Source organism: Oncorhynchus kisutch, linkage group LG2, assembly GCF_002021735.2.
Source record: "Oncorhynchus kisutch isolate 150728-3 linkage group LG2, Okis_V2, whole genome shotgun sequence".
NCBI classification, from domain to species: Eukaryota; Metazoa; Chordata; class Actinopteri; order Salmoniformes; family Salmonidae; genus Oncorhynchus; species Oncorhynchus kisutch.
The window spans coordinates 64,886,060-65,030,238 of NC_034175.2; the positions used below are offsets into that span (position 1 = coordinate 64,886,060).

The 144,179-nt window shown below is 44.8% G+C and overlaps 3 protein-coding genes and 1 long non-coding RNA gene across 10 annotated transcripts; all 4 read left to right on the forward strand.

Moving 5' to 3' along the window:
• The first annotated feature begins 356 nt into the window (after positions 1–356).
• On the forward strand, positions 357–5,423 carry LOC109870080 (renin receptor-like). The gene is made up of 9 exons (XM_020460414.2): positions 357–957; positions 1,992–2,122; positions 2,656–2,784; positions 2,909–3,004; positions 3,255–3,392; positions 3,499–3,552; positions 3,646–3,795; positions 3,944–4,063; positions 4,416–5,423. The coding sequence occupies exons 1-9, from the start codon at positions 882–884 to the stop codon at positions 4,608–4,610; spliced, it is 1,089 nt and encodes a 362-aa protein (XP_020316003.1). The 5' UTR covers positions 357–881; the 3' UTR covers positions 4,611–5,423.
• A 246-nt stretch (positions 5,424–5,669) lies between these two features.
• LOC109870164 (uncharacterized) lies at positions 5,670–13,593 on the forward strand. Its single transcript, XR_002252109.2, has 3 exons — positions 5,670–5,969; positions 6,097–6,186; positions 12,629–13,593. It is a non-coding gene; the product is annotated as an uncharacterized LOC109870164 (long non-coding RNA).
• Positions 13,594–26,660: 13,067 nt separating this feature from the next.
• LOC109869928 (sentrin-specific protease 7) lies at positions 26,661–44,974 on the forward strand. Of its 7 annotated transcripts, none has more exons than XM_020460244.2 (23): positions 26,661–26,997; positions 28,535–28,692; positions 28,815–28,886; positions 29,111–29,226; positions 31,453–31,704; positions 31,929–32,014; positions 32,330–32,478; positions 32,627–33,005; positions 34,281–34,411; positions 36,195–36,326; positions 37,014–37,047; positions 37,287–37,511; positions 39,368–39,777; positions 39,923–40,053; positions 40,666–40,782; positions 40,913–41,032; positions 41,142–41,234; positions 41,312–41,529; positions 41,969–42,024; positions 42,131–42,174; positions 42,263–42,331; positions 42,408–42,558; positions 42,814–44,974. In XM_020460244.2, exons 2-23 carry the CDS (start codon positions 28,624–28,626, stop codon positions 42,976–42,978), a joined length of 3,219 nt encoding a protein of 1,072 aa, XP_020315833.1. In that variant the 5' UTR covers positions 26,661–26,997; positions 28,535–28,623; the 3' UTR covers positions 42,979–44,974. The 7 variants fall into 7 exon arrangements, 5 of the variants coding, with proteins under 5 accessions (XP_020315833.1, XP_020315856.1, XP_020315842.1 ...); XM_020460267.2 differs by having other exon boundaries at positions 28,535–28,677; XM_020460253.2 differs by having other exon boundaries at positions 26,661–26,861.
• Positions 44,975–50,714: 5,740 nt separating this feature from the next.
• impg2a (interphotoreceptor matrix proteoglycan 2a) lies at positions 50,715–111,277 on the forward strand. The gene is made up of 18 exons (XM_031802227.1): positions 50,715–51,006; positions 64,201–64,367; positions 66,188–66,213; positions 66,361–66,393; positions 74,437–74,474; positions 78,479–78,684; positions 84,142–84,200; positions 86,225–86,245; positions 95,938–96,191; positions 99,546–99,604; positions 101,260–102,381; positions 102,614–102,868; positions 103,020–103,239; positions 104,452–104,662; positions 106,469–106,657; positions 107,414–107,615; positions 107,854–107,933; positions 108,905–111,277. The coding sequence occupies exons 1-18, from the start codon at positions 50,715–50,717 to the stop codon at positions 108,963–108,965; spliced, it is 3,495 nt and encodes a 1,164-aa protein (XP_031658087.1). The 3' UTR covers positions 108,966–111,277.
• Positions 111,278–144,179: the final 32,902 nt, after the last annotated feature.

Consider the following 144,179-nt stretch of genomic DNA (forward strand, 5'->3'; position numbering starts at 1 on the left):
ATAGTCAGAGGGAGTGTACAGTTGGGATAGAGAAAGCACTGTGTGTCAACATGCACGGGTGAGAGAGCGACAGGTTGAGATTGCCAGAGTTTGAGTTGGGCAGAAATGTTCCTATACCGAGGCAATGAAGAGACTAGAGGATAGCCCAAGGGTGAGTGATTCGACTGTGAGTCCCCCAGTGAGTCGGCCTGAAAAGAGAGGTCCAAAGAGGAGGAGTTTTAGTATTTTATTTATTTATTTAATCTTTATTTAATTAGGTAAGTTGGTTAAAGAACAAATTCTTATTTACAATAATGGCCTACACCAGCCAAACCCGGACGACACTGGGACAATTGTGCGCCACCCTATGGGACTCCCAATCACGGCCGGTTGTGATTCAGCCTGAATTTGAACCAGGGTGTCTGTAGTGACGCCTCTAGCCCTGAGATGCAGTGCCTTAGATCACTGATTTCTTGTATTTATAGCCATGGTGATCAAATGCACTGTGCCGTTGGTGCGAAAATCACAGAAGATTGTTAAGAACTCTTTCTTATTTATTTAAATATTTTTTATATATATTGACTTTCAATGTTAGTAGTTGCAGCAGCAGGGAAATATTTGGGGGTGAGAGATTTAAGTGCTGATGGTCTATAGGAAGATGGTGTAGGACCTTTTTGGGCGAAAGTAGTGGGTAATGTATAGGTGCAGGGTTAGATAGTGGTGCAATATAAGACTCTCCCATGCCCCTTTTTCTTGTTGTTTGTGACCAAAATGTGCAATTCGCACTCTGACCTGCGACAAGAGCAAAACACAACACAGCGTCTATTCTTCCGGAAAGCCACACGAAGAAGATATACGTGACACGCGAGTCATCTGATCTACGTTAGAGCAAAAGGGGAATTATGTTGCTGGAAAATCGCCGAAGGATGGAGACTTTATTCAGCGTAGCGTTTATCTTCTGCTCGGCTTTTACGGCAGGTAAAAATTGGAAATCTTATATCTGATTATTTAGCAACTGATGTAGATCGTTTTCTGGAAATTATCTCATGCAGATGCTATAACGTTAACGAGTCATTTGCATTAATGAAAACGGTAACGTTAGCTAAGAGGCACTAACAGTTTTAGCTAGCTAACGTTAACGCTAAAGAAATGACTTTAAAGAACACTTCCAATCGTGTTGATATAAATACTGTTGGCAATTTGTGGCAAGCCGTGTCTTTCCCTTATGGGCTAATTTCCCTAGCTTGCTAGTAAGCTAACTTGACAGCCTGACCGCCAGGCAACAACAACCACCGAACTGGAACGACAAAACATGAGCTAACATGATGAGCCATTTCCAGCAGTTTTACCCGGTCTGTTGTTGTGCACAACACTATCTAGCAATATGGCTATGGTTCATTGTAAGCTGTCTTACTAACCAGACTCACAGGGGAGCGTCTCGGCTAGCCAGCTGTATCACGTGACATACAGCATTCATTAGTCGGATTCTGTTGCTAAACGTTTTGTGTATTGCAAATCGTTTACTCCAAACGGAAGACGTTTTGAACGATAACGAGAGTTTATATTGGAAAAATTCAGGTCGGTCCCTCCACGTTTCGTTCTACTTGCTTCCGTTTGGTTCCTATAGTTACTATTGCAAAACGTTTGCAACTGACAAAACGTTTTGAATTGGCATCCAACTAAGGAATACACACCATATTCGCTTAACTTCCTCAAAAATCCTTCTGCTTTCCCAGTCACGAGACTCCAGCTAACTAACTAGCTACTGTAGCCTGGCATTCCCATTCATGAAATGGCTGTCTTTCACAGTTTGTAATTAACAGGCAAGTAGGAGCAAATGGCAACACCATACTATCAGAACCCACCTAGATGAACCTCCAAAAGTCATATTATGTGGCCCTGGTGTCCCCTACACCGTATTGAACTCCAAACAGTAGCTAGCTTTGATAAGTTAGATGTTGTTTATAGACAATATTATTTGAACCAAACCAATTCCTTCTGTTTTCCCTCAGGTGTTCAGGGGGACAGCCTCACCATATTGCAGGCCCCAGGGTACGTGTCCTTCCAAAAGGGAGACTGGCCAATCTCTGGGGAGAAGATTCCAGATATGGTGGCTCTGACTATGGGGTTCTCTGTCCAGGAGGTACACACACACTTTAGGCTCCAACAATTTGGACCAGGACCTGAGGATAATCAGACCTGACCCGGTCATTGGAAAAAATACAATGGAGACTCAAACAGACCCTAGAACAATCAGACCGGAAGACAACTTGACCTAACCCATACCCTAACAGTATCGACCACACCCGATTGGACCCCAACATTGTTTATCAGCCAAGTTGCTCTTCTGCTTAACAAATAGGTCTTTATATTATATTGACCAGGCCTTCTATATGTCAATAAATGAACCGTATTCCCATAAAATAAATTTTCCTTGGGTCCGGGTCAGGTCCTGTTTGATTATCATCGGGCCTATGTAACTACAGCTGATAGGCCAGAGTGGACCTGACCACAGCTCTGCATAGCCTATAGCATAAGTTTGAATTTGGGGGTTGGGTCTCCGGTATATCGGGTCCACTTGCACCCGTGAAGACCCACACAGGCGCATATCCTATGTTTGAACAGGTGCGCAAGCCTTTGGTATTTTACATGATACTCTAACATCTGTGTTTGTAGGATCTCTCCTGGCCTGGCCTCCGGGCAGGTCAGTTGTTCCAGCGTCCCAGGGCCAACATGCTGGTGGTGGTGAGGGGGGTGGACAGCCTGGCCCTGCCCCAGAATGTGGCCTCCTATCCCTTGGAGAACGTGAGTGAGGCCAGGCTCCCCATCAGGGGTGATGGTTGAGCAGCAGCAACGTTCTAATTTGAATGAGATTCTTCACCAAGGCTCTGTTATTAATAACTCTTCCCTTGTTCCCTCTCTCCTCCAGCCGGTACCGTTCACCCTGGACAGTGTGGCTGAGACGGTTCATTCTCTCTTTGCTGAGGACACTCCTGTGGTCCTCCAGCTGGCCCCTAGTGAGGAGGTACTGTATGGACCAGCACATGTGTAAAGGTTTCTTTTTTCCAGAGGGTTTGTATGTGCAGGGGGATAGTAATGTTATCAAATAAAAATGTATTTGTCACGTGCGCCGAATACAACAGGTGTAGTAGACCTTTACTGTGAAATGCTGACTTACGAGCCCTTAACCAACGATGCAGTTGGTTAGGAGCTCGTAAAAGGTCAGCCATCCCCTCCGGCGCCATTATTGTGTGTATGTCTACGTGTGTCTACAGAGGCTGTACATGCTGGGGAAGGCCAACGCGGTGTTTGAGGACCTGCCTGTGACCCTGCAGCAGATCCGTTCTCGTCTCTCCCAGGATGGCTCCGTGCTGGCCTCCCTGCCACTTAACTCCCTCAACCGCAACGCTGAGGTAACATGCATAACTAACTAGTGCTGGTTCTATCTGTGTCCCTCGGTTAAAGTGAATAAGGGTTGGTTGATCTCTGAACTCTGATCTTTTTCCTCTCTTCTTATAGGCTGATCTGCTCTTCCTGTCTGAGGTCCAGGTTCTGCATGACATCACTGCCCTGGTAAGACTGAATATGTTGTTTGTTGGGCACAGGGGAATTGGATAATTTCAACGCTGGTCATCTGTTGTGGCTAACCCCCTCACCCTCATGTAGCTGCAGAGACACCGGCACCTGGCCCAGGACCACTCCCCTGACCTGTACTCCCTGGAGCTGTCTGGCCTGGAGGAGCTGGGCCGTCGCTACGGACAGGACTCCCAACAGTATCGAGACGCCACCGCCATCCTGGCCAACGTCCTACAGAAGGTAAGCACGGGGGGGGGGGCTTCCTGGGGGCATCTATATATCAAATTTTGTGGTAGTGGCACGAGTAGTGTTTCTGGGTTTTTATCGCTATACGTGACCACCTGTTTGTCATCTCTCGCTCTCTTTTGCTCTCTCTCCTGTGCTGTAGTTTGGTGAGGACGTGTTTGGTCTCTATGGTGGCAGTGCAGTGGTCGAGGTTGTCACTGTGAAGAGCTTTGAGGCACCATTGACCAGGAAGTCCCGCTCCATCCTGGAGTCCAAACAGATCGTATGTTTGTTTATATTAGCTTCATCTGCCCAGATCTTCTGTTTTTATGTATATATCTATGGATCAGTGGAGGCTGGTGGGAGGAGCTATAGAATGATGTCTCATTGTAATGGCTGGAATGGAACGGAGTCAATGTGTTTTCTATATTTTTGATATCGTTCTAATTATTCCATTCCAGCCATTACAATGAACTTGTCCTCCTATAGCTCCTCCCAACAGCCTCCTCTGATGTATATATTTATGTATCAAACCATGAGCATTTTTAGATGTCTGAAATTCTATACTTCATAGATGAGATTTGCAACTACTGAAATCCTCTCTCTCTTTCCTCCTTTCTCTCCTCATCACACAGAGTAACCCTGGCAGTCCCTATAACCTGGCCTATAAATATAACTTTAATTATGCAGTGATCTTCAACATTGTGCTATGGCTGATGATCATCCTTGCCTTGGCTGTCATTGTCATCTCATACAATCTGTGGAACATGGACCCAGGATATGACAGCATCATCTACAGGATGACCAATCAGAAGATCAGGTTGGACTGAAGTCTGCCCAGCAACACTCCAGCCCTCCAATTAGCCCTCTCCTAGTGGAAGTTTATTGTTTTTCTTGTTTTGTTTGAAAAATAAAGATGTGGAGCCTTGGAGTCTTAGCCCCTACTCTCTAGGTACTTGTTTAGATCTGAGAGAGTTGGATAGGTATAAGCAATATGGTGAAAATAATTCCACCCAGCTTGGTATATAAGCCACGGTCGAACTAATTATAAACCAAATAGTGTATACCTATCCAAACTCTCAGATATACACAAGGTTATAGGGGTTGACTGAGGAGTAGACATCAGAATAGCAGTTGTTCAGGTGGAGGTAATAGTTTAATCCAATATGTATGACATGTATGTGAGGTGCAGTTCACTGTAATGTCACTGGTAAGTACTGCAAAGGTTGACAATACAGAATTTTAACACTGTAGAGCTGTGTCTGAAGCCTAGTCATGTACCTTCTAGCCCACACTTCACATTTATTTTGAGTGTCCACAGTAGTTGTCCTACTTCCTTGGTGATTGAAAATGTCCTGTTTTATTTTTTGTAAAAATAAAAAATATTGTAATGCCCTGAAAGACTGAGAATTATATGGTGTGTGTGATGTAAATGATTGTATTTTTTGAGGTATAAAACTTAAGTTAAAGTGAAATGTGTATATATTGAAGTTAGAAATGCAAATATCTTGAATAAACTGCTGTATTGGTATGGTGAGGTCTGTAATATTCACTGGCATGTTGCATGAATTTTGCAGTTGTGTGACGATATGAAACAGGAAAATATTATGTACAATATGGGCAATAAATTATTTAAAATCCTACGTTTGTGTACTTCAATCAGCAAATTGAATTCTCATGTTTATTAAACCACTATAGTCTACAGAAACCAGTGATACATTGGTACAAATGACCGTGGACAAATTGTCCCACAGTTAGTTTTAGTAAATGTGTCACACGAGTTTATAATAAACACGTTTTCCAATTCAGAGTGATATGTATGACATGTTTACCATCACCGAAAACACTCCTCAAAGCACTTATCCAATACATAAGCAGATCACGAGACTAGATCAGACGTAACTATTGCGCTATATTGAAGTAGCCAATCAGTGAAGCCGTGTAGCTTTCTGCTCCAATAGAGAGACGAGTTCCTGAAACTCCACCTCTAAGGTTATCCGCATACGTAATTGGGTGTGCTTTTGTGTAACTGGTTTGGTAACAGGTTTGGTAACAGCAGATCGACTGTACTACTAAAAGACATCGTCGTTCAAGCAGCAAGACATTCCTCTATCTGACGACAAAAACATCAATTTTCTGAGGAGAAAGAAGAACAGACTCTCGCGCCATGGTTTGACTGCTGATCAAAGGTGCGCGCCGATCTCTTCATTCTAGTTGTTACAAAGTAACATATGAAGTCATGTTACTCAGGCTATACACATCTATGCCAATGATATCTTGTGAGGTGTCAATATTTTTCTAATAATTATCTTTCAGCCAGCATCTGGACGGTGAGGAAGATTCGGGCCCACATTGCTGAGGGAGAGCAAGAGGAGAAGCCCATCTTCACACCATGTGGTGTTATTGGTAAGAACAGTAATGCCATAGATATGCAACAATGCTGATTGTTATCAATTTATCTACAATGTCATGCAAGAACACTTGCGTTACCTAACAATGCCGTAGTAAAGGGTGCGTTCGTAAATTGCTTCCAGTGTGTCAGAGTGCACTTTGGGTTGTTCGTAAATTCAGAGCGTTTCATTCTCGGAGCGCTCACTGAACGCGCTGGTCGAGAAGGGTTCATCCGAGCGTTCTGACCGAACGTTAACTGGCTATAGTTGGCTAGCTTGTCAGCTACTTCCAGACACAAATGACCGAACACCTCACTGACCATTCTACTCACCATGACAGAGCTGGTTAGGCTGTTATGTTATCTAGAGCGTTAGTGACTAGCTGTGCTGCTGGCAACAATTTAATACCCTTTTTTGCCGACGTTTGACACTGTTCATATTCAATGGGTGTTGCGTGTTCGTAAATTCATCAGTTATTTTGCGCTCTGGCACAGACGAGAGTGCTACAATCGGAGTAGATGGCGAGAGTGAATTTACGAACGCACCCAAAGATGCCCTGTCTAAAAATCGCTCGACCTTTTCCTGGTTGCTAAAATACTAATTGTTCGCCTAATTTAAATTAGTGATAAAACAAAAATTATAGTTTAGAGAAAAATATGAATTTTCAGCTGGTGTACAAAACCGAAAGGAAGACTCAAAAACAAAACTTAAGAACAGGAAGTATAGAAATAACGCATGGATTTTTTTTTTTTTAGGCGGCATTATGTCATATCACTCAATTAGGAAACGTGTTTATTATAAACTCTGTCAGACTGAGTGACACATTTAATAAAGATCGACCCCTTCTTATACTTGCTTTCAATGACTATGGTTACATGCACACAAACTGGTTATTGTGGCTAGTCAGATTAATATCATATTTCGATTAAAGTTTACATGCTTTGCAAAAAATAATGATTTCCCCAAATTAACGTGTTTACATGGACACGTGAACTCTGGTGGCACCCTGATGAATGCAGCAAATAGCCAATCAAAATAAACTACTATTCTACCACAGTGACCATGTTATTTTTGGGAAGCATATTTGATTCTGAGTTCGGATCACCGTTTTAAGGTGTTTAGATTGTAAAGAACCAGGTGTACAGTTGAAGTTGTAAGTTTACATACCTTGGCCAAATACATTTAAACTCAGTTTTTCACAATTCCTGACATTTAATCCTTTCATCATATTCTCAGTGGGTCAGAAGTTTACATACACTCAATTAGTATTTGATAGCATTGCCTTTAAATTGTTTAACTTGGGTCAAATGTTTCGGGTAGCCTTTCCACAATAAGTTGAGTGAATTTTTGCCCATTCCTCCTGACAGAGCTGGTGTAACTGAGTCAGGTTTGTAGGCCTCCTTGCTCGCACACACTTTTTCAGTTCAGTCCACAAATGTTCTATAGGATTGAGGTCAGGGCTTTGTGATGGCCACTCCAATACCTTTACTTTGTTGTCCTCAAGCCATTTTGCCACAACTTTGGAGTATGCTTGGGGTCATTGTCGATTTGGAAGACCCGTTTGCGACCAAGCTTTAACTTCCTGACTTATGTCTTCATTCCTCATGATGCCATCTATTTTGTGAAGTGCACAAGACTCTCCTGCAGCAAAGCACCCCCACAACATGATGCTGCCACCCCCGTGCTTTACGGTTGGGATGGTGTTCTTCGGCTTGCAATCCTCCCCCTTTTTCCTCCAAACATAACGATGGTTATTATGACCAAACAGTTCTATTTTTGTTTCATCAGACAAGAGGACATTTCTCCAAAAAAGTACGATCTTTGTCCCCATTTGCAGTTGCAAACTGTAGTCAAAACAAAACTCCAGTTTTGGAGGAGTGGCTTCTTCCTTGCTGAGCGGCCTTTCAGGTTATGTCGACATAGGATTCGTTTTACTGTGGATATAGAGACTTTTGTACATGTTTCCTCCAGCATCTTCACAAGGTCCTTGGCTGTTGTTCTGGGATTGATTTGCACTTTTCGCACCAAAGTATGTTCATCTCTAGGAGACAGAACGCGGCTCCTTCTTGAGCGGTATGACGGCTGCGTGGTCCCATGGTGTTTATACTTGCATACTATTGTTTGTACAGATGAACGCGGTACCTTCAGACATTTGGAAATTTCTCCCAAGGATGAACCAGACTTGTGGAGGTCTACAATTTTTTTTCTGAGGTCTTGGCTGATTTCTTTTGATTTTCCCATGATGTCAAGCAAAGAGGCACTGAGCTTTGAAGGTATGCCTTGAAATACGTACACAGGTACACCTCCAATTGACTCAGGCTAATTGACATCATTTGTCAGAAGCTTCTAAAGCCATGACATAATTTTCTGGAGTTTTCCAAGCTGTTTAAAGGCACAGTCAACTTAGTGTATGTAAACTTCTGACCCACTGGAATTGAGATTATTTCACTGTATCAATCTGTAAACAGTTGTTGGAAAAATTACTTGTGTCATACACAAAGTAGATGTCCTAACCGACTTGCCAAAACTATAGTTTGTTAACAAGAAATTTGTTGTGGTTGAAACACTTAGGTTGGAGTCATTAACTACTTTATTTCAAATTCATTCATCTGTATGTCTTCTTTGATTTTAAGATGAATGTGTTTACGTGATGATTGCATAATCTGCCTACTGCCATAATCAGTTTAATATTGAATTACTACTGTGTGAATGACAGATCTATAACTCACATTTTATGTGAATTTGGTCACCCAAAAAGTTGCATATTGTAGCTTTAAGAACGCTGTAATTACCGAACAATGCAACAGAGCTAACTACCTCTATGGCATAGATTAGAACAATGGCGCCACCTAACAATACCATTAAGTATACTGGCATTACCGAACAATGCCACAGTGCTAACTACCTTACAACCATAGAAATAATAATGAATTGATTTATTTGATAAAGAAGGAAATATACTCTTATAGAAAGTTCTTTAGAAAAATAGAACTTCCCAATACATTATAAATAATGATTCTATATGCAAAGCAATACCTTCAGAACTTAATCAATGAATTAAATGTCATTTGTGTTTTGGAGAACATGTCAGGATAAATGCACAACTTATGTTAGAAGGTTTCCCCCTGCTGGAAAACAAATGTAATAATAAATACATTCTTAAGATATCTTGTTCTTGGAGTTAAAAAGTTAGCTCCTTGAGGGAAATTCTTCTGGAATGCATATGCTACTGAAATTGAATGGAAGAGCTTGATTGCTCCCTCACACATTTTGTATATCAAATAAAATAAAATAAATTCACTTTAAAATCTTGCACAAAGTATACCCTTGCAGTTGTCCTCTAAATCCATTAATTTATACATCTGCCTTTTCTGTGATCAAGAAGGGGAAACTATTATACACTTTATGAGTGACTCTGAAGTTATTTTGGAGCAGGTTAAATATTTACATTTTTTAAATTGTATTTACACATTTATTATATTTACAATGAAAGATGTAATACGTAATTTTTTTTGTGCAGGCTTCACACACTTCATCAGTCTCCCATTCACAATTTGACAAGCAATTTCCTGGCTACATCCCCTTTGTGTGGCCGTAATGCCCCCTAAAAACATCCATTCCCAAGGGACTTTGGACCCTTGGGCTGAATATAATAATGATCATTCCCCCCTCCCGGCTGCGTGCTGAAGCACCTCTCACTCACATGACTCTTTGTCACGTAATCTGGTCTTTCTCACAGGCTACAAGACAGACCCATCGTGAATTCAACTGCGCGCGTCCTTCTCCAATTCCGAGGCTCATATTGAATATATTTTTAAGAACTGTCCACATTTGCTTTTCGTCAGCTAACAAGATGAGTAGGCCCACGAACAGAAAAACCACTAGCCTATGTCAATCTACTATCCTCTGTAGTACAAAAGTTGACCTATTCTGTGCGAGAAATAAATATTCCCAACATAGTCTGGGACAGTTGTGGGACACGGTAGATCCCAAATGAATACAACCACTAGCATAAAAAAAAAACAGTTTTAAGCAATGAGCCTGACGCAACAGATCAGAACATTTAGCTTAAAACGTTTATAAACTATTAGGATATTTCTTCACATAAGCCCAGCAATGCACACACGGCAGTAGAATATAAGAGCAAATGTTCCATTAGCAGAAAACACCATTCTCAAATGTGATTATACAGGTAAATTCTTTTATTATAAAGATGCATTTGAAAATTGTTCCCCAAACTTGAAACTCACGTGCTGGATATTTTATGCCAGTTATGCTCTACATCCGCTGTAAAGCGTATGAATGTGCTTAATTTAAAGTTATTTGCCCACTTTAGTTGTGATAAAAACCTTATCAAAACATATAGGCCTATGGGCTGGACTACATGAGGTGTGCGACTATGATCACAAACAAGGAATGCTCTGTTTCTTGCCTTAAGCTGGGCATCATTTACAAGTGATAGGCTAATATTGTCACCCATCAAACTATTCTTGGTTTAATCTTGTCTTTACATTTACTAAATAATATATGTGTAAAATGTGTTTTGATTTAGAATGGACCATTATCATGCACCTGTATCGAAATGGGGGCAGAGGGAGAAAATACATGTCACCTATGAACTTAAAAAGCGACTGGAGGACGTTTTTCCCATTGTTCATTGTCATTTCATGCCAGCCAGGTAGTCTAGACTCCTGTTGTAAAGAGAAGCGGTGTGCTTAATATTAGCAAAGTTAAGAAATAAATATAGTAGGCCTAGCCTATAGAAAGCTGATGTGAACCTTCTCTTTTCAATAGTAGTCTGTTTTCTTACGCAATTGCATAGCCTATAAAAAAATGTTGCGCAACATGAGCTCATGGGCTCTCATGAAGTGTTTGATTAGATTTTTTAATACATTTGCATTGATGTCAGAGTGATTAGAGGGACAATAGAGTGCTGAGAAGAAGCAGTTAACAAGTTTGGTAGGCTACTAATGACAATCTGCAGCATCAGAGCTTGGAGAAGCCTTACTGTGACTAAACGGTCACGTGGAATTTGACTGCCGTCATGACTCGTGATCACCGGTGTGGCGGAAATACAGTTAACGTAACAGCCCTAGTTATGATTACACAAGCACATGTGTTTATAACCTCCTACTAGGCATGGTCAACTCCTTACATATCTAGACAGCCAATACATCCCCGCTCCCCCCTAGTTCTGCAGGTGGCCTGCCTTATCAGAGACTATTGCCCTTCAGCTGGCCTGCCTTATCAGAGACTATTGCCCTTCAGCTGGCCTGCCTTATCAGAGACTATTGCCCTTCAGCTGGCCTGCCTTATCAGAGACTATTGCCCTTCAGCTGGCCTGCCTTATCATACATGTAACGTAATCAATAAGTTATTATATAGTGACAGGAATAAGTATATTTCAAGTTAAAACCCATCATTATGCAGCATAAACAGCTTAATATCCATATTTGATTTTAATAACCACATTGTGGGCCTGTTAGAACACATAGATCATGACGGATTTTGTGGATATCCACTTTGTTAGAACCAATTTTGTTTTTGAATGGCCGCCAATAACCACGTCCTTGTGTTTTCCCCCACAGTCTGCAGGCTCTTTAACTCGCTGCCTATGTCACCTCAGTCAGAAATGACCTTTACATCTCTATCACGCAAACTGTAGTTCATCAATCCACATTGAATAGAGCCCTGCGTTTCATTACCCTCTTTACTGCATGTATACATTTAATATCGGCCATTGATACATTACACTGTGTAGCACAGACGGTTCAACCTCTGTTTCTGTCGTCAACCAATGTGAAATCAACTAAACATTTCACCATGACATTGGATTTATGTTAAAAGTTGGGTGAAAAAGACTAAATTCAATTTTTGCAAATCCAATCAGTTTTTCACATTGATTCAACGTCATCACATTATTATTATTATTATTTAATGAAGTGGAACAATGTTGATTCAACCAGTTTTTGCCCAATGGGCAGGCTGGCACTGGTAATAGGTTCCCTTATCAGAGACTGAGTTATCCCATGACTTGCAGGCTAAGTCTTCTAATTTCAATTAGCTTATTGCATCTCCACATTTTAAGCACCGGCTGAGAAGGTTAATCTCTAAACCCTGGTTGGACAACATTTCTTAGATCTGTGTAGCAACTTCTATAATAACACTCTAAGGTCACTCCATATGTCTTTAAAATACGTCTGTAACGTTTACCCTTTGTCAATCGTGACGACAACTGTTTTGACAATTGGATACTTCTTGAGCTCTTGTTTGATAACCAGCTATGTACGGCTAGGATTTATAAAGCATTATCAGTCACTACGATTAGGCAGGCTAATTGCATTTTTTGGTAACTAAATCAATTTTGGCGCTGGTCTACTAAACCTTGTTTGCCCTTTGCATAACCTTTACATAGAATGTGTGTGTGTGATACTTCTCTTTATTTCCTGTCTCCTCAGGCTTTAAGAAGGAGCAGTTGACATCAGGTTCTGATCCACCGGCGGCCGTAATGACCCCTGAACCTGATGATGGTATCGCTAACGGCGGCCCGGCTTCGTCAGAGACAGCCGTGCAAAAGTGCGGATCCTGAGGTTAAAGGTCACACTGGATAACTGGCTGGGACCAATAAATTATTATTAAGCATGTCTTGAAAAGGATGCATTCACAGAACTGTATGTCGACAGACGCAGTCTCCTTGTTCGAACAACTTTTGTACGTTTATCAGGGAAATTCTACTTTCCTGATCTGGACTGTCTATAAACAACATTCACTATTCTGATAAGTCTTCATTTCTTCTTCAAAAGTTTGGATTATGTATTGTATTAGTAGATATAACTGCATTGTTGGAGCTAGAAACATAAGAATTTTGCTGCACCTGCAAATCTGTACGCGACCAATAAACTTGGATAACTTTTTTTGTTTAGCCCAACATACTCTTACTTAACTTTGCTTTCCTTAATCAAAGCATTCCAAATTATGACATAAGTCATTCAATTTAATTTACTTTGTAGGTTTCTGAACCCAAGTATGCTAATACGATATCGCAATAAAAAGTTGATTATTTACTGATCTATAGAAGATATTCTTTAACAGCCCTCTAACTGGAAAAATGTTTATGTTGTCATGCCCTTGCTGTCCCAGCCTCTGTCCAGTGTGCCCATACTCAGTGGACCAAATACTAAACTGAGATACTTGCTGTAATTCCAACTTTCAGTCATTAAGTCAGTGTGAAGTTATGACATTTTCATATACACTGATCTCAGGTTAATATTGGGTCCAGTGAGCTCTGTTTAACCTCTGACACCAGATGGCCCTTTACAGCTGCAGCGTGTGATGACCTGCTCACCAACCCCTCCACCCAGGGACTGAGCTGTTCTGATGCCCCTGCTGCAGCTTCCCTAATAAAAACTTAAACTATCTGGTCGACTTGTCTTTTATTGTGTTGTAAGCATATAACTTCCCAGAATATCCATTATGAGCTAGTAGGTACTATCTTCACTAATGAACGTTAAAAATGATCAAGAAGTGCTATGAATCATAAACATTTCTTACATAACTGCAACGTGATATTACAGCCTGGTTACAATTGGTATGGTTATACACAGTGTACAACACATTAAGGACACATGCTTTTTCCATGACTGGCTGACTAGGTGAAGCTATGATCCCTTATTGACGTCACTTGTTAAATCCACTTCAATCAGTTTAAATGAAGGGGAGGAGACCAGGTTAAAGAAGGATCTTAAGCCTTGAAACAATTGAGGCATGGATTGTGTATGTGCCATTCAGAGGGTGAATGGGCAAGACAAAAGATTGAAGTGCCTTTGAACAGGATATGGTAGTAGGGGCCAGGCACACTGGTTTGTGTCAAGAACTGCAATGCTGCTGGGTTTTTCACTCTCAACAGTTTCCCAATCTTATCAAGAACAGTCCACCAGCCAACCTGACACAACTGTGGGAAGCATTGGAGTCAATATGGACCAGTATCCCCGTGGAATGCTTTCGACACCTTGTAGAGTCCATGCCCCGAAGAATTGAGGCTGTTCTGAGGGCAAAGGAGGGGAGGAGAACTCAATATTAGGAAGGTATCAGTAAAGATGTGCGCTGAGAGTCAGGAAGCAAGTTCAGGGAGTGAGTGTTTTAATAAATAAATAAATGCAAACATAAAACAAAGCAGGAACAGCACACAAACTCAACACTTGAACAGAAACAATAACGCCTGGGGAAGGAACCAAAGGGAGTGACATATATAGGGAATGGTGAGTCTGACGATGCGTAGGCGCGCGTAATGATGGTGACAGGTGTGCGCCATAACGAGCAGCCTGGTGACCTAGAGGCCGGAGAGGGAGCACACGTGACAGTATCTTTAATATTTTGTATTCTCAGTGTATAAAACAGGTTACTTTAAGGTAAAAAACGAGAGGGTGGTTGGTCGTGTTCTATAAAGTGAATATCTAGCAACCAAAAGTTGCGTGTTCTAATCTCATCATAGACAATTTTAGCTAATTAGCAACTTTGTAACTACTTTTTATTTACTGTGTAACTATTTAACATGTTAGCTAAGCTTACTGCTAACCCTTTAACCTAATGCCTAACCCTAACGTTAACCTATAACCCCTAGCCTAGGTAACGTTAGCATTAGCCACCTAGCTAACATTATCCACAAGAAATTGGAATTCGTATCATATATATGCACTCACATTCACACACGTGCGCACACACACAAATAGTAGCACACAAACACACAATTGGCCTTGCTGTTTTCATTTGATTGTCTTTGATGTGTTTTGTTGTTACATTGTTGTTCTTTTCTCTTTTTCTCAGTATTTGTATTTTATTGGTTGTTGGCACATCAGGAGGGTAGTTGTTAGGTTGGGTTGGGCAGGGATGGTTCCCCTGAGGGGGTGAAGTTGGGGCGGAGGGGGGATGGAGGAGGAGTTTTTTTGGGGGGGGTGCCTTGGATAGCTGAGCAGCTTCACTGCAGGTGGATTGTATGTTTTTTTTAAATGACCCTAACCAGTCAGGCTTGAAGAGAAGTCACTCAACCGAGGCTGCTCTCCTCTGTGTCAGGGAAGCTGCTCTCCTCTGTGTCAGGGAGGCTGCTCTCCTCTGTGTCAGGGAGGCTGCTCTCCTCTGTGTCAGGGAGGCTGCTCTCCTCAGTGTCATGGAGACTGCTCTCCTCAGTGTCATGGAGGCTGCTCTCCTCAGTGTCAGGGAGGCTACTCTCCTCTGTGTCAGGGAGGCTACTCTCCTCTGTCAGGCTGCTCTCCTCTGTGTCAGGGAGGCTGCTCTCCTCTGTGTCAGGGAGGCTGCTCTCTGTCAGGGAGGCTGCTCTCCTCTGTGTCAGGGAGGCTACTCTCCTCTGTCAGGCTGCTCTCCTCTGTGTCAGGGAGGCTGCTCTCCTCTGTGTCAGGGAGGCTGCTCTCCTCTGTGTCAGGGAGGCTGCTCTCCTCTGTGTCAGGGAGGCTGCTCTCCTCTGTGTCAGGGAGGCTGCTCTCCTCTGTGTCAGGGAGGCTGCTCTCCTCTGTGTCAGGGAGGCTGCTCTCCTCAGTCATTTAGCAGACCGTCTTATCCAGAGCGACTTACAGTTAGTGCATTCTTCTTAAGATAGCTAGGTGGGACAACCACATATTACAGGCAGAGAAAGTACATTTTCCTCAATAATGTAGCCGTCAGTAGAGTCAGAGGTCAAGTGCTGGTTTATTTAGTTATAAATAAATAAAAAGGTGAGGAGGAGGATTGTTTAAGATACTGTTTGAAGATGTAGGGTTTCAGATGTTTTCAGAAGATGGACAGGGACTCTGTTTGGAGTGGAGTGGGCTGAGCGGGAGCTGCCTTCCCATAGGGGTGGAAGTACCAAGAGACCTGAGGTGGCAGAACGGAGTGCTCGGGTTGGGATGTACGGTTTGAGAATAGCCTGAAGGTAGGGAGGGGCAGTTCCTCTTGCTGTTCCATAGGTAAGCACCATGGTCTTGAAGTGGATGCGAGCTGGGTGACATGAGAGAACTTGGTGGGCTGCAGTGTTCTGGATAAGGTGCAGGGGTTTGATGGCACAAGCGAGAAGCCCAGCCATCAGTGAGTTTCAGTAGTCCAGACGGGAGAAGACAAGTGCCTGGATTAGGACCTGCACCGCTTCCTGTGTGAGGTAGGGTCGTACTCTACAGATGTTGTAGAGCATGAACCTGGAGGAGCGGGTCACATTTGATGTTGGCAGAGAACAACCAGGTGTTGTCCAGGGTCACGCCAAGGTTCTTTGGACTCTGGGAGGACGACACTGTGTACCTTCTTCACAATGCTGTCTGTGTGGGTAGAACATTTCAGTTTGTCTGTGATGTGTACGCCAAGGAACTTAGAATTTCCACCTTCTCCACTACTGTCCCGTCGATGTGGCTAGGGGCTGCTCCCTCTGCTGTTTAATGAAGTCCACAATCATCTCCTTTTGTTTTGTTGACATTGAGTGAGAGGTTATTTTCCTGACACCACACTCCGAGGGCCCTCACCTCCTCCCTGTAGGCTGTCTTGTCGTTGTTGGTAATCAAGCCTACCACTGTAGTGTCGTCTGCAAACTTGATTATTGAGTTAGAGGCTTGCATGGCCACGCGGTCATGGGTGAACAGGGAGTAGAGGAGAGGGCTGAGAATGCACCCTTGTGGGGCCCTAGTGTTGAGGATCAGCGGGGTAGAGATGTTGTTTCTTACCCTCACCACCTGGGTTCTTGAGCTTAACTTCTTATGGCTGGGGGGCAGTATTGAGTAGCTTGGATGAATAAGTTGCCCAAATTAAGTGGCCTGCTCCTCAGTCTCAGTTGCTAATATATGCATATTATTAGTAGTATTGGATAGAAAACACTCTAAAGTTTCCAAAACTGTCAAAATATTGTCTGTGAGTATAACAGAACTGATATTGCAGGTGAAACCCTGAGGAAACCAGGAAGTGGCTTCTATTTTGAAAACTCCATGTTCCATAGCCTGCCTTTGCTCCATTTAAAGGGATATCAACCAGAAAGATAACATCTCGTCATTGTATGGCCGGGTGCCAGCAGTGTTTTGCTTGGCGTAACAGAGTTTGGGCTGCCATTGCCTTTCCCTCTCCGACTGAAAAAGACAGTTGCGGTTAATATTATCGATTATTAATTTGAAAAACAACCTGAGGATTGATTATAAAAAAAACGTTTGACAGGTTTCTGTGGATACTATTTGGAATTTGTCTGCGTTGTTGTGACCGCTCTTTCCTGTGGATTTCGGAACATAACGCGCCAAACAAACGGAGGTATTTTGGATATAAAAATAATCTTTATGGAACAAAAGGAACATTTATTGTGTAACTGGGCGTCTCGTGAGTGAAAACATCCGAAGATCATCAAAGGTAAACGATTAATTTGATTGCTTTTCTGATTTTCGTGACCAAGCTACTTGATGCTAGGTGTACATAATGTTTGTCGAGCGATCGATAAACTTACACAAGCGCTTGGATTGCTTTCACTGTAAAGCATATTTTCTAAATCTGACACGACAGGTGGATTAACAAAGGCTAAACTGTGTTTTGCTATATTGCACTTGTGATTTCATGAATATAAATATTATTAGTAATATTATTTGAATGTGGCGCTATGCAATTCAGCCGTTGTTGATGACAATTATCCCGTTAACGGGATGGCAGCCATAAGTTAATGACGAGTTTGGAGGGTACTATGGTGTTAAACGCTGAGCTGTAATCAATGAACAGCATTCTTACATAGGTATTCCTCTTTTCCAGATGGGTTAGGGCAGTGTGCAGTGTGATTGCAATTGCTTCATCTGTGGACCTATTAGGGCAGTAAGCAAATTGGAGTGGGTCTAGGGTGTCAGGTAGAGTGGAGGTATTATGATCCTTGACTAGTCTCTCAAAGCACTTCATGATGACAGAAGTGAGTGCTACGGGGCGATAGTCGTTTGCTAAGTTACCTTAGCTTTCTTGGGAACAAGAACAATGGTGGCCCTCTTGAAGCATGTGGGAACAGCAGACTGGGATAGAGATTGATTTAATATGTCCATAAACACACTAGCCAGCTGGTCTGCATGCTCTGAGGATACGTCTAGGGATGGCCTCTGGGCCGGCAGCTTTGCGAGGGTTAACACGATGAAATGTTTTACTCACATTGGCTGCTGTGAATGAGAGCCCGCAGGTTTTGGTAGTGGCCCGTGTCAGTGGCACTGTATTGTTCTCAAAGCGAGCAAAGAAGTTGTTTAGTTTGTCTGGAAGCAAGACATCGGTGTCTGCAACGGGGCTGTTTTTTTTTTGTCATCCGTGATTGACTGTAGACCCTACCACATACGTCTCGTGTTTGAGCCGTTGAATTGCGACTCTACTTTGTCTCTATACTGACGCTTAGCTGGTTTAATTGCCTTGCGGAGGGAATAGCTAGGCTGTTTGTATTCGGTCATATTTTAGGTCGACCTTGCCGTGATTAAAAGCAGTGGTTCACGCTTTCAGTTTTACGCGAATGCTGCTATTAATCCACGGTTTCTGGTTGGGGAAGGTTTAATAGTCACAGTGGGTACAACATCACCGATGCACTTGTTAATAAACTCGCTCACCAAATCAGCGTATACATCAATGTTGTTGTCCGATGCTACCTGGAACATATCCAAATCCACGTGATCGAAGCAATCCTGAACTGTGGAATCAGATTGGTCGGACCAGCGTTTAACAGACCTGAGCGTGGGAGCTTCTTGTTTTAGTTTCTGTCTGTAGGCTGGAAGCAATAATAGATCCCTTTATTTTCTTCACCAAAGAGGGGAGGATGCAGAGGGTTTGGATGATGACATTTGGGAGCCACCCCTCCCCAGCAAGCAGCACAACAGAGGGAGAGGCAGTGGAAGCAGCACAACAGAGGGAGAGGCAGTGGAAGCAGCACAACAGAGGGAGAGGCAGTGGAAGCAGCACAACAGAGGGAGAGGCAGTGGAAGCAGCACAACAGAGGGAGAGGCAGTGGAAGCAGCACAACAGAGGGAGATGAAACTGAGGACAGGTGCCATATGGTCCTTGAAGATGATGAGACAGAATCAAATCAAATCTAATTGATTTATATAGCCATTCTTACATCAGCTGATATCTCAAAGTGCTGTACAGAAACCCAGCCTAAAACCACAAACAGCAAGCAATGCAGGTGTAGAAGCACGGTGGCTAGGAAAAACTCCCTAGAAAGGCCAAAACCTAGGAAGAAACCTAGAGGAACCAGGCTATGAGGGGTGGCCAGTCCTCTTCTGGCTGTGCCGGGTGGAGATTATAACAGAACATGGCCAAGACGTTCAAATGTTCATAAATGACCATCATGGTCAAATAATAATAATCACAGTAGTTGTCAAGGGTGCAACAGGTCAGCACCTCAGGAGTATGTGTCAGTTGGCTTTTCATAGCCGATCATTAAGAGTATCTCTACCGCTCCTGCTGTCTCTAGAGAGTTGAAAACAGCATGTGTGGGACAGGTAGCACGTCCGGTGAACAGGTCAGGGTTCCATAGCCGTGGGCAGAACAGTTGAAACTGGAGCAGCAGCACGGCCAGGTGGACTGGGGACAGCAAGGAGTCATTATAACAAGGTAGTATTGAGGCATGGTCCTAGGGCTCAGCTCCTCCGAGAGAGAGAAAGAGAGAATTAGAGAATTAGAGCATACTTAAATTCACACAGGACACCGGATAAGACAGGAGAAGTACTCCAGATATAACAAACTGATAGCTCCCCGACACATAAACTACTGCAGCATAAATACTTGAGGCTGAGACAGGAGGCACTGTGGCCCCATCCGATGATACCCCCAGACAGGGCCAAACAGGAAGGATATAACCCCACCCACTTTGCCAAAGCACAGCCCCACACCACTAGAGGGATACTTCAACCACCAACTTACCATCCTGAGACAAGGCCGAGTATAGCCCACAAAGATCTCCGCCACGGCACAACCCAAGGGGTTAGAGGCAGAGGGGTTAGAGGCAGAGAATCCCAGTGGAGAGAGGGGAACCGGCCAGGGGGAGACAGCAAGGGCGGTTCGTTGCTCCAGAGCCTTTCCGTTCACCTTCACACTCCTGGGCCAGACTACACTCAATCATATGACCCACTGAAGAGATGAGTCTTCAGTAAAAACTTAAAAGTTGAGACCGAGTCTGCGTCTCTCACATGGGTAGGCAGACCATTCCATAAATATTTAGCTCTATAGGAGAAAGCCCTGCCTCCAGCTGTTTGCTTAGAGGTTCTAGTCAGGTTTTTGCAGGCGTATTTAAGTTTATTTAGTGCTTTATCCGGGTAGCCGGAAAGTAAAGCATTGCAGTAACCTAGAAGTAACAAAAGCATGGATTAATGTTTCTGCATCATTTTTGGACAGAAAGTTTCGGACTTTTGCGATGTTACATAGATGGAAAAAAGCTGTCCTTGAAACAGTCTTGATATGTTCGTCAAAAGAGAGATCAGGGTCCAGAGTAACGCCGAGGTCCTTCACAGTTTTATTTGAGACGACTGTACAACCATCAAGATTATTTGTCAGATTCAACAGAAGATCTCTTTGTTTCTTTGGACCTAAAACAAGCATCTCTGTTTTGTCCGAGTTTAAAAGTAGAAAGTTTGCAGCCATCCACTTCCTTATGTCTGAAACACAGGCTTCTAGCGAGGGCAATTTTGGGGCTTCACCATGTTTCATTGAAATGTACAGCTGTGTGTCATCCGCATAGCAGTGAAAGTTAACATTATGTTTTCGAATGACATCCTCAAGAGGTAAAATATATAGTGAAAACAATAGTTGTCCTAAAACGGAACCTTGAGGAACACTGACATTTACAGTTGATTTGTCAGAGGACAAACCATTCACAGAGACAAACTGATATCTTTCCGACAGATAAGATCTAAACCAGGCCAGAACTTGTCCGTGTAGACCAATTTGGGTTTCCAATCTCTCCAAAAGAATGTGGTGATCGATGGTATCAAAAGCGGCACTAAGGTCTAGGAGCACGAGGACAGATGCAGAGCCTCGGTCTGATGCCATTAAAAGGTCATTTACCACCTTCACATGTGCAGTCTCAGTGCTATGATGGGGTCTAAAACCAGACTGAAGCATTTCGTATACATTGTTTGTCTTCAGGAAGGCAGTGAGTTGCTGCGCATCAGCTTTTTCTAAATTTTTTGAGAGGAATGGAATATTCGATATAGGCCGATTAGTTTTTTTATATTTTCTGGGTCAAGGTTTGGCTTTTTCAAGAGAGGCTTTATTACTGCCACTTTTAGTGAGTTTGGTACACATCTGGTGGATAGAGAGACGTTTATTATGTTCAACATAGGAGGGCCAAGCACAGGAAGCAGCTCTTTCAGTAGTTTAGTTGGAATAGGGTGCAGTATGCAGCTTGAAGGTTTAGAGGCATGATTATTTTCATCATTGTGTCAAGAGATATAGTACTAAAACACTTGACTGTCTCTCTTTTTTTTATTTTTTTTATTTCACCTTTATTTAACCAGGTAGGCAAGTTGAGAACAAGTTCTCATTTACAATTGCAACCTGGCCAAGATAAAGCAAAGCAGTTCGACAGATACAACGACACAGAGTTACACATGGAGTAAAACAAACATACAGTCAATAATACAGTATAAACAAGTCTATATACGATGTGAGCAAATGAGGTGAGAAGGGAGGTAAAGGCAAAAAAAGGCCATGGTGGCAAAGTAAATACAATATAGCAAGTAAAACACTGGAATGGTAGATTTGCAATGGAAGAATGTGCAAAGTAGAAATAAAAATAATGGGGTGCAAAATTAATTAATTAATTAAATACAGTCAGGAAAGAGGTAGTTGTTTGGGCTAAATTATAGGTGGGCTATGTACAGGTGCAGTAATCTGTGAGCTGCTCTGACAGTTGGTGCTTAAAGCTAGTGAGGGAGATAAGTGTTTCCAGTTTCAGAGATTTTTGTAGTTCGTTCCAGTCATTGGCAGCAGAGAACTGGAAGGAGAGGCGGCCAAAGAAAGAATTGGTTTTGGGGGTGACTAGAGAGATATACCTGCTGGAGCGTGTGCTACAGGTGGGAGATGCTATGGTGACCAGCGAGCTGAGATAAGGGGGGACTTTGCCTAGCAGGGTCTTGTAGATGACATGGAGCCAGTGGGTTTGGCGACGAGTATGAAGCGAGGGCCAGCCAACGAGAGCGTACAGGTCGCAATGGTGGGTAGTATATGGGGCTTTGGTGACAAAACGGATTGCACTGTGATAGACTGCATCCAATTTGTTGAGTAGGGTATTGGAGGCTATTTTGTAAATGACATCGCCAAAGTCGAGGATTGGTAGGATGGTCAGTTTTACAAGGGTATGTTTGGCAGCGTGAGTGAAGGATGCTTTGTTGCGAAATAGGAAGCCAATTCTAGATTTAACTTTGGATTGGAGATGTTTGATGTGGGTCTGGAAGGACCTAACCAGACACCTAAGTATTTGTAGTTGTCCACGTATTCTAAGTCCGAGCCGTCCAGAGTAGTGATGTTGGACAGGCGGGTAGGTGCAGGTAGCGATCGGTTGAAGAGCATGCATTTAGTTTTACTTGTATTTAAGAGCAATTGGAGGCCACGGAAGGAGAGTTGTATGGCATTGAAGCTTGCCTGGAGGGTTGTTAACACAGTGTCCAAAGAAGGGCCAGAAGTATACAGAATGGTGTCGTCTGTGTAGAGGTGGATCAGAGACTCACCAGCAGCAAGAGCGACCTCATTGATGTATACAGAGAAGAGAGTCCGTCCAAGAATTGAACCCTGTGGCACCCCCATAGAGGCTGCCAGAGGTCCGGACAGCAGACCCTCCGATTTGACACACTGAACTCTATCAGAGAAGTAGTTGGTGAACCAGGCGAGGCAATCATTTGAGAAACCAAGGCTGTCGAGTCTGCCGATGAGGATGTGGTGATTGACAGAGTCGAAAGCCTTGGCCAGATCAATGAATACAGCTGCACAGTAATGTTTCTTATCGATGGCGGTTTCTTATCGTCCTAACATAATCAGTTTCCCCAAGACCAAGGTAAACAACATGACAAAGACAGCAGAGAGGGGACCATACATTGGATCAGGACTGACAAGCTGCTTTTTGTGAAATGGAAGGACACTAGGAAATTAACCATGCTCACCACACAGCATGAGGTATTCAATAACTACCAATGTCTCAAGGAGGGTGAAAAGTGCCAATGGGGCATGGGGGAGGAAGAATGTCCCTATTCCTGTTTCTGTGAAGGACTACAATGCCGGCATGGAGGGTGTTGACCTATCTGATGCTCTGGCTACTACCAGGTCCTCCACAAGACCAGGAAGTGGTATAAGACTTTTTTCTTACCACTTTGTGGACATTGCTACAGTAAATGCTTTCATTCTCCACAAGCAGATGGCCAAAGCAAAAGGTCAAACCCCTCTCTCCCAGTTGGCCTTCAGAGAGCAGCTGGGGTTGGAAATTGCTGAATTAGGGGCCCAAAGCAACCTCACAACCATCACAAGACCCCCCACTCAAGGTGAGCGCCACTATCCAACACATATACCAAAAGACAATAGGAAGAACTGAAAGCATTGCACAAAACACAGGGATAAAAAAGAGTGAAACCCCAGATATTCTGTCTGAAATGCCAGTTTGCTTTTTGTTTTCTGGCAGAGAGGGACTGTTTCAAAGACTATCACACCATGGTGAAAGTTAAATCTAATCATCTACACCTGTGATGTAAAACCAACACGAGTGCCATTTGTAAATAGTTCAGCTTTTTTTTAAATGTTGCACATTTTTATTGAAGGATACGTGTGTAACCAAGTTTGTGTTTGACAAGACACTTTTATATATTTATCTATTTATATCTGTTGCTTTTATAAAAAGTTAATTTGTATGTGGGACCAATACATTGGATATGCCGAGGCTAAATGTTGAGGCACTTTGGAGACACCTCCATGTTTGAGAGAGATTTGTATTGTAGAAATTGAGGTTTTATAGTGAAAAATTACTTTTAGGCACACCCAGTGTGCAAAAACAGTGGAATTACCATATCTGGACACGTTGGAGAGGTTGAAAGGACACTTGAATGTACCCTGGATATCCCATAACACCACCACAATGTTTGAGTGAGGTTGATATGGTAGAAATTGTGTTTTTATACTGAATAAATAGCATTTAGGGATTGCAAATATGTAATAGCACTGGAATTATCTAATTTACAGACATATGCCACTTTGGAGAGGTTTAGGGACACTTGGAAACGTCCCGAGACCACACCTGACACCACTTACTAAAACATCTGCCCATTTCTAGTTTAATTTCCTCATAATCTCCCAGATGTCTTCTTTCCAAATATACCATGTTTTTTCATGTCAGAATCATGTAATTACACATGAATAGTAGTTACTTTTGGTCATTTTTACCATTACATTTGAATATGCTCTGCCCATGTAATTTGAGTGTCAAACCAGAACCCCAGGAACCTAAACCCTCTCACCCTCTCCAGATTCCTTCCATACAACCTCCCCAACCTTCCTTCTAGAAAAAAACACAGTCTGTGTTTTCTCAAGTGAAAACTTGACACCCCACCTGAGGGACCACTGCTTAACTTCACTAATCGCTTCTTGAACTCTTCTAGCTCTATGGGTAATATTTCTCTCTCTCTTCCACAGATCCCATCATCTGCAAACAATGATCTCCAAATATCAGGTCTCACCTGGGAGAATACATCATCAATCATAATGGAGAACAAAAAAGGACTAATGACACTTCCCTGGGGGGTACCATTATCTACCTCATAGCTTTCTGACATAGAGATCCCCACCCTCACTTTTATTGATTGCCCAAAAAGAAAATCCTTTATCCAGTTAAAAACACTTCCTACAACCCCCATGTTATCCAGCTTGATAAGTAGACTTTCCTTCCACATCATATCATAAGCCTTCTCTACATCAAAGAAAACGGCTCCCACCACCTCCTTATTTGCCTGTGTCTTCCGTATGACTGACTCAAGGCACAGTACAGGATCTATCGTTCCCCTGCCTTTCCTGGACCCACTTTGATCTGGTGACATTAGTCCTCTACTCTCTAGACAGTAAGTCAGCCTTTCCATAATCATCCTCTCTATAGTTCACATACATGAGTCGTCAACGCTATCGGCCAATCGCTTTAAGGACTAGTAGTGTCTTCCCAGGTCTCCATATTGACACCACTACCGCCTGCTTCTAACTTCCGGGCAGTTTCCCTCCCTGCCACACCTTATTGTAAAGGCCCAATACTTTCCCCATTGCAGTGTCACTGAGATGAGCCATCATGATGTAACACATCCCATCCTTCCCAGGAGATGTTACCCCAACTTTAGCTAATGCTCTCTTCATCTCAGCCAATGTAAAAGGGGCATTCAATGCATCCACCACCATCTCTCTCTGATCCAGGAGAGAGATGGTTCTTCTCGGACATCCTCTTTCCCACGTTGCCCCTCTTCTGTCAGATTTTTTGAGCTGTGCACCTTCACAAATGCCTGGGCTGACATCTCTGCCTTCTCATTATCTCTCACTGCAATCTCCCCACTTTTCAGCCCAGGGAGATCCAAATCTCATCTGACCCCACTCATCCTCTTAATCATCCCCCATACCGCTCCCACAGGAGTGGTCCTGCCTATTTTTCCACAGAACCGGCGCAAATACATCCTCTTAATCATCACCCATACCTCTCCCACAGGAGTGGTTCTACCTATGTTCCCACAGAACCGGCGCCAACACTCCCTCTTAGCTGTCCTAATGATCCCCCTTACTACTGCTTGTGCTTGTTTATACTGAATCAGGCGCTGGTAATTATGGCACCTTTTCAACATTCTGAAAGCAATGTTCCTACAGTTCAATGCTTCTCTACACTCATCAGTCCACCAAGGAGCCGAGTTACTCTTTCTCCCCCTTGTACCCATAGGAATCACCTGCCTTCATCTGAATTGAGATCAACCTGAGATGGCTCCTGTTCACTCAACTCCTCATCATCACTACTCTCCTCTGACAAGTCCTGCGAAGGCTCCACAGTCTTGGATTAATTTCCAAATAGGCTTTCTCCAACGACCCATGGCAGAGTTTAAGCACAGATAGAACAATGAGACCGATATTTGGTTGGCGTTTCCACTTACTACCAAATATGATGGTGAGAGGAAGCACAGTGGTCGGCAGTGGGGCAAGATAGATTTTGGCCGACATTCGGCAAATTTTGTAATCGATTAATCATTTGATCTCAGTACAGTTTTCTGTTTCCAAAACTAGAATATGTTACCAACAGAGTGGACTACGTTTTTTAGACTTTACCCTTTGCCAATTTTTTTAAAGATTGCGTTGTTTGGAAGGACTGCAAGGGTAAATTGAGTTATTGCACATGCGTACTTCACAGAGTAGGCGTTTCCCAACGGAAATATGCAAATATATGCTAGAACGCACCAATAGGCTCTCGCTATCTCGTGCTTGGCTCTGCCCACCTTGCTTATTCTGCCCACTCTGAATTAATTTTCTCCCATTGGAAATGACAGGCTGTGGTCTATCTTGGGTTAGTTATAAAAAATCTTTGGTTTAAGTGCCTTCAAAAATATGCCATTATTATTCATCTCTATAGGCACTAAAGCGGCCAGATCGTACACTTCCGGAAACACCAGGATGTTCTTCTGTCCAGGAAAAGCGTGAAAATATCTACAACCTGTGCGAACAACGCAACGTGTAGGTATTTAGGATTTTATAGGCGTTCCAGTTAATCAGCGAGATGATTTGGAGTGTACGGTAGCTGTTTACATTGCCCTTATCCTCGCTCTTTGGTCACGTTTGTGTATGTTGCACTAACTCGCTGTATTATTGAGTAAGTATGAGAATCGGGAACAAAAGTTGATGTCTGCTAGTGAGCTAGCTAAATTAGCTAGCTAGGCAGGTTTTGCCAGGTTTTATTAGGTAGCGTGTCTGTGCATAGCTGGATAATATTGTAGAATGTCAAAGGGCACACACGAAGAGAAGCATTGCATGAGCAGTATTTCACTTCAGTGAAATGCAAATGATTAGCGACCTGAGGGCTAGCTAGAAATTGGTAGTAGCACAGCATGCAAATTCAGAAAATAAATGTGCACCAGCACCACCCGTGACAAGATGCTGCCATTCATGTGTCGCTATTACAAGCTTATAAACAATGGTTTTATTTTTTCCTGGCAAAAGCATTAAGTTCAAAGTACAGAATAAAATAATAGCTCTTGCATGTACCTAATGATGTTACAGTCACCAATGTACACTATATCTACAAAGTATGTGGACACCCCTTCAAATTAGTGGATTCCGCTATTTCAGCCACTCAGGTTGCTGACAGGCGTATAAAATCGAGCACGCAGCTATGGAATCTCCATAGACAAACATTGGCAATAGAATGGCCTTTCAACGTGGCACGTCATAGGATGCCACCTTTCCAACAAGTCAGTTTGTCAAATTTCTGCCCTGCTAAAGCTGCCTCGGCCAACTGTAAGTTGTCCTAGGTTGCAACACTCCCTACCGAGTTCCAAACTGCCTCAGGAAGCAAAGTCAGCACAATAACTGTTAGACGGGAGCTTCATGAAATGGGTTTCCATGGCCGAGCAGCCTCACACAAGCCTAAGATCACCATGCACAATACCAAGCATCTGCTGAAGTGGTGTAAAGTTTGTAGCCATTGGACTCCGGTACAGTGGAAACGCTACAGACTTCACCATTTGGCAGTCCAACAGACAGATCTGGGTTTGGCGGATGCCAGGAGAACGCTACCTGCACCAATGCATAATGCTAGTTTTGTGGAGGAGGAATAATGGTCTGGGGCTATTTTTCATGGTTCGGGCTAGGCCCCTTAGTTCCATTGAAGGGAAATATTAACGCTACAGCATACAATGACATTCTAGACGATTTTGTGCTTCCAACTTTGTGGCAACAGTTTGGAGAAGGCCCTTTCCTGTTTCAGCATGACAGTGCACAAAGCGAGGTCCATACAGAATTGGTTTGGCGAGAACTTGACTAGCCTGCATGGAGCCCTGACCTCAACCCCATCGAACACCTTTGGGGTGAATTGGAACGCCGTCTGCGAGCCAGACCTAATCGCCCAAAATCAGTGCCGACCTCACCAATGCTCTTGTGGCTGAATGGAATCAAGTCCCCACAGCGTTGTTCCAACGTCTAGTGGAAAGTCTTCCCAGAAGAGTGGAGGCTGTTATAGCAGCAAAGGGGGGGATCAACTCCATATTAATGCTAATGATTTTGTAATGAGATGTTCAGCTAGCAGGTGTCCACATACTTTTGATCATGTAGTGTATGTGTGATTGTGCGCTTGTAAACTGACAGGTACGAAAGTGAATGTATACTGTACATATCATGTGTGTCTGCTGCAGAGCTTGTTGGCTGCGTCACCATCGCTGCCTGGATTGGTCACAGGAGGCCCTGGAGAAGGAGTGGCCTGAGGTCAAGCCCTAAAGCACCTATGGTCATGATGGACCATAAGAGAGCACTCACCATTTCACTGGCCGTTGACAAGGTGGATAACTCTCAAGTATGTCTGGCCTGCCTGGCTATATTAGTCCATTGGGATTCCTAGTCTTTTTCTCAGCCACTATGCAATTACTATAATCAACAACAGTGAGCATTTTAACAGTACCCCATTCTGCTTTTAAGATGGGAAGTCCACTAAAAATTCCCAAGATCCTTCTTTCTTCAGAGTTGAGATGTGGGAATGAAGAGTCACAGGTAAATGTTATTCTCTACAGGTCACCTTTCTCTTTCTTTTCATTTTTTTAATTTTTTTACCCCTGTGGCCTCCCTACGAAGTGTACAACACACGCATCCACTCAAATATTAAAATGATAGAAAAGTAATTAAATGACAGATTGCGTATTTAACCTTGTTCCCTGAGGTTTTGTTATTGTGATCTGGGTAGTGGGTCAGTACCTCTACCTCCATTTCTCCAACAGATTCACTGGACCCAGATTGCTGGAAACGGAATCAAACTCCAAAAGTCTTGTCAGCAGAATGGATCCATCTCTTTGGATCACGGCCAAGCGGCTTTAGCCCAAGCGGCAATGAACTGGTGAGGAGCAGTATTTATGGAGCCACAGGTGGAGTTATGTTAGGAAGCAAACCTAATTAGTCTGGTTAGGTTAGACTTGTTGACGGTTCATAGATGATCTTGCTCCATAACACGGTCAGTTATTAAAGCTGCAATATGTCACTCTTTGGGCGACCTGACCAAATTCACATAGAAATATGTTATAGATCTGTCTTTCTCATTGAAATGAACTCTAAGAAGCAGTAGATTTCTTCTTTGTACGCCATTTCTATGCTTCCTGTTCTGAAGTTTAGTTTTTGCGTCTTACTTTTGGTTTTGTACACCAGCTTCAAACAGCTGAAAATACAATATTTTTGGTTCTGGAAAATATATTTCACAGCGGTTTAGATTGTACAATAATTTTCTACACCATACTTGCTTGTTTTGTCACAAACTGAAATTAGAATTTTAGCAACCAGGAAATGGCGGGGCGATTTCTGCATAGTATATCTTTGAGACAGCCTTTGTCTTTATCTGTGAATTTATTCGGTCCATTTGTACGGTAAGGACGAATTAATCCACTGTGTCATTGAGTGCAGTTTTCCGAACATTCACCAGATGGAGCTCTTACCCTAAGCACTTTTCTCAGGTACAGTACATTCAGAAAGTGTTCAAACCCCTTGACTTTTTCCACATTTTGTTATGTTACAGCCTTATTATAAAATTGAGTAAATAGTCCCCCTCCCCTCACCAATGTATACACAATACCCCATAATGACAAAGCAACAGGTTTTTAGAAACCTTTGCAAAATTATTAAAAGTAAAAAATGGAAATATCACATTTGCATAAGTATTCAGACCCTTTACTCAGTACTTTGTTGAAGCACCTTTGACAGCGATTACAGCCTCGAGTCATCTTGGGTATGATGCTACAAGCTTGGCACACCTGTATTTGAGGAGTTTCTCCCATTCTTCTCTGCAGATCCTCTCAAGCTCTGTCAGGTTGGATGGGGAGCGTCGCTGCACAGCTATTTTCAGGTCACTCCAGAGATGTTTGATCAGGTTCAAGTCCGGGTTCTGCCTGGGCCACTCAAGGACATTTAGAAACTTGTCCCAAAACCACTAATGTGTTGTCTTGGCTGTGTGCTTAGGGTTGTTGTCCTGTTGGAAGGTGAACCTTTGCCCCCAGTCTTGGGTCCTGAGTGCTCTGGAGCAGGTTTTCATCAAGGATCTCTTTGTACTTTGCTCTGTTCGTCTTTCCCTCAATCCTCACTAGTCTCCCTGTCCCTGCAGCTGAAAAACATCCCCACAGCATGATGCTGCCACCATCATGATTCACCATATGGATGGTGCCAGGTTTCCTTTCTCCTAGACTGGGAGGATACTCAGTCTAGGAGAAAGAGTTAAATATCAGTGCTTGTGTGAAATGTGTTTTGTCTGAATCCAGCTGTACAGAACCTTTGGGAAGAATTAAACTTGGTTAAGCTTCTCTAGTGTCCGTGAGTTATTTACTCTGAAAATTAAAACCTAACACAGGTGACTACCTCATGAAGCTGGTTGAGAGAATGCCAAGAGTGTGCAAAGCTGTCATCAAGGCAAAGGATGGCTACTTTGAAGAATCTCAAATATAACATATATTTAGATTTGTGTAACACTTTTTTGGTTACTACATGATTCCATATGTGTTATATCATAGTGTTGATGTTTTCGCTATTATTCTACGATGTAGGACATAGTAAAAATAAAGAAACCCTGGAATGAGTAGGTGTGTCAACTTTTGACTGGTACTGTATGTAAATAAGGTATTTAAATTTTTTAAAACATTGCAATCATTTCTAAAAACCTGTTTTCACTTTGTCGTTATGGGGTATTGTGTGTAGATTGATGCTACATGTTTTATTTAATCCATTTTAGAATAAGGTTGTAACGTAACAAAATGTGTAAAAGGTCAAGGCGTCTGAGTGCTTTCCGAATGCAGTGTACCTGACAGGGTACCCCCACTACTGATACTGTTGAGCTATAGCTGCAGCGACAGTGCTTATCTTTATCATACACACACACTGCCTGGTCCTATCAACCCCATTCCATCTGTCTGTCCCTCCCCCCTATAATCTCACGTGTCATTTCCCTATTGGTTAACTTTAAAAGAGATGACCCAGAATGGCCATCAAGATATTACATTTAAGTCCTTTAACAGATGCTTGTCACGATGACACAAATGGGTCGTAGGGATCTAAAGATTCTGACTGGTTCTGTTCCTTCCTTCAGCACGCAGCTCCAGTTGGTCCTCACGGACGTCCTGAAGACGGAACAGGGGCAGGCCTACCTAGACAGGAAGCTGCGTGGCAAGATGACAGGAACTGGAGAGAGGAAAAGAGAGTCACCGATGGGGAGCGGGCAAAGGAGGGTGTCTCAGAGTAGCAGAGAGGGGAGGGAGGATTGTAGAGATTTTATAGCACACAGAAAGAGACCCCATGACCACCCCACTCCCACCTCGACCCCGACCCGCAAGGAGAGGAGGTAATGCTTGGTTAAATGTTGCTGAATTCAGCTTGGCTGTTTGAGAGGGGACGCTGTATGCAGATTAATTTCTGTAGATGATTACAGTGGAGTCTGTTAAGTGTAGGGAACATGTCTTCCTTTTTAGGATGCCAGTGAACGATTTAAGAGTTAAAACACAGCACAAGGTCAGCATGCAGTGGAATAATAGTTTTTCTATGACTTTTTCTTTCTCTCTTGTTTAGGTCACACCACAGAGGGGGGTCAGAGGAAGACGAGGAGGTGAAGGAACTTTTAATAGGAGAGGAAAACATCAAAGACCAGAGATGCAGTGAGTCCGCCATCACACACACACACACACACTCCCCCTGCTACTGCGTTCCCTATCTCCCCCTTTCTGAGGGTTTTCCTTATTGGAAAGGATCTATAATATTCCTGTCCTCAATCCTGCTGTAAAGTAACAAACTCTTTTACCTTTATAGAGCAAAAACAAAGACCTGCTGAATGTGCTTTTCATCTCTTGCTAACACACACAGGCAAAGTTGATTTAATTCTATGTTACGGTCATTTGTTTTCCCATATCTGCTGCACTACTTTCTGGAGAGTAGTAACACGTTTATTGTTTCACCGTCTCTCTCCTCTGCAGACAGTAGTGTGTCAGGGAGGCACAGTTCACGGGAACCCCTGGAGGAGGTGACCTTTACTGAGGGGGACATGCACCAGGAAAAGCCTTACCCACAATCCACCAGGACTAGGAAGGCAGATTCAGGTTCAAGCGAATCCACACATGTTGAGGTAGAGTCTTCGGGTAGAAGTTACTTAAATACTGATATTAAAGTTGACTGACTTTAAGGCTGAAGCCAAGAACCTGCAAGCTGCTAACCAAACCATTAGACAACCTGCCCTGGGGCTAAAGTAACACCCTATCTCTCTTTGTTTCTAGAGGGAGAGTTGGAGGAGGGAGTCTGGGCTCTACAGTAATGGACAGGTGAATGATGGAGTGGCAGAGGGCTTGACCACAGACGCCTCCAGGAGCTCCAGAGGGAGCATGCTGCACCTCTCCAGGGAGGCCAGAGGCGGGGGAGGACTACCCCCCAAACAGCTGTGTCTGGGGGGGACGGGGGGCATAGACACTAATGTAGCATCCATAGAAGTAGAGGTGGACCCCTCAAACTTTGACGGGACCCCGATGGTAGTCACTGTGGGGGAAGACAGGGAAGTTGCCATCTCCTCTAACCCCAGCTGTGGAGGGGTTAATGAGAGGAGAGGAACCCTGTCCTCCAGCCAGGATAGGATGCCCAAACTCAGTCCTGTTGAACCCAGTGAGTATAGAGCTACGTATAGGCTATCATATTGTACACTGCATATCTGCACTCCTGGTGTGTCTAGCTTTGTGTGTGTGTGTGTGTGTGAGATCCCCACCCTTCCCTCCTCCTGGAATAGCGTCATCATAATATAGTCTATTTCTCTGCCTACGGGCACCGACCCTAACATGCTGACCATGCCACTCACGTTGCAAAATAAATGTACACATACATGTTATTCAATCATTGCACCCACACTGCTCGCGAGCGTCTGCGTAGCCTGGCGCTAAAATAGAACGCACCTTAAAGTTGGTTGCTAATCTCCATATAGTCCAAAGAAGAAGGTTAGCTAAATTGCCATAAATGTTTAATGCTTATCGACCTGTCCCCAAATGAATATAGTTGGTTCAGATTTTTTAAACCTGCGTGTCCTGATGGTGTCTGGTGTGGGTGGACAATATCAACATGCGAGTTGTCTGGTCAGCATGTAACTCTGAACCAACTATATTCATTTGGGGACAGGTCGAAAAGCATTAAACATTTATGGCAATTTATCCAGCTAGCTTGCTGTTTCTAACAAATTTGTTGTGGAATATAAACATTAGGTTGTTATTTTACCTGAAATGCACAAGGTCCTCTACTCCGACAACGAATCCACAGATAAAATGTTAAATCGAGTTTACTAGAAACAATATCTCCTTCAGTCTTCTTCTTGGGACCTTATAACTTTAAGGTGCGTTAACACCACCAACTGAACTGGAGTGTGGACATCAGTTTATCTTTCAATCACCCACGTGGGTATATGCTCCTAAAAACCAATGAGGAGAGGCAAGACCTGCAGTGCGTCACAAATAGAACCAAGTTCTATTTTAGCGCCAGGCTGCGCAGACGCTTGCGAGCAGTGTGGTTGCAGTGATTGAATAACATGTATGTGTACATTTATTTTGCAAAGCTCGAGCCCGCGACGCGAGCGGTGTGGTCAGCATGTCAGCCCCCTCACACACAAGCACACATACTGTCTGTCTGTAACATGGACCGCTGGGTCTGTGCTTGTGACTGTCTGTGTCAGTATGCCCAGTGTGTGTTGAGTGCGTTTCTGTGACTCTGCCAGTATTGCCTTTTTAACGTTTTCATTTGTTTGTGTACAGTACATGTCTGTATGTGTCTGAAATAGCACAAGCTGTGCCTTACAACACTGGCATTGCTATGGTTACTGCCCCCCCCCCCCCCCCATTATAATTAGGCTGATATATACAGTATTCCACTGCAATGTGTTTAATGTGTGTGTTCTAGTCGTTCTCTCCAGTGATGAGGAGGTAGTCACCCCGTCCCACAGTTCAGTCCTTTGGCCACAGACTAGTGAGTGTGAGTCCCAGAGAAACCATGCTCAGGAAGACAACGTGGTGGAAGAGACAGACTTTCAGGTGGGCAAAAACAACTTCTACACATGACATCATAAAGGACAGAATAGGGGGATCTCGCAATGGATGCAGCAAAGAGATCAATCGAATTCTACTAAAACATTGGAAAATCCATGGCAATGCCACTCAGGTGTCCCCCCTGAGTGGCATACCCATACTACAACCAACTTTAAGGTGCATTCTATTTTAGCGCAGGCTACGCAGACGCTCGCGAGCAGTGTGGGTGCAATGATTGAATAACATGTATGTGTACATTTATTTTGCAACGTGAGCGTGGGGGAAAGATTAAGAATGTCCTCATTGCCCCCATCAAAATGAACTTAGGCTACATTTATGCTATTGCTTATATGTGCATTTCACACTATTTTGGTTGCAATACTATGCTTGTATGGAGGTAAACCCCAATACATGTTCTGTTATCATCACCAATCAACTGCATTACACTTAAAAACATCTTCAAGTACCACCACCAATTTCTATATGCTACCAGCTTATATGAACAGGAGTTACGATATAGCAGACATTTTTCTAACCCCGGAAAAAAAATATCCCGAATTTTATGCAGCAAACAAAGCCAAATATATCCAAATCAGATTTTAGTAATCACCTGTTAGAACACACAAATCATGACATATTTGACAAATATCCACTTTGTGCACCAATGACATTCTTTCCCCCACGGTCTGCGTTCCATTGACCTCTTTACTGCATGTATGGATGACATCACAAAGGGCAGAACAGGGGGAGCTCACAATGGATGACATCACAAAGGGCAGAACAGGGGGAGCTCACAATGGATGACGTCACAAAGGGCAGAACAGGTGAGCTCACAATGGATGACATCACAAAGGGCAGAACAGGGGGAGCTCACAATAGATGACGTCACAAAGGGCAGAACAGGGGGAGCTCACAATGAATGACATCACAAAGGGCAGAACAGGGGGAGCTCACAATGGATGACGTCACAAAGGGCAGAACAGGTGAGCTCACAATGGATGACGTCACAAAGGGCAGAACAGGTGAGCTCACAATGGATGACGTCACAAAGGGCAGAACAGGTGAGCTCACAATGGATGACATCACAAAGGGCAGAACAGGGGGAGCTCACAATGGATGACGTCACAAAGGGCAGAACAGGGGGAGCTCACAATGGATGACATCACAAAGGGCAGAACAGGTGAGCTCACAATGGATGACATCACAAAGGGCAGAACAGGTGAGCTCACAATAGATGACATCACAAAGGGTTGGGAACTGGGCAGATTCTGTGACATTACAAAGGGCCTGGAAAAGCCCGCAGGGGTGGGATGTCACAAAGAAAAGCACAGAGGGGTGGGATGTCACAAAGGGATCTGGGTAGAGGCAGGTAGGGGGAAAAGGGACAGTGTTTCATGATTAGACTGGCCCTAGGAGGCAGAACCACCATCTGCTGCCTGTCAGGCTTTATAGGCCAGAGTGGGGATACTGTAGCTCCCACGTACTGCAGTCAGCCAAAACATAGGAGGACAAGCCAAATGCCTTCTGCTGCACTACATACAAGTGAACACACATCATTTAAACCTATCTGTTGATTAACTAAGTCTCTCACACGAACCCCTTCTATGCCTCATTGCTTATCTGGATTCTAAAGTGTCCTCGTTATCAGAAAGCATGTTGGTTGTGTGCTTGCATGCATGCACACGTGTGTTTGTGTGTGTCATTCATCAATATGTGTGTGTTTTGCTCATCAATGTGTGTGTTACTCATCTGTGTGTGTGTTACTCATCTGTGTGTGTGTGTGTTCCAGGTGATGCCTGTGGTGGTGACAGGGTTTGGGGTGGCCAGGTTCCCCAGCACTGAGGACTCTGAGGGTATGGTCCTACCCTTCTCTGCCCTGCACTGTGGGGGGGTCCGAGGGGAGTCCAGCGGAAACCTCATGGTAAGGTTCTGTTCAAATCAAATGTATTTATATAGCCCTTCGTACATCAGCTGATATCTCAAAGTGCTGTACAGAAACCCAGCCTAAAACCCCAAACAGCAAGCAATGCAGGTGTAGAAGCATGGTGGCTAGGAAAAACTCCCTAGAAAGGCCAAAACCTAGGAAGAAACGTAGAGAGGAACCAGGCTATGTGGGGTGGCCAGTCCTCTTCTGGCTGTGCCGGGTGGAGATTATAACAGAACATGGCCAAGATGTTCAAATGTTCATAAATGACCAGCATGGTCGAATAATAATAAGGCAGAACAGTTGAAACTGGAGCAGCAGCACGGCCAGGTGGACTGGGGACAGCAAGGAGTCATCATGTCAGGTAGTCCTGGGGCATGGTCCTAGGGCTCAGGTCCTCCGAGAGCGAGAAAGAAGGAGAGAATTAGAGAACGCACACTTAGATTCACACAGGACACCGAATAGGACAGGAGAAGTACTCCAGATATAACAAACTGACCCTAGCCCCCCGACACATAAACTACTGCAGCATAAATACTGGAGGCTGAGACAGGAGGGGTCAGGAGACACTGTGGCCCCATCCGAGGACACTGCTCCAACTGGAGAATGGGTGCAGTACATTCTAGAATAGGCATGCAATACAGTGGTTATGTGACATGGGGCCCTTTCTTTCGTCCTTTGCAGATCACAAACCACAGAATCATCATACCAATTAAAGGTAACCAGCACCCCTGGACTTTGCTTGTGTTCTCACCACACCATTGACCATACAGTCCTGGTCCTCTATTTAAACTTGAATCATTAATCGTTTTCAATTATTACTTGGTCCAACCTGAACATGACCGCGTGCGGTCGCTAGCCCATCTGTGCCCTGTCTGTGACCCAGGGCAGGCGGTGGTGTGGGGTGGTGGCCTAGATTGTTGACCCCTCTCTCCCCTCTGTCGCCTGCCCCCTCAGGCCAGGTAGATGTGATGGTGACTGTGGAGCGCTGTCAGCTGTGGAAGTACAGCATCTGGGACAGGGAGGAGCTACAGGAGAGAGGGCTGGGGTGTGAGGTCAAGGGAGAGATGGGGCAGCCTCCCCCCGCCCTCCTCCTCCTCTACGTGTCAGACGCCCAGGCAGTCGCCGTTCAAGAAGACCTGAGGGAGCTGTCAATCAAACAGGCCTTAGAACCACCCACTGGTGAGAGCCTGCCTTTGGAACCAAATTGTGTGTTAGTGTTGCACTGTATACCAAAACTTTTTCGATAGTAGAACATGAAAAAAATGGTCCGGTACGAGAATCGTCAGTCACAATGTGTCTCACATCATCTACTGATTGAGAAAGGATCAAGCGTGTCAGCGTAGCCCATGTCCCCTGATAATGCACAGTGCATGTTCCCCTCTCATACTGACTCTAGTCTGACCTGAGGAACCACTGGGAGTCTGGACTGTATCATGTTATCTCCTCTCTCATACTGACTCTAGTCTGTCCTGAGGAACCACTGGGAGTCTGGACTGTATCATGTTATCTCCTCTCTCATACTGACCCTAGTCTGTCCTGAGGAACCACTGGGAGTCTGGACTGTATCATGTTATCTCCTCTCTCATACTGACTCTAGTCTGTCCTGAGGAACAACTGGGAGTCTGGACTGTATCATGTTATCTCCCCTCTCATACTGACTCTAGTCTGGACTGTATCATGTTATCTCCTCTCTCATACTGACTCTAGTCTGTCCTGAGGAACCACTGGGAGTCTGGACTGTATCATGTTATCTCCTCTCTCATACTGACTCTAGTCTGTCCTGAGGAACCACTGGGAGTCTGGACTGTATCATGTTATCTCCTCTCTCATACTGACTCTAGTCTGGACTGTATCATGTTATCTCCTCTCTCATACTGACTCTAGTCTGGACTGTATCATGTTATCTCCTCTTTCATACTGACTCTAGTCTGTCCTGAGGAACCACTGGGAGTCTGGACTGTATCATGTTATCTCCTCTCTCATACTGACTCTAGTCTGTCCTGAGGAACCACTGGGAGTCTGGACTGTATCATGTTATCTCCTCTCTCATACTGACTCTAGTCTGTCCTGAGGAACCACTGGGAGTCTGGACTGTATCATGTTATCTCCTCTCTCATACTGACTCTAGTCTGTCCTGAGGAACAACTGGGAGTCTGGACTGTGTCATGTTATCTCCTCTCTCATACTGACTCTAGTCTGTCCTGAGGAACAACTGGGAGTCTGGACTGTATCATGTTATCTCCTCTCTCATACTGACTCTAGTCTGTCCTGAGGAACCACTGGGAGTCTGGACTGTATCATGTTATCTCCTCTCATGCTGCACAGAAGTTAACACACTTGAGTAATGCAACACAGCATGTAGAAATGTTGAAACTGTTCACCAAACAATGTCCATTAAAGGCTAGAACACTTGCAGGAAGATACTGCTAGCATCCAGATTTGTAGGCTAACTTTTCTTGCTGAACTAACAGCGGAAGCTAATGTCAGTTCACTACCCTAGAACCATAACGCAAAATATACTGATTTCAAAGCTGATTGTCGCCAAAAACCACATTCAATGTCAGAAACGTTGTTCATTCACATCTTTCCTGTCTCTCTCACTGTGTGTGTGTGAGTGACATCATTAGGTCTTAGAGACGCACTCTTTCATAAAAGAAGACATTGCTTCGTCTATGCAAATGTTGTTGATCAGTAGAGTAAAATAAGTCCATTCAATGATGACCGTTTATGTTATGTGCTGAGATTGATTGTATAGTTGATTCATTAATGCATACATGGCTGAATATGAAAAATGGACGTCAAACATTTCAAGTGTGATATTGAAGTCTACAGATCGTCTGGAATAAGTGCCCTTCTAAAACGTCAGCTTCTTTTTTGCAGTGTTGTTGTTGTTTTGGTATCGTGATACTAAACCTGGTATCAAAGTCAAAATTCTGGTCTTGTGACAACACTAGTATGTGGGTAGGTGGGTGTTTGCTCAAGTGGGTGTATGCCCATGTGTGTGTGTGTGTGTGTGTGTGTGTGTGCGCTCATAGGCCAGGCCAGTCCCTTCCTCCTGCTGACTCTGCATGCCCCTCTGGAGGGGGTGGAAGGGGCTCTACTTCGCTCCATCCTCGACATCATCTGTCTCAACAACGTCGACGCTGCATGTCTCTGGGGGAACGCTCCCATCAACGAGGCGCTGGACCTCCACAGTCCCCTCCTGTCATTGGATGACAGTCTGGCGCTGATCGGTAGAACCGGACTAGACCACCAGCTGCTCTCCCTACTGGGACAGAACAATGCCGAGCCTGTCACAGAACCCGACCAAGACAGAGACACACCTGGGCCAAATCTGGACACTGTGGAGGGAGAGTCACAGACACCACCGGAGACAGAGGTACAGGCAGAGCAACAGACAGAGGAGGAGGAGCAGAGGGAGGCAGAGAGCGTACCCCTCGCTGAGGTTGGTAGTACTGTGTGTGTGTGTGTTTGGGTGTGGAGACGGATGTCATCAAGCTCAACCATAACAAACCCTAAGCTCTACATGAAGCATCAAATGAGCAACATGGAACCTATTACACTTCCTCTGTCTTTTGTCCCCCCTCCAGGAGAGTCCAGTCCAGCCCAGACCCGTGTACACAGTGTGTCACAGCAGAACCAGAGGCTCCTACTCTGTGTTCCTGGGCCCGAAGCCAGGCTCCAACTGGACCCGATACAAGCACCAGGGCCCCACACGCAGGCAAGCTACACAACTCCCATGATTTGTTGATTCTTTGAAACAGGTGTGTTTCAAGCAGGGCTTGAACAAAAGCCTGCACACCATATTGGTCTACAGGACCAGAGATAGAGACCCTTGCTGTAGAGTAGTGGTTCCCAAACTGTGTGGTCGGCAGGGCAGGCGCAGAAAATAATAAAATAATAATAAGGAACTTAGTCCAGCATTAAACTTACTCTTGAAAGTTGTAATGTAGAATGCACAAGGTGCAATTTCTAAATTGGGTAGTGCATCGTCAGTTCCTCTTGTCATGTTAGTCATTGCATAGCTTAGAGAGCTATTTATAACTTGTCTAGATCAACTAGCACATCAGCTAACATTTCTTATCACATGGATACACATTAGACATGACAAAATGTGTGAAATTGCAGGAAATAAGCTTTGAATCTGCAAAATTCTCTCCACCAACAAGAGGGGTGTGAACAGTTTGTGTCATGAACAGTGCCTGTGCCCATAGAAATAGATGTGGGGGAGAGGGGGCCGGAGTGAAAACGTTTGGGAACCCCCTGATGTAGACAATTGTTGGTGTAGATATGTGGTTTCACTCTTAGTTATGTTCTTTCTGATACTTCTCAGGTTGATCCAGTTTCCTCCACCGCCTTCCAAAGGAGGGATCGCCGTGACAACAGAAGATCTGGAGTGCCTTGACAACGGCCAGTTTCTGAATGATGTCATCATCGACTTCTACCTCAAGTGAGTGACATCGTCAGTTCGGTGCATGGAGGACAGTTTCAACAACATGGAGGACAGTTTCAACAATATGGAGGACAGTTTCAACAACATGGAGGACAGTTTCAACCTGTGCATGTCTCTGTCCCAACAGGTATCTGCTTCTGGAGAGGGTTCCGCAGGATGTGGCTGATCGCGCTCACGTCTTCAGCAGCTTCTTCTACAAGCAGCTCACTCGCCGAGACAATGCCAGTGAGGACAGTACCAGCGTCTCGTAAGTGTGTGTGTGTCTATTGCAGTTGATCAATTATGGATTTGTATCTTTGTTTTGTGTGTTTTTGTTTGTATGTGTTTGTCTCTTGACGTGTGTTGTCTGTCCCCAGAGCGCAGCGGAGGCGGCATCAGCGGGTGAAGACATGGACACGACATGTGGACATCTTCCAGAAAGACTTCCTGTTTGTGCCTGTCAATCAGGAGTGAGTGACACACACACACACACACACATCAATAAATAAACTGTGTGGCTCATAGTGCTTTCTTCCTTATATGACAGAGCCCACTGGTACCTGGTGGTGATTTGCTTCCCTGGCCTGGAGGAGCCTCAGTGTGAGGAGGGGAGCAGCCCAGCCTCGCTGAGGGGAACAGGGGGAGAGAAGCCAGACGAGGCCCAGGCTGAAGAGGAGGCCTCTGGGTCCAAAAAGCTAAATGGCATCAGTGAAGTCACCCCTGAATCAATTAGCACTGACAACCAGGACAAACTGACAGTTACAGGTATGTGTGTCTGTAGTCCTCTCATCCTGTCTCTCAGGATGTTACATGTCTTTATGTCAAACTGACATAATAGTCACACATTAGTGAACATGTGCGTAGGTTTAGGAGTATAACTCTAATATATGTTTTAGATAAATACGCAGGGTGGAAAACTAGGGCTGTAGTCTGTGGGTAGGATGGAGTCAGAACCGTGAGGGGAGAGCTGCTCAGAACTCCAGTCACAGGCAGAAACACAGAATGAGGCTGGAACTCAAGAGGCTTTCATCAACAGGGTTTTTTATGATGCATTCTTTATATCACTGTGCTGCAATAACATCCACAATGACAATAGCAACAACTACAATAGGAACAGGGTTGCTGTTAGGAAATACTAGTGCTGAAGTCCTGGGATTTAGCAGGAGGAGGATAATTGCTGATCCTGCTGCTGTTTTCTCTCTAGTTTCAAATGTTGTGGTACAGAGTGAATCAGTACTCCAGCCACCTCCTGGTCCTCTGGTAAGACATCTCTCTCTTTAGGAATCTCTGTTTCTTCTCACATTCAGTTGTTTTCCTTCTCTCTCACTCTGTTGTCTCTCTTACATTCTGTCCTTCTTCTCGCTAGGACTGCACTGAGAAGACCTGTCACAGAGAGACCATCTGTAAACGGTGAGTGGATGACCACACACACACACTAAGAAGGTGTGTTCTAGAGATCTTAACTAGATGTTTATATGCACATCTCTTCTCTCCGTAGACCCTGTATTCTCATCATGAACTCCCTCAAGTTTTCCCTCCATGAGCGCGTCTTCAAACTCTTACGGGAGTGAGTCTACTATTGAATGGAATGTTGTGTGTGTGTGTGTTGTTCCCTTAATGTACCAGCTATCTCTGTGTGCCAGGTACCTGCAGTCAGAGTGGGAGCTGCGTCGGGGCTCTGTGCGCGAGTTCAGTTCTGAGCAGATGCGAGGCTCCCACTGTAAGGTCCCCCTACAGGACAACAGCAGCGACTGCGGCCTCTACCTGCTGCAGTACGTGGAGAGCTTCCTGCAGGTAACTGTACGCATGGAAGAAGAACATGCATAGGAATTCACACGCTCCCACCTGTAACCAGCCTGGTATTGAACTCTTGTCATGTCTGATCAACTCAAGACCCCGTTAACCAAAGGAACTTAAGCTTGTGTCTTCAGGTCTCAGACAAGGTTGCTCACGTGTTTCTCTTATGAGACCATACTCACCAAACACATACGCTGACATACACCTACATATAACTTTTCTATCTCTCTCTCCTACCCTTTCTCCCTTTAGGACCCTGTGGTGCACTTTGAACTCCCCCTGTGCCTAGAACGCTGGTTCCCACGGCAACAGGTGAGGAGGAAACGAGACGAGATCAGGGACCTGGTGCTACACCTGTACAGACACCAGAGGGGCACGGTGGGGAGTATAGGAAATATGGGAAATGTAGTCAGCTAGGGCATGGTGGGTAATATTATGGCTGTGACCATATCAGTATCGCAATATTTTTTCCATGGCAAAAATGAAAACACGAAGCAGACCAAACACTTTGGTCCTTTTAAAAACCTGCTGTATGTAAAATATTGTGTGCTATAGCTTGGAAAATAAATAAATGTGACTCTGGGTGACAACATGAGGATGTTTGTTTCCAACATTAGGACTGTTTTCCTGAAGAAGTTAAATCTGCTTTGTGTTTTGTTTCTTTGACATGATACTAACGAGTGTCGCGGTACTGGTATTATCTTGGCCCTAGGTAGTATAGGTAACATGGGAAATGTAGTCGGGCACAAGTGGGTAGTATAGGTAACATGGGAAATGTAGTCGGGCACGGTAAGCACCTTGGCTGCATTCCAAACCCTTAACAGACACACCCTCTCCCCTCAGCCCTCAAATTAAGTGGACACTTCTGATGACGGGTCATGACGTCTGGCAGGGCAAGGGAGGAAGGAATGAATTTTAAATGGAGCGCCCTTGCCCGGAAGTTTGTCACTCGTTTGTCCCACAACAATTGTGTTTTATATGAGCTACAGTCAATTCTGATTTTATGTCTACTTATATTAACTATATAATTATTCATATACGTCTACTGTATGATAGGGAGCAAACTAATTAGCTAACTAAGGTTAGCCTGCCAAGCTGGAACTTCTGAACTTTTTATTTCTACAATTTCCAAAAACGAACCAAACAAAAACATCATTACTTTTATGAGACGTGTTTGTGCATTAGTAGCACAATTTCTAACTTATTTACATTCGTTTTTACTCACACTTGTATGTTGACTTCTCCATATTTTGAGGTTTTAAGTTTTGGCTGAGTTTTCTTAGCGGAAGTGCAATCATCGCAAATTGAATTATGGGGCATTACAGGCCCGAAGTGAACATAATAGTACACTTGCAAACTCAATTAAAAACAAGGGCTGATGGGGCTTACGTTTTGAACTTCCCTTGTTTGGCTAATCGTTTGGAGTGAAGGCCAAGATGGTGACGGGGATTCCCCCGAGGGCATAAGACAAGATGGTGACGGGGATTCCCCCGAGGGCATAAGACAAGATGGTGATGGGGATTCCCCCGAGGGCATAAGACAAGATGGTGACGGGGATTCCCCCGAGGGCATAAGACAAGATGGTGACGGGGATTCCCCCGAGGGCATAAGACAAGATGGTGACGGGGATTCCCCCGAGGGCATAAGACAAGATGGTGACCCGAGGGCATAAGACAAGATGGTGACGGGGATTCCCCCGAGGGCATAAGACAAGATGGTGACCCGAGGGCATAAGACAAGATGGTGACGGGGATTCCCGCGAGGGCATAAGACAAGGGTAAATGGAGGAAGGTGTTTCTTTTGTGAGTTTGAAACGCAGCCCTTGAGATTCTGCTCATGCTGAGCAACCAGTACATTTACATTTCAGCCTGATATATTAAAATATTATTTACGCTTTTGTAGTTGTATCACTGGCCAGCTGGCCACCATTCAAATTACATGCAGATGTCTCATGTCAACCTGTAAATTGTCACTAACGTCAAAGGCTGTTGCATTAATGATTTAAATCTCTCCGGGGATGAATATGAAGGACTTCCTGCAGCAGCTGTAGAGTGTCTTTTGGTGCTTGTTTTAAGCTGAGGCATTAAACGGGCCTTCCACTGAAATTCAACAGTTTAAACAGGTTCTTCTTTACTTTTTCAGTGTAACATCTCTTTAGAAAGTCTGTCCCCTCTGCACCTTATAGATGGGCCCTACATCCCACCACTATAGCCTCGTTTAACATGAGATCAGACTGAACAGTCTCGCATTTATTATTTCACCTGTGTTATACTATTTATTTGTCCCCTAGGTGATTTTATTGTAACTTATGTCAGTTAGATTTTTACATGTGGATTTTGTTTCTAAAATGTACATTTTGATGAATGTGTTTTGAATATAAAATGTAATAAATACATTTGGAGTCTGAATTACAGTATTCATTTTCTGTTCATTTAACGCCAATTTTCTGACATGTTGCGTCGCCACTGTTTGTCCACACCCAGCTGGGGGTCCACTGCGCTTGGCTGATGTACCCTCAGGGTAGAACATACACACATACACACATGGATGCCGAGAGACCTAAGATTTCTGTGGAATGCTGGGGGTAGGGATTTTGTAGGATTTAGGAAAGAGACTCTGGCTTGTCCAGAAAGAACCCCTAGCCATGAGCAGTTGTTGGTCTGATTTATGTGGTGGGTGTATGGGGTATGATACTTCAACATTTTGCAAGATCGCCTGCTGTCTTGTAAGATGGTTACACAACCTCCTGGTTAGTGTGAGATCACGCTCACATTTTAACAACACTTCAGCCCGAACTGGACAGACTGAGGCCAGGGTGGGTGGATATAAATCTCCAGGAATAGTTTTGTTGCTTGCCGGGAGGTGAATGGCGATTCCAGGTCAAAGGTTAGCAATCTCAGTTTTTTTAGTGCTACTGTAGTGTTTGTGTCAGTAAGGGAACATAAGAGGAAAACCTGATTGGAAGGATGATTAGACATTGAGTTCTAAGTTCTACATGGGTTCCAACTGTCCCAATCACCCCCATTCACTGGGAGGTCCCTCTGGTCCTTATGCAGATAGACTTCCTCAAGATTCTTAGGAATTATGACCTCACTGTCTACTTTGGTGGTACCATGTTGTTGACATGAGGCTATCCAGACACCAGGCAAGGTCCCATTGTCTCTCTGAGATAGTGAAAGGCTCTATTTGGCTAAATCTCTGTTAGAGTTTAGTCCAGTGTGGGGAAAAGCTCCTGTTGATAGTCCCAGGCAGCTCTAGAGTGGGTGAACCAGATAAGAACCACAACGTTCCAAACCTCTGTTAGAACGATAAAGAACAACAAACATTAACCAATCAGAAAGAGTTAACATTCTACACTAATTTGACTCAATGATGCTTTTGTTATTCCTTTTCTAGTTTTAGTCAGTTTAGCGACAGTGGCAAGTTCATTGTATGGGGTAACCAGTCTCATACACAACAGATGTGTAGCACTCAGTGATCCATGGCAGTCATTTTGTGCCAAAACACTGTCCACATGCCAGCTATCAATGCAGGATGCTGTGCTTCTCAATTGCTTCCCAGATAGTTGTCCTGCTATGATCTCAGGTTACAGGGTAAAGAGCTCAGGGCATTACAGAGTGAGTGGGGCTATGCAGGGTATTACAGAGTGAGTGGGGCTATGCAGGGCATTACAGGGTGAGTCACCACTCCATGCACAATGGTCCTGGCTCTCTAGCTAATTGTTTGGCCCACAGCCTGGGACTATTTAGGCCCCTGAGGTGACCTGATAAGATCAGATGGGTAGCAATATAAAATATCTCCACTTTGCTCTCTGATTGGCTAGATGGAATTGCTGCCAAGTTGGCAATGGAGGTTCCAAAACAATTGCATTGTAACTAACGAGCTTATCTATGGTGAACAAATCCTCCCCAAAACCAAAGTTTTCTATATACGTTACACAGGTGATGGCCGAGTAGGTTACTGTTGTACAACAGAGTGGTTGCGTGCAACAGTAAGTGCTACAGTAAGTTGATTAGCTGAAGTTAATTTGCCTGTCCACCCACTGGGCAGCAGGTAGCCTAGCGGTTAAGAGTATTGGGCCAGTAACCGAAAGGTCGCTAGTTTGAATCCCCAAGGTGGAAAAATGAGCAGGGCAGTTAAGCCCCAACAACAACTGCTCCCTGGGTGTTGATGATGTTGATTAATTAAGGCAGCCCCCCCCCCCCCCCCCCCCCGCAACTCTCTGATTCAGAGGGGTTGGGTTTAAATACGAAAGACACATGTTGGGTTGAATGCATTCAGTTGTACAACTGACTAGGTATCCCTTTCCCATTATTAAGCTGAATTGAGGGTCATTGACCTACATTTTCTGTTATGTAACTGTTAAAGCCCCCCTGTATTTTTTAAAACTTTTTTCCAAAATGCCTAGTCTGATCCTGTGGGCTTTAGGAAACACATTTTTATATACACAGCCATGATTGGCTGATGGTCTAGAGCCCACCCCCTTACCCAGATCAACGGTCATTGGTCTATTATGATCAGATAAAATTGTGACATCATGATCTGGTCCAAAAATTCCATCCCACCTGACCAGGCTGAAATTCCAGCCATTTTTTCAAATAGTTCTTCCACAAAAAGTGCATTATCATAATCTTCTAAATTTAATAGTGTAGAAATATAATTTTAAAAACTGCGAAATCTAGTTTTAAATTGCAGTGCCCCTTGTAACCCTGAACCGCCCTTGCTGTCTCTGCCTGGCCGGTTCCCCTCTCTCCACTGGGAATCTCTGCCTCTAACCCTATTACAGGGGCTGAGTCACTGACTTACTGGTGCACTTCCATGCCGTCCCTAGGAGGGGTGCGTCACTTGAGTGGGTTGACTCGCCGATGTGGTCTCCCTGTCTGGGTTGCCCCCCCCCCCTTGGGTTGTGCCGTGGCGGAGATCTTTGTGGGCTATACTTGGCCTTGTCTCAAGATGGTAAGTTGGTGGTTGAAGATATCCCTCTTGTGGTGTGGGGGCTGTGCTTTGGCAAGGTGGGTGGGGTTATATCCTGCCTGTTTGGCTCTGTCTGGGGGTATCATCGGATGGGGCCACAGTCTCTCCTGACCCCTCCTGTCTCAGCCTCCAGTTTTTATGCTGCGGTAGTTTATGTGTTGGGGGCTAGGGTCAGTCCGTTATATCTGGAGTATTTCTCCTGTCTTATCCGGTGTCCTGTGTGAATTTAAGTATGCTCTCTAATTCTCTCTTTCTTTCTCTCTCTCGGAGGACCTGAGCCCTAGGACCATGTCCCAGGACTACCTGGCATGATGACTCCTTGCTGGAGTGCTACCCATCCCAGACCTGTTGTTTTCAACTCTCTAGAGACCGCAGGAGTGGTAGAGATACTCTCAATGATTGGCTATGAAAAGCCAACTGACATTTACTCCTGAGGTACTGACCTGTTGCACCCTCAAGAACTACTGTGATTATTATTATTTGACCCTGCTGGTCATTTATGAACATTTGAACATCTTGGCCATGTTCTGTTATAATCTCCACCCGGCACAGCCAGAAGAGGACTGGCCACCCCACATAGCCTGGTTCCTCTCTAGGTTTCTTCCTAGGTTTTGGCCTTTCTGGGGAGTTTTTCCTAGCCACCGTGCTACTCACTTCTACACCTGCATTGCTTGCTGTTTGGGGTTTTAGGCTGGGTTTCTGTACAGCACTTTGAGATATCAGCTGATGTACGAAGGGCTATATAAATTAATTTGATTTGATTTTGAGATACTCTACCTCTGCCGAGCAATAGCTCGAGACTTCCTTGGATATCGTGCACCAGCTGTTATTTACAAAAATACAGAGTCCTCTACCCCTCGTCTTACCAGACGTCGCTCTTCTATCCTGCCGGTACACACAATATTGTGTGTAGATTGATGAGGATTTTTTTTGTTTGAATTCATTTTAGAAGAAGGCTGTAACGTAACAATGTGGAAAAAGTCAAGGTGTCTGAATACTTTCCAAATGCACTTCATGCATGACGCCATGGCATCTATGGGTCAAAGGTTGACAGTGCGATCTAATTTCTGTGTGTGTGTACCCAGGTTGTGTATTTATAACATATGTGGTAATACTGGGACCTGAATTGCTTGACGTTATCTGAGGTGAGGCTCCCTAAATTCAGACAGCACCTATTTCGCCCCTGATGATTTTTATTTAACTAGGCAAGTCAGTTAAGAACACATTGTTATTTACAATGATGGCCTACCAGAAGGCAAAAGGCCTCCTTCGGGGGATAAAATAATGTAGGACAAAACACACATCACAACAAGAGAGACACCTCAACACTACATAAAGACCTAAGACAACGACATAGCATGGCAGCAAAACATGACAACATGGCAGCATAACACGGTAGCAGCACAAAACATGGTACAAACATGATTGGGCACTGACAACAGCACAAAGGCCAAGAAGGTAGAGACAACAATACATAACACGAAGCAACGACAATTGTCAGTAAGAGTGTCCATGACTGGGTCTTTGAATGAAGAGATTGAGATAAAACTGTCCAGTTTGAGTGTTTTATGCAGCTCGTTCCAGTCACTAGCTGCAGTGAACTGAAAAGAGGAGCGACCCAGGGATGTGTGTGCTTTGGGGACCTTTAACAGAATGTGACTGGCAGAACGGGTGTTGTATGTAGAAGATATCTCAGATAGGGGGGAGTGAGGTCTAAGAGGGTTTTATAAATAAGCATCAACCAGTGGATCTTGCGACGGGTATACAGTTTACAGAGGACTATAGAATGCAGTGATGTGTCCTAAAAGGAGCATTGGTGGCAAATCTGATGGCCGAATGGTAAAGAACATCTAGCCGCTCGAGAGCACCCTTACCTGCCGATCTATAAATGTACGTTTCCGTAATCTGGCATGGGTAGGATGGTCATCTGATTCAGGGTTTTTTTGGCCGCTGGGGTGAAAGAGGAGCGATTACGATAGAGGCTATTACATATTTTTTTATAAATGCTTCTCCAATTTCATTGTGCAGTGAACCAACTTTACTGGACCAGTCTCATTGACACAACAATGAATGATCAAGGGGTTGGCTAAAGCACAAACAGATCTAGCTATGGCAATATGGGCAAGATCTCAATTGCTTACTCCTCTCCTCGTCTCCTCAAAACCCATCGGATGAGAAAAACAGAGGTCCCTTCCCTCTGACCTTCTCCTCCAATGGGTTTTGAGGAGGTGGCAAGGAGAGAGGATACGAGGAGTATGCAATTGAGATTCTCCTATGGTTGAGCTCAGTTTCCTGGTCTAGGTCACATGGTCAAGAAGAACGCCTGACCCTATAGGCTATATGTGGGATAAAAACAGCGCTGAGCGACTGGTTCCTTTAGCTTATTGTCCAGCTGAAAGGTGGACAAGGTGGATCATACACCTGAATTAACATTACCCCCAGATTTAGTCCGCAGGATGATTCTTAATTGAACCACTGGTGATGTAGGCTATCCCTTAGTTCTAATGAAAGTCTGAAAAAATAGGCCTCATCCAGCCCCAGCCTTGAGTGAGGTTAGTTTTGACCAGGATTGTCTGCTACCTGTCTTCATTAATGGAGGAGCCTATCTTTGCACTTAAAGCCATATCTCTCTGCGGGTGGCCTCTTCACCCTTCCCCCCTTTCCCCTCTCTCTCCTTCCACGTTTCCCTCGCACTAAGCACCCTTTCCAGTATTACACCAGTATCTTCTTGACAAGCTGCTATAAAGGGCTTAGCAAACAAGATTAGAGAACAAAATCTCTCTCAATGGGCCATCTGCCTAGCTGAGCCTGAGCCCTGACCTGGAGCTGTTCGGTAGCACCATGGAACACACCTTCCTCAGCCGACATAAGCAAGGAGGAGAGAATCACTTCAGAATGACTGGTTAAAAAAACATATACATTTTCTGGATTCTGAACTATGCAAACTCATAAGGAGGGCCTAACATTGTTGTGCGATTCCAAAGGAAGTACCTGTCGTGTCAACGTGACCCCTTTTCAACCCTTCGGAGTTAAAACCACTACGGATTTAAGATGTCGGACTCTTCATTGAAATGCCTTTTGTGTACACTTTCGTTCATCTTAGCGTTTGAACTCTTGGGAGTAAGAACAGGTATGTATGCAGGCCTAACAAACAGTCAAGCTACACTTTCGCAATTAAGATGGAGTTGTTGTCTAATGCGTTTTATCGTTTTATCACAGACGCTGCATCTGGGGAAGGACCTCTTCTTCCTGACGGACAGGATCTATATTACAAAACAGTTAGAATATCACCTATTCTATCGGTTCCTCAAAGCATAGTTCATTCACCTCTCCTCAAGGTCTCACACAAGGACCATGGCGCTATCCTCCGGCAGAAGCGCAACGTGCTTTTCCCCAGCGGGGTCAAACTTTGTGCTGAAGAAGGTGTGCAACAATCCATTGCAAATCACCTCAGCTACTTTCACCTGCGAGGTAAGACCACCACCACTCACCTGTATGTATAATGATGGAGGAAGAAGTGGCCCTCCCCAAATCTGAGGTGGCAAGTCTGTGCGTGTGGCCTACAGTGGCTTCAGAGATTTTGTGTAAACAGCCTGAATTTAAAATGGATTAAATTGAGATTTTGTGTCATTTGCCTACACACAATACCCCATAATGTCAAAGTGGAATTATGTTTTTAATACATTTTAACAAATTGTTTTAAAATTAAAAGTTAAAATGTCTTGAGTCAATAAGTATTCAACCCCGTTGTTATGGCAAGCCTAAATAAGTTCAGGAGTACAAATTTGCTTAACAAGTCACATAATAAGTTGCATGAACTCACTCTGTGTGCAATAATAGTGTTTAACATCATTTTTTAATGACTACCTCATCTCTGTACCCCACACATAAAATTATCTGTAAGGTCCCTCATTCAAGCAGTACATTTCAAACACAGATTCAACCACAAAGACCAAGGACGGTTTCCAATGCCTCGCAAAGAAGTGCACCTATTGGTAGGGTAGAAATAAAAAGCAGAGATGAAATATCCCTTTGGACACTTTGGATGGTGTAACCATATACCCAGTTACTACAAAGATACAGGCGTCCTTCCTAACTCAGTTGCCGAAGAGGAAGGAAACCCCTCAGGGATTTCAACATGAGCCCAATGGTGACTTTAAAACAGAGTTTAATGGCTGTGATAGGCGAAAACTGGGGATGGATCAACAACATTGTTACTCCACAATACTAATCTAAATGACAGAGTGAAAAGAAGGAAGCCTGTACAGAATATTACAAAACATGCATCCTGTTTGCAATTAGGCGTTGAAGTAAAATTGTGATTCAGGAGTAAAATAACTGTATGTCCTGAATACAAAGTGTTATGTTTAAGGCAAATCCAACAAAACACATCACTGAGTACCACTCTTCATATTTTCAAGCATGGTGGTGGCTCCATCATGTTATGGGTATGCTTGTCATCGGCATGGACTAGGGAGTTTTTAAAAAATAAAAATAAATGGAATAGAGCTAAGCACAGGCAAAATCCTACAGGATAACCTGGTTCAGTCTGCATACCAACAGACACTGGGAGACAAATTCACCTTTCAGCTGGACAATAACCTAAAAAACAAGAAAGAATATACACTGGAATTGCTCACCAAAATTACATTGAATGATCCTGAGTGGTCTAGCTACAGTTTGACTTAAATCGTCTTGAAAATCTATGGCAAGACATGAAAATGGATGTCTAGCAACGGTCAATAACCAACTTGTCAGAGCTTGAATATTTTTTTACAGAATAATGTGCAATTATTGTACAGTCCAGGTGTGCAAAACTCTTAGAGACTTACCCAGAAATACTCACAGATGTAATCGTGGCCAAACGTGATTCTAACATGTATTGACTCAAGGGTGTGAATTCTTAAAGTACCAGGCAAAAGTTTGGACACACCTACTCATTGCAGTTTATTTTTTTGACTATTTTCTACATTGTAGAATAATAGTGAAGACATCAAAACTATGAAATAACACATATGGAATCATGTAGTAACCAAAAAATTATCAAACCAATCAAAATATATGTTATATTTGAGATTCAGGCTGTAACACAACAACATGTGGAATAGGTATGATTATTTTATGAAGGCACTGTATATGCTATAGTCTACAGCCCTAAAAACATGAGGTGTGTGTTATCACAGCATTGCGATTTGGGTCTCAACCTAAAGTATTTTCCCTCTCCAACATCCAATTTTCAGGCAACATCTGCTCTACTTTAGATGAATTTCCTGGCAATAAGTATGTCACACTGTAGGTCGCACTGTATGTGAGGATCAGCCCATTTTAGAGACTTGAGCCAGGTAGCAGCACCTACACAGAGGGGGAGGGAGAGACATTCCTGACTCAGAAGGATGTTGGGCGTGAGCAGGCAGGTTAAAAGTCAACTCTCACAACATATGTCCAGCCACTCAAGGTGAGAGAGAGAGGCTTAGGGTTTTGAGATGGTGGAGTGAGTGGGTCTGTAGGGCCTGTAGTGGGACTAATCAGTGGTCAGTGTGCAGGATAGCTCTGTATGGGATTCCAGTCTTGTGGGTTACTGAGACACTGACTTGGCTGGACTAAGTTAGAGGGTTGCTAACATTCCATCCTTGGCTTTTTGGCGAACTCTGGAGTCTCCCGGCATTGTCTCACGATGAATAGTAAAGTTATTGGTAGCACTTTACAACTCCACATAATGAAGCACTTATAAAGGATTAGTAAACCATTTATTCATTAATTACTCCCATAATTGTAAATGTTGGTAATCTAGTTATTCATACATTTATAAACAACTTTTAAAGTATTTAATAACGATTCATAAGATCATTCACAAGATGTTTAATATACAAGTAACTGCCAAAATAATGGAAACACGAGAGTAAATGAGGGATACAAAGTATATTGAAAGCAGGCGCATCCACACGGATGTGGTTCCTGAGTTAATTAATCAATTAACATCCCATCATTCTTAGGGTCATGTATAAAAATGCTGGGCAGGCTATTAATTTGGCTACCATGGCTATACCCCCATAGCAGGACAATGCCCCATCCACAGGGCACGTGTAGTTACTGAATGGTTTGATGAGCATGAAAATGATGTAAACCATATGCCACGGCCGTCTCCGTTACCAGAACACTTACAGGAGATTCTGGAGCGACGCCTGAGACAGAGTTTTCCACCACCATTAACAAAACTCTAAATGATGTAATTTCTGGTGGAAGAATGATGTCACATCCCTCCAGTAGAGTTCCAGACGCTTGTAGAATCTATTCCAAGGTGCATTGAAGCTGTTCTGGCTCAATGACAATGGCCTTATTCCTTTATTTTGGTAGTAATCTGTAGGTCCTTAATTCCATCATTTGGAGATGTATTAATGGTGATGGAAAACGTCTCAGATGTCACTCCAGAATCTCCTGTAAGTGTTCGATTGGGTTAAGCTCTGGTAACGGAGATGGCCATGGCATATGGTTTACATCATTTAATAATCATTAGTTAAAAATAGTGTTGGCTATTTAAACTTGAGAAATATTAGTAAATGTTTTGAGTGACCAGTCTAATTTCTCACAAAAAGGTGGACATGCCATTGGTAGACATTCCTGCAGTATCTGATGCTCAAAATGGCCATTAGAACATGTCAATGGTTAAACAATAAGCACACAAAATATATTGAAACTTTTATTCCAAAACAGTCCCACTGTTGTAGTAGTGTGATATGACACACTTCAGACACGCTGAGTAAAATACCTTTTTTTTAAATGCTAACATAAGCGTTTCTTGGCAGCAGCGGATGGAGGCATTGTCTTAGGGCCTTTTGTGGGCCCCAAGATACATTTAGTTGGGGAGCGTGCCCGGTTGGTAATTCAACTATGATCACTACAAGTTAGTTTACTAGAGTACTTTACCAATTTAAAAAGCTTTAGCTGACATGGCAGTGTTAATCTTGTCAGCAATAACTAACGAAACATACTCGCCAACGACCTACTATAGAGATGAGATGCTATGGAAAAAAATTATAACTATTACATGACTTTTCATTTTAGGACAATAATTCCATGTGATACTAATGAACATTATATTTGTCATGCCCTGACCTTAGAGATCCTTATTATTCTCTATGTTTGGTCAGGTCAGGGTGTGACTCATGTGGGAAAGTCTATGTTTTCTATTTCTTTGTTTTTGGCCGAGTGTGGTTCCCAATCAGAGGCAGCTGTCTATCTTTGTCTCTGATTCGGGATCAAAAATAAGTAGTAATTTTTCCTTTTGGGTTTTGTGGGATCTTGTTTTCTGTTTAGTGGTTTTTTCCTGACAGAACTTTTCGCTTTCACGTTTGTTTGAGTGTTTTTTTTATATTAAAAACATGAACCATTTCCACGCTGCGTCTTGGTCCACTCTTCATTTCCACGCTGCGTCTTGGTCCACTCTTCATTTCCACGCTGCGTCTTGGTCCACTCTCCATTTCCACGCTGCGTCTTGGTCCACTCTTCATTTCCACGCTGCGTCTTGGTCCACTCTTCATTTCCACGCTGCGTCTTGGTCCACTCTTCATTTCCACGCTGCGTCTTGGTCCACTCTTCATTTCCACGCTGCGTCTTGGTCCACTCTTCATTTCCACGCTGCGTCTTGGTCCACTCTTCATTTCCACGCTGCGTCTTGGTCCACTCTTCATTTCCACGCTGCGTCTTGGTCCACTCTTCATTTCCACGCTGCGTCTTGGTCCACTCTTCATTTCCACGCTGCGTCTTGGTCCACTCTTCATTTCCACGCTGCGTCTTGGTCCACTCTTCATTTCCACGCTGCGTCTTGGTCCACTCTTCATTTCCACGCTGCGTCTTGGTCCACTCTTCATTTCCACGCTGCGTCTTGGTCCACTCTTCATTTCCACGCTGCGTCTTGGTCCACTCTTCATTTCCACGCTGCGTCTTGGTCCACTCTTCATTTCCACGCTGCGTCTTGGTCCACTCTTCATTTCCACGCTGCGTCTTGGTCCACTCTTCATTTCCACGCTGCGTCTTGGTCCACTCTTCATTTCCACGCTGCGTCTTGGTCCACTCTTCATTTCCACGCTGCGTCTTGGTCCACTCTTCATTTCCACGCTGCGTCTTGGTCCACTCTCCATTTCCGACCTGCGTCTTGGTCCACTCGTCATTTCCACGCTGCGTCTTGGTCCACTCTCCATTTCCACGCTGCGTCTTGGTCCACTCTCCATTTCCACGCTGCGTCTTGGTCCACTCTTCATTTCCACGCTGCGTCTTGGTCCACTCTCCATTTCCACGCTGCGTCTTGGTCCACTCTTCATTTCCACGCTGCGTCTTGGTCCACTCTTCATTTCCACGCTGCGTCTTGGTCCACTCTTCATTTCCACGCTGCGTCTTGGTCCACTCTTCATTTCCACGCTGCGTCTTGGTCCACTCTTCATTTCCACGCTGCGTCTTGGTCCACTCTTCATTTCCACGCTGCGTCTTGGTCCACTCTTCATTTCCACGCTGCGTCTTGGTCCACTCTTCATTTCCACGCTGCGTCTTGGTCCACTCTTCATTTCCACGCTGCGTCTTGGTCCACTCTTCATTTCCACGCTGCGTCTTGGTCCACTCTCCATTTCCACGCTGCGTCTTGGTCCACTCTTCATTTCCACGCTGCGTCTTGGTCCACTCTCCATTTCCACGCTGCGTCTTGGTCCACTCTCCATTTCCACGCTGCGTCTTGGTCCACTCTTCATTTCCACGCTGCGTCTTGGTCCACTCTCCATTTCCACGCTGCGTCTTGGTCCACTCTTCATTTCCACGCTGCGTCTTGGTCCACTCTTCATTTCCACGCTGCGTCTTGGTCCACTCTTCATTTCCACGCTGCGTCTTGGTCCACTCTTCATTTCCACGCTGCGTCTTGGTCCACTCTTCATTTCCACGCTGCGTCTTGGTCCACTCTTCATTTCCACGCTGCGTCTTGGTCCACTCTTCATTTCCACGCTGCGTCTTGGTCCACTCTCCATTTCCACGCTGCGTCTTGGTCCACTCTTCATTTCCACGCTGCGTCTTGGTCCACTCTCCATTTCCACGCTGCGTCTTGGTCCACTCTCCATTTCCACGCTGCGTCTTGGTCCACTCTTCATTTCCACGCTGCGTCTTGGTCCACTCTCCATTTCCACGCTGCGTCTTGGTCCACTCTTCATTTCCACGCTGCGTCTTGGTCCACTCTTCATTTCCACGCTGCGTCTTGGTCCACTCTTCATTTCCACGCTGCGTCTTGGTCCACTCTCCATTTCCACGCTGCGTCTTGGTCCACTCTTCATTTCCACGCTGCGTCTTGGTCCACTCTTCATTTCCACGCTGCGTCTTGGTCCACTCTCCATTTCCACGCTGCGTCTTGGTCCACTCTTCATTTCCACGCTGCGTCTTGGTCCACTCTTCATTTCCACGCTGCGTCTTGGTCCACTCTTCATTTCCACGCTGCGTCTTGGTCCACTCTCCATTTCCACGCTGCGTCTTGGTCCACTCTTCATTTCCACGCTGCGTCTTGGTCCACTCTTCATTTCCACGCTGCGTCTTGGTCCACTCTTCATTTCCACGCTGCGTCTTGGTCCACTCTTCATTTCCACGCTGCGTCTTGGTCCACTCTTCATTTCCACGCTGCGTCTTGGTCCACTCTTCATTTCCACGCTGCGTCTTGGTCCACTCTTCATTTCCACGCTGCGTCTTGGTCCACTCTTCATTTCCACGCTGCGTCTTGGTCCACTCTTCATTTCCACGCTGCGTCTTGGTCCACTCTCCATTTCCACGCTGCGTCTTGGTCCACTCTTCATTTCCACGCTGCGTCTTGGTCCACTCTCATTTCCACGCTGCGTCTTGGTCCACTCTCCATTTCCACGCTGCGTCTTGGTCCACTCTTCATTTCCACGCTGCGTCTTGGTCCACTCTTCATTTCCACGCTGCGTCTTGGTCCACTCTTCATTTCCACGCTGCGTCTTGGTCCACTCTTCATTTCCACGCTGCGTCTTGGTCCACTCTTCATTTCCACGCTGCGTCTTGGTCCACTCTCCATTTCCACGCTGCGTCTTGGTCCACTCTTCATTTCCACGCTGCGTCTTGGTCCACTCTTCATTTCCACGCTGCGTCTTGGTCCACTCTCCATTTCCACGCTGCGTCTTGGTCCACTCTTCATTTCCACGCTGCGTCTTGGTCCACTCTTCATTTCCACGCTGCGTCTTGGTCCACTCTTCATTTCCACGCTGCGTCTTGGTCCACTCTCATTTCCACGCTGCGTCTTGGTCCACTCTTCATTTCCACGCTGCGTCTTGGTCCACTCTTCATTTCCACGCTGCGTCTTGGTCCACTCTTCATTTCCACGCTGCGTCTTGGTCCACTCTCATTTCCACGCTGCGTCTTGGTCCACTCTCCATTTCCACGCTGCGTCTTGGTCCACTCTTCATTTCCACGCTGCGTCTTGGTCCACTCTTCATTTCCACGCTGCGTCTTGGTCCACTCTTCATTTCCACGCTGCGTCTTGGTCCACTCTTCATTTCCACGCTGCGTCTTGGTCCACTCTTCATTTCCACGCTGCGTCTTGGTCCACTCTCCATTTCCACGCTGCGTCTTGGTCCACTCTTCATTTCCACGCTGCGTCTTGGTCCACTCTTCATTTCCACGCTGCGTCTTGGTCCACTCTTCATTTCCACGCTGCGTCTTGGTCCACTCTTCATTTCCACGCTGCGTCTTGGTCCACTCTTCATTTCCACGCTGCGTCTTGGTCCACTCTTCATTTCCACGCTGCGTCTTGGTCCACTCTTCATTTCCACGCTGCGTCTTGGTCCACTCTCCATTTCCACGCTGCGTCTTGGTCCACTCTTCATTTCCACGCTGCGTCTTGGTCCACTCTTCATTTCCACGCTGCGTCTTGGTCCACTCTTCATTTCCACGCTGCGTCTTGGTCCACTCTTCATTTCCACGCTGCGTCTTGGTCCACTCTTCATTTCCACGCTGCGTCTTGGTCCACTCTCCATTTCCACGCAGCGTCTTGGTCCACTCTTCATTTCCACGCTGCGTCTTGGTCCACTCTCCATTTCCACGCTGCGTCTTGGTCCACTCTTCATTTCCACGCTGCGTCTTGGTCCACTCTTCATTTCCACGCTGCGTCTTGGTCCACTCTTCATTTCCACGCTGCGTCTTGGTCCACTCTTCATTTCCACGCTGCGTCTTGGTCCACTCTTCATTTCCACGCTGCGTCTTGGTCCACTCTTCATTTCCACGCTGCGTCTTGGTCCACTCTTCATTTCCACGCTGCGTCTTGGTCCACTCTCCATTTCCACGCTGCGTCTTGGTCCACTCTTCATTTCCACGCTGCGTCTTGGTCCACTCTTCATTTCCACGCTGCGTCTTGGTCCACTCTTCATTTCCACGCTGCGTCTTGGTCCACTCTTCATTTCCACGCTGCGTCTTGGTCCACTCTTCATTCAACAAACGAGAGCCGTTACACTATTTGACATGAAGCTCCAATTCATCAGCTGTCCAATGCTTAGCATTCATTTTGCATACAGAATAGTTCATGCAAGCCTCTCATTTGGAAAATGTACATTTTTCAGTTGTGTTGTGTAATTGAGCTGATTGGCCCGGCTCTTCCTCAGAGGTCACTTCAGTCACTAGTCAATCTTTTGAAGGATGCAAAGCCAGAACACTTGACTTGTAACTAACCTCAACTAGAAACAATGTTTACTCTCTTACTTTCATATAGGCTATTTTTGCTTTGATCACAACAGAAGCTATTTTCCCATGTGCGCTGTTATTCATTCATCTGTGTTGCTGCTCTTGCGAGGCGGTGTCATTTTTTGGTTGCTATTTGTCTGCGGTTAAAAGACTGAAGCACTGGAAGATTTAAATGTTGTATACAGTATGTAACATTTCTACCTGCAAACCGTACATCAAACATGTATACCTCAATCACCATAGTAGTAGTAGTAATGAAATAACAAAAAGGATCCGGTCCAGCCAGCTGTTGTGTGTAGGCTACATCTCCCTGTATGATTAGTTCGCGGTCGTGAGGTTGCCAACTTTAGCAAAATATTAACGTTACAACTCTACCTCAAGTCTTTTCAACAGTTGTTTCACAACCGTTTGTGTGAATAAAATGTTGGATATATTTCCTTTAACGTCCTGTGTTGTGTGCTTATTGTTTTACCATTGATATGTTCTAGAATATTTTGAGACCTTAAGGAGCATCTGGTTTTGTTGGAATGTCTACTCATGACATGTCCATCTTTTTGTGAGAAATTACACTGGCCACTCAATACAGCCCACGAAATACTTAACTAATGAATAGTAGTAATGTCACATTCGTTAGAATAAATATCGGACCGAGTCGCAGCGGATGTTGAGTTCCACATAATTTAATGATAAAGTGAAACTTAGCAAAGACAAAAACAAATAAACAATAAACTAACAATGAACCGTGACTACAGAGATGCTACGTGCACTAACTCAAAACAATATCCCACAAACACAGGTGGGAAAAACAGCTACTTAAATATGATCCCCAATTAGAGACAACGATTACCTCTAATTGGGAATCATACACAATCACCAACATAGAAAAACTAACCTAGAACCCCACATATAAATAATAAACTAGACTAACCCCCCCAGTCACGCCCTGACCTACTCTACCATAGAAAATAAGGACTCTCTATGGTCAGGATGTGACAAGTAAATGGTTTATAAGGAGGTATCAATGCCGTTCTGATATTGCTCGCCCTAATATTTACATATTTCTTAATTCCATTCTTGTACTTTTAGATTTGTGTGTATTGTTGTGTATGGTTAGATGTTACTGCACTGTTGGAGCTAGGAACATAAGCATTGTGTCCATTGCATTCCTCTACACCAACAATAACATCAGCTAGACATGTGTATGTGACCAATAAAACTTGAATTCATTAGATTTTATTTGAATGGAGCATCGATGAATAAATGATTTACAAATCCATTATGAATGCTTTATTAGGTGCAGTTATTATAAACTGCTACCATGCTATTCCAGGATGTTTTCTTTGTACAGTAAATAAATACATAAATTAACTAATGACTTTCAAGAGATTGGTCCAATTTGGCAACCAAAACTTTAGTTTCAGCCCAGCACTTACTAACAGACCTGATTCAACTCAACATCTGCTCATCAAGACGTTCCTCCAGCTGGACTGGAACAAATCCCACCCTGTTGCTCTGTAGACCGGGGCTGTGGTTGGTGAATGTAAGAGTATAGATGCAGGTAGGTGAGGTAAGCACAGTGATTGAGGAAATATAGTGCAATATTATATAGGTGCACGGCCCCTCCCATGTAGATGAGCTGAATTGAGAAGAGAATAGTTGGGACAGCATTATGGTTTTGGGCAGATACTATGCTGTATGAACTCAGGCCTTTCTAATCGACCTGGCCCGGGTATCCTGGAAGGACATTGACCTCATCCCGTCAGTTGAGGATGCCTGGTCATTCTTTAAAAGTAACTTCCTCACCATTTTAGATAAGCATGCTCCGTTCAAAAAATGCAGAACTAAGAACAGATACAGCCCTTGGTTCACCCCAGACCTGACTGCCCTCGACCAGCACAAAAACATCCTGTGGCGGACTGCAATAGCATCGAATAGTCCCCGTGATATGCAACTGTTCAGGGAAGTCCGGAACCAATACACGCAGTCAGTCAGGAAAGCTAAGGCCAGCTTCTTCAGGCAGAAGTTTGCATCCTGTAGCTCCAACTCCAAAAAGTTCTGGGACACTGTGAAGTCCATGGAGAACAAGAGCACCTCCTCCCAGCTGCCCACTGCACTGAGGCTAGGTAACACGGTCACCACTGATAAATCCATGATTATCGAAAACTTCAATAAGCATTTCTCAACGGCTGGCCATGCCTTCCGCCTGGCTACTTCAACCTCGGCCAACAGCTCCGCCCCCCCCGCAGCTCCTCGCCCAAGCCTCTCCAGGTTCTCCTTTACCCAAATCCAGATAGCAGATGTTCTGAAAGAGCTGCAAAACCTGGACCCGTACAAATCAGCTGGGCTTGACAATCTGGACCCTCTATTTCTGAAACTATCTGCCACCATTGTCGCAACCCCTATTACCAGCCTGTTCAACCTCTCTTTCATCTCGTCTGAGATCCCCAAGGATTGGAAAGCTGCCGCAGTCATCCCCCTCTTCAAAGGGGGAGACACCCTGGACCCAAACTGTTACAGACCTATATCCATCCTGCCCTGCCTATCCAAGGTCTTCGAAAGCCAAGTCAACAAACAGGTCACTGACCATCTCGAATCCCACCGTACCTTCTCCGCTGTGCAATCTGGTTTCCGAGCCGGTCATGGGTGCACCTCAGCCACACTCAAGGTACTAAACGACATCATAACCGCCATCGATAAAAGACAGTACTGTGCAGCCGTCTTCATCGACCTCGCCAAGGCTTTCGACTCTGTCAATCACCATATTCTTATCGGCAGACTCAGTAGCCTCGGTTTTTCGGATGACTGCCTTGCCTGGTTCACCAATTACTTTGCAGACAGAGTTCAGTGTGTCAAATCGGAGGGCATGCTGTCCGGTCCTCTGGCAGTCTCTATGGGGGTGCCACAGGGTTCAATTCTCGGGCCGACTCTTTTCTCTGTGTATATCAATGATGTTGCTCTTGCTGCGGGCGATTCCCTGATCCACCTCTACGCAGACGACACCATTCTATATACTTTCGGCCCGTCTCTGGACACTGTGCTATCTAACCTCCAAACAAGCTTCAATGCCATACAACACTCCTTCCGTGGCCTCCAACTGCTCTTAAACGCTAGTAAGACCAAATGCATGCTTTTCAACCGGTCGCTGCCTGCACCTGCATGCCCGACTAGCATCACCACCCTGGATGGTTCCGACCTAGAATATGTGGACGTCTATAAGTACCTAGGTGTCTGGCTAGACCGCAAACTCTCCTTCCAGACTCATATCAAACATCTCCAATCGAAAATCAAATCAAGAGTCGGCTTTCTATTCCGCAACAAAGCCTCCTTCACTCAAGCCGCCAAGCTTACCCTAGTAAAACTGACTATCCTACCGATCCTCGACTTCGGCGATGTCATCTACAAAATGGCTTCCAACACTCTACTCAGCAAACTGGATGCAGTCTATCACAGTGCCATCCGTTTTGTCACTAAAGCACCTTATACTACCCACCACTGCGACTTGTATGCTCTAGTCGGCTGGCCCTCGCTACATATTCGTCGCCAGACCCACTGGCTCCAGGTCATCTACAAGTCTATGCTAGGTAAAGCTCCGCCTTATCTCAGCTCACTGGTCACGATGGCAACACCCATCCGTAGCACGCGCTCCAGCAGGTGTATCTCACTGATCATCCCTAAAGCCAACACCTCATTTGGCCGCCTTTCGTTCCAGTACTCTGCTGCCTGTGACTGGAACGAATTGCAAAAATCGCTGAAGTTGGAGACTTTTATCTCCCTCACCAACTTCAAACATCAGCTATCTGAGCAGCTAACCGATCGCTGCAGCTGTACATAGTCTATTGGTAAATAGCCCACCCTTTTCACCTACCTCATCCCCGTACTGTTTCTATTTATTTACTTTTCTGCTCTTCTGCACACCAATATCTCTACCTGTACATGACCATCTGATCTTTTATCACTCCAGTGTTAATCTGCAAAATTGTAATTATTTGCCTACCTCCTCATGCCTTTTGCACACATTGTATATAGACCCCCCCTTCGTTTTCTACTGTGTTATTGACTTGTTAATTGTTTACTCCATGTGTAACTCTTTGTTGTATGCTCACACTGCTATGCTTTATCTTGGCCAGGTCGCAGTTGCAAATGAGAACTTGTTCTCAACTAGCCTACCTGGTTAAATAAAGGTGAAATAAAATAAATAAATAAAAAAAAATCTTTAACTGTATTAATCCAGGAGAAGCTTGATGATATGGGGATTGGGGAAATACTTTGGGTCCAGGGATGAGACAGTACACACTTAGAAAAAAAGTGCTATCTAGAACCTAAAAGGGTTTTTGGCTGTCCCCATAGGACAACCAATGTTTTGCTTCCAGGTAGAACCTTTTTGGGTTCCATGTAAAACGATTTCCATAGAGGGTTCTACATGGCACCCAAAAGGGTTCTACCCGGAAGTAAAAAAAAAAAAAGGTTATCCTATGGGGACACGAAGAACCCTTTTGGAACCCTTTTTCTTAAGAGTGTAGATGTAGAGGAAAAGCAGTGAGGGTTGGGTAGGTAGCTGCAGGTCATTGGGTTGGTGACTTGTAAGCTGATTTATGGAGAAGGGTTACATCACTGGTTTGGCATTGGCATGACAGTGGAGAGTGATACTGAGGTCAGGCAGATAGGCACACAGCAAGTCTGCGTAACCACAACCCTGCTGTGGCAGGGCTAAACATGGAATCAGTTAACTCTGACCTGGTGGGGGGTATGTACTGTAACACTTATAGTCACACTGTGATCGACACATGAGCTAATATGCCAGCTAAGATTTACCTCAGGGGTCACAGCTCTAGAACTAGACAGCCACAGCCTGCATACTGTAGTTTTCATCAATGTCCCTTGTAATCCCCAGAGACAGAAAGAATGGGTTCTTTCGCCAATATGTGACCTGTGTGTGGCGTGTGTGTTCAGTGTGTCAGGAGACGGTGTGGGAGGCCTTCAAGATCTTCTGGGACCGCCTCCCAAACCAGGAAGAGTACCAGACCTGGATGAGCCAATGCCTGGACGGCACAGCCACCGCTCTGGCGATGGGCAAAAACTTTAGCCAATCAAAGGAGCACCTGGCCCTGGTTGAGAGTGTGAGTCTCTCCAGTCTCCATGAAATTACCATCATCATGTACAGTACCAGTCAAAAGTTTGGACACAGCAACTCATTCAAGGGTTTTTCTTTATTTTTTACTATTTTCTACACCGTAGAATAATAGTGAACACAACAAAACTATGAAATAACCCACATGGAAACATGTAGTAACCAAAAAAGTGTTCAACATGTCAAAACATATTTTAGATTCTTCAAAGTAGCCACCCTTTGCCTTGATGACAGCTTTGCACATTCTTGGCATTCTCTCAACCAGCCTCATGAGGTGGTCACCTGGAATGCATTTCAATTAACAGGTGTGCCTTGTTAAAAGTAAATTTATGGAATTTATTTCCTTCTTAATGCATTTGAGCCAATCAGTTGTGTTGTGACAAGGCAGGGTTGGTATACAGAATATTTATTTCTCCCCCTATTTGGTAAAAGACCAAGTCCTTATTATGGCAAGAATGACATGAAGGTCAGTCAATTCGGAAAATTTCAAGTACTTTGAAAGGTTCTTCAAATGCAGTCACAAAAAGCATCAAGCGCTGCGATGAAACTGGCTCTCATGAGGACCGCCACAGGAATGGAAGACCCAGAGTTACCGCTGCTGAAGAAGATAAGTTAATTAAAGTTACCAGCCTTAGAAACTGCAGCCCAAATAAATGCTTCACAGAGTTCAAGTAGCAGAGACATCTCAACATCAACTGTTCAGAGGAGACTGTGTGAATCAGTCCTTCATGGTCGAATTGCTGCTAAGAAACCACTACTAAAGGACACAAATAAGAAGAAGAAACTTGCTTGGGCCAAAAAACACGAGCAATGGACATTAGACTGGTGGAAATCTGTCCTTTGGTCTAATGAGTCCAAATTTGAGATTGTTGGTTCCAACCGCCGTGTCTTTGTGAGACACAGAGTAGGTGAACGGATGATCTCTGCATGTGTGTCGTTCCCACCATGAAGCATGGAGGAGGAGGTGTGATGGTGTGGGGATGCTTTTCTGGTGACACTGTCTGTGATCTATTTAGAATTCAAGGGACACTTTACCAGCATGGCTACCACAGTATTCTTGCACACGCCATCCCATCTGGTTAGCGCTTATTAGGACTATCATTTGTTTTTCAACAGGACAATGACCCAACACACCTCCAGGTTGTGTAAGGGCTATTTGACCAAGAAGGAGAGTGATGGAGTACTGCATCAGATGACCTGGCCTCTACAATCACCGACCTCAACCCAATTTTAAGATGGTTTGGGATGAGTTGGACGGCAGAAACAAGGAAAAGCAGCCAACAAGTGCTCATCATAAGGGAACTCCTTTAAGACTACTGGAAAAGCATTTCAGGTGAAGCTGGTTGAGAGAATGACAAGAGTGTGCAAAGCTGTCATCAAGGCAAAGGGTGGCTACTTTAAAGAGTCTAAAATATATTTTGATTTGCTGAACACTTTTTATGTTTCATGATTCCATGTGTGTTATTCCATAGTTTTGATGTGTTCATTATTATTCTACAATGTTGAAAATAGTCAAATGTGGAATAAGTCAAGGGGTATGAATACTTTCTGAAGGCTCTGGATATGCTACAGTCCTCAGCTATATAAACAGCCATATAAACATGAGGTGTGTGTCATGACTGCATTGAATAGGTGTACCCAAACGTTTGACTGGTACTGTATGTCTGCAACTTCCACATCGTTATTCATCCAAATTGTGATGGCTTTCAGCTGTTATTTTGTATGTGTGTGTGTGTGTAACTACTATATTCACGCTTCAATCGTTACTTGCTGTTGTATCATTTCTGTCTTCCATCTTTGCCATTTCAGAGAATGTTGCTGACAGGGTCAACAAGGTAAAGTATGCAATCCTGTCCGAGTTACTTTCATTGCCATTGTAACATTTCATGGAGTGTATTCACTCTGCATTATCTTTGTCTTACATGTCTCATTCTTTTCCCCATTGCTGCTCTCTCTCTCTACTCCTGCTCCACCAACCACAGTGCGCCCAACAACTCATGGCTACATATGTGCAGGTAAAGTTCTGAATGTTCTTCAAACTTACCTGGTCATATTACTCCTCACCCCCCCCCCCCCCCCCCCCCCATTGCTGTGGCCCTACAGTTCATTTGGGAACATTTTCAGACCCCTTGACTCTTTACACATTTTGTTATGTTACCACCTTATACTTAAATGGATCCAAAAAATAATCATCCTCATCAACCTACACACAATACCCCATAATGACGAAGCAAAAACAGGTTTCTAGAAATGTTTGCAAATGCATTCAAAATTAAAAACGGAAATATCACATTTACATAAGTATTCAGACACTTTACTCAGTACTTTGTTGAAGCACCTTTTGCAGTGATTACACCCTCGAGTTTCTTGGGTATGACGCTAAAAGCTTGGCACATTGTATAAACAGATAAACGGTATCTACTGTATCTCTATGGCTGCAGATGCACGGTATCTATCTCTATGGCTGCAGATACATAGTATCTACCTCTATGGCTGCAGATACATAGTATCTACCTCTATGGCTGCAGATACACAGTATCTACCTCTATGGCTGCAGATACATGGTATCTACCTCTATGGCTGCAGATACATGGTATCTACCTCTATGGCTGCAGATACATAGTATCTACCTCTATGGCTGCAGATACACAGTATCTATCTCTATGGCTGCAGATACACAGTGTCTATCTCTATGGCTGCAGATACACGGAATCTTCCGACTTCAACTGTAGATACTATGTATCTGCAGCCATAGATATAAGTACTATGGCTGCAGATACACAGTATCTATCTCTAGATACACGGTATCTATAGTTGAAGTCGGAAGTTTACATACACTTAGGTTGGAGTCATTAAAACTCATTTTTCAACCACTTAACAAATGTAATGGTAACAAATCAAATTTAATTGGTCACATACACATGGTTAGCAGATGTTAATGCGAGTGTAGTGAAATGCTTAGTTTTGGCAAGTCGGTTAGGACATTTACTTTGTGCATGACACAAGTAATTTTTCCAACAATTGTTTACAGACTGATTATTTCACTTATTATTCACTGTATCACAATTCCAGTGCGTCAGAAGTTTACATGCACTAAGTTGACTGTGCCTTTAAACAGCTTGGAAAATTCCAGAAAATGATTTCATGGCTTTAAAAGCTTCTGATAGGCTAATTGACATCATTTGAGTCAATTGGAGGTGTATCTCTGGATGTATTTCAAGATCTACCTTCAAACTCAATGCCTCTTTCCTTGACATCATGAGAAAATCAAAAGAAATCAGCCAAGACCTCAGAAACAAAATTGTAGACCTCCACAAGTCTGATTCATCCTTGGGATTAATTTCCAAATGCCTGAAGGTACCACGTTCATCTGAACGAACAATAGTATGCATATATAAACCCTGTGCGACCACGCAGCCGTCATACCGCTCAGGAAGGAAGGTTCTGTCTCCTAGAGATGATCGTACTTTGTTGCGAAAAGTGCAAATCAATCCCAGAACAACAGCAAAGGACCGTGTGAAGATTCTGGAGGAAACGGGTTGAAAAGTATCTATATCCACAGTAAAACAGGTCCTATATCGACATAACCTAAAAGGCCACTCAGCAAGGAAGAAGCCACTGCTCTAAAACCGCCATAAAAAGCCAGACTGCGGTTTGCAACTGCACATGGGGACAAAGATCATACTTTTTGGAGAAATGTCCTTTGGTCTGATGAAACAAAAATAGAACCGTTTGGCCATTATCACCATCGTTATGTTAGGAAGAAAAAGGGGGAGGCTTGCAAGCCGAAGAACACCATCCCAACCGTGAAGCACGTGGGTGGCAGCATCATGTTGTGGGGGTGCTTTGCTGCTGGAGAGACTGGTGCACTTCACAAAATAGATGGCATCATGAGAAAGGAAAATTAGGGGGATATATTGAAGCAACATCTCAAGACATCAGCCAGGAAGTTAAAGCTAAAGCTTGGTCGCAAATGTGTCTTCCAAATGGACAATAACCCCAAGCATACTTCCAAAGTTGTGGCAAAATGGCTTAAACACGTACAAAGTCAAGGTATTGGAGCTGCCACCACAAAGCCCTGACCTCAATCCTATAGAACATTTGTGGGCAGAACTGAAAAAGTGTGTGTGAGCAAGGAGGCCTACAAACCTGATTTCAAATACACCAGCTCTGTCAGGAGGAATGGGCCAAAACTCACCCAACTTATTGTGGGAAGCTTGTGGAAGGATACCTGAAACATTTGACCGAAGTTAAACATTTTAAAGGCAATGCTACCAAATACTAATTGAGTGTATGTAAACTTCTGACCCACTGGGAATGTGATGAATGAAATAGAAGCTGAAATAAATAATTTTCGACTATTATTCTGACATTTCACATTCTTAAATTAAAGTTGGGATCTGACCTAAGACAGCGAATTTTTACTAGGATTAAATGTCAGGAATTGTGAAAAACTGAGTTGAAATGTATTTGGCTAAGGTGTATGTAAACTTCCGACTTCAACTGTAGATACTATGTATCTGCAGCCATAGATATAAGTAGATACATGGTATCTACCTCTATGGCTGCAGATACATGGTATCTACCTCTATGGCTGCAGATACATGGTATCTACCTCAATGGCTGCAGATACATGGTATCTACCTCTATGGCTGCAGATACATGGTATCTACCTCTATGGCTGCAGATACATGGTATCTACCTCTATGGCTACCTCTATGGCTGCAGATACATAGTATCTACCTCTATGGCTGCAGATACATAGTATCTACCTCTATGGCTGCAGATACATAGTATCTACCTCTATGGCTGCAGATACATAGTATCTACCTCTATGGCTGCAGATACATGGTATCTATCTCTATGGCTGCAGATACATAGTATCTACCTCTATGGCTGCAGATACATGGTATCTACCTCTATGGCAGCAGATACATAGTATCTACCTCTATGGCTGCAGATACATGGTATCTACCTCTATGGCTGCAGATACATGGTATCTACCTCTATGGCTGCAGATACATAGTATCTACCTCTATGGCTGCAGATACACAGTATCTATCTCTGTGGCTGCAGATACACAGTATCTAACTCTATGGCTGCAGATACATAGTATCTACCTCTATGGCTACCTCTATGGCTGCAGATACATAGTATCTAATTCTATGGCTGCAGATACATAGTATCTACCTCTATGGCTGCAGATACATAGTATCTAATTCTATGGCTGCAGATACATAGTATCTACCTCTATGGCTGCAGATACAGTGCCTTGCGAAAGTATTTGGCCCCCTTCAACTTTGCGACCTTTGGCCACATTTCAGGCTTCAAACATAAAGATATAAAACTGTATTTTTTTGTGAAGAATCAACAACAAGTGGGACACAATCATGAAGTGGAACGACATTTATTGGATATTTCAAACTTTTGTAATAAATCAAAAACTGAAAAATTGTGCGTGCAAAATTATTCAGCCCCTTAAGTTAATACTTTGTAGCGCCACCTTTTGCTGCGATTACAGCTGTAAGTCACTTGGGGTATGTCTCTATCAGTTTTGCACATCGAGAGACTGACATTTTTTCCCATTCCTCCTTGCAAAACAGCTCGAGCTCAGTGAGGTTGGATGGAGAGCATTTGTGAAGAGCAGTTTTCAGTTCTTTCCACAGATTCTCGATTGGATTCAGGTCTGGACTTTGACTTGGCCATTCTAACACCTGGATATGTTTATTTTTGAACCACTCCATTGTAGATTTTGCTTTATGTTTTGGATCATTGTCTTGTTGGAAGACAAATCTCCGTCCCAGTCTCAGGTCTTTTGCAGACTCCATCAGGTTTTCTTCCAGAATGGTCCTGTATTTGGCTCCATCCATCTTCCCATCAATTTTAACCATCTTCCCTGTCCCTGCTGAAGAAAAGCAGGCCCAAACCATGATGCTGCCACCACCATGTTTGACAGTGGGGATGGTGTGTTCAGGGTGATGGCCGTGTTGCTTTTACACCAAACATAACGTTTTGCATTGTTGCCAAAAAGTTAAATTTTGGTTTCATCTGACCAGAGCACCTTCTTCCACATGTTTGGTGTGTCTCCCAGGTGGCTTGTGGCAAACTTTAAACAACACTTTTTATGGATATCTTTAAGAAATGGCTTTCTTCTTGCCACTCTTCCATAAAGGCCAGATTTGTGCAATATACGACTGATTGTTGTCCTATGGACAGAGTCTCCCACCTCAGCTGTAGATCTCTGCAGTTCATCCAGAGTGATCATGGGCCTCTTGGCTGCATCTCTGATCAGTCTTCTCCTTGTATGAGCTGAAAGTTTAGAGGGACGGCCAGGTCTTGGTAGATTTGCAGTGGTCTGATACTCCTTCCATTTCAATATTATTGCTTGCACAGTGCTCCTTGGGATGTTTAAAGCTTGGGAAATCTTTTTGTATCCAAATCCGGCTTTAAACTTCTTCACAACAGTATCTCGGACCTGCCTGGTGTGTTCCTTGTTCTTCATGATGCTCTCTGCCCTTTTAACGGACCTCTCAGACTATCACAGTGCAGGTGCATTTATACGGAGACTTGATTACACACAGGTGGATTGTATTTATCATCATTAGTCATTTAGGTCAACATTGGATCATTCAGAGATCCTCACTGAACTTCTGGAGAGAGTTTGCTGCACTGAAAGTAAAGGGGCTGAATAATTTTGCACGCCCAATTTTTCAGTTTTTAATTTGTTAAAAAAGTTTGAAATATCCAATAAATGTCGTTCCACTTCATGATTGTGTCCCACTTGTTGTTGATTCTTCACAAAAAAATACAGTTTTATATATTTATGTTTGAAGCCTGAAATGTGGCAAAAGGTCGCAAAGTTCAAGGGGGCCGAATACTTTCGCAAGGCACTGTACATAGTATCTACCTCTATGGCTACCTCTATGGCTGCAGATACATAGTATCTAATTATATGGCTGCAGATACATAGTATCTACCTCTATGGCTGCAGATACATAGTATCTAATTCTATGGCTGCAGATACATGGTATCTAATTCTATGGCTGCAGATACATAGTATCAACCTCTATGGCTGCAGATACATAGTATCTACCTCTATGGCTGCAGATACATAGTATCTACCTCTATGGCTGCATATACATAGTATCTACCTCTATGGCTGCAGATACATAGTATCTACCTCTATGGCTGCAGATACATAGTATCTACCTCTATGGCTGCAGATACATGGTATCTATCTCTATGGCTGCAGATACATAGTATCTACCTCTATGGCTGCAGATACATGGTATCTACCTCTATGGCAGCAGATACATAGTATCTACCTCTATGGCTGCAGATACATGGTATCTACCTCTATGGCTGCAGATACATAGTATCTACCTCTATGGCTGCAGATACATGGTATCTACCTCTATGGCTGCAGATACATGGTATCTACCTCTATGGCTGCAGATACATAGTATCTACCTCTATGGCTGCAGATACACAGTATCTATCTCTGTGGCTGCAGATACACAGTATCTAACTCTATGGCTGCAGATACATAGTATCTACCTCTATGGCTACCTCTATGGCTGCAGATACATAGTATCTAATTCTATGGCTGCAGATACATAGTATCTACCTCTATGGCTGCAGATACATAGTATCTAATTCTATGGCTGCAGATACATAGTATCTACCTCTATGGCTGCAGATACAGTGCCTTGCGAAAGTATTTGGCCCCCTTCAACTTTGCGACCTTTGGCCACATTTCAGGCTTCAAACATAAAGATATAAAACTGTATTTTTTTGTGAAGAATCAACAACAAGTGGGACACAATCATGAAGTGGAACGACATTTATTGGATATTTCAAACTTTTGTAATAAATCAAAAACTGAAAAATTGGGCGTGCAAAATTATTCAGCCCCTTAAGTTAATACTTTGTAGCGCCACCTTTTGCTGCGATTACAGCTGTAAGTCACTTGGGGTATGTCTCTATCAGTTTTGCACATCGAGAGACTGACATTTTTTCCCATTCCTCCTTGCAAAACAGCTCGAGCTCAGTGAGGTTGGATGGAGAGCATTTGTGAAGAGCAGTTTTCAGTTCTTTCCACAGATTCTCGATTGGATTCAGGTCTGGACTTTGACTTGGCCATTCTAACACCTGGATATGTTTATTTTTGAACCACTCCATTGTAGATTTTGCTTTATGTTTTGGATCATTGTCTTGTTGGAAGACAAATCTCCGTCCCAGTCTCAGGTCTTTTGCAGACTCCATCAGGTTTTCTTCCAGAATGGTCCTGTATTTGGCTCCATCCATCTTCCCATCAATTTTAACCATCTTCCCTGTCCCTGCTGAAGAAAAGCAGGCCCAAACCATGATGCTGCCACCACCATGTTTGACAGTGGGGATGGTGTGTTCAGGGTGATGGCCGTGTTGCTTTTACACCAAACATAACGTTTTGCATTGTTGCCAAAAAGTTAAATTTTGGTTTCATCTGACCAGAGCACCTTCTTCCACATGTTTGGTGTGTCTCCCAGGTGGCTTGTGGCAAACTTTAAACAACACTTTTTATGGATATCTTTAAGAAATGGCTTTCTTCTTGCCACTCTTCCATAAAGGCCAGATTTGTGCAATATACGACTGATTGTTGTCCTATGGACAGAGTCTCCCACCTCAGCTGTAGATCTCTGCAGTTCATCCAGAGTGATCATGGGCCTCTTGGCTGCATCTCTGATCAGTCTTCTCCTTGTATGAGCTGAAAGTTTAGAGGGACTGCCAGGTCTTGGTAGATTTGCAGTGGTCTGATACTCCTTCCATTTCAATATTATTGCTTGCACAGTGCTCCTTGGGATGTTTAAAGCTTGGGAAATCTTTTTGTATCCAAATCCGGCTTTAAACTTCTTCACAACAGTATCTCGGACCTGCCTGGTGTGTTCCTTGTTCTTCATGATGCTCTCTGCCCTTTTAACGGACCTCTCAGACTATCACAGTGCAGGTGCATTTATACGGAGACTTGATTACACACAGGTGGATTGTATTTATCATCATTAGTCATTTAGGTCAACATTGGATCATTCAGAGATCCTCACTGAACTTCTGGAGAGAGTTTGCTGCACTGAAAGTAAAGGGGCTGAATAATTTTGCACGCCCAATTTTTCAGTTTTTAATTTGTTAAAAAAGTTTGAAATATCCAATAAATGTCGTTCCACTTCATGATTGTGTCCCACTTGTTGTTGATTCTTCACAAAAAAATACAGTTTTATATATTTATGTTTGAAGCCTGAAATGTGGCAAAAGGTCGCAAAGTTCAAGGGGGCCGAATACTTTCGCAAGGCACTGTACATAGTATCTACCTCTATGGCTACCTCTATGGCTGCAGATACATAGTATCTAATTATATGGCTGCAGATACATAGTATCTACCTCTATGGCTGCAGATACATAGTATCTACCTCTATGGCTGCAGATACATAGTATCTAATTCTATGGCTGCAGATACATGGTATCTAATTCTATGGCTGCAGATACATAGTATCAACCTCTATGGCTGCAGATACATAGTATCTACCTCTATGGCTGCAGATACATAGTATCTACCTCTATGGCTGCAGATACATAGTATCTACCTCTATGGCTGCAGATACATAGTATCTACCTCTATGGCTGCAGATACATAGTATCTACCTCTATGGCTGCAGATACATGGTATCTAATTCTATGGCTGCAGATACATGGTATCTACCTCTATGGCTGCAGATACATGGTATCTACCTCTATGGCTGCAGATACATGGTATCTACCTCTATGGCTGCAGATACATAGTATCTACCTCTATGGCTGCAGATACATGGTATCTAATTCTATGGCTGCAGATACATAGTATCTACCTCTATGGCTGCAGATACATAGTATCTACCTCTATGTCTGCAGATACATGGTATCTACCTCTCTGGCTCCACTACAAGTAGAACACCAGATAGTTTTGTGCTTCTTAACTATTATAATTTGATTTGATTGGATCTCTGAGTGAAACCTCTCAACTGTGAGTGACTGTTGTTTTTCCACAGCACCTCAACTCCAGCCACAGAACAGGAGGCTCAAGGAGGTCAGTGTCATACACACACACACCTTTTATAACTTCTTTATCCCTCCCTCCTTTTTCTCTCTGTTACCTCTCTCTCTCTCCATCTCCTTCTCTCTGCTCTGTGACGTGCTCAGACCAGTAATAGCCCACTATGGCTGTCTAATCCACATTAGTAAGCAGCGCATCCACACAGTTCACTCACACCAACCCCTCTGGCTATTGATTTCTTGCCCCACATTACAGGCTCAAGCCAAGCAATGCCTCTGACTATCGATGTGTTGTGGTGCACATAGTGCTGTGGCAGTCATGACATTTCATCAGCTGGTTATTGTCGTGCAAAAGACTGCCGGTCTCATGGTAATTTTACTTTGAATTAGCATAAACACGTCAAGCATCTCCAGTCCTCCATGCATACAACCCGCATACAAACGTCTAATATATTAATTTAATATGCACCATCACAATAAATCCATTATTAATTTTAGTCAGGTCTAAAGAACCATTATGAGATGAAGAAAATGTATTTCAGAAGAACAGCATATGAGTTGGCTTACTGTATGTTATCTGGCTATGCTCAGGGCCATAGGATGTAGGCTTATTCATTTAGCTGACAATACATGCTTGTAAGTCCCATGCTATTATTTCATCTTATGTGATTTTATAGTCAGAAGAATATAATTCAACTTAGCTGAATATAACAGAAAGGATATTTTTCCCATTCCAGAGTGAGTGTACATATGAAGTGGTTATGTTGAGGTAAAAGTGATCATTTGAAACAGGTTCTATAAGATACATTTAGAGTTATTAGGTAACTTTAGTTGTGAATGATACGAACCATAGAAATCAAAAACATATATGGGCTGCATGATGCGACTATAGGCTGTTGATGATTTGAGAAAGTCGCAAAAAAAGCTTGTGCTGTGGTCCTTGCCTCATGCTGCACAGCTCTTCTCTCATCAAGTGCTCATATTTTCACCCATCAGACTATTCTCAATTGAGTCTAGTCTTTTCTAATATGTAAAATTAGTTTAGATTTAGAATGGCTCGTTATGAAATGGGCAGGAACAGGGGCAGGAACAGGGGCAGGAACTGGGGCAGGAACAGGGCAGGAACAGGGGCAGGAACAGGGGTAAAAAGACATGTCATCCATATACACTCTAATAGTGATTGGAGGCCACTTTCCTGCTGGTTTGTTTTTCAATCATGCCGGGTAGGTTACTGTGGTTATTTCACTCCATGCATCAAGCGCTGTTTGAGGAGCATGCAGCCTCTTGCTGCGTAACAGGTGATATTCCGCCCAAACTCTGTATGCCATGGGCTCTCCAACCCTGTTCCTGCAGCTACCCAGTACTCTGTATGCCATGGGCTCTCCAACCCTGTTCCTGCAGCTACCCAGTACTCTGTATGCCATGGGCTCTCCAACCCTGTTCCTGCAGCTACCCAGTACTCTGTATGCCATGGGCTCTCCAACCCTGTTCCTGCAGCTACCCAGTACTCTGTATGCCATGGGCTCTCCAACCCTGTTCCTGCAGCTACCCAGTACTCTGTATGCCATGGGCTCTCCAACCCTGTTCATCGATAGTAACATGTTTTCACAAGAAACATATTTAATTAAACTGTTGACAGACCCTCTCTCTGCGCGCTCGAGAATGGAATGAAAGAGATAGGGGAGGAGATGGAAAACATGTTGGTGAGATATTCTGTAGCTAAAGGTAAGGTGTCAGCTGATTAATTATGAAAATATAAAAAATGCCCTCAAAGGCGATTACTAGAATTTGTTCAGTTTTGGAGTATACAGTGCATTCTGGAGTATGCAGGTATTCAGACCCCTTGACTTTTTTCACATTTTGTGACGTTACAGCCTTATTCTAAATTTGATTACATAATTACATACAACATTTTTCCCTCATAAATCTAAACACAATACCTCATAATGAAAAAGACTTGACTGGAGGCTCCACCTGTGGTAAATTCAATTGATTGGACATGATTTGGAAAGACACACACCTGTCTATATAAGGTCCCACAGTTGACAGTGCATGTCAGAGCAAAAAACCTGACGGTCACTCTGACAGAACTCTAGAGTTCCACTGTTGAGATGGGAGAACCTTCCAGAAGGACAACCATCTCTGCAGCATCCCACCAATCAGACTTTTATGGTGGAGTGGCCAGATGGATGCCACTCCTCAATAAAAGGCACATGGCAGCCCGCTTGGAGTTTGCCAAAAGGCACCAAAGGACTCAGACCATGAGAAACAAGATTCTCTGGTCTGATGAAAACAAGATTGAACTCTTTGGCATGAATGCCAAGCATCACATCTGGAGGAAACCTGGCACCATCCTACGGTGAAGGATGGTGGTGGCAGCGTCATGCTGTGGGGATGTTTTTCAGTGACAGGGACTGGGAGACTAGTCAGGATCGAGGGAAAGATGAATGGCGCAAAGTACAGAGAGATCCTTGATGAAAACCTGTTCCAGAGCGCCCAGGACCTCAGACTGGGGTGAAGGTTCACATTCCAACAGGACAGCGACCCTAAGCTCACAGCCAAGACAATGCAGGAGTGCTTTCAGGACAAGTCTCTGAATGTCCTTGAGTGGCCCAGCTGGAGCCCGAACCTGAACCCGATCGAACATCTCTGGAGAGACCTGAAAATAGCTGTGCAGCGATGCTCCCCATCCAACCTGACAGAGCTTGAGAGGATCTGCAGAGAAGAATGGGAGAAACTTCCCAAATACAGGTGTGCCAAGCTTGTCGTGTCATACCCAAGAAGACTTCCAAAGGTGATTCAACAAAGTACTGAGTAAAAAGTCTGAATACTTATGTAAAGGTTTTTGCTTTGTCATTACAGGGTGTAGATTGTGTGTAGATTGACTAGGTGACATTTAAAAAAAATCTATTTTAGAATAAGGATGTAACGTATCAAAATTTGGAAAAAGTCAAGGGATCTGAATATTTTCGAATGAACTGTAGGCTAAACCAATTCTATACCAAAGACATCTTAAATCAGTTTAAAAAATAAATACAAATCTGCTGTGTGTAAACTTCGGGTAGGCTATGTATCGTATAATGCCACAATCATTATTTAAATTAAGTTTTTTGGGGGGGGATTGGGCTCGTATACTGTTTAGGCCAGTGCCGATGCATTAACTCTAATATGCATATGAGTGTTTTTAATGAATCATCACCTTAGAAAGTGCTCTCCATTTCATTGTTTGGCTTTGAAACAACATCCACAATGACCATGTTTTCCACTCAGTTTCAACCTGTAGTACTTCTTCAAATTGATCAATCACAGTGCGGTGAGTTTTAAAAGCATGATACTGTTTTGATGATAAGTGTTTGATGTGATTTTAGATTGATGTCAGAGTTGTTAGAGGGACAGTAGAGACCTGAGTACCAGGCCATTTGGACCTGATGAAGGGACAACAGAGCCCTGAGTACCAGGCCATTAGGACCTGATGGAGAGACAATATAGCGCTGAGTACCAGGCCATTAGGACCTGATGGAGGGACAATAGAGCCCTGAGTATCAGGCCATTAGGACCTGATGGAGAGACAATATAGCGCTGAGTACCAGGCCATTAGGACCTGATGGAGGGACAATAGAGCCCTGAGTATCAGGCCATTAGGACCTGATGGAGGGACAGTGAAGGCCTGAGTACCAGGCCATTAGGACCTGATGTTCATTAGTGAGTTGGTTAATACCAACACATGTCCTGAGTGCATAAGAGGAGATTACCATGAACAGTCACATGGAATTTCACTGCGGTCATGACTCTCTGTGTGGCGGTATTATGGTCACCTCAACAGCCCTAGGTACACTTACCAGGATTTGTCTAAAGAACATACTGATCTGGGGTGGTTTCAACGGGTTAAAAAGGCTTTTGTTCCAGACCATTACCAATGTACCTTAGTCGGCTAATTAACTAAATATAAAGAGCTTGATTAAGTTGAATCAGACATCAGTGTTATAAGAAAAGTGCTGCTTTCTTAAAAACACCAACCTTTCTCTCCCTAACCCCCAGAGGTCATCATAGAAGGGGCAGAGGTGGAGCTTCCCACAGAACCCACCAATGACATAGAGATGGAAGTGTTGGAGTGGCCTACTCGGGCCCAGTTGGAGCAGGTGGTTGAGCTGAGTATCTTGCTGAAGGGAGAGAGGTACAGCGATGCTCTAAGAGACACTGCCAGCTTCCAGTACCAGACACTCAACCAGCAGTTCATTGACAAGGTACGACTCAGAAATGTCTGTTTCCCTCTTTATCTCTCTCCTTCTCTCTACCTCATTCACTCATTCCTACTTCACATTCTTTCCTCCCAACATGATATCATAGGAAATCTTTATCCTGGCCCGTAAAAAAAAAGAAAAAAGAAGAGGTAATGTTTTGATGATGTTTTTCTCAGTACATTGCAATCAATGGGAAAGATAAGTGTCACAGGGTTGACCATTTTCTTGTTATTCTCCTCTCTCCCTCTTTCTCTCCCCTTCTCTCTCTTCCTCCTCCCCCTCCATTCTGTCTCTCTCCTTTCCCTGCCTCCCCTTCCTCTCATCTCTCTCTATCCCTCCTCTCTCCCACCTCTGGCTGTATGTTGACTCTCTCTCTAGTCCCCCTTCTGCTTTCTCTCCCCCCTCCTACACCCTCTCCCTCTTTCCCCTCTCTCCTCATCCCTCACTCTCCCCCTTCTTTCTCTCTCATCCCCCTCCATTTTCTCACAGACACAGACAGACAGGCAGACAGGCAGTTAGGCAGACAGAAAGACAGGCAGGCTGGCAGACAGTTTCAAGTTTTCAAGTCAATTGAAAAAATGTGACACAAATCCTCTTCAGAATTAATTCAAGAATTCATAAAAAGGCTCTTTGTTTCTGGATCTGCAAGACCATTGTGTCCAATGGAGGTCAAAAATGATTTTGGGTCGATTGACTTCAAATTACATATTGAAGTCATGATGTCATGATGGTCCCCTGATCACAAATATGTACAATTTGGGAAGATGAAACCTTTTTAACCTGTTGAAACCACCCCTATGATCCCCAATTAAGTACTTCCCTCTAGTCGCAGGAAGCTGAAATTCAATGTACGGCCTCCGTGGGACACTTTTTAACGATGCCCTGTGTTTCAAGACTTTACATTAAGAACTTACCATTCTACAGAGGAAGGAAGACCGTGTTTTTGTGTAACTGCAGGGAGAGTGAAGGACCATGTTGAGGATTCCGTTTGCCACAGGAAGCTGAGCCTCAACATAGGGCATCCCTATAAGGTCACGATTGGATGTGTACAAGGACGGTTAGCTAGCTCAATCGCAGGCCATGGGGGCATTATGGTTATGTGAGGCTTTTCTATGGAAGAAAGGCCTTCATCTCGGTGGGACAAAGTTTTCACTGTGAAGAGTACATTTTGCATGTTTGGCTGGCGTTCATCGGGAAGCGTCTGTTGAACAAGACCATACATGAATTTTGCTTCTAGCCTCAACTGTTCTGCCAATGTCACTCTAAAACACATTAACTCTAGACCAGTCTTCAAGTGAGACCTACCTTTCTGCCATGTAGTGGGGAGAGGGGCAAATTAATTGTTAATTGATTAAGGTTAGGGTTATGTCTAGGATTGAGGCCCTAACCCTAGCTTCATGTTCACTCCCAGCTCAACCTTAACCCTAGCTTCATGTTCACTCCCAGCTCAACCTTAACCCTAGCTTCATGTTCACTCCCAGCTCAATCTTAACCCTAGCTTCATGTTCACTCCCAGCTCAACCTTAACCCTAGCTTCATGTTCACTCCCAGCTCAACCTTAACCCTAGCTTCATGTCCACATCCCAGCTCAACCTTAATCCTAGCTTCATGTCCACATCCCAGCTCAACCCTAACCCTAGCTTCATGTTCACTCCCAGCTCAACCTTAACCCTAGCCCCAACCTTAACCCTAGCTTCATGTTCACTCCCAGCTCAACCTTAACCCTAGCTTCATGTCCACTCCCAGCTCAACCCTAACCCTAGCTTCATGTTCACTCCCAGCTCAACCTTAACCCTAGCCCCAACCTTAACCCTAGCTTCATGTCCACTCCCAGCTCAACCCTAACCCTAGCTTCATGTTCACTCCCAGCTCAACCCTAACCCTAGCTTCATGTCCACTCCCAGCTCAACCCTAACCCTAGCTTCATGTTCACTCCCAGCTCAACCTTAACCCTAGCTTCATGTCCACTCCCAGCTCAACCCTAACCCTAGCTTCATGTTCACTCCCAGCTCAACCTTAACCCTAGCCCCAACCTTAACCCTAGCTTCATGTCCACTCCCAGCTCAACCCTAACCCTAGCTTCATGTTCACTCCCAGCTCAACCCTAACCCTAGCTTCATGTTCACTCCCTGCTCAACCTTAACCCTAGCTTCATGTCCACTCCCAGCTCAACCCTAACCCTAGCTTCATGTTCACTCCCAGCTCAACCTTAACCCTAGCTTCATGTCCACTCCCAGCTCAACCTTAACCCTAGCTTCATGTCCACTCCCAGCTCAACCTTAACCCTAGCTTCATGTTCACTCCCAGCTCAACCCTAATGCAAGCCATAACCCAACACTAACTTATTGTCCACATCCCAGCTCAACCCTAACTCCAAGAGCTGAGCCAAGATGTGAAGGCAAATGTGTTATGGTTATGGCTGGGGTTGAGCCGGGATGTGGACAGCTAGGGTGAGGTTAAGGGTTGAGTTTAGAGTCTGTCTGTCTTCCTGCCTGCCTGTCTCTCTGTCTGTCTGAGTGGATATGTGTCTGTCTGTCTGAGTGGATATGTGTCTGTCTGTCTGAGTGGATATGTGTCTGTCTGTCTGAGTGGATATGTGTCTGTCTGTCTGAGTGGATATGTGTATGTCTGAGTGGATATCTGTCTGTCTCTGTCTGTCTGTCTCTTTTTTTTGCCTTGAATGCAATGTATTGACTTATGCTCCAATACACTTGATGCATATCTATGTGTCAATATCCTGTCTGTGAAGGTGGGAAAGGAGATAAAAAGTTGGAGGGAGCGAGAGGTGGGAGCGAGAGGTGGGAGCGAGAGGAGGGAGCGAGAGGTGGGAGCGAGAGGAGGGAGCCGAGAGGAGGGAGGCGAGAGGAGGGGGGCGAGAGGAGGGGGGAAAGAAGGAAGGAGATAAAATGGGGAGAAGGGAGAGAGGGGAGACAGAGGGAGAGAGGGTGAAGTTGTGAGGGGGGAAAGAGAGAGAGGGAGGAGAAAGAGGGAGGTAGAGAGCGAGAGAGGAGCGTCATGTCTCTGAAGTCTTTCTCTATGCGTCCATATTGTTATGTTCATCTTTCCTCATTGAATGCAAGGTATTCACTTAGACATCAACCATCTGACACTCATCTTTTCCCATTGACTGCAATGTATTGATAAACATTAACCCTGTGACAATCATCTTTTCCCGTTGACTGTAATGTATTGAGAAAAACATAAACACTGTGACAATCAACTTTTCCCATTGACAGCAATGTATTGAGAAAAACATAAACACTGTGACAATCATCTTTTCCCATTGACAGCAATATATTGAGAAAAACGTTAGCTGCATTTGACCTTTTTTGTAAAGAATGTGCCAGAATGAGGTTTCAAGGCTGCTAATGGGCTGTTCCTTTCTCTTTCAGTGTTCCTTCTCTCATTTCTCCACTTCACTCCTTTACAGTACTTATTTCTTCCACTCTTTCCTTCTCCCTTCTCACTATCCTTTCATCTCGCTCCTCCTGTCATCTGTATCTCCTCTAAATCTTCCCTCTAATCCTCCCTCAACCTTTTCTACTCTCTCCATCCCCTTTGTCCTCTTCTGGCATCTCCTAATCCATCACTTTGTTTGTAGGTTCTGAGGCTATAGGTAGTCATTTTTCCTTTGAACACACACAGTCAGGGCACTATAAAGAACCCACACAGTCAGGGCACTATAAAGAACCCACACAGTCAGGGCACTATAAAGAACCCACACAGTTAGGGCACTATAAAGAACCCACACAGTCAGGGCACTATAAAGAACCCACACAGTCAGGGCACTATAAAGAACCCACACAGTCAGGGCACTATAAAGAACCCACACAGTCAGGGCACTATAAAGAACCCACACAGTCAGGGCACTATAAAGAACCCACACAGTCAGGGCACTATAAAGAACCCACACAGTCAGGGCACTATAAAGAACCCACACAGTCAGGGCACTATAAAGAACCCACACAGTCAGGGCACTATAAAGAACCCACACAGTCAGGGCACTATAAAGAACCCACACAGTCAGGGCACTATAAAGAACCCACACAGTCAGGGCACTATAAAGAACCCACACAGTCAGGGCACTATAAAGAACCCACACAGTCAGGGCACTATAAAGAACCCACACAGTCAGGGCACTATAAAGAACCCACACAGTCAGGGCACTATAAAGAACCCACACAGTTTGAAATTTCCTTCATTTGACTGTTGATATTGTACACTAGGCATACTGCATACTCTGAGTGAAAAGATGCTGAAAGTTAGAGTTTATGATGTAGCTTGAGGCCGCAAGAGAGACTGGAATAGAGAAAGCAGGACACACACACTCACTCACACACAGATAACTTTCCTCCACCATCAAGGCTTTTTGACTGAGAACAAATAGGTCAGACATTTTACTGCTGCTGGGAAAATAATATGTTTTTGACTCTCCCCTGGAAGCCGTTAATGTACTAATTATTACTCTGTCCATAGCCCGCGGGAAGTAGTTCGACGGATGGGGTGCTGACAATTTTTTGTTGTCATGGCGGGACAGTGCTGCACAGTGCAGCACCCCGAATTCCTACGGCTATGACTCTGTATTAAACTTTTATCATTCTGTGTATGCAAAGGGGGAGGGAGATAGACAATGAAAGAAGGAGAGAGACAGGAGGAGGAGAGGGACGGGAGGAGGAGAGGGACAGGAGGAGGAGAGGGACGGGAGGAGGAGAGGGACGGGAGGAGGAGAGGGACGGGAGGAGAAGAGGGACGGGAGGAGAAGAGGGACGGGAGGAGGAGAGGGACAGGAGGAGGAGAGGGACGGGAGGAGGAGAGGGACGGGAGGAGGAGAGGGACGGGAGGAGGAGAGGGACGGGAGGAGGAGAGGGACGGGAGGAGGAGAGGGACAGGAGGAGGAGAGGGACAGGAGGAGGAGAGGGACAGGAGGAGGAGAGGGACAGGAGGAGGAGAGGGACAGACATGTTCGGAAAAACACAATCTAACGATTAAAGAAGTCGGCTGTGTTGCCAGGTGTGTCAGAATAATAGTGAATAGTAATTCAACTTTATCACTGAGGAGGTGTTCCACAATGCTGGGTCCACGAGTCAGCAAAACCATGGTTCTCTTCACAAAACACTCACTAGCATCTAGCAACAAGGTTCAATCAGAGGTCTGAGTGAGTAGTCACTAGATGGCCATGCTAGAAATCAAATCAAACCAAATTGTATTGGTCACATATTTAGCAAATGTTATTGTGGTTGTAGTGAAATGCTTGAGTTCCTAGCTCCAACAGTGCAGTAATATCTAACAATTCACAACAATACACACAAATCTAAAAGTAAAAGAATGGAATTAAAGTAAAATAATGGAATTAAAGAGCTATAAAATAACGGTTAAATAAAATAAATAAATAAAAAGAGGACATAAACAATATCCTCCGAATTAACTGTTGAACTCAAGGTGATCTCGTTGTGTTTGCAGATAGAAGATGCTCTGGGGGGACTGCCAGGCTTGAAGAGTGTGACTGTGCTGGAGTTCAGGTCAGTCTCTACTATAGTGGTATATTTGCCTGGTCCTGGTCACATTAGGATGTGATTTAGTTTAGCCAACTCCCTTAGCTATCATTGGAATGCTATACTGGACATATGTATGGCATGACAGCAATAATCTGAAGAGTTGGATAAAACACACACCTGTGTGGTGTAGGCCATTGATTTGATACACTGACCTGACCTTCTCACCTGATCTTTGTCAAATATAATTTCTTTAGATAAAGTGTGTTTAGTTGTCCCCCACCATGAAATCGGGGAGGGGACCGTGGATCGGTTTCCGTTCCATCTGTCCGTCCATTACTCACATGCGATATGTCATACATGACTGGCCCGATTTTGACGACATTGAATGATGTGTCTTGTCATAGAGATCCAGTATTTACAAAGCAAGAGGAATGACTGGGCCCAAAATCTGTCTTCTACAGCAGGTGGCGTTATTTCTTTGGCACATGACGTGGAGTAGCCTACAGGAAGTGGATTATCTCAGGAGACTGGCTGGCCTGGCAACATCTGCCGAGCTCACCGGGCCAGTTAATCAAGTTTTCATATGGTTCGCTTGGGTCAGTAGCCTACATGTTAAAACTCCAACACAACAACAAAAAATGTATTGGTATTTAATCCAGCTTTTTGTTATCAACCAGCATTCGGTTTCCAAGCGGAAGTAAGAATGTCAAGACCTTCCCTCTCAGGCTCGAGTAAAGCCTGCCTGGAGGCGGGAAGCATATCAACTCAGAGTTGAACATCGGCACTCGCATTCAAAAGTCCTCCACCTGCTTTAGTCTTTTTTCATATCAGACACAGAAAGATTTACACAGGCCCGACACTACGGAACTGCTTGTCAAGACATAAACATTATTTACACAAATCTCTTGTTAGTTAAATACAACAGGCAGAGTAATACTATTATGTAGTCTAGGCCTATATCATTATTTAGAAACCAGATGAATTCCTGAAGCTGTTCATGAGCTATGTTGTTTATTTATCAGCTTAATATAACCTGTCTGGTAGCAAGTGTGTGCAACTCCGCACACAGTTGATTGGTGCAAGGGAAGAAATGGGTTCTAATAAGCTCAGTCGCTGCACAATATTCCCAAATGCAATCTTGGGAAAATACAACTGTTTTTGACTGCAATTATTGAAAAGAGCAGGGTCCCAGCTTTTCACTTCTGTGTGATTTATTCCTCAACTCAAATGGTTGTGCAATTGTCAGCGTTTTACAATCGTGAGTGTCTGGCATTACAATAAAAGTAATGAATGGAGGGAAGCGCATCAGCTATTCGAATGCATAAACGGTAGGGCTATAGAGAACACAGGAGGTTGGTGGCATCTTAGTTGTGGAGTACGGGGTCATAGTATTGGCTGGAGTTTAAAGATTCGAATGGTATTAAATACATCAAACACATGGTTTCCTGTGTTTGATCCCATTCCATTTACTCCATTTCAGTCTTTATTATGAGAACGTCCACCCTTGATAGAGTACCACAGTATGAGTTATAATACCCATAAAACCTAGAGGTCAAACAGGGAGGTCATATTTAGAGTCTGTGATCTATTTTTATTTATTTAATTTCTTCTATTTTACCCCCTTTTCTATCTTGTCTCATCGCTGTAACTCCCCAACGGGCTCGGAAGGCGAAGGTCGAGTCATGCGTCCTCTGAAACATGACCTGCAAAACCACACTTCTTAACACCCGCCCGCTTAACCCGGAAACCAGCCGCACATGAAACACTGTTCACCTGACGACTGGCGTCAGTCTGCAGGCGCACAGCCCGCCACAAGGAGTCACTAGAGCGCGATGAGCCAAGTAAAGCCCCCCGGCCAAAGCCTCCCCTAACCCGTATGACACTGGGCCAATTGTGCATCGCCCTATGGGACTCCCGATCACGGCTGGTTGTAATACAGCCCGGGATCGAACCTGGGTCTGTAGTGACACCTCTAGCACTGCGATGCAGTGTTTTAGACCGCTGCTCCACTCGGGACGCCTGAGATCTAGTTTTTTATTTGTTTTCAGGTTTCAGAAGGATGCCCAAGGGTGAGTATAGACCTATACCTGTAGTCCTGGATGTATATAGCCAGTAGGCTAGTAATATGACCCTAGATCTGTGGTTAAGGATAACCTAGTCTTGAGTGTTTGTGTGTGTGTCCATACTTGCAAACTATTTCCATTTAAACAGATTCTCTGGCACAAAATGCATATCAGCCAATTCAATTTGTTGATTTACTTGCAGGCAACAGAAAGCTAAATTGAAGCTGTTTCCATCAGATAACATGGCACACGTCAGCCATATGCTAACCTCAACAGGTGGCACTGATCACAAATTCTTCATAAGCCTATCAAAGATCTTAGACTTTGTATCCACCAACCAATGGCATTTCTTGAAATAAGTCAACCCTAGCCAGTACAGGGATATTTAAAACCTAAAAATTCAAGGTTTACTTTTGTTTCGTTGGTCTGTGACAAAATATTGTATGCCAATATTGCATTGATGCATCCTTGACTAGGCTACTAGCTACTACTAACATTAGACAACGTTTTCACATTTTTTCAAATATGACAAAATCCTACTTGTTTATCTGTTTCACACACATCCATGTGCTTTTATGGAAAAAACATGTATATTTAACATTCATTTAAAAAACAAAGAGCCTTATGGATTTGTCAATCAACAGTCATCTAGACCAGGGGGTTCTCACACTTTTACCACGTCTATTTCTATGTGCACAGGCACTGTTCATGACACAAACTGTTCACACCCCTCTTGTTGGTGGAGAAAATTGTGCAGGTTTTAAGCTTATTTCCTGCAATTCTACACATTTTGGCATGGGGTGCAAAGAACATTTAGCCGTTTTAAAGCTAAATGTATTGCAATTCTATACATTTTGGCATGGGGTGCAAAGAACATTTAGCCGTTTTAAAGCTAAATGTATTGCAATTCTATACATTTTGGCATGGGGTGCAAAGAACATTTAGCCGTTTTAAAGCTAAATGTATTGCAATTCTATACATTTTGGCATGGGGTGCAAAGAACATTTAGCCGTTTTAAAGCTAAATGTATTGCAATTCTATACATTTTGGCATGGGGTGCAAAGAACATGTAGCCGTTTTAAAGCTAAATGTATTGCAATTCTATACATTTTGGCATGGGGTGCAAAGAACATTTAGCCGTTTTAAAGCTAAATGTATTGCAATTCTATACATTTTGGCATGGGGTGCAAAGAACATTTAGCCGTTTTAAAGCTAAATGTATTGCAATTCTATACATTTTGGCATGGGGTGCAAAGAACATTTAGCCGTTTTAAAGCTAAATGTATTGCAATTCTATACATTTTGGCATGGGGTGCAAAGAACATTTAGCCGTTTTAAAGCTAAATGTATTGCAATTCTATACATTTTGGCATGGGGTGCAAAGAACATTTAGCCGTTTTAAAGCTAAATGTATTGCAATTCTATACATTTTGGCATGGGGTGCAAAGAACATTTAGCCGTTTTAAAGCTAAATGTATTGCAATTCTATACATTTTGGCATGGGGTGCAAAGAACATTTAGCCGTTTTAAAGCTAAATGTATTGCAATTCTATACATTTTGGCATGGGGTGCAAAGAACATTTAGCCGTTTTAAAGCTAAATGTATTGCAATTCTATACATTTTGGCATGGGGTGCAAAGAACATTTAGCCGTTTTAAAGCTAAATGTATTGCAATTCTATACATTTTGGCATGGGGTGCAAAGAACATTTAGCCGTTTTAAAGCTAAATGTATTGCAATTCTATACATTTTGGCATGTCTAATGTGTATTCATGTGATTTTTCAGTTACCAAATAATTACAAAAATATCTATCTTCTAAAAAAACATTAGCTGACATGGGCTAGTTGATCAGGACATTTCTGACAAGGAATACATCTCTAAGCTATGCAATGACTAACATGACAAGAGGAACTGATGATGCACTACCCTGATGATACACAAGGTGCATTCTTGTGCACCTTGTGTATCCAATTGGTAGTTAGAGTCTTGTCTCATCGCTGCAACTCCTGTATGGACTCGGGAGAGGCAAAGGTCGAAAGCCTCTGAAACACAACCCAAGCCGTACTGCTTCTTGACACAATGCCCACTTAACCTGGAAGCCAGCTGCACCAATATGTCGGAGGAAACACTGTGCACGTGGCAACCGTGTCAGCGTGCACTGCTGCCCAGCCAGCCACAGGAGTCGCTAGTGAGCAATGGAACAAGGACATCCCTGCCAGCCAAACCCTCCCCTAACCCGGACGACGCTGGGCCAATTGTGCGCCGCCCCATGAGTCTCCCGGTCGCGGCCGGCTGCGACAGAGCCTGGACTCAAACCCAGAATCTCTAGTGGTACAGCTAGCACTGCGATGCAGTGCCTTAGACCACTGCGCCACTCGGGAGGCCCTCAAGAGTAAGTTTAAAGCCAGACTGAGTTCCTTTATAAAAGGTGTACATGTCCATGTAATATTGCTTATTAATAATATTATTAGCTTATCAAATAAAAACGTGTTTGTCACATGCTTCGTAAACGACAGTGAAATACTTACTCATGGGTCATTTTCAACAATGCAGAGATAAAGAAGATCAAATAGAAATAGTGACACGAGGAATAAATACATAGTGAATATTGAATAACAATAACGAGTAAAAATAACATGGCTATACACAGGAAATACCAGTACCGAGTCGATGTGCAGGGGTACGAGGTAATTGAGGTAGCTATTTACGCATAGCTGAGGGTAAAGTGACTAGGCAACAGGATAGATAAGACTGAGCAGTAGCAGGAGTGTATGTGGAGCAGTAGCAGGAGTGTATGTGGAGCAGTAGCAGGAGTGTATGTGGAGCAGTAGCAGGAGTGTATGTGGAGCAGTAGCAGGAGTGTATGTGGAGCAGTAGCAGGAGTGTATGTGGAGCAGTAGCAGGAGTGTATGTGGAGCAGTAGCAGGAGTGTATGTGGAGCAGTAGCAGGAGTGTATGTGGAGCAGTAGCAGGAGTGTATGTGGAGCAGTAGCAGGAGTGTATGTGGAGCAGTAGCAGGAGTGTATGTGGAGCAGTAGCAGGAGTGTATGTGGAGCAGTAGCAGGAGTGTATGTGGAGCAGTAGCAGGAGCGTATGTGGAGCAGTAGCAGCAGCATATGTGGAGCAGTAGCAGGAGTGTATGTGGAGCAGTAGAGGGAGCGTATGTGGAGCAGTAGCAGGAGCGTATGTGGAGCAGTAGCAGGAGCGTATGTGGAGTAGTAGCAGGAGCGTATGTGGAGCAGTAGCAGGAGTGTATGTGGAGCAGTAGCAGGAGTGTATGTGGTTCAGTAGCATGAGTGTATGTGGAGCAGTAGCAGGAGTGTATGTGGAGCAGTAGCAGGAGTGTATGTGGAGCAGTAGCAGGAGTGTATGTGGAGCAGTAGCAGGAGTGTATGTGGAGCCGTAGCAGGAGTGTATGTGGAGAAGTAGCAGGAGTGTATGTGGAGCAGTAGCAGGAGTGTATGTGGAGCAGTAGCAGGAGTGCATGTGGAGCAGTAGCAGGAGTGTATGTGGAGCAGTAGCAGCAGCGTATGTGGAGCAGTAGCAGGAGTGTATGTGGAGCAGTAGAGGGAGCGTATGTGGAGCAGTAGCAGGAGCGTATGTGGAGCAGTAGCAGGAGCGTATGTGGAGCAGTAGCAGGAGTGTATGTGGAGCAGTAGCAGGAGTGTATGTGGAGCAGTAGCAGGAGTGTATGTGGAGCAGTAGCAGGAGCGTATGTGGAGCAGTAGCAGGAGCGTATGTGGAGCAGTAGCAGGAGTGTATGTGGAGCAGTAGCAGGAGTGTATGTGGAGCAGTAGCAGGAGTGTATGTGGAGCAGTAGCAGGAGTGCATGTGGAGCAGTAGCAGGAGTGCATGTGGAGCAGTAGCAGGAGTGCATGTGGAGCAGTAGCAGCAGCGTATGTGGAGCAGTAGCAGGAGTGTATGTGGAGCAGTAGAGGGAGCGTATGTGGAGCAGTAGCAGGAGCGTATGTGGAGCAGTAGCAGGAGCGTATGTGGAGCAGTAGCAGGAGTGTATGTGGAGCAGTAGCAGGAGTGTATGTGGAGCAGTAGCAGGAGTGTATGTGGAGCAGTAGCAGGAGCGTATGTGGAGCAGTAGCAGGAGCGTATGTGGAGCAGTAGCAGGAGTGTATGTGGAGCAGTAGCAGGAGTGTATGTGGAGCAGTAGCAGGAGTGTATGTGGAGCAGTAGCAGGAGTGCATGTGGAGCAGTAGCAGGAGTGCATGTGGAGCAGTAGCAGGAGTGCATGTGGAGCAGTAGCAGGAGTGCATGTGGTGCAGTAGTAGGAGTGCATGTGGAGCAGTAGCAGCAGCGTAAGTGGTGAGTGTGAAAATGTGTGTGTGTGACATCAGTATGCTTGTGTGCGCATGTTATGTGTGTGTGTGTGTGTGTGGTCGTATGTAGTGTGTGTGTGTATATGGGTGTTGTGGTCAAAGTGTAAGTATGTGTGAGTGTGGGTAGTGTCCAGTGTTTGTGCATAGAGTCAGTGCAAGAGAGTTAGTAAAAAAGGTAAATGCAGGCAATTCGGGTAGCCATTTGATGAGTTATTTAGCAGTGTTGTTGAGCAGCCTTACGGCTTGGGTGTAGCTGTTCAAAGGTCCTGTTGTTTCTAGACTTGGTGCCCTGGAACTGTTTGCTCTATGGTAGCAGAGAGAACGGACTATTGCTTGGGTGGCTGGAGTCTTTGACAATTTGATGCCTAGTCAGCAGCTACTCTTCCTGGGGTCCAGCAAAATTAAGGCAATTGTACAATTCTTTGAAACATTACAATACATTCACAACAGATTTCACAACACATTAATAAGTGTGTGCCCTCAGGCCCCTACTCTACTACCACATATCTGCAACACAAAATCCATGTGTACATGTGTGTATAGTGTATATGTTATCGTGTGTGTGTATGCATGTGTCTGTGCTTATGTTTGTGTTGCTTCACAGTCCCTCTGTTCCATAAGGTGTATTTATTTCTGTTTTTTTAAATCAAATTTTATTTTACTGCATGCATTAGTTACATGATATGGAATAGAGTTCCATGTAGTCATGGCTCAATGTAGTACTGTGCGCCTCCCATAGTCTGTTCTGGACTTGGGGACTGTGAAGAGACCTCTGGTGGCATGTCTTGTGGGGTATGCACGGATGTCTGAGCTGCGTGCCAATAGTTCAAACAGACAGCTTGGTGCATTCAACATGTCAATACCTCTCACAAATACAAGTAGGAATGAAGTCAGTCTCTCTTCCACTTTGAGCCAGGAGAGAGTGATATGCATATGATTAATGTTAGCTCTCTGTGTACAGCTAAGGAACAGCCATGCTGCCCTGTTTTCTGAGCCAATTGAAGTCCCTCTTGGTGGCACGTGACCACACGACAGAACAGTAGTCCAGGAGCGACAAAACTAGGACCTACTTTGTTGATAATGCTGTTCAGAAGGCAGAGCAGTGCTTTATTATGGACAAACTTCTCCCCATCTTAGCTACTGTTGTATTTGGACCATGACAGTTTACAATCCAGACTTACTCCAAGCAGTTTAGTTACTTGCTCAATTTCCACATTATTCATTACAAGATTTGGTTGAGGCTTAGGGTTTAATGAATGATTTGTCTCAACTGCAATGCTTAAATTTTTTTAATATTTGGGAATAACTAATTCCTTGCCACCCATTCAGAAACTAACTGCTTTACTCAAAGACAGTGGCATGTCTTTAGTCAAGATTGAAAAAAGTAAGGGGCCTAGACACCTGCCCTGGGGAATTCCTGATTCTACCTGGATTATGTTGGATAGGCTTCCATTAAAGAACACCCTCAGTGTTATGTTAGAAAAGTACAGTAACTATTTATCCAGAATATAGTAGGGGGTGTAAAGCCATGACACATACGTTTTTCCATCAGCAGACTATGATCGATAATGTCGAAAGCCGCACTGAAGTTTAACAAAACCCCTACAATTTTTTTATCATCAATTTCTCTCAGCCAATCATCAGCCATTTGTGTAAGTGCTGTGCTTGTTGAATGTCCTTTCTTATAAGTGTGCTGAAAGTCTGTTGTCAATTTGTTTACTGTAAAATAGCACTGTATCTGGTCAAACCTTTTTCCAAAAGTTTACTAAGCATTGGTAACAGGCTGATTGGTCAGCTATTTGAGTCAGTAAAGGGGGCTTTACTATTCTTAGGTAGGGGAATGACTTTTTCCTCCCCTCCAGGCCTGAGGGCACACCCTTTCTAGTAGGCTTAAATTGAAGATATGGCAAATAGGAGTGGCAATATCATCCGCTATTATCCTCAGTAATCTTCCATCCAAGTTGTCAGACCCCGGTGGCTTGTCATTGTTGATAGACAACAATACTTTTTTCACCTCTTCCACACTCACTTTACAGAATTCAAAATTACAATGCTTGTCTTTCATAATTTGGTCAGATATACTTGGATGTGTAGTGTCAGCATTTGTTGCTGGCATGTCATGCCTAAGTTTGCTAATCTTACCAATGAACAAAATCATTAGTTGGCAATATCAGTGGGTTTTGTGAATATAAATAAATAAATAATAAATAATGAAAATGGCCTTTTTACCCAAAATGATATTTAAGGTGCTCCTAAGCTTTTTACTATCATTCTTTGTCATTTTCCTTTGTTTCATAGTGTAGTTTCTTCTTCTTTTTATTCAGTTTAATCACATGATTTCTCAATTTGCAGAACATTTGCCAATCAGTTGTGCAGCCAGAATGATTTGCCATTTATTTTGCCTCATCCCTTTCTAACATACAATTTTTCAATTCTTCATCAATCCACAGGGATGTAAATGTTTTTCTTAATTTTCTTAATGTGTGCATGCTTATTAGTAACTGTGATAAGCAATTTCATAAATGTGGCAAGTGTAGCGTCTGGTTGCTTCTCATTACACGCCACAGACCAACACACATTCTTTACATCAACAACATAGGAATCCCTACAAAATGTCTTCTATGAACTCTTATACATTATATTAGGCGCAGCCTTTGGAACTTTGGTTTTCCTAGATATGGCTACTATATTGTGATCACTACATCCGATGGATCTGGATACTGCTTTCAAACACCTTTCTGCAGCATTAGTAAAGATGTGATCAATACATGTTGATGATTTCATTCCTGTGCTGTTTGTAACTACCCTGATAGGTTGACTGATAGCCTGAACCAGGTTGCAAGCACTAGTTAAATAAGCTTTCTCGTAAGTGGGCAGCCTGATGATAGCCAGTCAATATTTAAATCACCCAGAAAATATATCTATCTGTTGATGTCACATACATTATCAAGCATTTCACACGTTATCCAGATACGGACTGTTAGCACTTGGTGGTCTATAGCAGCTTCTCATCAGAATGGGCTGTAGCTGAGGCAGATGAACCTGTAGTCATATTATTTCAACAGTAATTAACAGTTTTTTTTTTTTTTGTAAGCAGGAAGCAGAAAGATAGAGTTATGGATTGATTTGCCAAAAGGAGGGCGGGGCAGAGCCTTGTGTGTGGAATAAGTGTGGTTTAGAGTTAAAGGTAATAAGTTTAGAGGTTTAGAGGTAAAAACGAGCTAAAAAGGATTTCAATTTCCCTGCTTTAAAATCACTGGCCACGAGAAACACAATAGCAGTGTGTTGTGTGCAAGGCTGAAGAAAGAGAGAGATTTTAATTGGCTGATACTCATTTTGTGCCAGAGAACCTATTTAAATGTGTGCGTGTATGTGTGTGTGTGTGTGTGTGTGTCTGAGGGTCATGTGAGATCCATGCTGGCTTTATCTGTAAGTGTGCGTAGGTTCGTGTGAAGTTGTGATGATACCCGTAGACTTCCAGTCATTGGCTTGCCAAACTACCTCTAACTTCCTTCATACTGGACACAGAGACATAAACATGGTATCCATGAGTTCATCTGACTCTGGGGAAGTAGATAAAGGGCCTCATTGTTAAAATCCCAAAGTATCCCTTTAATGGTGTTAGGGTGGTCGCTCACCTGGTAAGAAGGATAAGGGCGTGGCTTGACAATGAACCAGCTGCTTCTTAACCCCAAACCAGGAGAGGAGCTCATCTCTGAGGCTTTATGCCTGCTACCTAACCCCAACCCAGGAGAGGAGCTCGTCTATGGCGCTTTATGGCTGCTACCTAACCCCAACCCAGGAGAGGAGCTCATCTATGGCGCTTTATGGCTGCTACCTAACCCCAACCCAGGAGAGGAGCTCATCTATGGCACTTTATTGCTGCTACCTAACCCCAACCCAGGAGAGGAGCTCATCTATGGCACTTTATGGCTGCTACCTAACCCCAACCCAGGAGAGGAGCTCATCGATGGCGCTTTATGGCTGCTACCTAACCCCAACCCAGGAGAGGATCTCATCTATGGCGCTTTATGCCTGCTACCTAACCCCAACCCAGGAGAGGAGCTCATCTCTGAGGCTTTACGCCCACTGCAATCAGCTTCCTGGCCTGTCACTGTCAACAGTTGGGACAGACAGGTATGGAGAGATACGCACACACGCACGAGTCATGCAGCAGTCCTCTGCTCATGCAATTACGTGGGACTTTACTAAGAAAAGCCTTGCTCTCTTCTGAGTGGTCATTCCAGATTCCCAGGTCAGCAGCGCTACAGTGTGGATCTGACCGGAGCTCCGCAGTAGGGCCAGCAGCAGAAGAGTATAAAAGAACATCAACTAGTTTCAAGTGTCATTAAACACTTGTGAAAGTGTTCGTACCATTTTCCCAGTGTGAGCTGTCAGCAGGAAAACTGGGATCTGGGATGTGGTGGTGCAGTGGGCCGATTACAGGCACGTGCCTCATACTGGGCCAAGCCAAGCCTGCTGAGACATCTAGGTCACGGGGAGAAGAGAAGAGCTCTCTGAAGCCATATGAAGTCTGATAGATGGCTTTTTCCACACAGTCAGGTTCCACATCAAGAGTCTGTTGTGGGGTGTTTGTCGTGTTTATGACCATATTGATCACTCGGGTGGCTGGGCTGGTTGGATGGAAGTCATGGAAGTTATAGATGATGCTTCAGACGGGTGTAAATCTATCACACTACCATCTATCATTTCAGAATAGTCCAAAAAAGTACTGTGCTTGGAACTCTACTCTTCCCAGGGAAACTGTTTTCCTGCTAATATGATTCTAGCTAATCATATTATAGACAGTAGATTCATAAACTGATCAATAAAATGATGTATCAATTGATAGTGAAATTTGATAGGTTTTCCATGGGTGTATGGGTGGATAGATGTTGATGGTGGAGGAATGGATGGATATACACTACCTTTCAAAAGCTTGGGGTCACTTAAACATTTCCTTGTTTTTGTCCATTTAAAATAACATCAAATTGATCAGATAAATTAGCCTTTTAAAATTATAAACTTGGATTAGCTAACACAACGTGCCATTGGAACACAGGAGTGGTGGTTGCTGATAATGGGCCTCTGTACGCCTATGTAGATATTCCATTAGAAATCAGCCGTTTCCAGCTATAATAGTCATTTACAACATTAAGAATGTCTACACTGAATTTCCGATCAATTTGATGTTATTTTAATGGACACTAAATGTGCTTTTCTTTCAAAAACAAGGAAATGTCGAAGTGACCCCAAGGTTTTGAATGGTAGTGTATATTTACTAGATTGATATATTGATAGATTGATTGACAGATCAACTGACAGATTAACTGACTGATGTATCTGTACATGTATTGCCTGTGCAGGTTGGATGGCGTAGTGGTGGTCTATGCGGTGACGGTGGAGGTGGAAGGGGAGGGGGTGAGCAGTGAGCAGTTGGACTACCTGACCCTGCAGTCCAACCTGGTGGAGAACTCCTACAGAGAGCTGAAGGAGAGGCCCACAGTGGTCTACAACATCACTGACTTCAGGAACAACATCACTGAGGCCCTGCTAAATGACAACATCATCAGAGACACAACCCTGGCCCTGGACCCTGACTTACTGCAACTAGAGAGTGGTAAGACACACCGCACTACTCAACACTGCCGTGCAATACACTGTCTATACACTACCATACACAGTAAAATGACTATGGCACTGTAGCCAGACTAACTATGAGTGGTAAAATATACATTATGAACCAGGTGGTTTGAGCCCTGAATCCTGATTCGCTGTACGCCGTGATATATTTAAGTGAGAATGCCCAAGATGCTGGTGTTTGGAGGATATATTGGCATGGGTGTTGTTAGACCCGAGACAAAGCCAATATATATCCTCCAAACATCGGCTTCAAGGGCATTATCACTTTTAACGGGTTACCAACCTATTCAAATAACGATTTAAATATTTTCATTAAAAACGTTATTTTGATGAATTTGTTCAAACTATTTCATCCTTCAAGGAGATAAAGTCCCGACACAAATCTAGGGTTACTATCCAAACTGGCTGGTCGTTCATTCTATCGGTTCGGTTGTCAGACACGTGACCCAGTCGTTAAGCCTTTTTGTTCTAAATCTATGGATGCGACACAGTCATTCGTTCTAAATGTTCCATTGCCATGATGGCTGGCAACATTCTTACCCCTTGCCTGCTCGCTGGCCAACTTTGGCAACCACACAGTCACCTCAAACGAAGTGGTGTTGAAGGGCCAGTAGGAGGCACCCTTTCCTCTGGTCTAAAAAATATCCCATTGCCCTCTGTAGGGTGCCGTCTTTCGAATGGGATGCTAAACGGGTGTCCTGACTCTCTGTGGTCAGTAAAAGATCCCATGGCACTTATCATAAGAGTAGTGGTGTTAACCTCGGTGTCCTGGCTAAATTCCCAATCTGGCCCTCATACCATCATGGTCACCTAATCACCCGCTTCCAATTGGCTCATTCATCACCCCTCCTCACCCCTGTAACTATTCCACAGGTCTTTGCTGTAAATGAGAATGTGTTCTCAGTGAACTTACCTGGTAAAATAAGGGTAAAATAAAAAAAATTAAAACAGTGGAGCCATAGTAACAGCAAAGTAGCTTTATGTTTTCTAGTGATTTTTTGGGATTCATTCATAACAATGAGCTAATGACATGCGATTTCAAAAGGGCATAGAACATCCTCTCTCTCGCCAGGCCACTGTTCAGCGAACACATTTTTGGATTTTGGTATTTTATCAGGAGTGGTAAGACATACAGCACTACCAAACACTACTGTACAATACACTGTATATATACACTACCATACACAGCAAAACCACTATAATGAACTGTTGCGATAGCAGCAGTTACTCTTCCTGGGGTCCACACAGAACATGAAACATGACATAATACAGAACATCAATAGACAAGAACAGCTCAAGGACAGAACTACACAATCACTTAAAACTGAAGCTGTAATGACAGCAAACTATCTGCATTTCATTTTTTAAATTTTTATATATCCATAAAAATAATGCTGATAAATGATTTTGACTGGCTGAAAAAAGCTGCCAGCCTGTCTGTCTCATCCTGACTCCCGACACATTCATTTCCATAGGACAGCTGAAGATTGAATTCCAATGTTGAAACAATGTTGCAAATGTCTGAGAGACAGACAGCAAGGTTATTACAAATCTGCGCTGTTGAAAACCAAATGCTGGTCTAAAAGAAATACAAGATAATGTATAGATGCTTTTTCAGTGTAGATCTAGTTTCTAAATTGCCCGGCTGGGCTGACGAGACAGTGGATTGTGCAGTCAGATGGAACAGAGTAAATAGGCATTTCAACATCATAGATTTAGCCTGAGCGAACATTCCAGACACCGCCTGAAATGCGGTTTTAATCAATCAGCAACTGGATTTGAAAAATCAGAGCCCCTATCTATCTATCTATCTATCTATCTATCTATCTATCTATCTATCTATCTATCTATCTATCTATCTATCTATCTATCTATCTATCTATCTATCTATCTATCTATCTATCTATCTATCTATCTATCTATCTATCTATCTATCTATCTATCTATCTATCTATCTATCTATCTATCTATCTATCTATCTATCTATCTATCTATCTATCTATCTATCTATCTATCTATCTATCTATCTATCTATCTATCTATCTATCTATCTATCTATCTATCTATCTATCTATCTATCTTATCTCTCTCTCTCTCTTCTCTCTCTCTCTCTCTCTCTCTCTCTCTCTCTCTCTCTCTCTCTCTCTCTCTCTCTCTCTCTCTCTCTCTCTCTCTCTCTCTCTCTCTCTCTCTCTCTCTCTCTCTCTCTCTCTCTCTCTCTCTCTCTCTCTCTCTCTCTCTCTCTCTCTCTCTCTCTCTCTCTCTCTCTCTCTCTCTCTCTATATATATATATATATATATATATATATATATATATATATATATATATATATATATATATCATATATCATATATCATCTACTTACTAGCCAGTAAGTAGGTTAGCTCTAACTCCTGGCAGGGTTTTGTCCAGCGAATTGTTCTCTCTCTCTCTCTCTCTCATCATCTACTTACTAGCCAGTAAGTAGGTTAGCTCTAACTCCTGGCAGGGCTTTGTCCAGCGAATGGAACACGTTCTATGGTAATGATGATAATACCATCTCCCTGGTCTATTGGAATTCTCCCTGACAGTGTTGTAAAAGAGTTGCTGTCATTAGTTTACTGTGTTTCCCTGAAGATGGATGCCGTCTGACGGCCTGATTCATTATGTGCCGAGACATCTGATATGAGGGGTAAATAATGTCAGATGCCTGCCTGGCACAGTGTGTGGTGACTTACAGGCACTGCTTGGTTCCAAGCTGTCGCCACCAGGCTCCAGTCCCAGGCTCCACGCCTGATGGTAAATGCAGTAATGGTCTTGGCCCATAGTGGCAGGTATAGGGGCTAGATCTCTAGGGTGATTAGTAGTAGGTGATTAGTTTCCTCTTAGGTAAACACATAGTCGGCACCACCGCTGTCAGGACTGGGGAGAGGACAAATGGATAATCAGAAAGGATGGAGAGTGTTTAAACGTCATTCCTCCAGTACATTATTAGAGAAAGTTTGACTTATTATGCAGTTAAGTTCGGTTTCCAACTGCCATCTTTGTTGGGTGGATGGACTCAAGTGTGGGAAGGGAAAGGGGATACGTAGTCAGTTACACAACTGAATGCATTCAACTGAAATGTGTCTTCCGCATTTAACACAACCCCTCTGAATCAGTGGACATCATGGGCGCCCAGGGAGCAGTTGTTGAACCAACAACCCTTCGGTTACTGGCCCAACGCTCCTAACCACTAGGCTACCTCCCTCCGCTATAGGGAAGAACCTGTTGTTGTTTTAATGATCAGGTTTGAATGAATAGGCCTCCCTATGACTCACAGTATTGACTCTGTCCTCTTTGACTCTACAGTGTCTAGTGTTCCTGAGTCCATCGAGTCCACGGCTGGAATTACCAAGGATGACTGCTTGGTAAGTCAGCCTTTGACCCTTGACCTCCAGTTGGTCCAGAGGTTATTTCTGGGAAACAGTGAGAGGCAGAATCCTATATGGCTGTGATGATGTATGCTGAGCGTTCAGCTATATAAATATCAAAAACAAATCCAACAAGGAGTGCTTGTCAGCATGGAGTATATTAGAATGTTGTGGTGGAGGCAGTGTCTTACTGAGACTGCTGCTAGGTGGTGTTAACCAGGACTCTCCTGTCTAGTGGTGAGACTGCTGCTAGGTGGCTTTAACCAGGACTCTCCTGTCTAGTGGTGAGACTGCTGCTAGGTGGTGTTAACCAGGACTCTCCTGTCTAGGGGTGAGACTGCTGCTAGGTGGTGTTAACCAGGACTCTCCTGTCTAGTGGTGAGACTGCTGCTAGGTGGTGTTAACCAGGACTCTCCTGTCTAGTGGTGAGACTGCTGCTAGGTGGTGTTAACCAGGACTCTCCTGTCTAGTGGTGAGACTGCTGCTAGGTGGCGTTAACCAGGACTCTCCTGTCTAGTGGTGAGACTGCTGCTAGGTGGCGTTAACCAGGACTCTCCTGTCTAGTGGTGAGACTGCTGCTAGGTGGTGTTAACCAGGACTCTCCTGTCTAGTGGTGAGACTGCTGCTAGGTGGTGTTAACCAGGACTCTCCTGTCTAGTGGTGAGACTGCTGCTAGGTGGTGTTAACCAGGACTCTCCTGTCTAGTGGTGAGACTGCTGCTAGGTGGTGTTAACCAGGACTCTCCTGTCTAGTGGTGAGACTGCTGCTAGGTGGTGTTAACCAGGACTCTCCTGTCTAGTGGTGAGACTGCTGCTAGGTGGTGTTAACCAGGGCTCTCCTGGAAGTAAGGGATGAGGTGAAGGCTTTGAGGATTAGATTGGCTCTTGATATAATAATCCACTACTATTCTGGGGCTACAGAGTTACAGTAAGAGAGAGGGAGGGAGGGAGGGAGGGAGGGAGGGAGGGAGGGAGGGAGGGAGGGAGGGAGGGAGGGAGGGAGGGAGGGAGGGAGGGAGGGAGGGAGGGAGGGAGGGAGGGAGGGAGGGAGGGAGGGAGAGAGAGCGAGAGAGCGAGAGAGGGAGGGAGGTTATCACTCAGTTTGTGAATGCAGGACCCTATGATCTTTGTGGATTCTGCCAGTAGACTAGCACCTGTATTGTGATAAACAGAGCAGGGAGCTCCAGTCTTGGTCTTGGACAGTAACTGGGTCTGCTGGTTTACTTTCCTGCTAAGGCCCTACATGATTAATTGGAGTAATTACATGGACTGGAAGAGGTTGGCAAACTACCAGTCAATAACTGGCATTTTACAGCCAACTACACATAACAGAAGCACTAGGCATCGAGCTGCCCAGAAACAGACTACAATATCTTAGACTTTAGAGTTCTCTCTATCAGACAGAAGCCAATTCAAGTTTTATCAGGTAGTGTTATGCCTTGGAGTAGCTGTCACACCATGTAGGTAGATTAAACTTAATCCTTTTTGTCAGTCATTAAGGCATGGAAACCTATAATTCCCCATTTTGATTATAATAGTATGGAGTTCAGGGTTGGGGTCAATTCCATGTCCTGAATTGACTGAAATGAAATGGAACTCCAACCTAATTGTGTGACAGTTTAGGTTATAATGTGTTTCTCCTCTAATGTCCAGGAGGAAATCTTGGCTACTGAGATGACCCCAGATGCCTCTGAGGTTAAAGCTGAGGATGTGGTGATGGGGGAGAATGATGTCATTGTTCTGGCGGAGAGCGTGACCCTCCCCCCTGAGCCAGAGGTGACCATCGATGACATGGGGATGGAGGAGGAGGGTCTGCTGTTGGGGAACACTGTGGCTACAGAGAGCCCTCCCCCGGAGCTCCTCCCTGCAGACCCTGTCTCCCCCGAGCAGCCAGAGGGCAGTACGCTCCCCAAGCCTCCTCTGGAGATAGAGCCCTCTGGGTCAGGTGTTGACAGACTTGAGGACCTGCCCTTCTTGCCCGAGGAAGAAGAGGAGCCAGCCTCAGCTGCAGAAGAGGAACATACCATAGAAGAAGAGGTCGTTTTGGAAGAGGTGATCATAGAGGAAGAGATCTTAACAGAGGAAGCAGAATCGAAGGTCCCTGAGGAAGTGCAGGTACAGGAGGAAGCAGTGGAGGTCCCTGAGGAAGAGGAGGAAGTAGTGGAGGTCCCTGAGGAAGAGGAGGTAAAGGAGGAAGCAGTGGAGGTCCCTGAGGAAGAGGAGGAAGAGGAGGAAGCAGTGGAGGTCCCTGAGGAAGTGGTGGTAGAAGAGGAAGTAGTGGAGATCCCTGAGGAAGAGGTGGTAGAGGAGGAAGCAGTGGAGGTCCCTGAGGAAGAGGAGGAAGCAGTGGAGGTTCCTGAGGAAGAGGAGGAAGCAGTGGAGGTCTCTGAGGAAGAGGAGGTAGAAGAGGAAGTAGTGGAGGTCCCTGAGGAAGAGGTGGTAGAGGAGGAAGCAGTGGAGGTCCCTGAGGAAGAGGAGGAAGCAGTGGAGGTCCCCGAGGAAGAGGAGGTAGAGGAGGAAGCAGTGGATGTCCCTGAGGAAGAGGAGGAAGCAGTGGAGGTCCCTGAGGAAGAGGAGGAAGCAGTGGAGGTCCCTGAGGAAGAGGAGGAAGAGGAGGAAGCAGTGGAGGTCCCTGAGGAAGTGGTGGTAGAAGAGGAAGTAGTGGAGGTCCCTGCAGCCCCAGAACCGGAGGCAGAAGCAGAGGTCCAGGGGGTCACCCCAGCTCTCACACCTGCCAAGTATTTCCCTGGCCCAGACATTTCCATCACTCTGGAGGTAATAAAAGATGATGGAGAGATGATGGTTGTAATGGACATTAGTCAGGACCCTGAGTTTTTCCTGTCTGAGTGACCATGTAACCTGACTAGGAAAAACTCCCCTTGCTATGGTACTTTACTTAGTCTATTCATGTTAGTGCAGACATTTCCTTGTTGTATCATAAAAGCTACCAAATGTTGTTCCACATTGACCAATTGCACCCTTAATTGTTTCATGTCTGTAAAACCAGCTGCAGACGATCGACCCTGTGACAGACTATGACCTGGTCCCCTTCGGTGGCACCAACCAAACAGAGGAGGGAAGCAGCGGGTACCCCTCTGGTGGGGTACATGGTGTGGACCACAGCGTTGCCATGCCAATCAACCCTGGGCGGGCGCTGATGGTGTTCTTCAGTCTGAGGGTAACCAACATGAAGTTCTCAGATGACCTCTTCAATAAGAGCTCCCCGGAATACAAGGCCCTGGAACAAAGGTTCATAGAGCTGGTGAGCTATTCATTTTAAGCCTTTATTCCCCCTTTCCCCCTGTAGACAATTAGAAATAGATGTTTTACTTGGTGTGATACTATATGTAGAGGGTGCGCTCTCTCTGTATCTCTCTCTCTCCATCCCTCCATCCCTCCCTGCCCCCCTCTAGCTGCTCCCCTACCTCCAGTCCAACCTTAGTAACTTCCAGAACCTGGAGATCCTGAACTTCCGGAACGGGAGTATTGTGGTCAACAGCCGGATGAAGTTCGGGAAGCCGGTGCCTCGCGGCGTCAACAACGCAGTCTACCTGATCCTGGAAGACTTCGCTAACACAGCCTACAAGACAATGAACCTGGCCATCGACAAGTACTCACTGGACGTAGAGTCAGGTAAGCTTGACAGCTACCACATATTTCACCAGAGACACAACGGAGGGTTCCTAATTATTCCTAGGCAGTCCTCCTTTTGGTTTTGGGGAGTTCAAATGCATTAAAATGTGCATATCCACATGGATTGTCAGTTAAAAGCATGGCACATGGATTGTCAGTTAAAAGCATGGCACATGGATTGTCAGTTAAAAGCATGGCACATGGATTGTCAGTTAAAAGCATGGCACATGGATTGTCAGTTAAAAGCATGGCACATGGATTGTCAGTTATAAGCATGGTAGATGGATACATTTTGGCATGAAAGCTCTCTCCAGGGAGGTTCTAATCTAGACTGAAGACAAAGAGAATGAGTCACTTTTCAAAGTCAGAGACTGCGGGTATCTTTATGTGTGTGTGTGTGTGTGTGTGTGTGTGTAAGCTAGGTGTTAAATGACTCGGGCATTCTCAGGCATTCCTTCCATTACTCAATGTCTTGGTCACACTGATTGTGTAACTACAGCAAGATAATCCATATCCCACTGTGGAATAGCAAACTGTGAGAAGACATCCACTTCCTCTTCCCTCCCGTTGGACATTTTGTATTTTCTTTGGTGATACTTGTTATTGGCATCATGAGGTGAAGTTATGTTAAGTTATACAGTATATTACGTTAAGTTAAGTTTATGAAGGTATTGAACATATTACTTAGGCATCAATATACCATCCTGTAATACATTTATATGTGTGTAATCTTTTCCTCTTTCTCCTAGAGGCTCAGAGACTAGCGGGACTGTTTGACTGTATGTGACAGTGACGGTGTGTTTGTTTGTGGTTGTGACAGTATGGGATCATATGAGGCCTTAGATAATATCAGACTGATGACTGTTTTTGTCTCATCATGACAGATGAGCTGTCATAATCTGTCTGAGCCAATCACAACAAAAATAGCTAAATCTTATTATGATTATATCCCAACATGACGTTTCTAGGATTATATTATGTTCTTATAATAACCTTTTACCCCTACTAATTGTTATATTCCCCCGTTCTAATGCAAGGAGAAACTATGCAGTATATACTGTGTTCTATGACTCAGGACTAAACTTCAAATAAATATCCAGAGCAATTCAAAATAATGTATTTGAATTGGAACTGGTGAACTGGATTTATCCAATGTGCACTTATCAGGAGTTGACTGTATTTACCCTAACACTTCCTGTGTGTTGTTGCCAGGTGACCAGGCGAACCAGTGTAAGTTCCAGGCGTGTAATGAGTTTGCACAGTGTTCTGTGAACCGCTGGTCCGGCGAGGCGGAGTGTGTGTGTAACGCTGGGTACTTCAGTGTGGACGGACTGCCCTGTCAGAGCATCTGTGACCTACAGACAGACTTCTGCATGAATGACGGGAAGTGTGACATCATACCTGGACAGGGGGCCATCTGCAGGTAGGTGTGTGTGTGTGTGGGGGGGGGGGCACTGATCCCACTCTTTATTCAATTACAATACAGTTCCATATTGTAAAGCAGACTCTGACATACTGACGTAATGAACACGCTCACATTCATTTACACACACAGTGTGCATAAACATATTTGTGTGCCAACATGAGTGTGAACCCTCTGTTTCACACCCACCATCACAAGTTCACACACCCTCGATGGAACGTTTCATTTCCAGTTCACACACCCTCGATGGAACGTTTCATTTCCAGTTCACACACCCTCTATGGAACGTTTCATTTCCAGTTCACACACCCTCTATGGAACGTTTCATTTCCAGTTCACACACCCTCTATGGAACGTTTCATTTCCAGTTCACACACCCTCTATGGAACGTTTCATTTCCAGTTCACACACCCTCTATGGAACGTTTCATTTGCAGTTCACACACCCTCTATGGAATGTTTCATTTCCAGTTCACACACCCTCAATGGAACGTTTCATTTCCAGTTCACACACACTCGATGGAACGTTTCATTTCCAGTTCACACACCCTCTATGGAACGTTTCATTTCCAGTTCACACACCCTCTATGGAACGTTTCATTTCCAGTTCACACACCCTCTATGGAACGTTTCATTTCCAGTTCACACACCCTCTATGGAACGTTTCATTTCCAGTTCACACACCCTCGATGGAACGTTTCATTTCCAGTTCACACACCCTCGATGGAACGTTTCATTTCCAGTTCACACACCCTCTATGGAACGTTTCATTTGCAGTTGACACACCCTCAATGGAACGTTTCATTTCCAGTTCACACACCCTCGATGGAACGTTTCATTTGCAGTTCACACACCCTCTATGGAACGTTTCATTTGCAGTTCACACACCCTCTATGGAACGTTTCATTTCCAGTTCACACACCCTCGATGGAACGTTTCATTTCCAGTTCACACACCCTCTATGGAACGTTTCATTTGCAGTTCACACACACTCTATGGAACGTTTCATTTGCAGTTCACACACCCTCTATGGAACATTTCATTTCCAGTTCACACACACTCTATGGAACGTTTCATTTGCAGTTCACACACCCTCGATGGAACGTTTCATTTCCAGTTCACACACCCTCTATGGAACGTTTCATTTCCAGTTCACACACCCTCGATGGAACGTTTCATTTCCAGTTCACACACCCTCTATGGAACGTTTCATTTGCAGTTCACACACCCTCTATGGAACGTTTAATTTCCAGTTCACACACCCTCGATGGAACGTTTCATTTCCAGTTCACACACCCTCTATGGAACGTTTCATTTGCAGTTCACACACCCTCTATGGAACGTTTCATTTCCAGTTCACACACACTCTATGGAACGTTTCATTTCCAGTTCACACACCCTCTATGGAACGTTTCATTTCCAGTTCACACACCCTCTATGGAACGTTTCATTTGCAGTTCACACACCCTCAATGGAACGTTTCATTTCCAGTTCACACACCCTCTATGGAACGTTTCATTTCCAGTTCACACACACTCTATGGAACGTTTCATTTCCAGTTCACACACCCTCTATGGAACGTTTCATTTCCAGTTCACACACCCTCTATGGAACGTTTCATTTCCAGTTCACACACCCTCTATGGAACGTTTCATTTCCAGTTCCTGTGTGTGTGTGTGTTTATATATGTGTTATTGAGTTGCTCTAACAGATCATTCTTACTATTCTAGCTGTCATTTAGTTGAGTACTGGTAGTGTTCTAGCTGTGTGTGTGAGTGGCACTGACTGTTGTTCTTTGTGGTTCTAGATGTCGTGTAGGGGAGAACTGGTGGTACCGTGGAGAACACTGTGAAGAGTACGTGTCAGAACCGCTGGTGGTCGGCATAGCGATTGCCTCCGTAGCCGGTTTCCTATTGGTGGCTTCCGGTGTGATCTTCTTCCTGGCAAGGACACTACGGGATCAGTACGATAAGGATGAGACAGAAGACCCCTTACGGTGACAGTCAACACACACCACTCCTTTGTCATAGCCTCTCAGAGGGATGGTACAGTCCGAGTTTTGTGTGTGTACAGTATGTGTGTGTGGAGGTCCTGTGTGACTCAGTTGGTAAAGCTTGGTGCTTGCAATGCCAGGGTTATGGTTTCAAGTCCCACGGGGGACCAGTACAAAATTGTATGCGCTCACTATTGTAAGTCGCTCTGGGTAATGACAAATGACAAAAATTATGAAATAAATCATGTTTGTGTGTTAGTAGCTGAACAAAGTGTAGGTGTCTCTAATCCTGTCAGGAACACTCCTGGCCTCTACGTTACACTACAGTACAATATAGCTGCTTTAGAGGTGTCATGTTAGTTGTAAGTACCACCACAGACTGAACCTGTCTGAATATTCACTGTAAGAAGGACATTGAATATTCAATCCAGGGTCAGACATGATTAAATCAGAAGACTTGTCGGTCTCTGTCTCCTATTAGTAGATTAAGCTGTAGCTCTCTCCCTCTCTCTGTCTCTCTCTCTCTCTCTCTCCCTCTCTCTGTCTCTCTCTCTCTCTCTCTCTCTCTGTCTCTCTCTGTCTCTCTCTCTCTCTCTCTCTGTCTCTCTCTCTCTTTCTTCTGTTCCTCTCTCTCTCTCTCTCTCTCGCTCTCTCTCTCGCTCTCTGTCTCTCTCTCTCTCTCTCTCTCTCTCTCTCGCTCTCTGTCTCTCTCTCTCTCTCTCTCTCTCTCTCTCTCTCTGTCACTGTCTGTCCCCCCAGGCGAGGGGAGAGTATCCCGTCTCTAGAGAGGGCCACTAAGTACAACCCCATGTATGAGAGTGAGGCTACGACGGGCTATAGCCACTACTACCGCCGCTACCCAGAAGCCCCGGTCTACAGCAGCGCCAGCGCCGAGGCCTCCACAGACTTCAGCAGCGAGGAGATACGCCACATCTACGAGAACAGCGAACTGACCAAGGAGGTAGGTTTGTGTTTGTGTGTGTGCGTGTGTACGTGCGTGCGTATGCGTGTGCGCGTGCGCGCTGGAGGGACGGTGATAGCCAATGTGTGGGATCCCTTCTCATACTCATCTTATACGTATCGTTGCCTTCCTTAATCTAATCTGTACTCTCTGGACATAGACCTACCGATTGGACACAACGTCTGTCTGTCACGTAACATTTCTCACCCTGTTAACCACACCCACCCTTCTTCCACAGGAAATCCAGGACAGGATACGCATCATCGAGCTCTACGCGAAGGACCGGCAGTTTGCAGACTTTGTGCGGCAGCATCAAACGTGAGTGTGGCTCAATTCATTCTGTCAGCTTTAACTTGATATCTGAGAGTGGAAATCAGACTTTAATCAGAATGACGTTGGCTGGGAAGACAATTCCAATCCCAGAAACATCTAACAAGCTACAGTATGTCTGTCCCAGAGAGACAGGTCACGTTAGAGGAGACAGACGGTCACTCTGGTCTCACTTTGACTGACAGCAGATGTCTGTCCCAGAGAGACAGGCCACGTTAGAGGAGACAGACGGTCACTCTGGTCTCACTTTGACTGACAGCATATGTCTGTCCCAGAGAGACAGGCCACGTTAGAGGAGACAGACGGTCACTCTGGTCTCACTTTGACTGACAGCATATGTCTGTCCCAGAGAGACAGGCCACGTTAGAGGAGACAGACGGTCACTCTGGTCTCACTTTGACTGACAGCATATGTCTGTCCCAGAGAGACAGGCCACGTTAGAGGAGACAGACGGTCACTCTGGTCTCACTTTGACTGACAGCATATGTCTGTCCCAGAGAGACAGGCCACGTTAGAGGAGACAGACGGTCACTCTGGTCTCACTTTGACTGACAGCATATGTCTGTCCCAGAGAGACAGGCCACGTTAGAGGAGACAGACGGTCACTCTGGTCTCACTTTGACTGGCAGCATATGTCTGTCCCAGAGAGACAGGTCACGTAAGTGGAGACAGACGGTCACTCTGGTCTCACTTTGACTGACAGCGTATGTCTGTGTCAAAGAAAAGAAGTGTGTGAGTGTGTTGGGTTGCATTGCGTGGTGATTTTGCAGTCGTATTAGTGTGATCATGTATGACTGCGTGTATATGTGTGTGTGTGCACGAATGTGTGTCACTGTGTGCGTGTGTGTCTAGTCTGTATGTGAGGTACTGTATTTAGTTAGTGCCTAGTGTCTGCTACTCAGTATCCACACTGCCCAGTCTAATCAGTGTGTGTGTGTTTGTGTGTGTGTCTTCCACAGTGCCCTGGATACACGCAGAGAGAGCGCTCTTGATACACACAGAGAGAGCGTGTCCACGTAGACCTGTACGGGACTCTCAGCTGTATGCTGTGAAAAACGGGGTGCCCTATTCTCTTGTCCCGCCCTTCTTCCTCTTTTCTCAGTGTCTTCTCTTGATTGGGTGAGCTCTGCTGGAATGGGTGTGGTGGCTGGGGGCAGATCTGCTGCTCATTGGATGTCTTCCTTTTGGGGGAAGACCCGCCTCCCTCCATTTGGAATCATATTTGTTGCCTGAAATGATGACATACGAAATGCAATGCTGTCTAGGATACCTGTTCTTCAGGTAGCAGATAAGACATGATACAGTCTTTCCTTTTGCATTTAACGTCATATCTCAGCTCGTAGGGGTTGAGGAAAGTATGAATGTTGGATGTGTACTTTAACGTGTCATTGTCACTATCTGCTGTTGTACATATTATGTATGAACTAGAGCCAGTTCTCAAAGGAATGGTTTATACCAGGGGTGCATAGCTCAGGCCTTTAGGTAACTCAGGCCTTCAGGTAACTCAGGCCTTCAGGTAACTCAGGCCTTCAGGTAACTCAGGCCTTCAGGTAACTCAGGCCTTCAGGTAACTCAGGTCCTCTGCAGGGACTAAAACCAGCCGACATTGTTGCCCTCTGGACCAGAGCTGTGTGCCCTTGTTCTATACCCAGCTGTAGGTTGTGGGAGATTGAGAGCAGCTGACTGGCCAGTGTCTGTGCTATCCTTGGTGCTATGGGGCCTGTCTCTGTTGTCTGGGTTTTTGGCCAGTAGTAAGCCTGGGTAGTGTTCTCCTGAAGTTGGGCAGAAACTTGCTGGATGCACTTTGTTGGCAAATCTCAAGTCTCAGCCCTGTATGGCACTGGTGAGAAGTAGTGCACTTTATTTCAGGAAAAGTGGAAAATGTAGGGTAAATCTTCCATTTTAATTCTGCTGCAATAAATTCCCTTCTTTCTCTCCCTTTCTCTCTCACTCTACATCAGGAATCAGTTTGTTTTCGGTAGAAATAAAATGTTACGAGAGGGAGGGAGATGGTGAGCGCGATTAGAGAGAGTCAGGGAGAGAGAGGGGAGAGATCGAGAGGAAAGAGAGGGGAGGGGAGAGGAGAGAGAGAGGGGACAGAGGGGAGAGGAGAGAGGGAAAAGAGGGGAGAGGGAGCACAGAGAGAGGGGAGGGGAGAGGAGAGAGAGAGGGAAAAGAGGGGAGAGGAGAGAGAGAGGGGACAGAGGGGAGAGGAGAGAGGGAAAAGAGGGGAGAGGAGAGAGAGAGGGGACAGAGGGGAGAGGAGAGAGGGAAAAGAGGGGAGAGGGAGCACAGAGAGAGAAATATTTTGCCCGAGGACCAAAATATAAAAGAAACCACATTTAGAATGGAAACAATCTTCAAGGGAAAAGAAAGCAAAGATTTGATCAGGCTGTCTGTTTTCAGATATAATGCCATAGAAAACATTACAAAAACAGCATTACATGTAAATGGGTACACAACATGTGCTCTGTGGATAAGCAAACTCTTAGCTGCAGCTTTTGCTTCAATTGAATTCACCAGCAATGTGAAAAAGGTCCATTCTGGAACCACTAGTTTGACCATTATCCATGATTTTCAACCTGTAAGTATTTCAAATCGAGAGGAGTGGTTTCCATGTTGTTCCTTTCGTACTTTCATCTGTTCCTCCATGGGGTCACATGCTTGACCCTGATGTCCAGAGTGAATCCTCAAAGTTGCAACTCTTCACGCTATAGATTTACTTTCTCACGTTTGTTTTGAATGTGAATAGTCATAGGTCATAAGAATATACAGAACGAATCTCAAATGGCAACCTATTCCCTATATAGTGCACCACTTGCCTGAAGTAGTGCACCATATAAGGTAAAAGGTCCAATTTGGGACGTAGCCACAGAAATCTAGGAGATATTTAATGTTTTAGGTTCATGTTATCCTGTCCTCTTCTCTCAGTCCTCTGTACGTCTCCCCATAAGTGAAAACACAGGTTATTCTGGTAAAGCATACGATTACCTTCCACTTACGACAATGGCATGCCTTTGCAATCTGTGTGTGCATTTTTATATCCATTTTCTCGTGTGCATAAAGTGGATTTCTCGACATTCTCCATCTCCATCGGGACACAAAGCCAACGGTTGGATACAGAACTCTGTGATGTAAATACTATCTATGAGTTGGTGGTATGTAATTTACACTAGAATGTCAATTTGAATGTGCTTGAAATGTTGACATGTTTCATTGTACAGTCTGTTTATTTTTTTTACAATATTACATTACTATTTGCAGTTTTGTCGATGTTTATTCTTAAAAAATATAGATTAAAACAAAGCAATGATTAAAAATACATGTTTTATACTAAATTATGACTCATGCTGTGTTTGTTACAGAGTCTCCCGTTGACATACTTGTGTCAAGGATTGATCATATTTTTCTGTAAAGTCTGTGTAAGGTCTGAAAGGTCTGTAAGGTCTGAAAGGTCTGTAAGGTCTGTGTAAGGTCTGTAAGGTCTGTGTAAGGTCTGTAAGGTCTGTAAGGTCTGTGTAAGGTCTGTAAGGTCTGTGTAAGGTCTGTAAGGTCTGTGTAAGGTCTGAAAGGTCTGTGTAAGGTCTGTAAGGTCTGTGTAAGGTCTGTAAGGTCTGAAAGGTCTGTGTAAGGTCTGTAAGGTCTGAAAGGTCTGTGTAAGGTCTGAAAGGTCTGTGTAAGGTCTGAAAGGTCTGTGTAAGGTCTGTAAGGTCTGAAAGGTCTGTAAGGTCTGAAAGGTCTGTGTAAGGTCTGTAAGGTCTGTAAGGTCTGTACGGTCTGTGTAAGGTCTGTAAGGTCTGTAAGGTCTGTGTAAGGTCTGTAAGGTCTGTAAGGTCTGAAAGGTCTGAAAGGTCTGTGTAAGGTCTGTAAGGTCTGTAAGGTCTGTAAGGTCTGTGTAAGGTCTGTGTAAGGTCTGTGTAAGGTCTGTAAGGTCTGTAAGGTCTGTACGGTCTGTACGGTCTGTAAGGTCTGTGTAAGGTCTGTAAGGTCTGTGTAAGGTCTGTAAGGTCTGAAAGGTCTGTGTAAGGTCTGAAAGGTCTGTGTAAGGTCTGAAAGGTCTGTGTAAGGTCTGTAAGGTCTGAAAGGTCTGAAAGGTCTGTGTAAGGTCTGTAAGGTCTGTAAGGTCTGAAAGGTCTGTGTAAGGTCTGTAAGGTCTGTAAGGATTGTGTAAGGTCTGTGTAAGGTGTGTGTAAGGTCTGTACGGTCTGTAAGGTCTGTAAGGTCTGTAAGGTCTGTGTAAGGTCTGTAAGGTCTGTGTAAGGTCTGTAAGGTCTGAAAGGTCTGTGTAAGGTCTGAAAGGTCTGTGTAAGGTCTGTAAGGTCTGTGTAAGGTCTGTAACGTCTATGGAAACGTGGTTTGTTTACAGCAGTTTCACTGAGAGCTTCAATTTAGGGCTATATTCATTGTGGTTGTTTTTGCAAGTGTCTGAGGTGGAACTGCGTTAGAACTGTCAAATCCACAAGTTGCGTTACCTTATCGAGGACCATTAGATGCAACAAAACCACACCCGACTACGATCCGACAGCCATGTTACAAGTTCAAACACTCTAATGTCAAAATCCCTCCATCCAAATGAACATGAAAACATGCATCAGCCTAACATCAATGGTTTTACATTTGACCGTCATTATTTCTATTATCGATAGAGCCTTCACTTTCTAGTGCTGTTTTCAACTTCTAACACGATAGGGACAATAGAGGATTGGTTTGTGACACACGAGGAGCTGCCCACCAACATGTCAGCTCATACCGCAGTCACACCGCCAAAACATCTGATATGTGGATGTTAGTCAACGCTGGTTAAGGCTCAACCTGGTTGAATCTATTGGAGCTGTTCAACCTGTTCGATTGATCCAGTATTGTCGGGTTGATGAGCGCTAATCCAAAAAAGTGATCAGCATTAGGAGCTGTGGATTGGGCCAGCCAGCTTGAGGTACATAAAAGAATGTGTGCCAGTAATCACACACACTGCCATTACCAGGACCCGCCTATTTTTAGTATGGTTGCATGTGACAGCCTCCTTGCTGTCCCCAGTCCACCTGGCCATGCTGCTGCTCCAGTTTCAACTTCCACCTGACTGTGCTGCTGCTCCAGTTTCAACTGTTCTGCCTTATTATTATTCGACCATGCTGGTCATTTATGAACATTTGAACATCTTGGCCATGTTCTGTTATAATCTCCACCCGGCACAGCCAGAAGAGGACTGGCCACCCCACATAGCCTGGTTCCTCTCTAGGTTTCTTCCTAGGTTTTGGCCTTTCTAGGGAGTTTTTCCTAGCCACCGTGCTTCTACACCTGCATTGCTTGCTGTTTGGGGTTTTAGGCTGGGTTTCTGTACAGCACTTTGAGATATCAGCTGATGTACGAAGGGCTATATAAATAAATTTGATTTGATTTGACACAAACATGCGTGCACGGTCTCGCTCTCTCACACACCATAATGCATGCAAGATGTATGATCTGTAATTTGGTGGAACCTCTACTGAACTTTAGGCATCATGTTCAGTCACTTCTAATAGAAAATACATTTGTTGGGTCAGTCAATGTGGATAAGTCCAGTGTTCGTGTCAGAGAGAAGTCTTGGCATTAAGGCCTAATGTGTTGAAGGTGAGTGGCTGATGCATTGTGACAGCTCACATTAGGGACAAGAGCTTCACTTCCTGGAACAGCCTTATCCGCCTGATGTCACCAGAGGAGGGACGACAGAACCACAAAGAGGAGAGGGGGGGATACTTTCCTAACTATGATTCGTCTTGGTTCACCCCGCATTTGGAAATGGTTGAGCCATGTGAGTGTTATTTGGAGGCTATCTGCCTTTAACCTCAGTACATTGCCCTGCACATGCCAACTTAATGTCCATATAATTAATGAGCATACACTGCCTCCAGTAGTATACAGGGGGAAAAAGTACAATTACAGCACAACTTTGTCCTGAAGACCTTCTCAAACCTTGTTCGTGTAGAGAGTGACTCATCTTGGATCAGATGCATGAGACTCAGATGACTTACCGTTTGTAGACATTATGCCCCTTCACCGTCTTGCCTTAGGCACACATACGCAGACACACACCTAGATCTCTCCACTACACCTGCCATCTGTGTGGGACTTCTCCGTGACCACAGTATGTGTATACATCATTAGACCCAACACACTGAGCTCCTCCAGGTGGCTCAGTCTGGGCTCAGTTCTCTGGCTATAGTCACTCAGGGTGATCCCTGACTCTGTCAGACACACACACACACAGAGTGAGATTGGCTCACAATAGGAGGGTGCCCCTAAACACTGACCTGGTGTCGGTTAGGATTTTGAGAAGGTAAACTGATCATAGAATTGTGTCAATTCCTACCCACTCAGCTACAGCAGGCAGTGACGTCAGGACAGGACATCACAGTTCCTTGGGTTTTGTCATTGTGTCTGGGACATGAGCATACCTGCTGCCTACTGCAGCTGGGTAGTGGATAGTACAGTGACTGGGTCTGAAGGAGCAGACAGTGGTGCATAGGAAAACCCATGGAGCTGCAGTGCATTCTGGGACCTTGAGTTAGGAGGAGCTTTACAGGCTCATGAAGGCCCCCCACATGGCTATTATCCATCCTTTTTTCTCTCTCTCTATGTTCTGCTTTCTACCAGGCTATCGTCTCCTCTAGATCTGTCCTCTTCTACATGTCTACAGCTAAATTCTGAGAAGTTGAGCTGCTCTCATCAGGTTTTTACACTGTGGGATTCTGCAGCCCTCACCTACTCTACTCTGCGGCACTCTTATGGGGGACCGAGTGGCGCAGCAGTCTAAGGCACTGCATCGCAGAGGCGTCACTACAGACCCGGCTTTGATCTCGGGCTGTATCACAACCAGCCGTGATCAGGAATCCCATAGGGCGGTGCGCAATTGGTCCAGTGTCGTCGGGGTAGAGCGTCATTGTAAATAAGAATTTGTTCTTAACTGACTCTGCTCTCATTTGTCACCTATCCTCCTATTTCACATCCACATTGCTTTTGACAATGATGAGAAAAACTATGAAAGATCTGTGTTGCTCAACAGATCAACTGATAAATATGAGGAGTGATGAGAGAGGTTTACTGCCTAGAGTAAGGCCTGATCTCAGTGAGATGTTTACTGCCTAGAGTAAGGCCTGGTCTCGGTGAGATGTTTACTGCCTAGAGTAAGGCCTGATCTCATTGAGATGTTTACTGCCTAGAGTAAGGCCTGGTCTCAGTGAGATGTTTAATGCCAGGTGTAAGGCCTGGTCTCAGTGAGATGTTTAATGCCAGGTGTAAGGCCTGATTTCAGTGAGATGTTTACTGCCTAGAGTAAGGCCTGATCTCAGTGAGATGTTTACTGCCTAGAGTAAGGCCTGGTCTCAGTGAGATGTTTAATGCCAGGTGTAAGGCCTGATCTCAGTGAGATGTGTACTGCCTAGAGTAAGGCCTGGTCTCAGTGAGATGTTTAATGCCAGGTGTAAGGCCTGATCTCAGTGAGATGTGTACTGCCTAGAGTAAGGCCTGATCTCAGTGAGATGTTTACTGCCTAGAGTAAGGCCTGGTCTCAGTGAGATGTTTACTGCCTAGAGTAAGGCCTGGTCTCAGTGAGATGTTTACTGCCTAGAGTAAGGCCTGGTCTCAGTGAGATGTTCAATGCCAGGTGTAAGGCCTGGTCTCAGTGACATGTTTACTGCCTACAGTAAGGCCTGGTCTCAGTGAGATGTTTAATGCCAGGTGCAAGGCCTGGTCTCAGTGAGATGTTTACTGCCTAGAGTAAGGCCTGGTCTCAGTGAGATGTTTACTGCCTAGAGTAAGGCCTGGTCTCAGTGAGATGTTTAATGCCAGGTGTAAGGCCTGGTCTCAGGGAGATGTTTAATGCCAGGTGTAAGGCCTGGTCTCAGTGAGATGTTTAATGCCAGGTGTAAGGCCTGATCTCAGTGAGATGTTTACTGCCTAGAGTAAGGCCTGGCCTCAGTGAGATGTTTAATGCCAGGTGTAAGGCCTGATCTCAGTGAGATGTTTACTGCCTAGAGTAAGGCCTGATCTCAGTGAGATGTTTACTGCCTAGAGTAAGGCCTGGTCTCAGTGAGATGTTTACTGCCTAGAGTAAGGCCTGGTCTCAGTGAGATGTTTACTGCCTAGAGTAAGGCCTGATCTCAGTGAGATGTTTACTGCCTAGAGTAAGGCCTGATCTCAGTGAGATGTTTACTGCCTAGAGTAAGGCCTGGTCTCAGTGAGATGTTTACTGCCTAGAGTAAGGCCTGATCTCATTGAGATGTTTACTGCCTAGAGTAAGGCCTGGTCTCAGTGAGATGTTTAATGCCAGGTGTAAGGCCTGGTCTCAGTGAGATGTTTAATGCCAGGTGTAAGGCCTGATTTCAGTGAGATGTTTACTGCCTAGAGTAAGGCCTGATCTCAGTGAGATGTTTACTGCCTAGAGTAAGGCCTGGTCTCAGTGAGATGTTTAATGCCAGGTGTAAGGCCTGATCTCAGTGAGATGTGTACTGCCTAGAGTAAGGCCTGGTCTCAGTGAGATGTTTAATGCCAGGTGTAAGGCCTGATCTCAGTGAGATGTGTACTGCCTAGAGTAAGGCCTGATCTCAGTGAGATGTTTACTGCCTAGAGTAAGGCCTGGTCTCAGTGAGATGTTTACTGCCTAGAGTAAGGCCTGGTCTCAGTGAGATGTTTACTGCCTAGAGTAAGGCCTGGTCTCAGTGAGATGTTCAATGCCAGGTGTAAGGCCTGGTCTCAGTGACATGTTTACTGCCTACAGTAAGGCCTGGTCTCAGTGAGATGTTTAATGCCAGGTGTAAGGCCTGGTCTCAGTGAGATGTTTACTGCCTAGAGTAAGGCCTGGTCTCAGTGAGATGTTTACTGCCTAGAGTAAGGCCTGGTCTCAGTGAGATGTTTAATGCCAGGTGTAAGGCCTGGTCTCAGTGAGATGTTTAATGCCAGGTGTAAGGCCTGGTCTCAGTGAGATGTTTAATGCCAGGTGTAAGGCCTGATCTCAGTGAGATGTTTACTGCCTAGAGTAAGGCCTGGCCTCAGTGAGATGTTTAATGCCAGGTGTAAGGCCTGATCTCAGTGAGATGTTTACTGCCTAGAGTAAGGCCTGATCTCAGTGAGATGTTTACTGCCTAGAGTAAGGCCTGGTCTCAGTGAGATGTTTACTGCCTAGAGTAAGGCCTGGTCTCAGTGAGATGTTTACTGCCTAGAGTAAGGCCTGATCTCAGTGAGATGTTTACTGCCTAGAGTAAGGCCTGATCTCAGTGAGATGTTTACTGCCTAGAGTAAGGCCTGGTCTCAGTGAGATGTTTACTGCCTAGAGTAAGGCCTGGTCTCAGTGAGATGTTTAATGCCAGGTGTAAGGCCTGGTCTCAGTGAGATGTTTAATGCCAGGTGTAAGGCCTGATCTCAGTGAGATGTTTACTGCCTAGAGTAAGGCCTGGTCTCAGTGAGATGTTTAATGTCAGGTGTAAGGCCTGGTCTCAGTGAGATGTTTAATGCCAGGTGTAAGGCCTGGTCTCAGTGAGATGTTTAATGCCAGGTGTAAGGCCTGGTCTCAGTGAGATGTTTAATGCCAGGTGTAAGGCCTGGTCTCAGTGAGATGTTTAATGCCAGGTGTAAGGCCTGATCTCAGTGAGATGTTTACTGCCTAGAGTAAGGCCTGGTCTCAGTGAGATGTTTACTGCCTAGAGTAAGGCCTGATCTCAGTGAGATGTTTACTGCCTAGAGTAAGGCCTGGTCTCAGTGAGATGTTTACTGCCTAGAGTAAGGCCTGGTCTCAGTGAGATGTTTACTGCCTAGAGCAAGGCCTGATCTCAGTGAGATGTTTACTGCCTAGAGTAAGGCCTGATCTCAGTGAGATGTTTACTGCCTAGAGTAAGGCCTGGTCTCAGTGAGATGTTTACTGCCTAGAGTAAGGCCTGGTCTCAGTGAGATGTTTAATGCCAGGTGTAAGGCCTGGTCTCAGTGACATGTTTACTGCCTACAGTAAGGCCTGGTCTCAGTGAGATGTTTAATGCCAGGTGTAAGGCCTGGTCTCAGTGAGATGTTTAATGCCAGGTGTAAGGCCTGGTCTCAGTGAGATGTTTAATGCCAGGTGTAAGGCCTGATCTCAGTGAGATGTTTAATGCCAGGTGTAAGGCCTGATCTCAGTGAGATGTTTACTGCCTAGAGTAAGGCCTGGTCTCAGTGAGATGTTTAATGCCAGGTGTAAGGCCTGGACTCAGTGAGATGTTTAATGCCAGGTGTAAGGCCTGGTCTCAGTGAGATGTTTAATGCCAGGTGTAAGGCCTGATCTCAGTGAGATGTTTACTGCCTAGAGTAAGGCCTGGTCTCAGTGAGATGTTTACTGCCTAGAGTAAGGCCTGATCTCAGTGAGATGTTTACTGCCTAGAGTAAGGCCTGGTCTCAGTGAGATGTTTACTGCCTAGAGTAAGGCCTGGTCTCAGTGAGATGTTTACTGCCTAGAGCAAGGCCTGATCTCAGTGAGATGTTTACTGCCTAGAGTAAGGCCTGATCTCAGTGAGATGTTTACTGCCTAGAGTAAGGCCTGGTCTCAGTGAGATGTTTACTGCCTAGAGTAAGGCCTGGTCTCAGTGAGATGTTTAATGCCAGGTGTAAGGCCTTGTCTCAGTGACATGTTTACTGCCTACAGTAAGGCCTGGTCTCAGTGAGATGTTTAATGCCAGGTGTAAGGCCTTGTCTCAGTGACATGTTTACTGCCTACAGTAAGGCCTGGTCTCAGTGAGATGTTTAATGCCAGGTGTAAGGCCTGGTCTCAGTGAGATGTTTAATGCCAGGTGTAAGGCCTGGTCTCAGTGAGATGTTTACTGCCTAGAGTAAGGCCTGGTCTCAGTGAGATGTTTAATGCCAGGTGTAAGGCCTGGTCTCAGTGAGATGTTTACTGCCTAGAGTAAGGCCTGGTCTCAGTGAGATGTTTACTGCCTAGAGCAAGGCCTGATCTCAGTGAGATGTTTACTGCCTAGAGTAAGGCCTGATCTCAGTGAGATGTTTACTGCCTAGAGTAAGGCCTGGTCTCAGTGAGATGTTTACTGCCTAGAGTAAGGCCTGGTCTCAGTGAGATGTTTAATGCCAGGTGTAAGGCCTGGTCTCAGTGACATGTTTACTGCCTACAGTAAGGCCTGGTCTCAGTGAGATGTTTAATGCCAGGTTTAAGGCCTGGTCTCAGTGAGATGTTTAATGCCAGGTGTAAGGCCTGGTCTCAGTGAGATGTTTAATGCCAGGTGTAAGGCCTGATCTCAGTGAGATGTTTACTGCCTAGAGTAAGGCCTGGTCTCAGTGAGATGTTTACTGCCTAGAGTAAGGCCTGGTCTCAGTGAGATGTTTAATGCCAGGTGTAAGGCCTGGTCTCAGTGAGATGTTTACTGCCTAGAGTAAGGCCTGGTCTCAGTGAGATGTTTAATGCCAGGTGTAAGGCCTGGTCTCAGTGAGATGTTTACTGCCTAGAGTAAGGCCTGGTCTCAGTGAGATGTTTACTGCCTAGAGTAAGGCCTGGTCTCAGTGAGATGTTTAATGCCAGGTGTAAGGCCCGGTCTCTGTGAGAGATGTTTACTGCCTAGAGTAATGCCTGGTCTTGGTGAGAGAAGGCTCTGGACGGGTCCTGTCCACAATCCAAGGGTTTACTCAAGCTGTTAGCTAATGTTAGGGTTGGCACTTACTGTGGTGTCAGACAGCTTTTTCCACAGCATGACTTCCCATAACAAATCCTGGCACCCCCAAGTTTGACCTCTTAATGTAGAAACCCCCATAATAACTCAGAATACTGTGGCAATGTTGGACCAGCTCACTATGTGTCAGGAACCACCGATAATTAATGTGGACTTTGAACCCTGATTGTGACCACACGTTATAACGTGATTATTGACATTCTCTGGGGGGCCCTGTCTGTGTTTGGAGGTCCGAGATTGACACCTCTATCTCCGTACAAGTAATGTAGGATGAAGTTTACCCTGGACACAGATCTGAGGTGAGTTTGTGTTTCCCCTGTTATAGTTGGGGTTTGGAGATGGTAAGCTGATCCTGTATCTGTGCAACTTCCGAGTCCTGGAACGCTGGGTAGCTATGTGTTTTCCAACCTAGAAAACTAGAATCCTCTCTACACCCTCATTGTAATATTTGGGTATTTTCAGAGCATATTTCAGAGACATTATATTACATTGTGGGTTTTTATGACCCTTACAAAAAGGTTATTCGGCTGTCCCTATAGGAGACAACGTTTTTGGTTCCAGGTAAAACCGTTTTTGGTTCCAGTTAGAAACCTTTTTGGATTCCATTTAGAACGCTCTGTGGAAAGAACCAAAAGGGTTCTACCTGGAACTAAGAAAGATTCTTCAAAGGGTTCTCCTATGGGGACAGCCGAAAAACCCATTTAGGTTCCTTTTTTTCTAAGAGTGTATCTTACCCAGACATAGATACAGAAATGGGTACCGCCTGGAGGGGGAAACATTTGGCTTGGAGGAACTTCAAAACCTGTTAGAGATGAATTAGCCTGTTGATTAGCCTGTTGATCGTTTTCCCAGGGACTGGTTATTAAACTGTATGTAGGAACTCCATTGAATGGCTGTGTGCCCGGGGGACTCACTTCCCTGACGGACACTGCAGATAAATCCAACCAATCCAGCTCCTTCATCACCCACATGTGCTAAAGGAAAAGGCCTGGTCCGCTGGTGCCTCTGATGAATGGAACACAGAACGGTACAGCAGGAAACGCTGAGTCAGGTAGACATGGAGCCCATGCATCATGTACACACACGCACACACACACACGCACACACGCACGCACACACACACACACACACACACACACACACACACACACACACACACACACACACACACTGTTATGATTATGTAAACTATAGAGAAGAGGCACTCACCCTCTGCCACTGATTCACCTCTCCAACCCCCTGTCTCTGTGTGTATTAACGGTGATACAGGATGTCGTTTGATAACTCAATCAGGTAGCAGCTCATTCCAGGGTGTCAGGACAGACCCCTGTTCAGTGTTCTGTAAAATGCTGCTGATTTACAACCAGCCTGAATGCTCAGGATCCAGCACAACTCTCAAAAGAAACTGCTATTAGTCGCAGAGAGAGCACTGTATGAAACATGTGGTCTTGTTAGGGACTGCTGTTGTCTACTGATAATATGGTCATAGAAAAGAGATTGGCAAATTGTTTAACTATAGATGACAGAAGACTATGTACAGACAACAACAGAGAACAGTGTGACCATATGTAGAAGTTCCATGTCCTCTCATTTCAGTGCAAAAGGGTGTTTTATTCCTCTTTTTGCCAGTCTCTCACTTTCTTTCCCTTCTCTTTCTTTCACTCTTACTTCCTTTTCCCCTCTTCCCTCTCTCACTCTCTCTTTCCTCTTTATCAATCTTTCTTTTCTTTTACCCAATGGTTTATTTTGTGCTATTTTATCACACTTTGCATTCTCCCTCTGTCTGATTCAGGCCCACTAATGTCTCCAGCGTGTTTTTCATGAGCGAGAGAGAAGAGGAAGAGAGCAGCATGTGGCTGTATGTAGAATGGCACCGGAGTGGATGGCTGACATCCTAACCAACTGTGTTATTTTTTTTGCGTTGTTTGTAGCTTATTTTTTAACTTATTTTGTACTTAATGTTGCTGCTTCCATCTTTTATGACCGAAAATAACTTCTCAACATCAGAACAGTGATTACTCTCCACAAACTGGTATAAGCTTTTTCCTTTAACGAGTCCGACAAGTCTGATGTGAAGGATATACTGCTTTCCTGGGAACAGGCCCAAATCCCCGTCATTTGCGTGAAGAGAAAAAGAGGGCTGAGGTCAGGCGGCCTTCTGAGAATTAATAGGCAAGCGAGTAAAACCCCACTGCCATCTATTGGCAAAGATTAAACTACCAACAGGACATTAAAAACCGTAATATATTATGTTTCACCGAGTCATGGCTGAACGATGACATGAATAACATACAGCTGGTGGGTTTTACACTGTATCAGCAGGATAGAACAGCAGGCTCTGGTAAGACAAGGGGTGTGGATCTATGTATATTTGTAAACAACAGCCGGTGCACGATATCTAAGGAAGTCTCTAGGTTTTGTTTGCCTGAGGGAGAGTATCTCATGATAAGCTGTAGACCACACTATCTACCTAGAGTTTTTATCTGTATTTTTCGTAGCTGTCTACATACCACCACAGACCGATGCTGGCACTAAGACCGCACTCAATGAGCTCTATACCGCCATAAGCAAACAGGAAAACACTCAATCAGAGGCGGCACTCCTAGGGGCCGGGGACTTTAATGCAGGGAAACTTAAATTAGTTTCACCAAATTTCTACCAGCATGTTAAATGTGCAACAAGAGGGAAAAAAATCTAGACCACCTTTACTCCACACACAGAGACATGTACAAAGCTCTCACTCGTCCTCCATTTGGAAAATCTGACCATAATTATATCCTCCTGATCCTTGCTTACAAGCAACAATTAAAGCAAGAAGCATCAGTGAATTGGTCAATAAATACTGGTCAGATGAAGCAGATGCGAAGCTAAACGACTGTTTGCTAGCACAGACTGGAATATGTTCCTGGATTCTTCTGAAGGCATTGGGGCGGCAGGGTAGCCTAGTGGTTAGAGCGTTGGACTAGTAACCGGAAGGTTGCAAGTTCAAACCCCCGAGCTGACAAGGTACAAATCTGTCGTTCAGCCCCTGAACAGGCAGTTAACCCACTGTTCCTAGGCTGTCATTGAAAATAAGAATTTGTTCTTAACTGACTTGCCTGGTTAAATAAAGGTAACAAAAACTTTTTTTTTAATCCATTCTCGGGCCAACTCTCTTCTCGGTATACATCAATGATGTTGCTCTCGCTGCTGATGATTCTTTGATCCACCTCTACGCAGACGACACCATTCTGTATACCTCTGGCTGAGGCAGCCATCTTATACAATGCAGTCTACTGAACACACTAACTAAACAAGTCATCCAAACTCACAACCTACCATCACACCTCAATCACTAATCACAGAGCTCAGAGCAGCAGGGTCCGGTGGGTTTAATGGAAAGATCCCGGATGAGCCCCCATTATGTTACGCACCTACAGTCCATACCTTTTTCACTTCACGGAGAGCTTAGTTGTAGCAGGGTGTTGCGTTCCCTCTTCATAGAGGCGTGCGTAACATCGGTATCTATAGTCTAAGAGTTTAACCACGTGGTATGGTTAAAGGATTCAGCAATGGTCTACAACCTTTGTCCCTCCTAATGGAGAAAAACATGGTCTGCAACCTTTAGCCATCTCGTAATTGAGGTAAGCTCGGTCTGCTGATTGAAAACCCCAGTTCCCCAGTTGTGACAAACGGACCAGTTCGTAGCTGGATTCTTCACCAATCTTTTATACTTTCTCCGGGAACATGAAATTTGTTCGTACCTCAAGTTCTTTGAGGTGGAAGAAATTCCCTTGTACTCCATGAAAATCTACTCTCTCTATACTGTGTGTCCATGAGGAGGTCTTCTCAGGAATTTACGACCTCTGACCACAGCAGCCTAGTTGAAGGAGGCAAGGGGGAGGCAGGGAGAGGGGGATGGGGTTGCTATACCCAAAGAAGCCAACATCATGACAGTGTTAACTATCATCCAGATGAGCTACAATGCCATACAACTCTCCATCCCTGGCCTCCAACTGCTCTTAAATGCAAGTAAAACTAAATGCTCTTTAACTGATCGCTGCCCGCACCTGTCCGCCCGTCAGTCAGCATCACTACTCTGGACGGTTCTGACTATATGTGGACAACTACAAATACCTAGGTGTCTGGTTAGACTGTAAAATCTCCTTCCACACTCACATTACACATCTCCAATCCAAAATGAAATCTTAAATTGGCTTCTTATTTCGCAACAAAGCATCCTTTACTTATGCTGCCAAACATACCCTCGTAAAACAGACCATCATCCCAATCCTCGACTTTACAAAATAGCTTCCAACACTCTACTCAACAAATTGGATGCATTCTATCACAGTGCCATCCGTTTTGTCACCAAAGCCCCATATACTACCCACCACTGCAACCTGTATGATCTCGTTGGCTGGCCCTCACTTCATACTCGTCGCCAAACCCACTGGCTCCAGGTCATCTACAAGTCTCTGCTGTGTAAAGCCCTGCCTTCTCTCAGCTCACTGGTCACAATAGCAGCACCCACCCGTAGCACGCGCTCCAGCAGGTATATCTCTCTGGACACGCCCAAAGCCAATTCTTCGTTTGGCCGCCTGTCCTTCCAGTTCTCCGCCGCCAATGACCGGAACGAACTGCAAAAATCTCTGAAGCTGGAGAATCTTACCTCCCTCACTAGCTTTAAGCACCAGCTGTCAGAGCAGCTCACAGATCACTGCACCTGTACATAGCTCATCTGTATATAGCCCATCAAATCTACCTCATCCACATACTGTATTTATCTTGCTCCTTTGCACCGCAGTATCTCAACTTGCACATTCGTCTTCTGCACATCCTACCATTCCGGTGTTTAATTGCTATATTGTAATTACTTCCCCACCATGGCCTATTTATTGCCTTACCTCTCTTATCCTACCTCATTTGCACATGCTGTATATAGATTGTTCTACTGTATTATTGATTGTATGTTTGTTTATTCCATTTGTATCTCTGTGTTGTTGTATGTGTCGAACTGCTTTGCTTTATCTTGGCCAGGTCGCAGTTGCAAATGAGAACTTGTTCTCAACTAGCCTACCTGGTTAAATTAAGGTGAAAAAAATTATAATTGAGGAGTACACCACACCAGATCAGTCACTGGATTTATCAATACGTGCATCGATGATGTCAGCCCACAGTGACTGTACGTACATACCCCAACCAGAAGCCATGGATTACAGGCAACATCCGCACTGAGCTAAAGGGTAGAGCCGCCCAATTTCAAGCAGCGGGAATCTAACCTGGAAGCTTATAAGAAATCCCGTATGCCCTCTGATGAACCATCAAACAGGCAAATATAGGACTAAGATCGAGTCGCACTACACCGGCTCCGACACTCGTCGGATGTGGCAGGGCTTGCTAACCATTACAAACTACAAAGGGAAGCACAGCCGAGAGCTGCCCAGTGACATGAGTCTACCAGACAAGCTAAATTACTTCAATGCTCGCTTTGAGGCAAGTAACAATGAAACACGCATGAGAGCTTCAGCTGTTCCGGACAACTGTGTGATCATGCTCACCGCAGCAGATGTAAGACCTTAAAGCAGGTCAACATTGACAAAGCCGCAGGGTCAGATGGATTACCATGTACTCCGAGCATGTACAGACCAACTGGCAAGTGTCTTCACTGACATTATCAACCTCTCCCTGTCTGAGTCTGTAATACCAACATGTTTCAAGCAGACCACCTGTAACGGGAAGGAGAGGCGGACCAAAATGCAACGTGGTTGAAGTTAATGTTTTTTAATAAGAAAACTAAACATGAACATAATACAAAACAATAAACGTGGAAAAACTGAAACAGCCCTATCTGGTGCAACAAACACAAAGACAAGAAACAATCACCCACAAAACCCAACACCAAACAGGCTACCTAAATATGGTTCCCAATCAGAGACAATGACTAACACCTGCCTCTGATTGAGAACCATATCAGGCCAAACACAGAAACAGACAAACTAGACACACAACATAGAATGCCCACTCAGATCACACCCTGACCAAACAAAACATACAAACATACAAAGCAAACTATGGTCAGGGTGTGACAGTACCCCCCCCCCCCCCAAGGTGCGGACTCCGGCCGCAAAACCTGAACCTATTGGGGAGGGTCTGGGTGGGCATCTGTCCGCGGTGGCGGCTCTGGTGCTGGACGTGGCCCCCACTTCACCATAGTCTTAGTTCGCCACATTGTCCGCTTCCGTGGCCTCCTAACCACGGCGACCCTTCTAAATGACCCCACTGAGCCTGCCCAACCTTACCTGGTTGAATGCTCCCGGTTGCCCTGCCAGTGCGGCGAGGTGGAATAGCCCGCACTGGGCTATGCAGGCGAACAGGGGACACCATGCAAGCCGGCCCAAGTAGACGCACTGGAGAGCAGATGCGTAGAGCCGGCTTCATGGCACTTGGCTCGATGCCCACTCTAGTCCGGCCGATACGCGGAGCTGGTATGTACCGCACCGGGCTATGCACCCACACTGGGAACACCGTGCGCTTCACAGCATAACACGGTGCCTGCCCGGTCTCTCTCTCGTAAGCACAGGAAGTTGGCGCAGGTCTCCTACCTGGCTTCACCACACTTCCTGTGTGCCCCCCCAAGAAATTTTTGGGGCTGACTCTCGGGCTTCCATCCACGCCGTCGTGCTGCCTCCTCATACCAGCGCCTCTCCGCCTTTGCCGCCTCCAGCTCTTCTTTGGGGCGGCGATAATCTCCTGGCTGTGCCCAGGGTCCTTTACCGTCCAATTCGTCCTCCCATGTCCATTCCTCTTTGCGCCGCTGTTGCTGTTGCCCGTTACCACGCCGCTTGGTCCTGTTTTGGTGGGTGATTCTGTAACGGGATTCTTCCTGGGAAGGAGAGACATGAACATAATACAAAACAATAAACGTGGAAAAACCGAAACAGCCCTATCTGGTGCAACAAACACAAAGACAGGAAACAATCACCCACAAAACCTAACACAAAACAGGCTACCTAAATATGGTTCCCAATCAGAGACATTGACTAACACCTGCCTCTGATTGAGAACCATATCAGGCCAAACACAGAAACAGACAAACTAGACACACAACATAGAATGCCCACTCAGATCACAAACAAAACATAGAAACATACAAAGCAAACTATGGTCAGGGTGTGACACCACCATAGTCCCTTTGCCTACCAAATGACTACCAACCCATAGCACTCATGTCTGTAGCCATGAAGTGCTTTGAAAGGCTGGTCATGGCTCACAACACCATTATCCCAGAAACTCTAGACCCACTCAATTTGCATACCCCCGAAACAGATCCACAGATGATGCAATCTCCATTGCACTCCACACTGCCTTTTCCCACCTGGACAAAAGGAACACCTATGCTATGCATTGACTATAGCTCAGCGTTCAAAACCATAGTGCCATCAAAGCTCATCACTAAGCTAAGGACCCTGGGATTAAACATCTCCCTCCGCAACTAGATCCTGGATTTCCTGATGTGTCACCCCCAGGTGGTGAGGGTAGGTAACAACACATCCACCATGCTGATCCTCATCACGGGGCCCCTCAGGGGTGCATGCTCAGTCCCCTCCTGTACTCCCTGTTCACTCATGACTGAACGGCCAGGCACGACTCCAACACCATCATTAGGTTTGCCGATGACACAACAGCGGTAGGCCTGATCACCGACAACGACGCGACAGCCTATAAGGAGAGGTCAGAGACCTGGCCGGTTGGTGCCAGGACAACAACCTCTCCCTCAACGTGATCAAGACAAAGGAGATGATTGTGGACTACAGGAAAGGGAGGACCGAGCACACCCCCATTCTCGTTGACAGGGATTTAGTGGAACAGGTTGAGAGCTTCAAGTTCCTTGGTGTCCACATCACCAACAAACTAACATGGTCCAAGCACGCCAAGACATTTGTGAAGAGGGCACTACAAAACCTATTTCCCCTCAGGAGACTGAAAAGATCTGGCATGGGTCCTCAGATCCTCAAAAGGTTCTACAGCTGCACCATTGAGAGCATCCTGACAGGTTGCATCACTGCCTGGTATGGCAACTGCTCGGCCTCTGACTGCAAGGCACTACAAAAGGTAGTGCATATGGCCCAGTACATCACTGGGGCCAAGCATCCAGCCATCCAGGACTCTGTACCAGGCGGTGTCAGAGGAAGGCCCTAAAAATTGTCAAAGACTCCAGCCACCCTAGTCATAGACTGTTCTCTCTGCTACCGCACAGCAAGCGGTAATAGAGCACCAAGTCTAGGTTCAAGAGGCTTCTTAACAGCTTCTACCCACAAGCCATAAGAATCCTGAACAGCTAATCAAATGGCTACACCAACCCCCCCTCCCTCTTTTACACTGCTGCTACTCTCTGTTATTATCTATGCATAGTCACTTTAAAAACTCTACCCAAATTGACATACTTTCTCAATTACCTCAACTGACCGGTGCCCCCCACATTGACTCTGTACCTGTACCCCCTGTATATAGCCTCGCTATTGTTATTTTACTGCTGCTCTTTAATTATTTGTAACTTTTATTTCTTATTCCCTTTTTTACTGTGTTTTTTTTTTACATTTAGGTTTTTAATCTGCTTTATTGGTTAGGGTTCGTAAGTTATCATTTCATGACAAATGCAATTTTATTTGATTTTATTTACTGCTCCATTCAGCCCACGTGCCTCGCCAGCAGAGCAGCGGTCTCAGGGTGAGAGTGAGTTCATTGGCTGATAGAGCTCTTCAGGTCATCACCATGGGACAAGGGTCTATTGGTCTTTCTGTCTTATATCATCAGGCCAGGACCACTTTAACCATCTCAAATCCTTATCTTAACCATTGAGTTGAATAGGTTTAAGTGTGGGTAGACATTCTGAACATACACAGAATAGGTCTGAACCCCAGCCAGAGGTCATGTTGTGTCTATTCTATTCTGAAATGGCACAAATAGTGCCAATATAGCTGTTTGCAACAGGCTGTGTTCTCCTCGTTGACTCCATATTGATACATGAGTCCTTCCGGTACATTTCTATGGAAACACCCCACAGTGCTTGGCCAGATAGTGATATTGTCACGTTCTGACCTTTATTTCCTTTGTTTTATCATTATTTAGTATGGTCAGGGCGTGAGTTGGGTGGGCAGTCTATGTTTGTTTTTCTATGATTTGGGTATTTCTATGTTTCGGCCTAGTATGGTTCTCAATCAGAGGCAGGTGTCATTAGTTGTCTCTGATTGAGAATCATACTTAGGTAGCCTGGGTGTCACTGTGTGTTTGTGGGTGATTGTTTTCTGTTTTTGTGTCTGCACCAGACAGAACTGTTTCGGTTTTGTTCGTTCTCGTTGTTATTTTAGTGATTTCAGTGTTCAGTTCAAATAAATGTATGAACACCTTGCACCTTGGTCCTCTCCTTCCAACAGCCGTGACAGAATCACCCACCCAACTCGGACCAAGCGGCGTGGTAAACAGCAGCGACGACAGCAGCAGCAGCAACAACAGCGGCCAGCATCACAGGAGGAATGGACATGGGAGGATGTATTGGACGGCAAGGGTTGCTACACCTGGGAGGAGATCCTGGAGGGAAAGGATCGCCTTCCATGGGAACAGGTGGAGGCAGCTAGGAGAACAGAGGCAGCCGGAGAGAGGAGCCGGCGATATGAGGAGGCAGTGCGACAGGTACGAGAGGCAGCCCCAAACATTTTTTTGGGGGGGGGCAGACGAGGTGTGGTACTAAGCCAGGTAGCAGACCTGAGCTCACGCCTCGTGCTTATTATAAGCAGCGCATTACTGGTCAGGCACCGTGTTATGTGGTTAAGCGCACGGTGTCGCCAGTGCGTGCCCATAGCCCGGTGCGCTATAGGGCAGCCCCCCGAAAGTGCCATGCGAGTGTGGGCATTGAGCCAGGGCGTATGGTGCCTGCTCAGCGGATCTGGTCGCCGGTACGCAGTTTTGGTCCAGGTTATCCTGCGCCGGCTCTGCGTGCTGTGTCTCCGGGGCGCTGGGAGGGTGCAGTGCGTCCTCTGCCTGCGCTCCACTCGTGCCGGGCAAATGTGGGAGTGGAGCCTAAGGGAGAGGTGCATGTAGTGAGCACTAGATCTCCCGTGCTTATCCACAGCCCGGTTCAACCTGTGCCTGCACGCTGGAGGGTGCGGGCTAGAGTAGTTGTCCAGCCTGGGGAAGTGGTGCCAAGGTTGCACACCAGAGCTCCAGTGCTCCCCCACAGCCCGGTCCTTCAGGTGCCTCCTCCTAACACCAAGCCTCCTGAAGGTCTCCCCAGCCTGGTGGTTCCTGTGGCAGCCCCACGCACCAGGCTGTCTCTCTGTCTCCTCCCTGCAGGTGGTCCTGTCTGTCCGGCGCTGCCGGAGCCTCCCGCCTGTCCGGCGCCGGAGCCTCCCGCCTGTCCGGCGCCGGAGCCTCCCGCCTGTCCGGCGCCACTGCCGGAGCCTCCCGCCTGTCCGGCGCCGCTGCCGGAGTCTGAGGCGCCAGAGCCCTTCAGCCCAGAGGCGCCAGAGCCCCTGCCCCTCTGTCCCGAGCTGCCCCTCTGTCCCGAGCTGCCCCTCTGTCCAGAGCTTCTGCCCCTCTGTCCAGAGCTTCTGCCCCTTTGTCCCGAGCTGCCCCTCTGTCCCGAGCTGCCCCTCTGTACAGTGGGGTCATTGAGTGGGGTGGTCATGGTGAGAAAGCCACGGAGGCGGACAATAAGGCGGACAATAAGACAATGGTGAGGTGGGGTCCGCGTCCCGCGCCAGAGCCGCCACCGCGGACAGACGCCCACCCAGACCCTCCCCTATAGGTCAAGGTTTTGCGGCCGGAGTCCGCACCTTTGGGGGAGGGTACTGTCACGTTCTGACCTTTATTTCCTTTGTTTTATCATTATTTAGTATGGTCAGGGCGTGAGTTGGGTGGGCAGTCTATGTTTGTTTTTCTATGATTTGGGTATTTCTATGTTTCGGCCTAGTATGGTTCTCAATCAGAGGCAGGTGTCATTAGTTGTCTCTGATTGAGAATCATACTTAGGTAGCCTGGGTGTCACTGTGTGTTTGTGGGTGATTGTTCCTGTCTCTGTGTTTGCACCAGATAGGACTGTTTTGAGTTTTCACATTTCTTGTTTTTTGTTTGTTCATGTGAAGGGATTTATTAAAACATGAATCAAAACAACCACGCTGCGCTTTGGTCCGCCTCTCGTTCAGATGAAGAAATCCATGACAGATATACAGACAGTACAGCATATGATCTGACTGCTGATGTGAGCACAGCAAGCTTAAAGGTGCGCTTTGAACTCCTTTCCTATATTCCAAATTGAAAACATATATTAGGACTTTTCATCTCTGTGTGTTGACACATTCACCATGTAACAACACATGATATCAGCCACCGTATGCAGCAGTAAGTCAACGACTTCCCTGCCTCTCGTGCCAGAGCTCCTCATTCTCCTTAAGCTTTATGTTTTGGCCTTTTAAAAAGCAAGTTATAGCTCTTTATGATGATTCAATTCCCATGTCGTCCTCCGGGATGCTGCCAAGGGGCTTCTCCCTGTCACTCAGAGGCCTAGTGGCTGGTGAGAGAACTGTTCTCTAGTGCTCTAAACCAGACAGATGTTCTCTCTCTCTCTCTCTCTCTCTTTGTGCATGCATGTGTGTATCTGTGTTTGGGTGCATGTCAGTTGTTCATTTTAAACATTGGGGGTTGGCTCTAATACAAGGCTGCCCAACAGAGTTAGAGTAAAATAAGTTAAAGAGACATTCCCTTTCAAACAACATTCCAGGTAATGTACAACAGATTGTTGAGATGAGAAGAGATGGTTTATACCATGCGTATGACTGACTGTTGAATCAGGGTTGTGTACGAACCACAAACTCCCACTGGGCACACACTGGTTGAATCAATGTTGTTTCCATGTCATTTGAATGAAATTATGTTGAGCCAACATGGAATAGGCGTTGTGACCAGTGGGCTTTTTTACGTTGAGGTAAAGACTAGGCATTGGTTTGGGGACGTAACATAACTAATCAGGTCTTAGACAATGTTACACATTATGAAAACTTCACTACTTCATCCATTGACACTACAAGTCTTTACCTCACCTGTGAGATTGCCATTGATCGTCATCGTCAATGACGTAAATATATTTTTAACCTCAGAAATGAGTTTAAAGAGAGACTACCTCTTGCTTTGATGTATTGGTGTATCTGTCCCTACAAATCACATATTGTCTGGTCCTCTCTGCCATTAGCAGAGTGATTGAGACTGAGTATCATCCAGATCGTCTTTCTAACTGACTTTGAGCCGTGCTACGTCAGGAGGGGGAAAAACATGATCTGGACCTGTCAGATATGACCCTGCCAACCCCACTGTCAGCAAGCCTCTCAGCTCAGTGGTTTTGTGTAGGAACCATTTTTCACAGATTTTCAGTGAACCATCCTCTGGTGCATCAGCAGCCCAGCTGTTGTGTCTCTGACTAGGGGATACAGGTGGGTCCAGGTCCTTCTGGGATCAGGCCTCTCAAATATCCACCCAGTCTGATTTCACTGAGGGAATGAAAGGAAGTTATTTTTCAATGGCTGGGTGAGTTTGGATGTGCTTATAGTACAGTACCACAGGTCTCTCTTTTGGGACAAGCCTATATCCAATGCTCACTCTCTCTCTGTCTCTGTCTCTCTCTCTGTCTCTGTCTCTCTCTCTGTCTCTGTCTCTCCCTTTGTGACATGAAAATGCACGTGCTTTCTCCCTCAATGAAATCAAATATTTGGGTTTAGGTTTAATGCCTTTTGATTTGACAGCTCTAATGTAGTCCCACCTCCAACACCACCAAAACAACCGCTATGCGGATGGCAGCTATTGAGGGTCTGATTGAATAGAGCCCTTAGAGTTTAAGGCCACGATTAAATCAGATTGCGCTTTGTCGTCAATGCAGTCATTTCCGATAAAGCCAACATATGCAATGTTTATCGTGAATGCAGTCTCAACAAACATGGGAACAACAAAGCCTTTAAAAGGTGCATTACCCCTGTGTTGGTTGACACGGCGCCCTAGTAACAACCTAAGCAGAGAGCTCCTGTAAATATATACATATTTAGTTATTTTTTGTGTTTCTAAGTGTTTTTCTTTTCATCAGCTGTATTGTATTGCATATTTGACCCACAGATTTGCAGATAGACTGGCAGGTCAACTCTTTTGGGTTTGGCTAGCTAGCTGGCTTATCGTTTTTATTCGATTGATACAGCTGGACATTGTGCCAGCTTTTTTGATTCACCTGGCTGCTGGTTCATGATCTTTTGAAAACATAAATTGAAGAGGAATGGGAGTTGCAGTAGAGGAATGCAGTAGAGGTAGAGGGCTTGTAATGAGGACGACTGGCTACTACGGTACTCTGAACTGTGCTTGGTGAGATTTCTGGTGCCCAGAGCTGCTGAAGTATCACCCAAGTGGGTGTGCCATAAATTGTCAGTGGCTACATGACTTAGGCTTGTTCCCAGAGAAGCCCTCTGCAAGAACATCACCAGACCACATCTTCATCAACCATCTCCCTGACCACCATCCTCTGATGAAGCCATGAACTGTCCCTCCAGCTTTGGAGGATGCATGCACTCAAATACTTGGCTTCTATTGGTTGATACATCATCATGAGTAGCCTAGCTATAGCTAGGCTACTCACAATGGTGTATTGCTTGTTTTTTTTGGCCTTTGGAGAGCTTTGAGATTTATGAAAAGAGCTACAGAAATTGTATAAATTATTATTATTAGTTTTATTTTTGTGACATCACAGTTTTAGGGTACAAGTTCAAGTTCTGCCTTGATGACACAATAGTTTTACGGCCCTATAGATGCGGTAAAGGAATTAATGGAATACAGACGTTCCCTTGAACAGGTTGGCGCACATAAATCAAATCTGTTCTAACAAAGTGGATATTCGTCAAATCTGTCATGATTTATGTATTATAACAGGCCCACAATGTGCCTTCTTAAGTCCGATTTGGATATATTTGGCTGTTTCTGCTGCATAACATGTAGAAGTTGTCCCTTTTCAGGTTTAGAAGAAGTGATTACTGAATACGAACTCCCATTCGTAACTGCTGGTTAGCATAGCTAGCATACAGAAATCATTGTTAGTAGTCAAAGTCATTTTTTACTTTAATGCAGTTGATTGGTAACAATGACATGAGCATGTGTTGGGGTTGACATCCATACAAACATTATACTCACATTTTTGTGTAAAAAACACATATAAACAACAGCCTAAATGTATGCACATTTTTCTAGGAGGCAATAATGTTTTAGTCAATTCCAAAACAAAATATAAGATAAGTAAAACATGTCTAAAGAAGACGTTTCAACATGGCCTTTGTTGCCTTTTTGTAATTGGATGTGGTGAGTAGAATTATTGGGCCTGACACCAAGTTTCAAACAATGACTTGGTTGCTCTTCTCAGTACAGCTACAGTTGGTTTGTCACTCATTCAACTGACAACAAGCTAGCAAGAGCACTACACTACAGCGAGCAGCCCCCTCTGTTTGATTAAACCAGCACAACCACACTTCTATAAATAAATGATTAGCTAAAAATATAAATGTTGACCATATATCTCACATTCTCCCAATCTTGAGAAATGTTGCCCCTACATTGCAACTCTACAGGTAAATTACACCTTCAGCTACCTGTTGGTGTAACAGTATAGTTTCCGTCCCTCTCCTCGCCCCAACCTGGGCTCGAACACATCAACCACAGTCACTCACGAAGCATCGTTACCCATCGCGCCACAAAAGCCCCAGCCTATGCAGAGCAAGTGGAACAACTACTTCTAGGTCTCAGAGCGAGTGATGTCACTGACTGAAACACTATTAGTGCTCACCACCACTAACTAGCTAGCCATTTCACATTGGCCACACTCACCCCCCTTTTGACCTCCAGTGGTCTAGGGCACTGCACCACAGTGCTAGCTGTGCCACCAGACACTCTGGGTTCAAGCCCAGGCTTTTTCGCAGCCGGCTGTGACCGGGAGGTCCATGGGGCAATGCACAATTGTCTCATCGCGCACTAGGGACTCCTGTGGCGGGCCAGGCGCAGTGCACAGTGCTTCCTCTGACTCATTGGCTTCTGGGTTGGATGCGCGCTGTGTTAAGAAGCAGTGCGGCTTGGTTGGGTTGTGTTTCGGAGGACGCATGGCTTTCGACCTTCGTCTCTCCCGAGCCCGTACGGGAGTTGTAGCGATGAGACAAGATAGTAACTACTATCTACTAACTACTATGAAATTGGGGAGAAAAAGGGGGTAAAATTACAAAAAAACAAACAGATCACCGACCATTTCGAATCGCACCGTACCTTCTCAACTATGCAATCTGGTTTCCGAGCTGGTCATGGGTGTACCTCAGCCATGCTCAAGGTCCTAAACAATATCGATAAAAGACAGTACTGTGCAGCCGTCTTCATCGACCTGGCCAAGACTTTTGACTCTGTCAATCAACGCACTCTTAACGGCAGACTCAACAGCCTTGGTTTCTCAATTAACTGCCTCACCTGGTTCAGCAACTACTTCTCAGATAGAGTTCAGTGTGTCAAATTGGAGGGCCTGTTGTCCAGACCTCTGGCAGTCTCTATGGGGGTGACACAGGGGTCAATTCTCGGACCGACTCTTTTCTCTGGATATATCAATAATGTTGCTCTTTCTGCTGGTGATTCTCTGATCCACCTCTAAGCAGATGACACCATTCTGTACACTTCTGGCCCTTCTTTGGACACTGTGTTAACTAACCTCCAGACGAGCTTCAATGCCATACAACAATGTCATACCGCTTTTAAATGCAAGTAAAACTAAATGCATGCTCTTCAAACGATTGCTGCCCGCACCCTCCCGCCCGAATAGCATCACTACTCTGGACGGTTCTGACTTAGAATATGTGGACAACTACAAATACCTAGGTGTCTGGTTAGACTGTAAACTCTCCTTCCAGACTCACATCTCCAATTCCAGACTCACATCTCCAATCCGAAATTAAATCTAGAATTGGCTTCCAATTTCGCAACAAAGCCTCCTTCACTCATGCTACCAAACATACCCTTGTAAAACTGACTATCCTACCGATCTTCGACTTTGGAGATGTCATTTACAAAATCGCCTCCAACACTCTACTCAGACTACATCCAATTTGCTATCACAGTGCGATCCATTTTGTCACCAAAGCCACATATACTACCCACGACCTGTGTGCTCTCATTGGCTGGCCCTCACTCCATATTCGTCAGCAAACCCAGGTCATCTATAAGTCTTTGCTAGGTAAAGCCCCGCCTTATCCCAGCTCACTGGTCACCATAGCAGCACCCACCCGTAGCACACGCTCCATCAGGTATATTTCACTGGCCATCCCCAAAGCCAACACTTCCTTTGGCCGGAACGAATTGCAAAAATCACTGAAGCTGGAGTCTTATATCTCCCTCTCTAACTTCAAGCATCAGCTGTCAGAGCAGCTTACCGATCACTGTACCTGTACACAGCCAATCTGTAAATAGCCCATCCAACTACCTCATCCCCATATTATTACTTACCCTCTTGCTATTTTGCACCCCAGTATCTCTACTTGCACATCATCATCTGCACATCTATCATTCCAGTGTTATTGCTAAATTGTAATTATTTTGCCTATTTATTGCCTACCTCCGTACTCTTCTACATTTGCACACACTGTACATATATTTTTCTATTGTGTTATTGACTGTACGTTTGTTTATGTATAACTCTGTGTTGTTTGTTTTTGTCGCACTGCTTTGCTTCATCTTGGCCAGGTCGCAGTTGTAAATGAGAACTTGTTCTCACTGGCCTACCTGGTTAAATATAGTGAAGGTGAAAAAAATACTAATAATGATAAAACTTGAGAATACTAAGTCTATTTAATTTACTAAGGTCTCCAATAAGAGTTAATTGATATCTGTTTGTCTGTAAACGTTCTCTGTGTGAAGCTGGGCTGCCAACGAAAACCTGAGAAAAATCCATCCAGGAAGTGGGATTTTCTTTATGTTTGTAGTTTTCCATTGACTGCCTATACAGATTCCATTGACTTAGGACTCAAATTGCACTGCCTATGGCTTCCACTAGATGTCAACAAATTGTTTCAGGCTTGTATTCTGAAAAACGAGGGAATAAGACCACTCTGCAGTCTCCCATTGTTTTTTTCATGCACTCGACCGAGTGTTATATTGAACACTTGTCAGGGTTAGGGGGACATAACCACCACATCAGCTCAGCTGCTACTGGTTGGGAGGCAAACATACAGTACAAAGGTATGTTTTCCCCAAAACTCTGTCGGCATGAAGCCGGTTGAAATATTATTGATTATTATGACTAAAAACAACCTGAGGATTGATTATAAACATCGTTTGACATGTTTCTACGAGCTTTACTGATACTTTTCAGATTTTTCGTCTGCCTGTTGCGACTGCCTTTGAGCCTGTGGATTACTGAACAAAACGCGCAAACAAAACGGAGGGTTTTGGATATGAAGAGGGACTTTATCGAACAAAACAAACATTTATTGAGTAAATAGGAGTCTTGTGAGTGCAACCATATGAAGATCATCAAAGTTAAGAGATTAATTTTACTTGTGTAACTCCTCTACTTGGCTGGTAACTGTTTGTAATGATTTGTCTGCTGGGCGCTGTTCTCAGATAATCGCATGGTATGCTTTCGCCGTAAAGACTTTTTGAAATCTGACACAGTGGTTGGATTAACAAGAAGTTAAATTTTAAACCAATGTATAACACTTGTATGTTTTCTGATTCTTTTTATAATGAGTATTTCTGTTTTTGAATTTGGCGCTCTGCAATTTCACTGGATGTTGGCCAGGTGGGACACTACCGTCCCACACCGCCTAGAGAGGATAAGTTAGAGCCTCTGGCTGTCTCCTCTCTCTTTTTGGATTCTGTGACCTGCGTTCTACCATCTGTAGGTGCCCATCTTCAGGTTCAGAGTCCTCTGCTCTATCCTGACTGTCATCTTCAGGTTCAGAGTCCTCTGCTCTATCCTGACTGTCATCTTCAGGTTCAGAGTCCTCTGCTCTATCCTGACTGTCATCTTCAGGTTCAGAGTCCTCTGCTCTATCCTGACTGTCATCTTCAGGTTCAGAGTCCTCTGCTCTATCCTGACTGTCATCTTCAGGTTCAGAGTCCTCTGATCTATCCTGACTGTCATCTTCAGGTTCAGAGTCCTCTGCTCTATCCTGACTGTCATCTTCAGGTTCAGAGTCCTCTGCTCTATCCTGACTGTCATCTTCAGGTTCAGAGTCCTCTGCTCTATCCTGACTGTCATCTTCAGGTTCAGAGTCCTCTGCTCTATCCTGGACTGTCATCTTCAGGTTCAGAGTCCTCTGCTCTATCCTGACTGTCATCTTCAGGTTCAGAGTCCTCTGCTCTATCCTGGACTGTCATCTTCAGGTTCAGAGTCCTCTGCTCTATCCTGACTGTCATCTTCAGGTTCAGAGTCCTCTGATCTATCTTGACTGTCATCTTCAGGTTCAGAGTCCTCTGCTCTATCCTGACTGTCATCTTCAGGTTCAGAGTCCTCTGCTCTATCCTGACTGTCATCTTCAGGTTCAGAGTCCTCTGATCTATCCTGACTGTCATCTTCAGGTTCAGAGTCCTCTGCTCTATCCTGACTGTCATCTCCAGGTTCAGAGTCCTCTGCTCTATCCTGACTGTCATCTTCAGGTTCAGAGTCCTCTGCTCTATCCTGACTGTCATCTTCAGGTTCAGAGTCCTCTGCTCTATCCTGGACTGTCATCTTCAGGTTCAGAGTCCTCTGCTCTATCCTGACTGTCATCCATGTCTTCTGCAGCCAGCACCCTTTCCCCTCCTTTTCCAGCTAAGTTCGACTCCTGTTCCTCTTCAGCCATTTGTGGCAATTGACACCTCTCCTGTACTTCAGGTGTGCTCTGAGGATGGAACTTATGCGCTGTGGGGTTCAGTGTGGTGGCTCGGTAGATGACCAGGTAAGTAGTCCTGTCTGGAACTTGTCATCAGACTCGTCCTCGCTGTCTGTGTGTTGATGATTCTGTGTCACATGGGGTCTCTGTTTTGTTCTGTTACTCTGTCTTGTTTTTACTCTGGATTTGCTCTGAGGTTGTTCTGGGGTTTCAGCTACAGGTAGGAAGTCACATGGCAACAAAAGATTTCGATGGAGTGCTTTTTTCCTTATCCTGGATTGTCCTCTCTTTCTATCCCAAACAGATTGATGGGGAGTCGTGGAGGTCGAACAGTAAGTAGAATGGGGAGTAGCCTGTAGCATCACTTGAAGTACAGTTGCAGGCAGCTTTTCCAGTCTTCTGTTCCTATGTTAGTGTTCTGAGCATGGAGGTAAGGGTACAATTAAATCTCCTGTGGGTGAAACTGAGTGGTGTGTGACCCTCATATTCCACAGAGCTCTTTCAGTCAACTTGAAAACCAACTGTTACATTATCTTCCCTGGTCATGGTGTATTTTCCCATGAAATCCACATTTCAGTGCAAAGTCATTGAACAGTTTGTCTGCCACTGTCTTGGCTGACGTGTTTGTGGTTGCATAGGCTTGGGAAAAGCGTGTGTAGTGGTCCATGACAACAAGAATGTACTCATAAGCTCCTTTTCACGTCTCCAGGTGAACTCGTGCTCATGTTGGTCTGTTTGGTTTCCTCTTCTTCAGGCACACACAAAATTATTTTCACAAAGTGTTCCACATCACGCTGCATTTTGGGCCAGTAGAACCGGTCTCTGATTAAGCTCAACGTTCTTTCTGTGCCCAGATGTCACTTGAGGATGATAGAGCTTGGGAAGAACGGGTTGACATCTGGAATGACTTCTCCTGTGCAGTGTTCCATCTGGTTTGATCTCTAGTTCTCCCCATTCCCTAGCAAGGCTCTCACTTCACTGTCCTCTGTGTGAATGACATCGCACTTGGCCTCTGGTTTCTCAGTTTGTACTCCCACACTTTTCCGATCGCTGGATTTTCCTGTTGAGCCTCCCATATCTCATCTCTGGAGATTGGCTGTGCTGTGCTGAGTAGTCTCTCCTTCTCGGCTTGCTCTGCCTCTGCTTGTTCTTGGATGGCATAAAATGTGATGTAGCTGAACAGTGGAGTAGGCTCTACCTTGCTTTGTGGCACTGACAGTGTCCTGACTTACTCCCTCTGTACACTGTGTCATGAACGTCTCCAATTGGCTTCCTTGATAGGCCATCTGTGTCTCCGTTTGCCTTTCCAGGTCTGTACTTTATGGTGAAGTTGAAATCAGCCAGTTCAGCAACCCTCCTCTGTCCTGTTGCATTTAACTTAGCAGTGGTCAGTGTAACCGGTGTGAAATGGTTAGCGGGGTGCGCGCTAATAGCATTTCAATTGTTGACATCACTCGCTTTGAGACCTTGAAGTAGTTGTTTCCCTTGCTCTGCAAGGGCCACAGCTTTTGTGGAGCGATAGGTAATGATGCTTCGAGGGTGTCAGTTGTTGTTGTGTGCAGAGGGTCCCTGGTTCGAGCCCAGGTAGGGGCGAGGAGAGGGACAGAGGCAAAACTGTTACATCAGCACATATGTGAGGGAGTTGTTGTTCGTATACACCACAAAGGAAGGAGTGTGGAATAGGTAGTCTCTGAAATGATCACAGATAGCCCACTTCAGTCCCAGGAACTCTAGCTTGCCCTAGTGCAGATTGTAGTTATTCTCTGGACACTGGTACAGCACTGCTCCAAGTCTTACTTGTGATGCGTCCGTGTGTAGTTGAAGTCTGGATAGGCTAACACTGGAGGGTTGGACAGCCTGTCAGCGAGGTTGTTTAACACTTCCTGGTGCTCCTCTGTCCATTGGATGGGGGTTGCACTCCGTAGCTGGAGTACTTTTCCTGCTGTTCCTGCTTTCCGTGCTTTTGCCTTAGCTTTGACTTCCCATGCTGTAGCTGGGTGTCACTCCTTCAAGGCCTGGACAGGAGCCACCTCTGCAGGGCCCATGGTGTAACCATCTTTTGACACCATCCTGCCTAGGAACCTCACTTTTGCCCTAAACTGTTCACATTTCTTAGAAGTGAGTTTGATGCAATGTTGTTGGTAATGACGTAGGACTGTTTGGATGTGTCTGATATGTTCATCAAAGAACTGACTGTGAACTAGCTTGTCGTCTAGATACCCCCCCCCCCTCTTTCTCTCTCCCTCGCTCTCTCTCTCTTTCTGTCTGTCTGTCTGTCTGTCTGTTTGACTCTTGGTCTCTCTGAGTCTCTTTGTCTCACACTCCTGCTCTGTGTGATACAGTAGCTTTTGTTTAGCACACAGGCTGAATGTCCTCTAGTATGTGAGTTGAGGCCAAGGTCCAGTCGGTTCCATTCAGTCAGAACAGCTTCCAGAAGCTCCTGCTCTTCCCACCTGAACTATTTTCTGTCTCGGTGGAAATCAGTGAGAGCGCTGGGATCCTGCTCCTCATCCCGTGTGCGTGAGGACTGTGTTTACACACAGTTGTGACAGCCGCCCAACCTGTGAACAGACAGACAACATGAGCTGTGGAAGAGGGAAGACATTCTGTGGAAGAGCTGACACCTACCCTGGGAGACAGTGTGCAGCTGGAGAGTGAAGGGGCTCCAAGGGCCTGGACTTGTGTGAGACAGAGCGAGAGACAGAGCGAGAGACAGAGCGAGAGACAGAGAGAGAGACAGCAGGACAATGAGTGAACCTGTGCCAGTGGATATGCATGTTCCCGGACTTTGCTGTGAGAAAGTGCTGGCCATGCAAAATTGAACCAAACACAGTAAAGAGGGCACGACAAAGCCTATCGTGAAGAGGGCATGACAAAGCCTATTCCCCCTCAGGAAACTAAAAAGATTTGGCATGGGTCCTGAGATCCTCAAAAGGTTCTACAGCTGCAACATCGAGAGCATCCTGACCGGTTGTATCACTGCCAGGTACAGCAATTGCTCGGCCTCCGACCGCAAGGCACTACAGAGGGTAGTGCGTACGGCCCAGTACATCACTGGGGCTAAGCTGCCTGCATTCCAGGACCTCTACACCAGGCGGTGTCAGAGGAAGGCCCTATGAAGGTCCGGACTATTTGCATTGTGTGTACCCCCCCCCCCCCCCCCCCCAACCCCTCTTTTACGCTGCTGCTACTCTCGGTTTATCTTATATGCATAGTCACTTTAACTATACATTCATGTACATACTACCTCAATTGGCCCGACCAACCAGTGCTCCCGCACATTGGCTAACCGGGCTCTCTGCATTGTGTCCCTCCACCTGCCAACCCCTCTTTTTACGCTACTGCTTCTCTCTGTTCATCATATGCATAGTTACTTTAACCATACCTACATGTGCATACTACCTCTGTAAGCCTGACTAACAGGTGCTGTATAGAGCCTTGCTACTCTTATTTTCAAATGTATTTTTACTGTTGTTTTATTTCTTTACTTACCTACACACACACACACACACACACACACACACACACACACACACACACACACACACACACACACACACACACATACACATACACATACACACACACACACACACACACACACACACACACACACACACACACACACACACACACACACACACACACACACACATACACATACACATACACATACACACACACACACACACACACACATACCTTTTTTCATCCTATTGGTTAGAGCCTGTAAGTAAGCATTATACTGTGAGGTCAACACATGTTGTATTCGGTGCACGTGACAAATAAACTTTGATTTGATTTGACAAAGACAATTAAGACATTTAGGGCAATTCAATCTAAATGCTGAAGCGTTACAGATTCTGTGATAGAAATGTAAAGGTCATTTCCGATTGCACCAACATGTACAGTGTTTACCACGAATGCAGTCTTGCCTTTAAATTTCACACACAGGTTGTAATATGGCTTTTGTTTCTGGCTTGGCCTCCACAGTGATTTTAACACATGCACCGCTAGTGTAAATTAATGAATAAAACACAACAAACACACCTTGCTCTTGAATAAATACTTGCATACACATTTAAAACAGTCCAATGTCTAGTGAAGGTGCCTCACCTTCACAATCATCATCATCATCACCATCATAATTTTTACCATCATCCCACCATTAACATAATCACTATCATCATCATCATCACCATTACCATCATCACTATCATCACCACCGTCATCGTGAACCATGCCAACCGTATGCCCATCTTCTGATTCCAATCCATGGTTTCCACATAATGCACAAAATAGTGAGAGCCCTTTTCATTGGATCATCTATTCCCTTTGAATGGTCATGTAAGAGTGGCTGCTGATGTACAGTGCCTTGCAAAAGTATTCACCCCCCTTGGTGTTTTCCTATTTTGTTGTGTTACAACCTTTAATTTAAATAGTTTTTATTTGGATTTTGTTTTTAGTTATTTTATTTTTATTTCACCTTTATTTAACCAGGTAGGCTAGTTGAGAACAAGTTCTCATTTGCAACTGCGACCTGGCCAAGATAAAGCATAGCAGTGTGAGCAGACAACAAAGAGTTACACATGGAGTAAACAATTAACAAGTCAATAACACAGTAGAAACCAAAGGGGGAGTCTATATACAATGTGTGCAAAAGGCATGAGGAGGTAGGCAAATAATTACAATTTTGCAGATTAACACTGGAGTGATGAATGATCAGATGGTCATGTACAGGTAGAGATATTGGTGTGCAAAAGAGCAGAAAAGTAAATAAATAAAAACAGTATGGGGATGAGGTAGGTGAGAAAGGGTGGGCTATTTACCAATAGACTATGTACAGCTGCAGCGATCGGTTAGCCGCTCAGATAGCTGATGTTTGAAGTTGGTGAGGGAGATAAAAGTCTCCAACTTCAGCGATTTTTGCAATTCGTTCCAGTCACAGGCAGCAGAGTACTGGAACGAAAGGCGGCCAAATGAGGTGTTGGCTTTAGGGATGATCAGTGAGATACACCTGCTGGAGCGCGTGCTACGGATGGGTGTTGCCATCGTGACCAGTGAGCTGAGATAAGGTGGAGCTTTACCTAGCATGGACTTGTAGATGACCTGGAGCCAGTGGGTCTGGCGACGAATATGTAGCGAGGGCCATCCGACTAGAGCATACAAGTCGCAGTGGTGGGTGGTATAAGGTGCTTTAGTGACGAAACGGATGGCACTGTGATAGACTGCATCCAGTTTGCTGAGTAGAGTGTTGGAAGCCATTTTGTAGATGACATCGCCGAAGTCGAGGATCGGTAGGATAGTCAGTTTTACTAGGGTAAGCTTGGCGGCGTGAGTGAAGGAGGCTTTGTTGCGGAATAGAAAGCTGACTCTTGATTTGATTTTGGATTGTAGATGTTTGATATGAGTCTGGAAGGAGAGTTTGCAGTCTAGCCAGACACCTAGGTACTTATAGACGTCCACATATTCTAGGTCGGAACCATCCAGGGTGGTGATGCTAGTCGGGCATGCGGGTGCAGGCAGCGACCGGTTGAAAAGCATGCATTTGGTTTTACTAGCGTTTAAGAGCAGTTGGAGGCCACGGAAGGAGTGTTGTATGGCATTGAAGCTTGTTTGGAGGTTAGATAGCACAGTGTCCAAAGACGGGCCGAAGGTAT

Bases quoted from the DNA above. Each gene is read 5' to 3' on its own strand.
- LOC109870080 (XM_020460414.2), top strand. From the start codon at position 882: ATGTTGCTGGAAAATCGCCGAAGGATGGAGACTTTATTCAGCGTAGCG. The intron at 2,785-2,908 runs GTGAGTGAGGCC...TCTCTCCTCCAG, and splicing joins CCTCCTATCCCTTGGAGAAC to CCGGTACCGTTCACCCTGGA. The intron at 4,064-4,415 runs GTATGTTTGTTT...CTCATCACACAG, and splicing joins TCCTGGAGTCCAAACAGATC to AGTAACCCTGGCAGTCCCTA.
- LOC109869928 (XM_020460244.2), top strand. From the start codon at position 28,624: ATGGTCATGATGGACCATAAGAGAGCACTCACCATTTCACTGGCCGTT. The intron at 42,175-42,262 runs GTGAGTGGATGA...TTCTCTCCGTAG, and splicing joins AGAGAGACCATCTGTAAACG to ACCCTGTATTCTCATCATGA. The intron at 42,559-42,813 runs GTAACTGTACGC...TTCTCCCTTTAG, and splicing joins ACGTGGAGAGCTTCCTGCAG to GACCCTGTGGTGCACTTTGA.
- impg2a (XM_031802227.1), top strand. From the start codon at position 50,715: ATGGAGTTGTTGTCTAATGCGTTTTATCGTTTTATCACAGACGCTGCA. The intron at 64,368-66,187 runs GTGAGTCTCTCC...TTGCCATTTCAG, and splicing joins ACCTGGCCCTGGTTGAGAGT to AGAATGTTGCTGACAGGGTC. The intron at 106,658-107,413 runs GTGACAGTCAAC...CTGTCCCCCCAG, and splicing joins GAGACAGAAGACCCCTTACG to GCGAGGGGAGAGTATCCCGT.